This window comes from Nuphar pumila, chromosome 17 (genome assembly GCF_984573655.1).
Source record: "Nuphar pumila chromosome 17, dmNupPumi1.hap1.1, whole genome shotgun sequence".
Taxonomy (NCBI): domain Eukaryota; kingdom Viridiplantae; phylum Streptophyta; class Magnoliopsida; order Nymphaeales; family Nymphaeaceae; genus Nuphar; species Nuphar pumila.
Window position 1 is genome coordinate 77,987,981 of NC_143265.1, and position 114,725 is coordinate 78,102,705.

Here is a 114,725-nt window from a genome sequence, read left to right on the forward strand (position 1 = left end):
TGGCTTTGCCCCTGTCCACGACCCCACAACGGAAAGCTGGGCCTCACTTTCTTTCTCTCTCAATTCCCTCCTGACCTTCCCTGATCTCTCTCTCACTCGATTTTCTGTGTGGCCCCTCCCCCCAACCCCACAATGGCATAGCCACAAACCCATCATCACCAACCACCATCCTAAGGCATTGAGGCAGCCTTTGGCCATCCGACGCATCGTGCACGCCACTGCCATTGTGTGCACACGCCGATGCCCACTTTCTCTCTCTCGTGTGTTGGACATAAACACATAATTGATGATATAAGAATTAGGGTTTCAATTAGCATTTAGGTTTAGCTCGTATCGTTTTTTTTTTCAATTAGCATTTAGGTTTTTAATGAGATGGATATTAATTAGTTATTTTTATATTTTTTAATCAGCATTATACATGATCTACATGCTTAATTTTAGTTAAAAATTTAAGGGTTTTATTAATTTTATTAAATGAGCTTATTTGTGAAAACTATGAATAATGTTTGCTAGGATTCAGGTTCTTATTTAGTTTTTTTATATAGTAAGAATATTTAATTAGGTTTTAGAGTTTTTTATGTTTTTCTAATAGCATTTAGATTTTTATTTTGTTATTAAATAAGATGAATATTTGGTTTAGTTAATTTTATATTTTTAATTAACATTATACATGATCCACATACTTGATTTTAGTTTATAAATTTGGAGGTTTTCTTATTTTTTGTTTTAATTAGCTTATGTATGAAAACTATGAATGATGTTTGCTAGGAGTGATATTTTTATTTAATTTTTTAAATAATATGAATATTTATTTAGTTTTTAGAGTTTTTTATATTTTTCTAAATAACATTTAGATTTTTATTTTATTTTTAAATAAGATGAATATTTAATTTAGGTATTTTTATAATTTTAATTAATATTAAACATGATTTTGCATGCTTGATTAGCATAAATGCATAATTGATGATGTAAAAATTAGGGTTTTGATTTTGTATTTGTTTAAATGACATGGATTTTGTTTTTTTTAATTAGCATTAAATATGAATAATGAACACTTAACTTTGGTTAGAATTTAAAATTTTTGGTTTTTTTTCAATTAGCATAGATGAGAATTTTAGTACTTTTCTATTGGTTTCTATTATTTTTTGTTCATTAGATTAGTTCTTTTATTTATTAACTTTATGATAAAGATAAATTAGTGAAAGACATAAAATTTATTAAATATACTTGATGTTTTTGAGTGATTTTTCTAATTATTTATAAAACATCTATGATATTCTTTGTAGATTTTTTGAAAGATTAACTAATTAATTGACTATTTATTTATAGGATGTTTATGTTCCTTTGTCACGTCTTGGTGAATGCATTTCATGATCAAAACTTGAGTTTAGTTACACTGCATTATTCATAGAAGTTACTTTCTTTATTCTTTATATCAAACAAAGATAATTTTTGAAATATACATGCACGTTATTATGATACTATGCAGTTTTAAATAATTTTCTTTATTACTGAAAATAAGTTTAGTTTCAACCAAGGTTCCTAATTATGAACATGATACTATTTAGTTCCTCAAAATTTTTTCCACTTGCTAGTATAGTCTAATGTCATAGATACTATTTTTCTTTTTTAGTGTGCATTTGTGCCCACCCTAGTTTAAATTCTTGGTTCCGCTCCCTACCTCTAACATCGAAAATCTTGAAAAATCTGAATATTCACAGGATTGCGCATTTGGATTCAATTTCATAAAATATTATCTACTAAAAACCTTTGCTTGCTTTGCACGTGTGGTAGATTTGAAAATCAAGGAAACTCCAGATTAGGTTGTTCTCCCAAACGTGACCTATATAATTTGCCAACTAAGAAGTTACGCAGAAACTTTCCCATAGTAGTAGAGTTGAAGTACCCTTTCATGGAGAGCAATGGCCACCCACATGTTGTTTGTCCTTTTGCATTCCACCAAGTTACCATGAGTCACCATTCTTTGAGTAGTTGGCTTTAGGGATGCACAACGAACGGCTCGGGCTTGACTCGGTTAAGCTCGGCTGTAAGCTCGTTCGTGCTTTAAATGAGTCGAGCTTGAACCTGGTTCTAAGACTCGGATGAACAATCTAGCCATGCTTGATCAGCCTACTTTGCGTAAAGAATTAACTTTTTTAAGTCACCGTGAACTAATGCTTCTTTAATATGTAATTAATTAAGCAAATTACATTAACAACAGGAATTCATCAAAGCAAGTTCCAAACAGGCCGCCTCGAGTTCCGGTAGTTGATTTGTCTTGGCTCGAGCCCGATTCAAATCCAAGAAGTTCGACCCCTCAGCACGGTCTAGTCGTTGGTCGCGCCAAGCTAAGATCATGCACCAAGTTTCTCAAAGCTGATCAATACAAACATGTTGAATGGACTTTGATGCGTTTAAATGGGCTAGCTCAAACCTGGAAGAATGATACGATCACAAATATCGGTTACTTTTTTAAAAAAAATTGATATAATCTTGAAAAAAACCAATATTTTAAAATATCATTTATTTTGACAATATCATGTTTTTAAAAATGATATTAATATCGTGTTAATAATGCAATATTTATGTTTTATTGTCAACATTTTTATATTTTATACATTTTTATATATTTTTAAAATTGAAATACACCAGTATTTTCTTGTGATTTTCATGTAAAACAAATTTCTTAATTTATCATGAAATATTCTTTTACTAAAAAGAATCCTTACAACGATATTTGTGAGTTGTGAATATGCCATGAAGCAAAACTCGAGGCCGGACATGTATTAATCAGACTTTCAGGTACGGACTCGGATATTCTTATTTATCACCATACTCGAACCCTATAGGGTTTGGTCCGAGTTGGGTCCGGGTAAACCCGCTCGATTGTCACGGTCACTATCCCTGTAGCGTAAGACTCCGTGGCCATTTTTAGTTGATTTGAGTAAAAGGCCGGGTCGTATTGGACCCGTATGGCGACTCTAGGGAGCTTCCATGTTTGCTTCCAGCTGCCAAACAAGACACACACGTTGCATCACCTTTTTGGCCTTTGGCCAAACGCAATCAAACCAAGGATCAAATGGGCCCAAGTTGGTCAACTTGCTTAACATGGCCTACAACCCTACGTGGTGCCGACGCTATCACTCTTTGTGAGGATGGCTGACCTCCATCTAGCCTTATGGCTCGGTTTTATTTTTACTACGGTTAGGTTTTAGTCATAAACTTTCATATCAAACTCAAGTGGTTGTATACAAATGGATCTGACTTGCCCGGATCTCTGATCCATATCCAACTTTTTTTTTCTTGAATCCAAAACAAAGATTTCAATGTATATAATCGAACCAATCTTTTCAATCAATTTTTACCCATTCCAGTACAATCATATAATCTGATATTGGGTACTCCCAGAGATTGGAATTCGGATCTACTGCTTACACTTCAAATCCGTGACTAAATAAGCTGCGATTCGAACTGCACCCATTACGATTGCGCCTCTATCCTCAACCACCCACCCCGAAGAACAACAACTCAGCCCGGGCCAGGGTGGGTCCATTTGCAGTCGTCCACCCATGAAAACCGGCTAAACGGCTGACGTGGCAACAGTTGCCTTCCCCGAGCAGTGTTGTCAGTATCGGCCAATGTGTATACTGACCTGAATCGGTTATTTTTAATGAATATAAAAAATAGTTTAAAATTAAATGTTTTAATAATATTTTAATGGCTTTAACATGTTTCACGTTCTTATTGTTTTTTGAGAGAACATGTTTCACGTTCTTATTGACAGGCAATATTTTTTAATTATTTTTTGACGATTCATTTGAGAATCGGTATGAACCGATTTACCTGAATCGTTGGCCAAACGATACATGTCTCAATTCCGATACTGACACGTGACAACATTGCCCCGAGCTGGAAGCGACCACGGTGGGCAGCTTCCTGGCTACGATGATCCGACGTCCGCTACCCCCCACTCATCATAAGCGCGCGATTTGTCCCGATAATCGGCCGTCCTTATCGTTTTGCCGAAAAGAAGAAGAAGAGAAAAACCATACAGATCTCGATTTCCGAATCACCATAATCCACAAATGCCACTGGCTATTGCACGGAAGCCCAACGGGGATTAAGTCAATACTCGGTCATTTGATAAAAAAAACAGTGGTAACATTGGGAAATTGTACAAAAATAAATAAATTCCGGCTCTTTTTTCACCAGCTATTTACCGTGAAAAAAGGGAAAACAAAAAAGAGAAAAGTTTCACGGTGGTGGGAAAACTCGTGGGGTCCGTCACTATGTACACCGTAGGAAAGTCGGTTCCCATCCCGCACTCGTGAAAACTGAAAAAAAAAAAGTGGGGATGCCGCTGACACGTGCGATACGGGCGGCACGTGTATCAGGAGACGGAGAGCCGCTCGAAGGCCGATGAGAGGAAGGAGGCGGCGTTCTTCTTCTTGGCGACGAAAGGGTGGTCGAGCAGCTGCGCCACCGACCACCGCCGAGCGGAGACCTTCTGGAGGCAGCAGTCGATGAAGCTTCGGAACTCCGGCGAGGCGGAGGCCGGGAGCGACGGCGTGTCGCCGAAGCAGATGGCCCACATGAGGGTGGGCCAATCGGGCCGCTGGCCGGGCTGCAGGAAGGGGAAGTGGCCGAGGTAGAGCTCCAGGAGGGTCAACCCGAGGCTCCAGACGTCGCCGGCGTATCCGTCGTAGTTGCCGCCGTTGCTGTCCGGGTCGAACCGCTCCGGGCTCATGTAGGCGCAGGTGCCGACGTACGAGACGCACGGGTCGAGCGTGCGGGACATGATCTTGCTGACCCCGAAGTCCGCGATCTTGACCTCGTGCTTGCGGTTGATGAGGAGGTTTGAAGGCTTGATGTCTCGATGAACGATCCGCTGCCCGTGGAGGTAGTTCAGGCCCTCGAGCACGTGGCGGGTGATCCGGGCTAGAGACCGCTCGGAGAAGGTTCCCTTCGACCGGAGGAGGTCCTCCAGGGAACCACCGTCCATGTACTCGAGCACCAGGCTCACGTCGCCACCGGGGCCCTCGAAGATGCCGTGGCACTTCACCAATTTGGGCGAGTCGGTCTTTTTGAGGATCTCCATCTCCCGGATCGTCTGGCGCCGGACGAGGACGTCGCAGTCGCCGTGGACGACCTTCAGAGCGAAGATCTTGCCTGTCCGGCGGTGGCGTGCCTTGTAGACGGTGCCACCGTTGCCGCGGCCGAGCACCTGCAGGGTCTCTAGGTCGGAGAGGCGCTCCACCTCGCGGCTGCGGGTGGTGAGGTAGGAAGGGGGGAGCGGAAGCGGGAAGCGCGGCCGGAGATCGGAGAGATCCGGCACCGGAAGTTTCAGACTGAGTTGTCTCCGCTCTCTTACCACCGCCATCTCTCTTTCTCTCTTGGTTGCTCTCTCTGGTTTGAGGGGCAGCTACTGGCCTTCTGGGGAGGATGAGCGGGTTTTATAGGAGGGAACGTGCAGCGCCGGTGACGAAGCAGCGAGGATAGACAACGTGGGCCCCATAGCTCCAATCCAGGAGTGAGGTGTGAACGTACCAATTTACCCTTATTTTCTTTCTGCCTTGCGGAGGTACCTTTCAGAGCTTCTCCCGCACGTCATGTCGGCTCGAGTGGGTCGGATCTGGGTCCGGGAAGTGGACAGGTTTCCGTTGGATGCCAAGTGGGGACTTGCACATAGGTCTGGTAAACGAACAGAGCAGCTCGTGGCTCAGGCTTGGTTCGGCTAGTCACTAACTCGTTCGTGATCGGTTCATATGGTTGGCGAGCTCAGCCACAAGCGGCTCGTTTAACATAAACGAGTCGAGCCCAAACACAAGGTGTTCATCTAGGCTCGGCTCGATAATGATCTTATGTATATATATATATATATACATATATATTTTGTGTAAAAAGAAGACATAAAATATATTAAAAAAGAATGAATATATATATATATATATATAATATGTACTATTAAGTGTAATTTATAAAAATATATATTTTCAAGTATAATATATAAAAATACATAAAATGTCTTCACACCAGCTAGCTCATGTTTGGCTCATCTCATTCAAGGACGAGCCAAGCTCTCGGCCAAACACGAACATAAGCTGAGCCGCGAGCTCAATCCACTAGTAAACGAGCCGAGCCCAAATGTGCGTCATTTTGTTTGTTCGGCTCGTTTACCAGCCCTAGTTGCACATACAAAAACTTGGGTCCAGCCGTACAGGTTCTATGCTTTAGGGTTATTGGACTGACCAGTCACGGGTTCATTGGCTCCGAACCATGAACTGGGTCTGTTCAGTTGGGTTTTATCAGGACCAATGTGAGATCACTTAAATCTATAGTATAATCTACAATGAATGTACACTTCTTATATATACCATTTGACTAACGTTTCCTTGAAAATAAAAAAAAATTAAGCAAATAAAGAATGCGAAGTATTCTAGTTGTGAATTAATTAGGAGGTATGTCCCTATGTGTGTTTACAAAAATCCTTAAAAATAAAACTTAAAAAGGGGCAACATTCTTTACGAATTTGATCCCTCTTCAATGAAAGAGAAAAGGTGCTCAGCATGTAGCCCGAGATCCCCACTTCCTCTTGAATAAATCTGGATCCAGTTCATAAAAACGAAACTTAAAGAAACCCTAATTCGTGAATCCAAAATGTATCAAATTGCAAAAACATGATTTAAAATAGATTGGATCCAAACAAATCCTAATTTGTATTTTCATTTTATTCTTGTTCTTCTCGGCGGGCCAAAGGAGCAAAAAGTTTTATTGGAAACTAATCTCTGTTGAAACTTGAAACCATATATAAATACGAAAGATCCGAATTTTGTAAAGTAGGACTTAGGAACATAATCAAGTGGTTTCATTTGTAGGGAGCTAAACAAATTTGGATGATATCCAAATATCAAACCCAATATCGAAAGTCGTGATGCTATGATGCTAGGTTGGATTGATTTAGATTCTGCATAAGTAGAGCCCAATTGGGCCCAACCGGTTAATATAACCGCGTACTACTGGGTCTGGATCCAGTTGATTTGGGTGAGACTCAGGATGGGATCCAACCCATCACCTCCCCTCTTTCATGACCAAGATATGTCCCTCTCGTGCTAGTCTGGCTGATGTTGACAAGTATCTGCAATGAAGGATTAGTTTTTGTAGTGTTAGTGAATGCATCAACAATGTTAATTTTATAGCTGGTTCCAGCAGGATGGTGGATTGCATATTCTTCTGTTTGGGGAATTCCCAATTCCGTTCATGTAAAACGAGGAGAGCCTAAAATGTGAAAGTAACGTCACTAAAGTGTACAAGCACATCTTGGATATATCATATACAGCCTCATTCAGCATTTTAGATCTAATAAGCGATTCTATCAGTTTTGATTTGTTTAATTCATTATCATTCATCGTTGTTAGGTAAACTAATTCTCCGAGTAGGTGTACATAGGGGTGTCAACGGGCCTGGTTTACCTGGAACCGACCCGAACCAAACCCTATAGGGTCCGGGTATGGTGATAAATAATAAGACCAGATTAAAACCCAAGTCCAGACCTAAAGGTCCAATTAATACATGGACCCGGGTATAGTTCATGAAATTTTATACCAGGCCCCAACCCGACCCGAGTTCTGATTAAGACCCACAATTTTTCAATGTAAAAATAATAAAAAATATGGTTTTACAGGATATGGTCCGGGTCTGATTCATGTAGTTCTTATCGTGTCTGGGTATGGTTTTTCTTATAGCGGACCCGATTAGACTCGGGTCACTGGGTCCAAGTCTGGTACCACCTGGGTCCAAACCAAACCGGACATGTTGACACCCCTAGGTGTACAAGGTCACCAACCACCAAATTAAGATATTTTGAGAGAGAGAGATGGAGAATGAGTTTAATATACGTGTTTAATATACCTGAAGCATCTTTAAAGAAAAATATATACCTTCAATCATTTATAGAGTTTTAATATACCTTGAATCATATAGAAAATAATCTTATCATGTGTCATCTAATCTTATTCTATGTCATTTCTTTAGATTTGGTTCTAGAAAAGGATATCTTAGTAGGGACAAAAGGATTTGTTTTGCTTAGTGACCTCCATGCATCCCCCTCTCATGAACACCTTCATTCCCAAGAAAACTACAATTTCCTCTTTTTTTTTTTTCCAATTTGCACATAATCGAGGAATTTCGGTCGACATAACACTGAAAATGGCAAAAATATTGGAAAATATTTTTGCGTAAAGGGCCTCGGAAAGTTTGGAAGATTGCCACTAGCTTAAGGCCTGCAAATTGATATCCAAGCGCAGCTACAAGCTTATCCAGAAATAACTAAGACGAATATCTTGAAATTTCAAAAGTTCAAGAAAAAGAATTGAAATTTGAAGGAATTGGAATTTAATATCGTAATCAACTTCAACCTTAAAATGCCTAATCCCATTAATCTCTCGTCTGTTTATAGATGAGAAATTCATACTTATGATAAACCAAACTTTATTTTGATAAAAACAATATTTTCCTAATTCTATATAACTTCTTAATTGAAACTAGATCGATCATTTGGATCCAACATCCAATTTAGAAGCCGTAAACATTCAAAATAAAACTAAATGCAAAATCGGTACTCAGGTCAGATTTAGATCTGATATGAAATTTCATAAACCATACTCAGTTCATATATTAATCGGATCCTAAAAGAACCCGAGTCCTTAATAGTATCTCCTTCTTTAATACGAAACCCGGATCCTACAGAACTCGGTACAGGTCATACCCGACCGGTTGACACCTGGTAGGTAGTTTGCCACCCAACTCTACTGTTCAAAATGGCATACAGTGAAAATATCGCAAACATCAAGCATATTCTTGCAAGTTGCAAAACGAGGAATGACGTGGTAGGTGACGTCATGGCTGCGGATGAATGCTGACGCTGTAGGCTTGTAGCCCTCGTATCATTGATATCAGGGAAAATTTCAATTAGGACCAACGTTTTACCATAAATTCAAATATATCACACAGTTTTTAAATTCCAAATATGAGATAAACTTTTTCTGAAAACTGTCAACCCAGGGCTTTCTTTTATTGTTTATCTTTTAACTCAATTTAATTCATAAGTCAAATTACAATAATGTCCTTCATAATCATCATTAAGAGTTCAAACTGTCTACTTTTTTTTATTTCAAATTTTCAAGGGAAAATACAAGACACCAAAAAGGGCTTACCTGATGGATGCTTGACATGAGGTCGCAGTTTTCAAGAAAAGCTTGGTCTATGTTTGAAATTTTAGAAAAGTGCGGCTCATATTTGGAATTAGGGGCAAAAGGTTAGCACGTAATTGAAAATTTTCCATCTTATAAAGCAAAAAGGTTATTTTCAAATAAACATAAAAACTTTTTGTCTTAAATGGTCAGTCGCACTAAAACGTTTTCATTTTTCAAAATTTCAAACCCCCCCCCCCAAAAAAAAAAAAAATAAAAATAAAAATTTAACCTTAGTTAAACGATTCACTTTAAGAGTTAATTCACATTAAACTTATATCTTGAAAAATCTTATTTATCTTTACAGAAGTAACCAAAGCTAAGTTTAGTTCAACATCCCAAGTCGTTCTTTCTTAGACTGTTCGATTAAAACAATAGAATAATTTTAAAAATATAAACCTTATTTTGCTTCAGTGATTTTTTAAACTCTATTCTCAACAGAATATTTGGTAAGGTAAAAAAGTAAAATCATATTGACATAAGAAAGAAAGAAAGAAAGAAACCTATTGCATTTTGTAAGTATGGACTTACTCTCTCAGTTGCCCTGCCCAGCCCCTGTTCCTATTAGTAAACCTTTCTCTCCTTCTTTAGGGATGACAATGGACTGAGGAAAAACCTCGCCCCTCCCCACCTCGCCCCGGAGGATATGAAACGGGGATGAAGGTTAAAGTCAAAACCCGTGCGAGGATGGAGGGCATAATTTTGAGACACGGCAGGGGTGGAGACCCTATCCTCCTCCCCCGCCCCGATCGACAGACCTAACCAAAGTCAGGCAGTCAAATGAGGTTATTTGCTTAAAAGTGGCAAAAGTTTTGGGATCATAGTAAGAAAATGTAAGCCTAGTTGGGTAAGCCCACAGAGTTTTACGCTGCCAGGACAGTGATCGTAACTAGAGCTAGCATGATTAGGGCTTTGATCCTGTTTGCCTTTTTTTCGTGTAAATATCAGAAAAAATCAACACAAAAAAGTTTAGCTGGCATTTTGAAAATTAACCTAATAAAAAAGTAGGGGGGTCGTATTCATTTGCCAAACGTGGTGGGATGGGAAAAATGAAGATGACGTTTAGGTGGGAATATGAAATCTTGATTCTTATCCGTTGGAAGTGGCCCCGGCTTCCTGATGGCTTCCCACCAACTCACGTGATTGGAGCCTCATTGGTTGTCCATCCATACTAACAATGGGTGCCACATCAGCATCTACAAAGCAGTGGCTTCCATCCGGTTGGCTGCAAGTGTCCATCAGATGTCCACCGATTTTTGGGCCGGAGTTCAAAATTGTGTTAAATAAACAATGCTCGGCTCGAGTCAAGCTAAGCTCGAGTTCGACTCAAGCAGATTTTGGACAAAAGTTGTTCAAACTTGGCTCAAGCTCGAGCCGAGCTTGAACAGCTATTTTTTAATTCGAGCCGAGCCAAGTCAGCCTAAGGTAGGCTCGTGTACATCCCTAATCTTATCGGTTGGAAGTGCCCCCATCTACGCCACCAACTCGCGTGATTGGAGCCTCATAAGGTGGTCCAATATCCACACTAATAATGGGTGCCACATCAGCATCTACAAAGGATAGCTGCCATCTGGTTGGCTACAAGTGTCGACATCAGATCGGATGCCCACCGTCCGATTTGTGGGCCCAAGGAGTAGGAAGGGTTCGGATGGAGGCATTACCAAAACTAACACGATCTAGAGATGCGAATTGGAATCTGACCCTACTAAATTCCCATATCCAAATAGTTTTTTTTTTCAATGTTATAAATCTCCATATTGGATTTTCTCTCATGGGAAAATTCTTGGTGTAAATAAAAGTTTCTGTTTTTTTAGGAAATCCAACGTTTCATTTTTTAATAAAATAGGTAAAAACAAAAACAAAATTTAAAGATAAAAAAGAAAGTTGAAAAAACATAACTAATATCATGATAAAAACAAAATATTGCTGATATTTGTGAATATCATCACATGTGACTTTACATGTGAATTGGATATTTTTTCAGTGTGGATTTTAGATGTGCAAACTGCAAAGTCCATAACCTACCTGGCCAGTTAGCCAAACAGATTGGAAGGGCCTTAATGGATAGGTACCGAGTTAAATATCCCACCCGAACCCAATATATTCACATCCTGCTGTGTGATAGTGTGAGATGCATATATGCCCCATGCATATACTTTTTGTGTTTTGAGGTATATAATCTGCCATCAAAGAGGCAAAAAGTTTGTATTTATTCTTGTGGATCAATTGGGAGTTTTCAGACTTGTATCCAACTTGTGCATTAATTTATTTGTTTTTTATATGTGAGAACTCAAAGGGTGCTGCCTTGGAACAATCTTTGGTTACCAAACTGAAAGGGATAATGCTGTCCCCACTTTTATGTCAATGTTGCAGATATTTTTGCAAATTGAGAAGTGGGGTTTGCAATTGACGGGCCGGGTCAGCACCCAGGTTCAGGCCGGCCTGCTGGTAAAACCCCGGCCCATGGCCCGCCGGTTCGGCTCATGGGCCTAATCAGACTTAATATATTATATAAAATATATATTTATATATGTTATATATACATAATATTATATATAGAGAGAGAGTAGAGCGTAGGTGCTTAATGAGTTTTTCAGGTTTTTTTAGTTTTATTTTTAAATTCTGACTATACAGATGTGATCTACGTACTTGATTTTATAGGGATCAGCTCTTGAAGTGTTCGATTCTGACAAAATGGTTGGGTTTTTTATAAGGTTCAAAAAATCAACACTCCAAAATCTTTGTAAATTTTTGAGGCTTAAAACATCATTTTTTTCATGGAAAACACATGATCCAGGTATGGATTCCTCGTAAATCGACCATGCCCAACACATTTATAGAGTCGAAACTACGAAAAAACACCGAAAAAACAGAAAAACCCATTAAGCAAGTATCATTAAGCATATTTCATTAAACACCTATGCTCTAGTGTTATATATATATATATATATATATATATATATACACATGCCCTGTTCGGCCCAAGTTTGGGCTTAATTTATAGGCCCAAGCCCAACCCATGGTGGGCTGGCCGGAGGGCTGCCTGACCCTGACCACCTCTATTTGCAATTCACAGTATTTTCTTTCACTAAACCTTGTGGGCCCATTTGTTTGATGGGAAAACGATGCTTTCCTGTGAGAAAACCATTGTTTTCCCATGGAGCACAAAACGAGCACTGCCTGTTCGAAAGTGGTCAGCTTGCTTGGCCTACAATGAGCCCATTTGAAGCCCATGTGTTAACCCTAGGTTGCCCTATTTCTAGGGATGAAAACAGGTCAGATCCGAAACAGCTAAATACACTAGAGAGTCGGATCAGGAACAGTAAAAAATTGCAAAACCTTCATCCTCGACCTGAACCATTTGGGTTTGAATAAGGGCAGTGTATAAAGGCCATTTAATTGCAGTTAGTGGTCCATGGAGAAAGTTTACTTAGTTAATTTTGGACTCAATGGTCCAGCCACACAATCCTCTAGGGTCTGCAATGCAATGGGCACAAGGTCAAGGTCCCATTGGGTTGGAAGGAATGAGGTTCATTATTGGTCACAAGCTCAACATTCCTTGTGACCCAGACCCGGACCCAGAGTGATCTGGTGCTTCCACCAGATCAATAGCCGGCCGGGTCGCGACTAGGCCCAACAAACATTGTTTTGGATCCAGCCATGTTTTAAGTCCTCTTATCAGCTTATGAGCTCTTAAAAAAAAAGAAAAGACAAAAAGAATAATGTTAAATTGGGTTGGTTCCATTCACAAAGTTTGAATCTGACAAGTTCCCTCCTTTGCTGAGATCTATGATATGGGCCCTGGATCTCATCGAAATCAGAGCCATTGATCACTTTGTTTGGGGAGAATCGAAGTCGACGAGGTAAAACCCCCTCTCGTACTTGGAATTTGTCTTGATGGAATATATAGAATTTTCATATGAAAAAAATTCACACAAAAAACGAGAGATCTATGGTTGGGAAGATAGTAGAATAGGCATAAAAAATTGTCAAACAAGATTTTCTTCACCTCTGTAGATGGAGAAATTGTTTACATGTACGGCAAGAAAATTGTACAAATTTGAAAATTCAAGTAATTCTTTTTCTATCTTTTAGACTAGGAACGGAAAGATATTATTCTTTTTCTTCTTCCAGACGTGCCGTAAATGATTACTGATATAATATATGGCCAAAATATTTGGGGGCCAAGTAACCAAAAAAAGAAAAGGGTAATGGGAACTATCAATTAAATTTAAAATATTATTTAATTTAAGACACGAGGATATGGATTTTTTTTTTATTTTTTTAATCAATTCATTTTTTGTAATTTTAATATATAAAAAGACATTACATTTAAAATATTTTTAAAAATAAAAAATCAAAAAAATATTCACACCACACCTTTGGTTTGTTTAAGAGTATGTTCAGTCGTGTCCCATTAGACATGGGCTCAAAGTAGCGCTTGAAAACGAGACAAGTAGCTTGCTGTTCGGCCCTAGCCCTAAGTAGTGAGTCAGTGTGATGAAGATCATGACTAAGGTGTAAATTAAGGGTGTCAACAGGTCGGGTTTGGTTCAGACCCAGGTGGAATCAGACTCAGACCTAATTTGAGATGTTGGTACCAGATTCGGATTCGGGTGCAATCAGACCCATCATAACAGAAACCATACATGATTCCTATAAAGATTACATGAACTAGACCCAAAAAATACCCAATAAAATGATATCTTTTTTTTTTAAATCTTTTTACATTGAAAAATTACAGATATTAGTCATAACTTGGGCCTGGTATAAAATTTTACAAACCATATCTGGATCCATATATTATTTGGATCCTTCAAGTCTGACCCAAATTGTATTGGAACCTTCTTATTTATCACCAAAGATCCTATAGGATTTGGTATGGGTCGAGTCCAGGTCAAACCCAACCCATTGACACCCCTAGTGTAAACTCAACTAGGGTTATCAACTTATCCACACCCAACCTTGCCAACCCAACGAAAGAAAAAGCAAAATAAAAAACAAAAGATAATCATCACGTGCAAGAAATGCTCTCTCACACGGTACACGTGGTTTTTAATTTCCCTGGCCCCACCCTTTGTATTTGGATGAGTTGTTAAACAAGTGGGGCCCACGTAAAGGCAAACTAGTCTGGACTATTTGAGCTGGGTTGTGATGTCACAAAGATGAGTACAAAACTACAAACAGTTCCCCCCCACCACCACCACCACCACCACGTGGCCTTTTTGTATCGTCCCAAATACTGTGCACCTTTTTTTTATTAGAGTCTTGCATGATGAAAGCGTGGAGATTTCAAAACCGTGAAGCTTTGGGATCGAGGACAGGACAAGCCGCCTCACATTGGAACGTTTTCCCAAACAACACAAAATACAATTTATCAGCTTATCGGGTTATCCCACTTGTAAAAGCAATCCAAACCTACTTTATGAGAAAAGTTTTGTTGAAGGATGAGTGGTTGCTCAGGGAGGAGACGCTGCCGTGGGGTCCGTCCCCCAGCCGGTGGAGCCCGCCTGAGAGTGCCTTTAACAGCGGGACGTCCTCGATCACCTTTATCGGAGAATAGCTTCTGAGGTAGCCAATGGCGTCAATCTAAGGATATCAACAAAGGTTATCTTCTCAATCTGCGCCATCGACTAATGGAAAGTTAATTTCTCAGACCGCCACTAGTTGAGGCCCAACCTACCGCTGGCCTTGCCTTTGCACCAAGCTGCTCTGGAACTACCCTCACCCATAACTTTCTTCTTGGACCTTCCCTCCACAGTCACCACTGCACCTATCAGCCTTCTTGTTAGGGATGAGATTGAGTCTCTATTTTCACAAGGCCCTTTGATGTTGGATGTAAGAAGAGGTAATTCAAATAAAGAAAACATTGGGGACCACTATTTTATGGAGTGCGTTTGGACTTTGATGATGTGGAATAGTTTGATATTGAAGAATCTCAAAAAAATTATGAGCTTTATAACCTGAATGAAGATTCCAACACTTGTTTTAAAGAACAAAGGAGTGGGATGACTACCACATACACGGGCATGCTCGTCCGCCTTGCCGTGCTGGGTTCAGGTTCTTTAGGGCTATATTCATTCTAAGTCCAATGTTCTTTTTGTTTCGCATTATTTTTTTTGTTTGGATTAAATAATGCGTTATAATGGAGTCATTTCGTATTTTGTAACGGGTTTCTTCCATGTTTTGTAACCGTTTGAGGGTTATAAAACGTGGTTAGGGCTGGGGTTATAGACATACAAAGATGCCTCACTCTTACGTTTTTTGTTTTCTCTCTCCCTGCTATTTCTCTCGGTTTTTTCCTGTGGGTGTTCTCTTGAAAGGAAAGTTCTGCAATTTTTGTTCGTTGAGGTTGTATTTGAAGGACGTCGATCTATCATCGAAGTGCACTAATCCGGATCGTTGAGGCTACTGTATCATGGGAGAAGGACGCCAAACCCTTTTTGTACCATATGTGAGGGTGAATCTTCTCTAAGAGAAGTATTTTCATACACACTTGATTCACTGGGGTCCTGGTACCCACCTTAAAAGCCGACGAGATCCATGGTCTTCTGAAGGAAAAAATCCGTGAATGGGAACAGGTTCCTTCCGAGGATCACCAACACTTGCGTCTCTCAAAGCTAAAGCGCAAGATTAGGAGGCTGGGTCATATAGCTGCTGCCGATGCTTATAGGTCCAATGGCGGTAGCGTCACTCGAAGTGCTGGGAAGTCTAATCCTCGTTGTCAATGAAAATGGTAGTTTGGAATGCTAGAGGTCTGAACTCCAGTGAGCGGCAAAGATTCCTCGTTCTCAATGAAAGTGGTAGTTTGGAATGCTAGAGGTCTGAACTCCAGTGGGCGGCAAAGATTCCTCCTAACTGGAGGAAGGATTTGAATGTGAATGTAATAGCGATTGTAGAATAAAAAATTGAGTCGATTGACTCATCTTGGGCTAAATCCATTTGGTGAGACTGCAGGGGGAATTGTTGTTCTCTGCAGATCGGATTGGTCTGGTCATTTGCAGCATGCTGGTGATTTCTCTATTTCCATCACCCTTTCAGGTACTCCACTCAAAGCTCTGATGCTGCTAACTACGGTGTACGACCCTACCACTTGGGCTAGAAAACAAATATTTTGGTCAGAGCTGCGAATGGTGGTTGCGCTAGCTCAGTGTCACTGGTGTGTTATGGGGGATTTTAACTAAGGTCCTCTGCTGAATGTAACCTCCCAGTCAAAGCTTCTAGATTTACGAGAGATTGTAATTCCTTAATAGATTCTTGTAATTTATATGATATCCCCACTGGGGGCCAGACCTTCTCTTGGTCCAATAACTGAAGCTCACCCTGCCTCAGGAAGCTTGATAGGGTTGTAGTTTCTATGCCATTTGTTAAGTCATATCATGATCTATCGGTCACTATCTGACCATGGTGCAATCATAATGGAGTTTGGTAGAGACCTCACATCTCTGAAGCAGTTTTGCTTTGAAGATTGGTGGCTTACCGTTCCAGGGTTCTCAGAAGCAGTTTCTAATAGCTGGACTCATACTGTGGATGGTAAATGGGCAGCCTATCGGTTATCTCAAAAGCTGAGGGTGTTGAGGGGTTTTATGAAGTCGTGGATCTGCAATAATGGTGGTGTCAAGTTTGCAGAGGTTCATATTTGGGAAAAGGAATTTTCAGATATTCAGAATCAAGGGGATGACCTCCATGAGGTGGACCCTTCTATAGATAACGTGAGATGTCGGCTATCGAAACTTGATAACAAAATCCAAAATTGGCGCCTGAAGGATGAGATCAAATGGCACCAAAGATAATTTTTTTTTTGGCTTGAGTGGGGAACAAAGTAACAAATATTTTCACCTACGTGCCTCCCATAGGAGAAGTCTGAATAGGGTCCTTTTATTCGCATTGATTCTCGGGTTATGGAGGGCCCAGAAATGGTTGTAGCTATTACTGAGTACTTTAAGAATATTTTTGGTACCCAGCTCTTCAGAAGCTTCAAACTGTCATCTGGTAAGTTCCGAGGTCCTGATGGGTTTCCTTCTCATTTTTATAACCATTTTGAGAGGATTGCAAACTGGATTTATTGCAGTTTATGTCTGAAAATCTGTTAAAACAACGTCATGCTCAAAGAGTTTTAACTGTAGAGAATTTATTTTGATTCTGAAGGAGATAAACGCAGAAGATATATCCCGATTCAGTCCCATCTCACTACTTAATAGTTCTATTAAGATAGTGGCGAAGCTTCTAGCAGAACGTCTAAAGAGTGTGTTGCCCTCGCTTATATCCCCGGGACAAACGGCCTTTCTAAAATGTCAGAATTTTCATGACAATATCTTCATTGCCAACAAAATTGTTCGCTATAGAGCAGTAGGGTAAGCCTTTTTTCTTATTGAAACTCGATATCTTTAAAGCATTAGACATGGTTAGTTGGGAGTTCCTTCATCAATGCCTGAGGAATTTGGCTCTCCCAACCATTTTCATTAAGTGGATTATGGAATTAGTCTCCACTGTGCAAATGGCAGTCTCAGTTAATAGAGAGTGTGGCCATTTTTTCAACATGAGGCGAGGCCTTCGACAGGGTTGTCCTCTATCTCTTCTCCTCTTCAACATTGTTGGTAAAGCACTCGGTGTAATATTCAAAATGCCATGGCGGTACGGTTCATCGATCAGCTCCCTGGTGATAATCTTGGGGACTTGTCGCTCATCCAATATGCGAATGACAGTCCTATTTGGCTCTGCAAATTCTGCTCAAATGACAAGAATATGGTTGCTTCTAAAAGCTTTTGAAACTGTTTCATTTCTCAAAATCTTGCGAAAATAAATGCAAGCTTGTAATCTTCAATGCTCCCCTCCGCCAGGTGCGTCTTGCTGAATGCCTCTTTGGCTGCAGCCAATCGACCCTTCCTCTTGATTATTTGGGTTTAAGAATTCTACAAAAGCGTCAATCGCAGGCAATCGAGGATAAAATCCGTTCAAGAATTGATTCTTTGCATGAACTCCAAGCCTGCCAAGGCTACTCTAATCCGCCACATCCTAAACAGTTTGGGACAACACTACCTTATGCTATTTTATCTTTCTAAAAAATTTGAAGCAAGGCTGAATAAAATTCTCTGAAATTTTGTTTAGGGAGGCAAAGGTCTCTTGTACACTGGGCAGGGGTAACAAGTCCTCTGTTGTGTTGCGTGGTGGACTCGAGATTAGAAGATTATCGCAATTTAATATTGCACTTTTGTGTTGTTGGTGGTGGGTGGCATGTGATGACTTTCCTTGGGTTGAGTTCTTGATAATAAAATACAAACTCCTTGGCCCTCCTACACAATGGTTGGTTAGCTATCATTAGAGAAGGGCCTGTCCGGTTTGGAAGGCTATTGCTAAAGTCTTCAGCGTTTTCTCCAGTTTCCTGATTATGTCGGAAGATGATCGACCCTTCAAATGGCCCCTAACGAATGATGGTGATTACTCTGTGGTGTCCTGTTACTCGGCTGGATTGGAGGTGGGTATGAATTATTTTCCTAAAGGTGCAATTTGGGGTGTAGGTCCTTCCCCCGCACTCAGTTCTTGGCTTGGCTTCTCATGACGGGGCATGTTGATACATTGGACCGATGTCAAAAATGGGGTATCAAACTTGCAAATAGATGTTGCTTATGTGAGACGGGGTGGAGACTCTTAATGATATGGCCGTTTTCCATGGAGATCACGATCAGTCTGTTTTGCCAGCTCAAAAGATTCTGCTACCAACGTTATGCCAGCATCACACAATGAGGAGTGTTTAAGCATAAATCAAGGGAATCACAGCAACAAGTTTACAAGCTCAGCACCAAATTCGGTTATTGAAGAATCCATCGATCTTCAAATGAAAAGATTATTAAGGAACATCCTTCCTTTCTCAACAACCAGATTCCTGTAATCAAGGAACTAGTAGCAGATATGAGACCTTCCTTATCTGCTGTAACTTTAAAATCTATTTAAGTTGGTGAAAACTCTCACAAAATATATGTGAGAGAACCCTCTGCGACCTTGTTCCCCGCCCTTGCCCCGCTCCAATGCCATACCTAGAAGGAACGCAACGGGCGATTCCTTATTGACAATACATCTAATGTACAAAATGTGCTCTATGCTATATAGTCAGACATATACCATTCTGCTCGCGCGGTATGGCTTAAGAGCGATATTTCTTGGATGGGATCCCGTCTGCTAGGACCCTTTGTAAATGTACCTGCAAATGGTACCTTGCTTTTGTAAGCTGTTTTACTTTAGACGATTTCTCATCGTCTACATAGATTTTTAATAATATTTTACCTAAATTTCAAAAAAAAAAGAGAGAAAAGTTTGTTAGAAATGCCTAGAAAATAAAATTGTCAATGCTTAAAACATTTTCTCTCTCTCTTTATATATATATATATATATATATATATATATATATATATATATATATATATATATATATATATATATATATATATATATATATATGAGAACTGAACATATTCAACCCTCTTTTCTCGTTTTGCGCCATTAGGCCCCATAGTTTGAAGTGTTTTATGATATCTTTGAACTGATAGATGCGTTTAGCATGCTCGATTTAGTGAGAATCAACTTTTTCAATGAAAAAAATGTATTTTTATGAGCTGGAAAAAATTGAAGCCTTTCTATCCATTTATTTTGGATCACCAGAAAAACCTATATAAAGGTTAGATTCAGGTGATCTAAAAGTCGGTTTCTACTAAACAAAGCCTATAAATCACATCTAGGGTGTTGGATGTGAGAAAAAAAATACCAAAAACTACCATTTTTGAAACGAGAAAATGAGGTGGAAGGAGTGCTCTCTCTCTCTCTCTCTCTCTCTCTCTATATATATATATATATATATATATATATATATATATATATATATATATATATATATCCATAATTTATTAGGGTTACCGAGTTAAGGGTCGGGTCTCATCCCACGACTTCAACTCTCTCTCTCTCACCTCCTCTCACCCTCAACCGACGTCCCCATCGCCGGCAACCACCACCATCATCGCCGTTCTTGTCTCTCCATCTACCACGGTCGCCGACCTCCTCTCTCTCTTAGTTGAGCCCTTGCCTCCCAATGTCGCCGGTCCTCTCTCTCTCTCTGACCACCTCCATTTTTGACCTCCTCTCCCTCAATCGAGCCCTTGCCTGCCATGATCGTCGGCCCTCTCTATCTCCGGCCACCTCCATCCCTGGCCTCCTCTCTCTCAATCGAGCCCTCACCGCCATCGTCATCGGCCATCTCTCTCTTCCGCCACCTCCATCGCCAACCCCCTTTCTCTCTCCGGCCACCTCCATCACCAGCCTCCTCTCTCTCATTATGACTTTCGACTCAGACATAATGTGACCAGTGGGTCATAGGACTTTGCATGGTTAATCGTTAAGAAATCAGAAATCTGTTGCATGTGCTGTTTTCTCTTGGTTTTCATGGGTTTTCAGAGTTGATTTTGTTGACATTTATTTGGTTTACGGATTTTTGGGATTTATGAAAATTTTGTGGTTGTTTTGGATTAGATTTTTCATGATGTATGATCTTTTATTGAATTCTAAGGGCACTTGTCTTGATTTATTAATCTGTATTCTCTTAATTTTGTTTTTTTTTTCTAATGATTTTTTCTAATCTTTTCAAAATTGATCTGCATATCTATTAGTTTTGGCTGGAATATGAGAACTAGAAATATTATAACTTTTCATATTCCAGCGTACGACCAAGAGTGGTTCTGAAATTCCAGTTCTCATCTTCCAGCGACTGTCTCTCTCTCTCTTCTTGCTTTATGTGAAACTAAAATGGAGGTCATCCCGCTCATAATCGTCTCTAGCATCTGGCAGGGAGCAGCCAACAGTAAATCATGCATGAGGTATCCTTATCTTGGGAAAGCAGTCTTTAAATTTATCTCAGTTGGATGCGAGACTTTTCTTTCTGTCTGTTGCTTTCAATTTCCAGGCAGTTGATAGAAGAGTAGTGGTTTTTGTTGTTTATGGACCTAATCTCGCCGCCATGATGCCCACTTTTTGGGATGACTTGGATAAGGTTGTCGTTTTCAACGCGGATTGTCACATTCTTATGGGGGATTTCAATTGTTTGCTATCTATCCATGACTCTAATAACCTCGTAATTCCTAATCCCTCTATGCGAGGTTTCCAAGACTTTGTTCATCAACATTTTCTCTACCCTATTCCTTTAACCGGAGAGCGCTTTTCTTGGTCGAATATGCGGTCTCGTCCGTGCTGTAGGGTCCTTGATAGGGTCTTTGTCACTCTTAATTTATTGGACCTCATTCCCGACGTTAAGTGTGTGTTGTTTGCTCTCTCTATCTCGGATCATGGGCAGATCATCACTCAGTGGGGGGATGACTTTCAACCCACCAGGAGCTTTGCGTTTGAAGAATGGTGGCTTCAGGAGCCAGATTTTCTCTCGGTTATTACTAATTCTTGGAACAAAACTGTTGATGAGCATTGGGCAGCGCTTCAGGTTCAAAATAAACTTTCTCGTCTAGCTAAGGATATCAAAGCTTGGCTTCATAGTAGTAAGGTGGAGAAATTTCAGCAAATGGCCGCATGGGAGCAAGAGATTTCTACGTTGTATCAGTATATGTCTTCTCCTGACTCTCTTTCTGATTTGCAACTTCTCAGTCTCCAGGCCAGGTCCTTAGAATTAAATATGCTCTTGAAAAGCTGGAGGGTCAAAGAGGAAATTCGTTGAAAGCAAAGATCTAGGGTGAAATGGCTTGCGGCTGGTGATGACAACACTAAATTTTTTCACTCATATGCTTCTCATCGTCATAGGAGGAAGGTTGTTCCTTCTATCTCCATTGAGGGTGTTTCTTATCTCAATCAACACGTTATTCCGACAGTCTCGCTATACTTTAAGGACTTATATTCTGCTTCGTTAACTGCGGAGGGTGTCCTTGGCAATATCCTAGTTGACTCAATTCAGCCTGAGCAAGCCAGATCTATGCAAAGGAGGTTCTCTGACGATGAGATTTTTACGGCTATTAAGGATCTGTCGGGTTGGAAAGCGCCTGGCATTGACGGGTTTCATGTCGACTTTTTTAGAATCTTTTGGGACTGTGTTAAATCAGACGTGGTGAGCATATTTGATGAGTTCCATCGTAACTCCAGACTGCCTTATCATTTTCATGTTGCTATTATTTCACTCATTCCGAAAGATGATGAGGCCGTTGATATTTCTCGATTCCGTCCAATCTCAGTTATGAGTGCTCTCTATCGGATGTTTGCCAAGGTTTTGGCGAATATGTTGAAATTGGTGGCTAACCAGATTTTTTCAAACTCTCAGTTCGCCTTTATCCGTAATAAGAGGGTACAACACTCGTTCATCATGATGTCCGAGGTTGTTCATTCCTTGCAGCATAGCGGTCAACCTTACTTTGTCCTTAAGTTAGACTTTCATAAAGCTTTTGACTTTGTGCATTGGTAATTCTTATTTCAAATGTTAGCAAACTTCGGTATTGGTCGTCGTTTTTCTGGTTGGGTGAGAGAGCTGGTCTCAAATGCCCAGGCCATGTTAAATATCAGTGGTATTAGAGGAGACCGGTTCAAGCTGGGACGGGGTTTGCGGCAAGGGTGCCCCCTATCGCCTTTGTTGTTTAATGCAGTTGCTGAGGGTCTTGTGGTCTTGCTTAAGCGGGCTGCTGTATCAGGTTTCATTGAACCTTTGCAGGTTTCCGACTTCCAGAGTCATATTCTTATGCTGATGATATGATCATTTTTTGTTGTGCAAATGTTCAACAGATGCTTAGATTCAAGCTTATCATTCAGTTCTTTCTCTCCTTATCCGGGCTTTCTCTAAATGAGACCAAATGCTCTATTACCATGTTCAATGTTAATGCCAATATGCTTGCAGCTGGAAAGAGAATTTTTAATTGCACTATTTCTGACTTGCCTATTATGTACCTGGGCTTGCCGTTACAAGTGAAGCACCTCAATTCAGTTGCTTGGGCTCCGACGCTTCAAAAAGTGAAGCGTAAATTGCTTTCGTGGCAGTCGTCTTATCTCTCCATCGCTGGCCGTCTAACCTTAGTCAGACATGTTCTTTCAACTATTCCAGAATTTTTCATGTCTATGTTTGTGATGCCTGTGGGAGTAGAGAAGCAACTGACACGCTTGCTGGTAGGTTTTCTATGGTCTGTGTGTCAACTCAAGGGTAAGCGTCATTTGATTGGTTGGCGTTCAGTGGTCTTACCTCTGCGTATGGTTGGTTTAGGCATTCCTGTGCCCAGACTGCGAAGCATTGTTCTTGTCGCCAAGCAATGTTGGTTGGCCCACCAACCGGATAACCCTTGTGCTAGTTTGCTTCTTGCTAAATATGGGGCTCTAGCTCTTACCCCGGTTCGTTTGGGAACCCGAGGTTTGGCTGTCTCGCACTTGCGTAAATCATGGTTGAGGGCTTTAGCCTGCTTTAGAGACCATTTTGAGGACTCCAAAAATTTTAGTCAGTGGTTGCAGTGGGCTTTGACGCCAAACAGAGAGTTTCTCACAAAAAAAGTCTATAGATCGTTGCTCCCGTCGGGGGCTGATTGGTTGCCCGAGGATGTGCTTTGGGCGAAGGATCCTTCTCCCCGTTCTCGAGTCCTGGCTTGGTTAATTTTGCACGATAGGATCCAAACCCACAGTAATTTAAAGAAGTGGGGCATTCAGCTCCCAAGTTGGTGCGTGCTTTGTCAGGCTGTTGAAGAATCTACGTTTCACTTGTTCTGGTCTTGCCCAATATTTGTGGAAATCTTTAGCAGGACCTGGAGGCATCCGAAAGTATTGGTTAAGGAGGAGTCTTTTGCGCTAGATCTGATCTTGGGGCCAGTTTGTATTAGGCGCAACTAGAGGTGGAGGCTCATCTGGCGGACGTGGTTGCTTACTTCTTAGTGGTTTGTTTGGATGGCACGAAACGACGCTCATTTTCGTCATATTCCAGTTAACACTCATAACCTGGTGCACAAAATCTTGGTAGATGTTTATGCGATCTTGCGTTTGCATCTTAGTGATCTTCCGCTCCCTCCTGCTGACGCTACATTTCCTTTGCCGCAATCTGGGGAAGCGGCTTCGGCGTGAGCCCGTTTTATCTATCTGATGTTCTTTTCTCTTGTGCTTTCTTTATTTGTTTTTAGCTTTTGCTCTTGTTCAGTTCATGGGTTCAATAGTTTGTTGATCTTCATGAGTGGTAATGTTGAATTACTTTCGTCTCTCTCTCTCTCTCTCTATATATATATATATATATATATATATATATAGATATATAGAGAGAGAGAGAGAGAGAGAGAGACGTTTACCATATATATTTTGAGCCGTTGATTTTTAAGCCTTAAAAAATCTATTTTATACATCTAATTAGATGATAAGAGTCTTTTCTTATAAAACTAAGCATGTAAATCACATCCTTAATTCCTTATGGTAAAATTTTAGAAAAAAATAAGAAAACCTATGAAAATTATGGTACATACCAGTTTGAATATTTCATTTACCCATATATATAACAATAGGGATTATGCTGCCCCTTTTTCATTAGTCACTCGTAGAACCATAAAAAAAACATATTTTTGGTTTTTTTTATGTTAGATTTGAATAATTAGATGCGATTATCATAGTTTACTCAATAGAAAACATATAATAGTTTAGATATAATATAAAACACCTAAAACTATGATTTTTTGGATGGTCCTAAAATAAATTGAGGAGCATGGATTCCATCTCAATCCAGGTAGGCCAATGGGAGTTTTCCCTTTCTGTTTGTCCCATAGATTCCTCAATCATCAAGATTGGATTAGATTTACGAAAAGGGGCCGTGATCAGCCCAACCAACCTTGTGGGCTCACTATTGCCTCCCATTACGAGTGGGCCCCTCTACCGACATCCACCTCATTTAGGGATGCAAATGAGTCAGATTCAGACTCGGGTCTGACCTGGATCCCATGTGTATTGTTAGTTCCAGATGGATTGCAGCAAAATCTGGGTCGCATCTTGAACAAATATGATTAGGTTTATTAGGACTGGGATCCAAATTAGTTAAGCAAATACAATAGGACCTGGGTCAGAACCGCCTATAACTCAACCTGTTTAACTTTTCGGTATAAAAAATGAAAAAGTTTTTTTTCCCTCTTTCCAGCGGATCCAGTACCACGGAAGCTTAGATGGGATTTGGAATTTTGGTATTGTGTTTTGAGCCAGATATGGATCCACTCTTTGGAAACAGATCAAACCTCACCAGACCCATATCTGACCCAGTTTTCCATCCCTACACTGATAGTGCAATTATGGCTTGGGCATTCATGTCTAAATGGGTCTTGAATCGGGTCTGTCAAACCTAGGAGTTAGCTGATCCTGGTATAGGCCAAGGCTTTTAATTCACAGGTCTTTTTCTTTCATTCTGAGCAAATAAAACAGGACCCATAACACGTTTTCCCGTGGATTCAACATTTAATTTGTTTGTGTTATTTTGTTCATTCTAAAAAAATAACAACACAAGCAAATTAAATGTTTGAATCCACGGGAAAATGGCTCTTTCCCACAGGAAAAAAGGGTTGATTTTCCCGCGGGACGTGAAACAAATGCACCCCACGAGAAGGACAGGCCCACATGGCTCCGCAATGGGCCCCACGTTTTCCTGCAGGAGCAGCCATTTTCATATGTCGATGCTAAGCATCTTCGTGAGGGAAAACATGGGGCTTCCACATCCATTATTTTCTCACGGGAAGTGCCTTTACTATACTTTTCCCAACTTTCTAAAAACTCCTGCCAGGAGGCTTTTCCATAGAAATCCATTCACACTGGTAGGGCTGTCACTGGGTTGGGTTTGTATCAAGTACCTGACCCAACCCTGACCAGAATACCAAGGTATGGCGTAAAAAATGCCTACCAGAACTGGATCTGAGTAATATGTAGTTTGAGCTTGGGTTATGATTTGGTCAAATATCCAACCCAATACAGCTTGACCCGAGTATTCTATATATATTTTTGGTAAAAATAGGCTCCTTAAATTATATAGATCCAGGTTTGAGATTTCATTTTCTTGACCTGGCAAAACCTGAATCCAACAAGTAGTTATTTGGATTTTGGTTGGGTTTGGATACAGCTTCATGAGTTGGGTACCCGACAGATTGACAGCACTACATGTGAACTACACATGGGGGAGATGTGTAATGGATTTTCATGTGAGGGTGCTGATGCTTTGCATTCATAATTTTATCAATTTCCTCCATTTTGCGGATTCTGGATCACCTCTGCGGCTCTGATGCTTTTTCACACTTCCAGAAATCGTAAACAATCTCATTGTGTTCTCAACCTTATGAATCAACCACAACAATATGTTCAGCTTTATTATGTGTGATTGTTAACACTGAATACTTGTGTTTTAAACCCCAACTAATAACTGACAATCACATAAAGGGCCCCAACTCCTGCAGGGCCACCTAAATGGTTAGGGCAAGGGGAGGTCATGAGTTCGATTCCCCTTTGCGATCAAACCTGGAACAGGTATGGAGCAGCACTGTGGAGCCAACCCACTCTCCCGGGGTTTACCACTACCATGACGTTCATTTGGAGCACAGATTTTCAAATAATCCTGCCAGCTCAGCCTTCCCATAAGAATGCTTTAATAATAGGGGAGATATAAAAGGATTTGCACATGAAAAGTGGTACGTGGCTGAAAAAACTATGGCCCACTTGGGCCATGATGCCTTGATGTTTGTTTTACATGTGATGGGAAAGGAAGGGTAAAGGATGCCGGTTTAGCATTTTCCTATGAAAATTACATGAAACAAACAGGCCCTTGGTGTTACCTTCCAGTTCACAGGAACAAGTGTCTTCTGTTTGCAAATCAAGCAAAGCACTAACCCTTTTGCCTCCTGTACTAGGTTCATTCTCCTTGGGACTAGGGTTGTGAAGATGTTAAGCTTGGGCAGGACACAGACCTAAGCCCAATCACAACGTGGCGCTAACAGGTCCCGGATCGGGGAATCTCACGTGACATCAAATATCACTTTTTTTCTCCAGTAAGGTCTTAATCTTGCAAGGAAATGGTTTAACTAATGCTTATAAGGTTGTGCAGGGATTGCAGTGGTGCATTTTCTTTGGATCAATCAGTCAGCCTTGTTCACGACATTATCCAATTCAAGAGAGTTTTCATTTAATCCAATGGACAAAACTGCTAATAGATTCGGATATCCTGATGTTCAGTTCCCTCAAAAGGGTTGACAATACAAACAAATAGATTCGGACCATTATAGTTTAATCGAATTTGATGATTAGATTGTAACCTCATTCATGCTCTGGATTTTGGTTTAAGAAGCAATGGTAGCAAGTACTCACAGCAAATGCAGATTCATTATTCAAAAAATTAATACAAGCCTGTACTGCTGAAGATCTGCAATTGTTTGTCATGCTTATGATCCCCATAGATCACTGTCACCCTTGCTAACCAAATATAATCTCTGACCATCAGAAATCATTTCCACATCTAAGATTTTACCTGCATCTTCGGATAAGAGACAAGAAGATGAATGGTTGAGCTTCTTTTCAGCAGACTCGATCAGTTCATCAAGCGTATCTGGTACCCACATCACAATTCCTTCTCTCCTCTTCTCCTTTGGATCCCAGGGATGGAAGGGCAGCACAGTGCATTTCTTCCGTTGACACTTCTCTGCTTTATAAAGCAATGAATTTGTCACAGGCACTTGTCAGTGAGGATCCAGGAATACAAATTTTTGTTACTGTAAATTACCATGTTATGGAAAGTGAACAAAAACTGGTGAAACTGCACAAAATGTTGCAAATTTTAGCATCAAAACACAGCATTAGATTTCTTAACACGGCATCATCTCAATTAACACAAAAGTGCAAAAGAAGGTTTTCATGATCTAAATCTTCAAAAAATCCAAGACTATTCAAGAAAACCTTCTGAAAGGAAAGATGTAATATCTAAAGTTCTATCCTGAAAGAACTACAAAAAAAAAACAATCATAACAATCATTTCCATCATTTATAAGTCCCCACCTCTGAAGACCTACTTCATAATTCGCTAGTTCTACACGGATACTAGCAGTCCATTTACAGGACCTAACTCAATCTAAGGCCCATCACCTATGGTACCCGGACACTCCATTTTGCCCTCTGTACCCGTGTCAACACGCATTGACACTCGGACATGCCATTTTACCCTCCGTACATACAAGTTTGTATTCAATTTATAATTTATAATTATATTTTCAGTTTATAACTTTATATTTTCAGTATATAATATATATTTTAGATATAGCATATATATTTAGATTATATGCAGTTTATTTTGAATTAATTTTGTATTTATGTGATATTTAATATATATATATATATATATATATATATATATATATATATATATATATATATATATATATATATATATATATATATATATATATATATATGAAAATGACAACTTACCCAATAGAAAACCTCCCAAACCTACCCAAAAAGAAACATTTATCGGATTTTCGGTGTTTTTTCAAAATTCTGACCTTACAGATGTGTTCAACAAGATTGATTTACTAGAAATCAACACTTGGATCATGCATTTTGGATGAAAAAAAGGTATTGAGCCTCAAAAATTTATGAAATTGTAGGCCATTGTTTTTTGAAACCCTATAAAAACATATCCATGCATCAGAATCAAAAGCTCCAAGAACTGATTTCTATAAAAACGAGCACATAGATCACATCTATAAGGTCAGAATTTCGAAAAAACACAGAAAATCCGACAAATGTTTCTTATTGTGTAGGTTTAGGAGGTTTTATATTGGGTAGGTTTTCATCATCATATATATATATAGCCGTATCCCTATACCTACATTTTTTGGAATTGCAGTGTCATACCCTCCGTACCCACACCCGCACCCAGGTGACATAGCCCATCACTGCCTTGAGTCATGGATGCTTGTTTTAACGTGCCCAACTCCAGGGAGTTCAGCCAGGTTAACAATTGGCCCTAGTTACAGAAAAAATACAGGGACATCTTCATTTCAGCAAAAGAAAAGAATCTCCAAGTTACACTAGAAACTTCAGGAAATATATACAGGATACCCTTGATGTCTTTTTTTTTTTAATAGAAAAGGATTATCCTTATTATCAAATATACGTTTACAAATCAACATCTTCAATAATTGGTGACAGGAGGTACACCAAAACTAGAAGAAAAGATTTTACCCTTACAGAAACATGTTTGTGTAAAATCAATTTTCAATATCAGTTTCAGAGAACTAGTAAGGCATTTAATTTGAATCTGCACTACAATGAGGTTTTCAACTTGCAAAGACTTTTTAACTAGATTTTGACTGGTTTGCAGTTCTAGGTGAGCTAGACTGTAGATCAGACCTGGTAGGGTTTTAAAATACATGGATAGAAAGGTGAACTCAGCAGTGACCACGCTTGTCAAAAGAATCAACTGCTGAACTTTTAATTTATGAATTATCATGGAGCTACACCAATGATGAGTCAGCTTAACAAGAAAGCAGAATTTTGTGTATGCTGAGGGTTTGACAAGTTTATGATGATTCTTCAGAAACCTCTATTAAGAAATAAAAGTGATTGCAAATTTTACCTTGGATTTCTTTAGAGCAGTCAGGGAACTGCAACAACTGGGAAGATTTTACAGCGTTGAGTAAATCCAGTATTGGTTTACTCCCACATCTGTGACCCTCATCAAGGGGAGTGTTCCCCCATCTGACAAGGAAAATAGTCATAAGTAAACAAAAGATTAACTACAGAAGGCCACAGAAAAGACATTGAAGGAAAACAAATCTCTCTCTCTCTCTCTCTTCCAAAACTGGTTCCAGAAGGGATGAGTTTTATAGCAAAAAATTTCAAGCATATTAATGCCAAAAAGCAAAAGACCCGTCTTAGTAGAGTCATGCACCTAACTAGACAGGCCATTTAAAAAGATACAAAAGATAAGCAAATAACTTGAGAAAGGAAAAGTCTTGGATGTTAAACTTTCTTCTACATTCAAATAGAACAAAAAAAAACTTTGCTTTTCCTTCTACAATGAGTATTTGTAATTTATCCTGTTTCCTAAGATTTTTACATTTTAATGAGGAAAACATATACGATGAAGCAAATTTTGCTCTCGTCTTTTGAAATGCTTTAATTTTATGCTCAAAAACTCAAAATCATAGAACAGAAAAGGAATGATGAGACTAGTCTTCGGACCCCTCATTTAACTTTTAGTATTGAAAAGCTAGAAATTAAATAAAAGAAATTAACTCTAAGCTAGACAAAAAAGAAAAATAATCACATTGAAGAGGTAAACTAGTAGGTTCTAAGCATAGTCACCTGTATCGTTAAAGGTAATTTCTTGGCAAGGGTATTTCTCAGAGAGATTTTCAAAAGTTGATAAATCTCAGGAGTTTAAAATATTGAAAAAAATATAAATAACAAAAAAGATAAGAAAATAATAAGTTTTGCATTATTTTTCTTTTCAAAATATAAATAAACATGTTTTAAAGGTTTTAAAATATAAAACAAAACAAAAAAATAGGAAATGCAAACTTAAAATTAAAAAAAAGAAGAGATTTTCCAAAAATATCGCTATATGATCGTGATAATATCGTAATATTTTGAAAATATTGCAATATATTACCTTTCCTATTGGCTACCTTAAAATATCGGTATTTCTCGCGATATTTTCAAAATATCTCCGTTATTGGTGATAATGGTTCTAAGAAATCACAATCACACTTATATGATAAAGTCTTTAAGTATGTCATAATGAATGAACAAAATAGTAAATCTAACATTCTTACATAGAACGCTAATTTGATCAGTTATGACAAGTAGATGACAAGAAGATACTATGTAGTCAAATTCACAGATAAGCCTACACACCAGAATGACAGATGGGCCACAACAATCTTTTGGCCTCACATGATGAATGGAATACTCTCAGGATTTAATTTCCAATGACACCCCAAATTAATAAGCACAAAATTGTGCTTGGTTGAAACTCAAAGCATGGAATGTATGAGAAGAAACTGTCAAATCATACCTGTCCTTGAGAAACACATTTGCTCCAGCATCCAATAGCATTTTCACTAACAAATACAGCCCCTGCGCAGCAGCAACGTGAAGTGGTGTTCGATGATCATAATCTTTGGCATTTGGGTCTATGCCATATGACAACAGACGTCTTACAAAATCTGAATTTCCTTTGGCAACAGCTTTACAAAGACAGCCTCCTGAATCATCAATATTTAAGCACGCACCATGTTCAACAAGCAAAGAAGCAACTCGATCATGTCCATATTTGATAGCTTCCAGTAGCGGTGTGTTTCCAAAATTATCTGAACAAGATGTCAAATAGTTGATATAGTAAATATTCTTGACAATCCTTAAGCCCATAAATTAAAACAAGCTTTCATATGCAATAATTCCTATTATCAATGGAAAGTAAAGAACTGAAAAATTAATGAAATAGACAAATTTACCCTTCAAGTTAATGTCAACTCCTTCACGAATGAGGAAAGCAGCAATGTCATTGTAGCCTTTTGATGCAGCTAGATGCTGTAAAATAGAAAGGCAATTAGCATAAATTCAAGGTACCAATCTCCATTGTATATGTGATCAATAAAACAATCAAAGAAGATGTGCTAAATATCAAGGAATCAAATTAAAATATTAACCATAAATTGGCTGTAATTTATTCCAGTACACATTCTCAATTGGGCAAGACTGACATGGAAAAGAGAAATACAAACAATACAAAGCAACAGTTTTAATAGTTTTTTCTTTTTGTTAGCAACGCTGAAAATGATCACCATCAGTAGAACTTGCGTGCTCTTCTAATTGAAACTACCATGGCTTGGTATATGTTTGATTCTTAGGGCTGCAGCCAGACATTCAGAATTTTCTCAAATTCAAGGGCTTTATGTTTGAAAAGGCCTATATCTTCAATGTGTTACCTGGAAAAAATAGTCTTATGCATGCACATGCATCTGTGCTAGTTTTACATTCCAATGCGTGGTCCATTCAGCTCATGCAGGAATATTCCATTGTGCATTATTCAGCTCATGTTGGTTTAAGTTATGGATGCGAGATGCCTTGCTTTTGCCAATTATAAAGGCATGAGCATAAAACAATCAAAGGGAATAAAAGGAAAATAACATGTACAAGGGTAGGAATGAAACTTCGTAGGGGCGTTTAGCTAATTGGCATTATTACTAAAAATAAAAAAGAATGCACAAGTTGATAATAAAATTCTTAAATCAAGCTGTTAAACAAACAAGACAACTAGGGACTGATCCATCTGTTTTTCTACCTATTTTATTGGACTTGTAACAGATAATTCAGTTGAAACATATTGACCGTGAACATAAGCATGCCCCTTGATGCATGTCGGTACTATTTAATGCATATTTGTACTACAACAATTGAAAATGTGAAGATGCCTATTTAATATGCCCTTTATTTCATGAGAGCAAGAAAAATAAGATGGAGGAATTCAAACTGAAAGGAGAATTTCATAAACATAGACAAATCCAGCAAAAGAAAAATAGTTCAATGATGTTTTTCATCCATGCAATTCTAAATAATCATGTACAATTTCTTCAAGAAAAGTTTTCCTGTGCCCAAATTCTTCTGACTAGGCTTAAGGCTACTTACCTCTGTAGCAAATTCTCCAACATTTTGAAACTATCCCCATTTTGAGGGAGAGGTAACAGAAAAGCAAAAACAAATAAAACAATATTTTAGAAATATCATCAAATTCAAGTTCGTTTTCAGAAAAAAATCACAAAGTAGCTTGATATGTTCCCCAAAACATTTTTTTTTCTTCGCATTTGTTAATTTTCCCCCCAAAAGACTACAATTGTAATGCAGATATCTACTTTCCTCTATTATTACCAAGTGCAAAGTATGCCTAACAACCTTAGCATATATTTTTTTGACAAGTAAATTTCAGCCGTGTAATGCTCTACATACAATATCTTGAAACAGAGATTGAAAAAAATAACTACAGAAAGGAAATAGCATCTATTGTTATATAGCTAAGCAAGTTCATCTACATTAATAAGAGTTAATATCCACACATGCATAAAAGCAAGGCTGATTAAATGATGATATAAAGAGACTGGATTAAATATTCAATTACCAAAGCTGACCGTCCATCATAGTCTGTCTTATTGGGATCTGCTCCAGCTCGAATCAACCCCTTCAAGTGATACAGATCTCCATGATAGGCAGCACTGTTTACTCTCAGAGCAAGTTCAGCTTCCTTTTTCCCAATGTAAAATGTGATATCTGTTTCCAATTGCTTGATCCGAATATTTGACTCTTTCACCTGTCAGAATGCAAACTGAGTCTTTTGCCTATTTCAAGTTTCAAACATGCACAAACAATATGAAAGGAAGACAAAAGGAAGAAAAAAAATGCTTGTCCAAGAAAATAAAACCATGAAGAAAACAACAAGCAGAAATAAACACAAGAAATAAAACAGGATACATGACCATAAACAAGATATTGGTGACTTTGCTTTAAAGGGACCATAAACAAGATTGAGGTATAAATACAACATTAACATTGGATTCCAAAAAAATTAACAATTACAGCAAAGCTTCTCCAATGTCACAAAATTAGGATATAGAAAGGAAAGAAGTTGGAGTTTACATGGCAGCAACTAGCAACATGACATCTAAACATTCTTGAAGTTACATTGAGCATGTCATTTCTGGTTTCATTTGTCAAATTGACAACTTGGGTGCAAGCATTGTCAACCATTTTTATCACTTCTTGGATAGGGAATATTCTGGTGATGGTTGTTCTACTGAAGTTGCTGGAGCATGGGCAGTTCTATACACAACACACACATAGGCGTGAGCACACACACACACACTCACTCACTCCAAGCAAATATGTTGCATGCCCAAACTTTTTTTTTTTCAAAAATGTTTGTTGTTAGCAGTTTTTTAAGACAAAATTTCTTAGCCACCTTTCTCCTTTTACATTTTGTCATTCACTAACTAAAGGTAGTAGAAGATTGGTGACAATTATGAGTCCGAGGGTTATACCTTCAAAAATATTACATAGCCATAAAGTCATATCATATGGAGCCCAAACCTTATCCCAACAAAGAACCATATAAGCTTTAAAACCAACAAAAAACAGAGATGTTCCTTTTCAAAATGACTAATTGACCTTTAAGCCCTTGCAAATTCTGACCATCTTTCAGCAATATGAAAGGAGAAGACATTGATCAAGAAGAAGAAAATGGCAACAATAGTAAATAGTTTTGCTCACAACATAACCACATGTCAGAAACTTGTGACTTTGAGGAGGACATGAAGTAAGATACTATGTTACAATAATCAACCATTTAAGCTAAACACCAAAATTGAAAAAGATAGAACCATAAAGCTGCTAGATGTTACCACAATTTACTTCACTGAGTTTTAAGATATATATAACATTACAAGACAAAGACATCAAATCAAGAAAGTTACTCAGGATCATCTACCCATCTATAAAGTGAATTCCAGAAAATTTATGAATGCTTGTTTTAAAGTCGACAACAAAAAGTTATAATTTACCAATACTGTTTTAGTGAGATGTAATTTCTAAAGTGTATTACTACACAATATCTACCTCAAGAAGGTTGCGCAAGATTGTCCGCCCATCTATGAAATAAATTTGCAGGATATTCGTGAAAGACTGCTTATCAAGACGCAAAAGTCTACATAATTCACAGACACGGACAGTGTAAGGTTGAGGGATATTGCAGAGGATGGAAACTTCACCAAAAGAACAATTAGGTTCAAGCTGCAAAATGGTTTCCTCTGATCCATCTTCTCCTATGCCCACTTCTTCCTGTACCGAAAGAAAAAAAATCATGTGAACCTTAATAAAGTGATACAATCATACAAGTAGGCATCGGAACTTAAAATCTAAATATAACGGATGACAAAAAGTTTCAGATACCACTGTTATCAAACAAAAAGCCATTGCAACATCAATGCATCATGCGAACTGCAAAGTAATACTAAAGTAATACACAACAGTCTGACTCAAGAACAAGACACTGAACCCCACACTTCATAAATAAAAAAATGACAAATTGTATGAAATGCAAATATGCCATGCATGCCCACAAGGACTCCAACATATATGCTCCCCCAAAGAATGCATATATGCTATATGAGGTTCATCAGCTTCTGTGCACACTAGTCGGGATGGATGAAAAAACACAGAAAATTTCAGCTAGGAAAACATTTATATACATGCCTGTGGCCACATGGAATCAAATTATCTCCCAAACATATAAAGAGAAAAATCTGAAGACTAAAATTCATTTCATAAGCATAATCACATGGAACTTTAAAAGAAATAGAAGGATAAAAAGTTTTAAACTTTTACCAGCACCCCATGACAAACAAAATAAAGTTGATCCACTGCATTTCCCTGTTCCATAATTACTTCCCCAGGCAGGAAAAATTCCTCATGCAGTCTGGTAACCTGATACAGTTGAAAGTCTTGTATAAGAAAACCTCATTCCCTTCAAAGAATCTTGCCTATAATTTGATGAATGCCTGAATGGTACCCCATCAATACATCTAAGACATGCAAATAAAGCCCACAAGCAATAGCTTGGTAAAAAGACATCTTAAAATTTTAAGAGCAAGAGAATAAGGTTAACATGGCTCGTGACAAATACTCAACCTGAACCATGAACAAATTTAACATTTCAAATTCAAGTGCTACTTGAAGATAGAAGTACAACCCTATAGGACAATATTCACATGCTTATACTATGTATGCATGTATAGAGGTAGCTACCCACATATGGCACTTGCAACCTGATTGATTTACTTAAATTGATCTCCTTGAAGTGATCTAGAGCATAAATGCTACTTACAATTTGACTAATAAACTCAGCGCTGCATCCTTTGAATAGAGGAACATCTTCGATCAGTGGTTTGTATAGAGTTTGTGAGATCTGCAGAAAGATCATCTCATTAACACAAACTTGGGAAACATAAATGACATTAGTGCATAAATCAAAAGGTATGAGGGGCCAATCTCTTTTATATAGAATGGCACAATAACAATCGCTTCGGACAAGGACAACCAGCTATTTTCAAGGAGCCAATTATAAATTTTTGAATACTTTTTAAGCACTCTTTAAAATGAGTAGTTACTCTTTCCCATCTCTCTCTCTCTCTCTCTCTCTGTTCCTCTATGGGTTCTCCTCCATTGCAGAAGCCATTGTGGATATTCGACAAGGGAAGGTCAGTTTTGCACTACCCTGTTCTTTTTCTTCCTAAACCACTCTGAATTGTTGTAGACAATGAAAGCAGGGAGAACGAGGCGGCCTCATAATGTCTGCTTCCATGATGACACTAGAAACAGTGGCTTTCATTGTAAAGCATGGCATTGGAATTATGTGAGTAGCCATGAAAGGTGATCACTTGGAGAGGCTAGACCTTCTGTTGATGGAGTCTCAAAATGAAAATGAAAATGAAAATGAAAATGAAAATGAAAAGAAGCTTTGCACTGCATTCACAATATCAGTGGTATGCCTATGCACTGACTAGGTATTAGATTTGGATCTCCACCCTTTATCATGCACCAAGTGTTGGATGTAATACTTTAGTTTTTGCTTTGTTATTTCAGCAACATGAAAACATAGTTGTTACTATAATGAACAAGAACATAAGTGATTTTCATTAATTATAGGTGATAATGTTGCCTACCACCCAAAAAAGTTATGCTCTCTGGTTGCGCTTGCCGCTTGCCCATTTATGATCACCTCTTGTGTGTTCCCATCATTTTTCATTTTGGTCAATTGCAAACAAGATTCTGTTCTTTTATTTCTTCTGCATACTTGTATAAAAGTATCTTCAACAAGATACTTTAGTTGATAACGCAATAACCTTGAGAATAAATGTGCGAACATACACACAACAAGAACACTTGGAACACTTGTGCACAACAAGCACAACACACGGAATCACAAATGTGCAAATGCACTCATAAGATTCATAAACAACTAAAAGGTTGGGCTATAATCCCAAAACCCTTGAAAAAATACAAGAGGAGCTGCCCATATTTATAGGGCTTTTAGGAGGCCTTGGGAGGGGCTCCACATAGTCGTTGGAGCCCCTCCAACGGTCACAAATGTGACCGTTTTGTGACCGTTGGAGGGGTCCAACGACTAGTGGGTTGGGCCCCTCCCAATGCAAGTACAATGCATTAAATGAAAGAAAAAGGAAAAATAAAAAAGAAAAAGAAAAAAGGTAAAAATACAAAACCATATTCACGAAAATGAATGTGTAAAATATCTAAACTACCCTTACCTAAACTACCCTTAGCAATATATATATATATATTATATATATATAGGTAGATACATATACATATGTAATATATGTATATGTATCACCTTATATATATAAAACATATATACGAAATTACAACATATTTTAACACTCTCCCTCAAACTTAGGGCAAGATGACCGATAGTTTGCCAAGAAGGAAGTTGAATCGCGGAGCGCACAAGGCTTTAGTAAAGAAGTCTGCCAACTGATATTCGGACGTGACATAAGGAAGATCAATGACTCCTTTGAGATATGCTTCACGAACATAGTGACAGTCCATTTCGATGTGTTTAATCCGCTCATGAAAGGTGTGATTTTTCGCAATGTAGATTGCACTCTTGTTGTCACAACAAAGCTTAGTGGACCCTTCTATTGTAATCCCCATGTCTTCTAGCAATTGATGAATCCAAACAATCTCCATGGTAGTAGTTGTCATGGCTTCTGTGGAGGAGAGTGACACATTTTGTTGCTTCTTGCATCTCCAAGATATTAGTGAGTCTCCTAAGAATACACAAAAACCAGTGGTGGAGTGACGGCTATTTGGGTCACCTCTCCAATCTGAGTCAGTATAAGCAATCAATTTTAAGTCAGAAGAAGAGGACAGAAAAACTCCCTTATTTAGAGTACCCTTTATGTATCTTACGACTCGTAAGATGACACTCATGTGAACGGATGTAGGCGCATGCTGAAACTGACTTGCAGTATGGACTGCATGAGATATATCTGGTCTGGTAATACTCAGATACATCAATGATCCTACAAGTTGTCTGTAGGGTGTAGGATCCAAAAGGGGAACCCCATCATCAATTTTCATCTTTGCTCCTACTACCGCAGGAGTTTCACAAAGCTTCTCATCTGTAATACCTGACCTGTCAATGATCTCAGAAGCAAGCTTAGTTTGAGATAAGAAATATTCTCTAAGAGAGTATGCTACTTCAATTCCCAAAAAATAAGTTAGAAAACTCAAGTCAGACATTTCAAATTTATCTTTTAAGATAGATTTTATACTCTTAACTCCGTTAGAGTCACTCCCAGTGATGAGCATGTCATCAACATACAGAAGTAAAATTACAATCCCTGCATTGGATTTTCTAACAAATAGAGCAATGTCAGTAAAACAAGAGGAAAAACCATTCTCAATCATTACAGAGTTAAATCTATCATACCAAGCCTTTGGGGCTTGTTTTAGGCCATAGAGTGTTTTTTGAAGACGAAGCATCTTTCCCTTAGGAGTCTCCATTCCAGGAGGAGTATCCATATAAACTTCTTCGCTTAAATCGCCATTTAAAAAGACATTTTTAACATCCATTTGATAGATGTTCCATTTGTTGATAGAGGCAACAGTTATAAGGCATCAGACAATGACCATACGAGCTACAGGAGCAAAAGTTTCTTCATAGTCAATACCATATTCTTGACTATATCCTTTTGCAACCAAGCGAGCTTTATACCTTTCAAGGGATCCATCACTTTTAGTTTTTACTTTAAAAACCCATCTACACCCTATTGTTTTTCTTGCCTTTAGGAAGATTTTGAAACTCCCAAGTTTTGGCTCTTCTCATAGCCTCAAGTTCATTGTCAATTGCATTAATCCATTCAGGGCACTTTCGTGCTTCTTCAAAATTTCTAGGTTCTATATAGGAGTGGATGGCACTAAGGCAGACTCTATATCTTGGTGAAAAAGAGTCATAGGAAATGAACCTAGAAGGAGGCCTTCTACTTCTTTCGGTTCTACAAGGGATCACTTCATTCTGAGAGGCACTCGGACTGGCATCATTATATCTATCAAGAGCACTCCTAAAGTTGTTTTGATCTCTATGAGTATAGGTGATAGGGTCTCTAGGTAATTCTTCATCAATAGGTTGATGTGACGAAGGAGGCAAGGAGATGTTTTCCTCAGTTTCAAATTCATTTGGGTTACTTTGGTCTGACTCATTATCACTAGTATCATCGTCTTTATTCAGTAAATCAAATAAAAAGGAATAATCCATATTTTCATTATGAGGGTCACAACGTTCAAATCCACTAATATTTTCCAAAAAACTCACATTTCTGGAAACATACAATTTATCACTTTTGATATCATAACAACGAAACCCCTTTTGGGTTTCTGAATAGCCAAGAAAGGCACAAGGAATGGCTTTAGGAGAAAGTTTGTCATTCTTATCAGTAAGAACAAAACATTTACACCCAAAGACCCTTAACCTGCTATAATCAGGTTCCTTATCGTACAGTTTTTCAAAGGGAGAAATTTTGTTTAAATTTTTCGATGGGAGTCTGTTTATGAGATAGACAGAAGTAAAGGCTGCCTCAGCCCAGAGATTTTTTGGAATGTTTTGAGAAATGAGTAAAGTCCTAGTTGTTTCAATGATGTGCCTGTGCTTTCGTTCGGCTAACCCATTTTGTTGAGGGGTTTTCGGACAAGATTTTTGGTGAAGAATACCAAAATTTTCAAGATAACTTTTAAATTCATTTGAGATGTATTCTCCTCCAGAGTCGGACCTAAAGATTTTAAAACATCCATTAAATTGATTTGAAATCATAATGTGAAAACTTTTAAAAGTTGAGAAAACTTCATGTTTATGTTTAAGAAAATAAATCCAACAAAACCTAGTGTAGTCATCCACAAAGATCACATAATATGAAAATCCTCCTTTTGACATTACCGGAGCCAGTCCCCATACATCAAAATGGACAATTTCAAATGGTTTTGTCGTAAACATGGATCTTTGAGGAAAAGGCAAACATTTCATTTTCCCAAGAATGCATTCATTACACAAAAAGTCACTTTTACAAAGATGTTTAACAAAAGACAAATAGGAGATTTTAACAATATTGGGATGACCCAATCTCTTATGCCATACATGAATATCTTTGTTTTGGACGACGTTGCAAAATTGACTCTTGGGAACTTAAAGAAAATCTACGTAGTAGAGGTCTCCTCTTCTAGAGCCTTCCCAAATCAATCTCTCGGACTGGCGATCCTGTATCCAACATTTATTAGAAGAGAATTTTATATCGCAACCATGGTCCGAGAGTTGGGAGACAGAAAGAAGATTTAAGTTAAGGTTTGGGATAAAACGAATTTTTGGAACAAAGAAGTCTTGTTTTTCAAAATTACCTATTCCTTTAATCTCAAGAGATGTTTCGTCCGCGGTTGAGACAAAGGATGGAAAAGAATTTTTAGAAAAATTTGAAAGAGAGCAAGAGCTAGGGGTCATGTGAAAGGATGCCCCGGAATCTAAAAGCCAAGATGTCTTACCGGGGGAAGAGGATGACATAGCGGCTCCGGAAGTACTTCCCTTGAGAAGAGGTTGTAGTGCTTCTACAATTTGTTGAAGAGAAAGAGACTCACTTGATGAAGAAGGTCGTTCTTCAACTTGGGATGCCATAGCCGTTGCAATCAATTTCTTCCATTTAGGACACATAGGTTTGATATGTCCGGGTTCTTTACAATAGTAGCAATTCAATTTGCTATAGTCTCTTTTGCCATACCGATCATTTCCTCCTTGACCTTGATTCTTGAAATGAAGAGGTCTATAGGTCTTCATGTTATTTCCCGGTTTTGACACGGCATTAGCCATTTCACCATCTTCTTGAGTAGAGGAAGTAACAAGAATGCTAGAATTATTTTTGCCAATCCCCATACAGGTTTCTTCACCACTTAGCTTGGTGATAACATCTTCAAGTGAGGGGGATGTGAAAGCGGAGAGAAGAGAGGATCAAACTTGTTCAAATTCGGGTCTAAGGCCATTTAAAAAATTGAAGAACCGGTCTTCCTCAAGTTGTTTGTTCCTTAATTCGATTGCCTCTCCACTCCATTTAGTTTCAAGAATTGCGAGCTCGTCCCAAATAGAGGATAATTCGGCAAAGTATTCCCGAATGATCATGTCATTTTGTTGGAGGGTCAAAGCCCTCTTTTGGAGAAAGTACTTGTGGGATAGATCTCTTGAGGTGCACATTTTCTCAAGATATACCCAAGCTTCGGAAGCCTTTTTAAATTTGATGATATTGGCGTTTATCTTGGTCTCAACGGATGAGAAAATCCAAGATAAGATCTTGAAGTTCTTCATTTCCCAATCATCATGTTTTTTAGAATACTCTTCAAGGGCCTTTTGTCTTTCATCCCCTTCAAGGATCTTAATATCCCCTCCTTCAATAACGGTAATTTTGGGTTCCGGTTCTGGTATGGATCCATGAATGTAACCCCAAAGCCCCTTTCCTTTAATATGGGCTTCCATATTACCGGCCCAAACATGATAGTTTGAGCCATTAAGCTTAAACCCAAGAGAGAAATGAGAGTCTTTTTCGCCCATTAGAGAGGAAAGAAGACAAGGAATAATACGTACCTCAATTACTTTTCGCGTCTTCCTTGACAAGAGAGGCTCCTAAAATATTGCTCAAAGAAGGTGATCCTCTTTGATTTCAAAAAACTTGAAGGCATGTTTTTCGAGGAATGCAAGAGAGGGCGAATCGCAATTCTTCTTTTTCAACGAGGCTCTTACCATGTAAAAGTATCTTCAACAAGATACTTTAGTTGATAACGCAATAACCTTAAGAATAAATGTGCGAACATACACACAACAAGAACACTTGAAACACTTGTGCACAACAAGCACAACACACGGAATCACAAATGTGCAAATGCACTCATAAGATTCATAAACAACTAAAAGGTTGGGCTATAATCCCAAAACCCTTGAAAAAATACAAGAGGAGCTGCCCATATTTATAGGGCTTTTAAGAGGCCTTGGGAGGGGCTCCACATAGTCGTTGGAGCCCCTCCAACGGTCACAAATGTGACCGTTGGAGGGGTCCAACGACTAGTGGGTTGGGCCCCTCCCAATGCAAGTACAATGCATTAAATGAAAGAAAAAGAAAAAAGGTAAAAATACAAAACCATATTCACAAAAATGAATATGTGTAAAACACCTAAACTACCCTTACCAATATATATATATATTATATATATATATATATATAGGTAGATACATATACATATGTAATATATGTATATGTATCACCTTATATATATAAAATATATATACGAAATTACAACATATTTTAACAACTTGAAGTAAATGAACAAGAAAGTAGGAAGCTTTTGTATCAGGTATTTGTATGAGGGTGCTAAACCCTGCACCTTACATTTCAAGTTACATTTAAATGTGTTACAACTAAAGATGATGTGTTTCAAGATATTGAAATCTCTATTCTTATTTTAAGACAATCACCATATTGGTTGTCAGTAGGTAAAACCACAGGGGTATTTGCTAAAAATGGAGCAAAAGACATTGTGGCCCTTGCATCTCCCTGATTCAAAGCTTGAGGATTTCAACCGTCCAGGTCATATCTTTCCTCTGAAATGCATAACCAATTTGAATCCAGACAAACATATTGGACTTAATAGACCGGAATAAACCCAATTGAGCCAGATTGGATCCAGTTAATTAACCAAATTACATCCAATCAATCAGATTGGACTCCTGAGTGGACTGAACTATATATCTAACCAAATTACGAACACATTACTATCATATTAGACACCTGATCGAACCAGTTTGACCAAATAGGATCCAGTTAACCAAATTAGATACAATCACTCATGGTGGATATTGAATGGACCCAGCTGATCTATATTGGAACCAGTTAACCAATTAGATTCAGTCAAACATATTTGACTCAAAAGACTAGAATGGGCCCGTTTGGACTTGATTGGATCCAGCTAACTAAATCAGTTCCAATCAATCATATTAAACTCAATAGACATTAATGGACCCAGTTGGACCAGATGAGATCCAATAAACCAAGTTACATCCAGTCAATCACATTGAACTCTTGAATGGACCCAGTCAAACTATATTGGATCAGATTGGATCCAGCAAATCAATTTGCATCCCTGAATCCAATACATTATCTGCCTATTCTTATACAGCTCTCTCTCTCTCTCTCTCTCTCTCTCTCTCTCTCTCTTCATGCAACAACAAGCACATTACTAGTAGGACGGAAAACATCAGTATTGGGCTGCAGAATTTCGATGAAAATGATGGTTAATAACCAACAAGATCATTTCAATGAAAATTGGTCATTAATAGTAACTGTTTTAGTTTTCACAGACTGAAGTTTTCCTGAGGAAAGAGAGAAGTCAGGCACAACATGGAAATAAAAAAATGTACAGGGACAGTAAGCAGAACAGGCATGTGTTCAAACCAAGACAGAATTCTTCAGCTTAATGATGTTGTTTTAGGCAAAATGGAGATTTTCCGTTTGATGTCATTAACAAAGTATTCTAACAAGATTTTGGAGGCCAGCACCAACCAGTAAGTTATGGATCATTAGACTCTGTTCTGTCAATTCATGCTGGTTTCCAGAAACAAGGCTTACAGCATTCAGCATGAATGAATGAACGAAACTTGCAACAGAAACATACTAAGCATAGGCGTGTTTGGGCCAGACCATCTACAAATTAAAGCCAACAGGTGACAGAGTGTCATTCAAGTATTTAGCTTCTACAATCCTGAAGGTATAACACATGGTCTCAATACAAATTTGACAAATTTATGTAAAGCCAACTGGTGCCACAGTTTCATTTAACTATTTCACTTTTACAATCCCAAAGATATAACACATGGTCTTAATATAAAATTGACAAATTTTCGAATGACAGGAAAAAAGCAAGCAATCAAGGATAACCCGAAAATTGCAAATCCAAGGCTTCATGTATTTGTATAAGTTGTTAAAATATTATGTCTCTTTTAACTGTAAACTGAAATACCCATCAGGGGTATTTCAGTCCTTTTACTCAATAGGTGTCAGCCACCCTAATGGGCTAACATTTTTACTTTTTCTTTTTTTTTATTTACTTTTGCCTTTTACACCTTTTTCTTTTTACACTTTTTTTCTTTTTGACTGTTGTGAAAGGGACAGCTCCATATAGCTGTTGGAGCTGCCCCAACCGTCACAAATGTGACCGTTGGGTGCAGCTCCAACAGTCATATTGAGCTGCACCTTGTGGCTTCTTTTTGCATTATAAATAAGCCATAGTGGCCCTTGTAAACTCATCTTTTTTTGTGAGTGCATATGCAATAACAATGCTTTTGTAAAGCTCCTCTTGGGAACTTATGAATTGAAGTTCATTTTGTTTCATGCTTTTGTGCATGTGTATTCGTGCCTTTGTGCACTTGTGAGTGTTCTCCTTTGTGCCTTTGTGCACTCTTTGTATTTCTTGTATTGTAGTGTTACACACAATCTCTTTTTGTAGAGATTTTCACATGGTATCAAAGCAGGTTTAGTTTGAGACAAAAAATAGCCTCTGAGAATAGGCAACCTCAATTCCCAAAAAATATGTCAAAAATCCTAAGTATGACATTTCAAATCTTGAAGTCAAAATAGATTTAATGTTCTTGATTCCTTTGATATCATCACCTGTTATTAACATATCATCAACATATAACAATAATATAACAATCCCTGCATCAGATTTCTTAACAAACAATGCAATGTCAGTATAGCATGAAGTGAAACCATTTTCAGTCATTACATTGTTAAACCTATCGTGCCAAGCCTTGGGTGCTTGTTTCAATCCATAAAGAGTTTGACGAAGACGAAGAACTTTATTTTTAGAGATTTCCATACTAGGTGGAGCATCCATGTAAACTTCTTCATTAAGATCTTCATTTAAAAAGGCATTTTTGACATCCATTTGGTAAATATTCCATTTTCGAATTGAAGCAATGGTGATAAGACATCTGACAGTAACCATACGAGCTACTGGAGCAAATGTCTCTTCATAGTCAATCCCATATTCTTGACTGTACCATTTAGCTACAAGACGAACCTTATACCTTTCAAGAGAACCATCACTCTTAGTCTTGACCTTGAACACCCATCGACATCCTATAGTTTTCTTGCCATTGGGAAGAGATTAAAATTCCCAAGTGTTAGCTTTCTTAAGAGCTTTGAGTTCACTCTCCATGGCTTCTCTCCATTCAGTACATTGTTTGGCTTCTCCAAAAATTTTTGGTTCAAAATAAGAGTGAATGACACTCAAACAAGCTCGATATTTAGGAGAGAAAGAATCAAAAGATACGAATCTAGAGGGAGTCCTTCTAGTTCTTTCAGTTCTCCTAGGATGAGAATCATAAGTGGAAATAGTCTCACTAGGTTCACTATATAGTTCATTAGCACTCCTAAAGGTGCTTCTATCTCTATGAGAATAAGTGATGGGTTCTCTAGATACATTTTCTTCTTGAGGGGTAAAAGGGTTAGAGTTATTGTTGATCACAACCATTTCATTTTCACTATTATATGTTGATTCATCATCACTAGAGATATCATCATCCTTAGATAAAAGGTAAAAAAGAAAGGAGTAATCGGCATTTTCTAAATGAGATTCATTTTTTTCAAAACCACTATCATTTTCCAAAAAAGTTACATTCTTTGAAACATATAATTTATCATTCTTAGAGTCATAACATCGAAATCCTTTTTGAGTTTCCGAATAGCCAAGGAAAGCACAAGGAATGACTTTTGGTGAGAGTTTATCATTTTTATCGGTAAGAACAAAGCACTTACAACAAAAAACTCTCAACCTATTATAATCGGGTTCTTTTTCATATAGAATCTCAAATGGAGAAATTTTATCTAAATTTTTGGATGGAAGTCGGTTGATAAGATAGACGAAAGCAAGAGCTGCTTCAGTCCAAAAATGTTTAGGAATATTTTGGGAAATGAGAAGGGTTCTAGTGGTTTTAATGATATGTCTATGATTTCTTTCGGCCAAACCATTTTGTTGTGGGGTCTTTGGACACGATCTTTGATGGACAATGCCACAATCCTCAAGATATTTCTTAAACTCATTAAAGAGATATTCACCTCCGGAATTGGTCCTAAATATCTTTAAATTACTATTAAATTGATTTTTTATCACCATATGATATGTTTTAAAACATTAAAAAACTTCATGCTTATGTTTGAGAAAATATATCCAACAATATCGTGAAAAATCATCCACAAAAATCACATAGTAAGCAAAACCACCTTTGGATATGACAGGTGCCGATCCCCAAACATCTGAGTGAATAATTTCAAAATGTTTAGTACTAAACATAGTTCTTGGTTCAAAAGGCATACTTCTCATTTTTTCAAGAATACAATCATTACAAGAGAAAGTATTTTTACAAAGATCTTTAACAAAATGTAGATAGGATAGCTTGGTAATGTTGGGACGACCAAGTTTCTTGTGCCAAACATTTATGTCTTTATGTTGGGCCACATTACAAAAGGTGTTTTTAGGAATTTGAATAAAGTCCAAATAGTACAAGTCTCCTTTCCTAGAGTCTTCCCCAATCAATCTCCCGGATCGATGATCCTGTATTAAACATTTATTAGATGAAAATTGAATGTTACACCCAAGGTCCGTGAGTTGAGAAACGGAAAGCAAGTTTAAATTTAATTTTGGTATAAGTCTAATTTTTAGAATAAAGAAGTTTTGGGTTTTAAAATTTCCAATTCCCTTAATTTCGAGAGAAGTACCATCCGCGGTCGAAACAAAAGAAGGTGACACATTTTTAGAATACTCGGAAAGATATGAAATGTTTGGGGTCATATGAAAGGATGCACCTGAATCTAAGAGCCAAGAAGTTTTACCTGGAGGAGAAGAGGTGGATACGGCGGCACCGAAAATAGCTCCCTTTAGAAGAGGTTGAAGAGCCTCCACAATTTGATTGAGAGATAGAGCTTCTTTTAAAGATTACTCTTTGGATGGTTGAGATGTAGTTGTCATTGTTAGAAGTTTCTTCCATTTTGGGCAAACCGGTTTGATATGACCCGGTTCTTTGCAAAAGTGACACGAGATTTTGCTATAATCTCTTCTTCCTCCTTGATTACTTTGATTTTGATTCTTAAAATGAGGAGGTCTATATGTTCTTAAATTGTTACCGGGTCTAGAAACGGCATTAACACCATCACATTCTTCTTGATTTGTGGACATTGCAAGCACACTAGGATTTTGCTTCCTAATGCCCATACGGGTTTCCTCTCCACTTAATTTAGTTAAGACATCTTCAAGAGAGGGAGAGGTAAAAGAGGATAGGAGAGAAGATCTTATTTGCTCAAACTCGGGCTTTAGCCCATTCAAAAAATTGAAGAATCGGTCTTCTTCTAATTGCTTATGACGAAGCTCTATGGCTTCTCCACTCCACTTGGGTTCAAGCATGGCAAGCTCATCCCAAATTGAAGAGAGTTCCGCAAAATACTCTCTTATAGACATATCACCTTGAACAAGAGTTAACGCTCTCTTTTGAAGATAATACTTATGGGACAAGTACCTAGAAGTATACATCTTCTCAAGATACTCCCACGCTTGAGAAGCCTTTTTAAACTTTATAATGTTGGCATTAATCCTTGTCTCAACGGAAGAGAAAATCCAAGACAAAATCTTGAAATTCTTCATTTCTCATTCCTCATGTTTCTTACTATATTCCTCAAGAGCATTAGTTCTTTCATCTCCCTCAAGGATTTTGATTTCCCCTTCTTTAACCAAAGTAATTTTAGGCTCTGGTTCCGGAATCGAGCCTTGAATGTAACCCCAAAGCCCTTTCCCTTTGATGTGAGCTTTTATATTTCCGGCCCACACGTGATAATTTTTGTCATTTAGCTTGAAACCAAGAGAAAAATGGGAGTCTTTCTCACCCATTAGAGAGGAAAGAAGAAAGAAAAGAATGCGTACCACAATAATATTTTAAATCTTTCTTGTTGTAGTAATCTTCTAAAATATTGAATGAAGAAGAGTCTCCACTCTGATCACCAAAAAGTTGAAGGCACGTTTTCCGAGGCACTTGATATTGAGAAGAATCACACCAATTTCTTTCTCCAAACAACCTTGCTCTGATACCATGTGAAAATCTCTACAAAAAGCGATTGTGTGTAACACTACAATACAAGAAATACAAAGAGGCAAACTTCTTCACCAAGGCACTGTGTTCTCCAAGATTTAACTTCTTTCTTGGCAAACTTTCGTTCGTGACAACCTAAGTTTGAGGGGAGTGTTAAAATATTATGTCTCTTTTAACTGTAAACTGAAATACCCATCAGGGGTATTTCAGTCCTTTTACTCAATAGGTGTCAGCCACCCTAATGGGCTAACATTTTTACTTTTTCTTTTTTTATTTACTTTTGCCTTTTACACCTTTTTCTTTTTACACTTTTTTTCTTTTTGACTGTTGTGAAAGGGACAACTCCATACAGCTGTTGGAGCTGCCCCAACAGTCACAAATGTGACCGTTGGGTGCAGCTCCAACAGTCATATTGAGCTGCACCCTGTGGCTTCTTTTTGCATTATAAATAGGGCTTAGTGGCCCTTGTAAACTCATCCTTTTTTGTGAGTGCATATGCAATAACAATGCTTTTGTAAAGCCCCTCTTGGGAACTTATGAATTGAAGTTCATTTTGTTTCATGCTTTTGTGCATGTGTATCCGTGCCTTTGTGCACTTGTGAGTGTTCTCCTTTGTGCCTTTGTGCACTCTTTGTATTTCTTGTATTGTGGTGTTACACACAATCTCTTTTTGTAGAGATTTTCACATAAGTTATTGTTGCCAGAGAATGTTTAAAGTTTAAACTGTTTATTATTTAGCTGAAAGCTCATCAAACTTAATTCCAAGTACCTTAGCACGTATAGAGACTGGAATATCCTGAAGAACAGCAGCCTCTGTATAACTACTCTCATACTGTAATCGTAAGTGCCCTTTGATCTGATCACGTATCTCCTTTCCAAGTCTATTTCTGTTCATGTACTTGATTAAGTCTGTCATTTTATCCCTAAACCTTTCTGTCTTTGAACCTTTTACAATTAATGCAGTCATGTTACCAATTAGATAAGCACCAAGAATCATGTCGAAAGAAACAAATATCATGATGAATATCATTTCTCTGATATTGGCTGCATGAATATCGCCATATCCTGCACCAAATCATGCGAATGAGTTAGAAGTCCATCTCATCTATGTTTAGCACAAGAAAATGAACGCATAATGAAGTTAAGATAAACTCAATGCAGAAGCTGAGATCCATCATGGCAGGCTTCACACTATTTAAAATGTCCACATCCATTTCAAAATATCTAGACATTGATAGACTTTTCGTACAATGAAGTTGAAAAAGGAATTAGTAAAAAGCATGCCATAGCAAAAAGAAAGAGAAAACTAATCCAATGATTCTTAGAAATAAATAAATAGGAGACTCCTAGGAAAAGGTACTTCATGTCATGACTTTGAATTTTACCTACTACATGTGAAGCTAGGTACAGAAACTGAATGACCAAAATAGGGGATAGCCCCCAATACAAACCTAAGATCCTTTAATTAAGATAGTGTGACTCTACCAGATACAATTTGGTAGGATCCTATGTAACACATGCACTCTTACTGCCATCCTACCTATGTCGTACCATGTCCGCATGGGTATTGGTACCAAATACTTTTGGGAATGGGTCAATTGAGTTTACAACATGGGTACTGGTTGGGTACTTTTAAATATGGGTCAACTAGGTTTTAAACCTGACTCGACCAATTTTATCATTTTTATGAGATGATCTACTTGGTAACACCTTGTGGGATAAAAAATGCCCAATGTTAAAGATATAATTGTTCATAATTGACAGTCTATACAATCTATGCTTCATCTGTAGAGAATTTTATAAACTATAGCATAAATGTGTGTTTTTCTATGTGACAGTACGTACTCTTTGTGTGTGTGTGTGTGTGCATGCGTGCCATGTGCGGTCCTTCTTAGACATGTCCATGTTGTAACCTTGTACACTTTTCGTACCCCATACCTGCACAAGTACCTTTGTAACACAGCATCTAGAAGATTATCATCGGTGGTAACATCTCACTAGGATAACCACCAAGACATGGTACAATATGGGTAGAAGAAGTGCAACACAGAATTTTCAGACAGTTCACACACATATACCCATATAAAATCACAGTGATAAAGAATAAAATAAATTTATTGTTTCACATTATGAACAAGAAACTTTTGTTGAAGAATTCATCAAAGTTATCTTTCTGGGATGTATATTTTGGGGTAGTTGGTAACATAATATAGAATCATATAAGAAAGTAGAGACTGTCAGAAACCAAGTTTACAGCTAGAGGCAAGGGAGAAATTACCAACTGTTGACATGGTCACTATGGCGAAGTAAAGTGATGTCAGGTAGCGTCTTTGTAGATCTATTTCTCGAAAATTCTTATAGCTATAATCTCCCAACTGTAAGCTTCCTATCCATGTATAGCCCTCTTCTGATGCTGGTAGAGTTGTGGCTAGATAGTAAAAGATGCAGGCAGCTGTATGCGTGCAGTAAAGCTCCACGACAATAAGTTTCACTATCCTTGTGAACAAGTAGTTGATACGTATATCCTTCTCTACCTTCTGGAAGAAATTTGTCACTTTACGAACTCGACTTAGCCGAACCCATAAGAGATACCTCACTTCTTCCCGATCACCACAGGCCTAGATAAAAACCATAAGACACATTGCTAAGTGTAATTATTTACAGTGAAATCTTTTGAAAAACACAGTAAAGGAATATTTCACAAGAACCTTTTGCGGTTCATTTTGGAGGTTGAGCAACAAAAAGGTGTTAAATTGCGAGAGGAAGAAAAGAAAAATATCACATAAATTGAGTGAAATGGTGCATGATCTATACTAGTTTTAGTTTAGACGGCTATTTTGACGTTTCCATCTGTACTGGGGCTAAATCTTGTTGCATATTGTCATCATCATAAATTTTGTTGCATACTACCAGTGATGTTTTCGGTAACTATATCTAGTTAATGAATTTTCGATCATCCTTCAGGCTACTTAAATAGTTGCCAAACTTACTAATGAAAGAAAGCAGTATACAAATTTGCACTTTCTCTTTCCCCCTTTTTTTGGGGTTCTAAGAAGTTGGTATGAATTTTAATGTCTTTATGTTTAGCTCGCCAAATATAGTTCAAAAGAACTGTGAAAAGGTAAAAGAAAAAAGTTGGTAGGGGAGATTTACCCTATAGATAACATCCCATGGCATACAACCAATAACGTCCACTAGGAATCCGGATTTCAGATACCTGATTGATACAATCCAAACAAAAGAGAAAATTAGCATTTCTTACAAAACCAATCATTATTCATGACTAACACGTATTAGTTCAACAGAAAAAGGAGAAAACAAGAACACAGCAAAAACCACAGTAGAAGGGAAGTAAGGAGAAACACCAACCTCATAGCAATACTGCTACGCTTGTATACCATCCTATATGTCTGGCCGTCTCTGTAAGCCAAGAAAAATTGAATGACAATGTCGATGAGGAACGCGATCTGGCCAGCAATGTCGAGTAAGAACAGGTTCTTGGGCAGCCCCCGGAAGAACCCAAACTCCATGGGCGTGAAGAAGGACGAGTAGATGGCCCATACGAGTATGAACTGCGTCCATGCTTGATACCATCTGCCTCAAACAGAAACCAACCTATAGTAAGGCAACAAGTTACCCCCGTTCATTCCCCTCGCTCGTAACAACATTACTGTAGACCGCGGTGCAAAGTTCGGCGGGGGAGGGGGCACCGCGTTGTGCCCACGCCACCGATTCGTCTGGATCAGAAGTTGGGTGTAGGGAAAATGAACCGGAGACTCGGATGAGTTATCCGAGTCGTATGATCCGACTAGACTCGAGGAGAAAAAATATCAAGTGCAATGTGATTGGACACTTTTAGTGTGCCGTTGCAGCTGATCACCTTCCATCTTGGCCATAGGGCCTGTCAGTTGTGGGTTCCAAGTAATGATGGAGGGCAATAAGGTGCAGCAACACACCAAGGGAGAGATTGCAAGTCACGGCAGCACCCCCTTTCGTAGATTTCACTGCCGTAGAAATGGAATCGAACCCCCACGAAAACCGCTTCTGTGAAAAACGCATGTAAAATAGCATGCCCATCAAGAGTTTTCCATGGAAAGCAAGGTTTCTGCTGTTTGTGTTGTCACTGTGTATCTTGCGAAAATGCACACCCGTCAATGCATTTCTGTGAAAAACAACCTACTTTCTTTGACACACAAACGCGCCCTAAAAGTGTTCAATCACATTGCGCCTGATCCTCCTTGAAATCGAGGAGCACACAAAGTGGGAATACGGCAGATTCGGCAGAACACTGGTGGATCGACTGGGTCTTGGAGTCAGACGTAACACGGTTCTGGTGACTCCCTCGGGGTGAAGGGTAAGCCATTGGAATTTTACGCTGCTAGGACAGCGATCGTAAATATGGAAGGCAGAGCCAGTCGATTAGGTCTATGATCCTGGACACAAACACGTTATTATTAAGGCAAGTTGGAGTATCCTCGTGCCATCTCTCAAGCCAATTTCAATGCTGATGGAACCAGTTTTGGAGCAAAAACTCAGTTGGCTCGGGCCTTATATATATATAAAAAATAGACCAACTTTAGTGATGTTCTAGGTGCCACCTTTTTCTTCTCCTCTTTTTGCTATTTAATTTTTATTTGAATCCAAGACTTAAAATTTGATAGAGAAACAAGTTACCACCTGGACCCAAAAGGTGATTGCTAGCGAGAAGAGAAAAAAAAAGGTCGTGTGTTGATGCCATGTATATGAAATAAGGAGTTGGAAGTTGAATGCAACGAAAAGACGATACTTTTTGCCCACATGGGCTCCGCTCATCAATCGGTAGGGGCAACTTGAGAATGGCACCAAGTTCATGGAACATCACAAGTTGAAACCCATGGGAGGAATCCTTTGTCATAAGTTCGAAGCTGGGTGTATGAGGCCAGCCAATGCACGGTCAATGATGAGAGGATTTTTTTCTTTGAATTATAAAAAAAAATTTGGAAATTTTGGAGAGCACTCTACGACAGCTATGAGGCGTTGGAAAATCACTTTTTAACCTAAAAACCTGCTAAAATCAAGGATCTTGTGATAACAAGTTGTTGCGCTTTATTTGAAACTTCCATTCAAGGTTTGCAGCCGGTGGAGTTTCAGAAAAAGGAAAAAGAATAGAAAATAGAGGAAGAGTGCTTAGGTGCCCTTTATTGGGCGTGACCTCAGAACTTTTTAATTTTTTATAGCTTTACAAGTTTTAAAAAAAAACCTCAACCTCACCGTCTTTAGCTTTTGTCATAAGCCACAGCTTTCGCTTTGTACGTGAATGTAACGTCAGTGCACGTGTTTCAGTACTATTGCTTTCCAAAATAATAAAAAGCTTGTCGCTTATCAAGAAAAGTTATATTTAGCTATTTATACGTTTGTCCTCATTACCATAAAGTTCGATATTTTTCTTAAAAAAAAATCACTCTTAAAAGTCTGTTGGAAGCTGGTATTCGAGGAGAGTTTATGCACATGAAAAAGTGGTACCAGCCAAATTTTGGGTTGGTACCAAAACCTACTCATTTTTTTTAAAGGTAAGCAGGGGTTAGGCAGACCCCTACCAGATATCTCTTAAGCCCCATGAGACAGAGAGATTCGAACTTGAGCCTTTAGCTTGGCACAGGACCTTGGTTACCACGTGGGATACCTCCTCGGTGGGGACAAACCCACTCTTGAGTGCAAAGTGCGGTTAGCTCTGTGAACATTCAGCAGACCACCCTTATTGATCATCGACAGATATAGTAGAGGGTGAAAAGCGATTTGAAGCATCTGACGTTTCTCTCATAGGTAATTGACAAGGCTGATGATAATCCACTAGTTATACCTGCCTCCAATTATGACAGAATGATTTCTTACCAATGGACACTATTGGTCGGGTTTACAGGTGGGTTGGATAGCAGAAGCCTAGATTTTGACTTCATCTTTCAAAGGCTGAGTTCCTTCTGGCCCTCCATAAAAGACTTGTGCATATCCTTTTACAATAATGGTTTGTTCCTCATCAAATTATCTAAGGAGATATGAAACTGGCTATGAAGTGTGGGGTTTGGCGTGTTGCTGGTAGAACCCATGTAGTAAATCCAGGGGCGTAGCTAGGATTCATGTGAGGGGGGGGGGGGGGGGGGCAAACAGGGGTGAAGAAAAAAAAAACTATTTGTGTGATAGTCGGGGGTTCGGGGGCAGCGCCCCGAAAAAAATTTTTTTTGAGATAAAATAAAAAATGGCTACAATTATTGATAAAAATCTATTTCATATGGACAAATCAAACTATTTGCTGCAGTAAGGGCTGGGCTAGGACTGGGCTGGGCTAAAAAATGGATAAAAATCTATTTCATATGGAATCAGGGCAGGGCTAGGACTGGGCTTTTATAAAAAAAAAAAATATTTAACTGTTTGGGGAGGCAGGACTGGGCTACAGCCCAGTCCTGCCCCCCCCTAGCTACGCCCATTGGTCCCCCGGAATGGAGTAAAAATTGGATTTAAAAATACCATTCCACTTTGGATAAGACCCCCAGGTTTCTCCTGAACTGTGGAATTCTAAATTTTTTAAAGGAGTTGCAAATTACCTCAATGGATCTCTCTACCAGGTGGACGCTCACACTCACAATATGCAACACAAATATTTTGCGAGAATCTACCTTCAAGTCCCTTTAAACTTTACACCCCATCCTTTCATTGATGTGCTGATTGAATCGGGGCGCAAGTTTTCTCAAGAGGTCATCTATGAAGGCCAGGTGCGATGTTGCTCTTATTGTGGATCCACTTTTCATTCTACAACAGTTTGCAGATCTCGACCCTCTTCTTCGCATGCAACTGCACCTACAACTGATGAATGAAACAATGTCAAAATATCCAAATATCCTATTCATAACAGAGGCACTACCCCAACTATTTATAATTCTAATTGTTTTCAAGTTCTAAGTGCTTCTACTATAGGCACAAATGTTCTGTCTCAACCTATTTCTAATGCTCAGGAACAACATCGTAGTCAAGTTGTTAAGACTCAAATTTTCAGTTCAACTACAGCTAGTTCGACAACCGTCTCACAAGTTCCGGTGAATGTCCAGGTTTCGACCAGCACCTTGGTTGTGTCTCATCATGATATCAAGAACTGTGCATGGCTAGGTGGCTCCTCTCGCAGCCCTCACTCGACTCCTTTGACTTTGCTGCCCAAATCTAACTTTGATGTACAAGAGAATCAGAAGATGAATCTGAGAGCCCTCCTGGTTTTAAATTTTTGGCCAACCACGACAAAACAATAGAGCAATTTCCTACATCATCCCATACATCAGTTGTCCCATTGTATGTTTCGCCTAAAGCAACTTATCAAGGAAACATTCAGCTAGCTTCTGCTGAGCCCAAGGTAGGAACTCGTACTAAGTTGGTGTCTAGTAAAAAGAACTGTAATAGGCCACTTCGATTCTCGATGGGGTTTCATGTTGAATCATTGGAACCTAACAGCCGACCACAGAAAAGGCGATCACAACAAATTAATGAGATATTAGCCTTGCATGCACCTCCAAACCTTTCTCAGTTGGATGATTTCTTCCGTACAACATTGGATAATCAAGGCGTGCCTTCTGATGATCAAAATGGATTTCAAGATCCATGAAAGACATTTCATGGAATATCCGTGGTCGGGCACAACCGGCCACTTAACGTGATCAGAGGCGTTTGATTGATTCCCAACAACCGGTAGTTGTCATCGATGGTTAATTCAGCCCCCTTCTCGAGATCAGTTAAAGAAAAGGTTTCGTAAATACAAACTCTGCTATAGTCAGCCTGATTCTAATGGCACTAATAGGGTCTTATGCTTACGGGATAGTCAACAAGTTGAGCTCATCTCCTTTAATGCTTCCATCTTTTGGATAAATTTTAGTTTCTTTCAGCTTTCAGACAACATTCAGTTTAATGCCTACTGAATTTACCTTCATAATGATGCTCAGCGAAAAAGAGTGTCTTATGCAAACCTAATTCGATATCTTTCAGTTGCACCTAATTCAGTGGTGGTTCTCCAAGTCTTTTGAGTTTTACTGGTTAAGAAGCAAGTCTTTCATCTAGTTGTGTGGAAATTGTGGCAGTTGAGGAATCACTTTAGGCACAATGATAGCATCCTTGCTACGGCACAAATGAAATTCAGTTTATGGTCCTTATGTTGTGAGAAGTTTTATAAGTTGAAGTGGTCTATAAAAGAGAAGTCTTGTCTAGCCATTTGGTTAAAATTTGGGATAGTGCCACATCCTTGGCCAACATTGAATATACAAGGTATTAATATTCAGATTGCCTCATCCAGTTCCTCATCAGTAGCTCTTGCCTTTGTGATTCAGAAGACCAATCGAGAGTTAATTGTGGCAGGGGCTCAGCGTATATCCCCAGATCGCCTCTTAACAGAAATTCAGCTGTTGGATGATGCTCTAAGTCTTGCCTTTCCTGAGAATGCTAATATTATTATCTCTAGCAATAGTAAGCTTTTTAGAACTTGGCTTCGTCAACTTAGTGAGGGGGAGAAGATCTGTTGGTAACAACTTTTCAACTCTAAATCAGCTTTCTCACAAGTGTTATGTCACTTATTATATTTTTTTTTGAAGGTTTGTAAACTTTTGAAATCTGTTCCTCAGATGGGGGATTGTGTGGTTTGGCGCCAACGGCCTCCAGATTTTGTCTGACTGACCCTTTTGTGAAGGAGGGAGCCTTAATTCCCCAGTTCTGTTATAAAAAAAAAGTGAGCGTCTTTAGCTCCTAAATGCATGAAGTCCCATTCAGCCATCAGTTTCCAACCACCCACCAGGAAGATTGTTCGACCATGCATCTACCGAATGCATAAACTCCCATCCCAGCTGTCAGTTTCCAAACAGACTTCACTATCTGTTAACAGTTCCTCGAGATTAATGATTGCGGAAAATTTTGATCAAATGCCAAGCTGCATCTTCGGCACAAGTTTTAACCATGTCAATGATGCCTAGCGTTAGGTCCAATATCAGCCCCGCTTACTTGCAAAACGAGGTGTGATCGATTAATGACTGGTTTAGGTTGGCAAAAGACTAGTGCATCCTTATGTATCAGCAATGTCACATAAGGACAGATAATATGGAATGGAGACTCAAAGACATGATCTTTACGAAAATTGAGAAACCAGGATACATAATTAAATATCTAATCTATACAAATTTACTTTTAATATTTTAATACACAAAATTATATCGATTAGTAATAAAATATGAAAAAAATAATCTCTCTAGAGGGGGCTGACCGACCCCCTCCCTTTCCTAGTTATTGTTTTGACAAAAGCTATTGGTTGGGTAACAGGTGAAAATAATCAAATTTAACAAGATTCAAAGCAAAAAACAGGTAAAAACAATGCTTTTACTCTTTATAGGGGTGCTGACGGACACCCTATCATTTTTTCATTTTTAATTATGTTTTTCTCATGCTACACAAACAAGTGAATGATGCTGGTGCGGAGGAGGAAAAAGATTTCAACACCAATCATCATGAACTCTCCATGCCTAACAAGCAAGCAAGGGTCCAACAACTAACTTGACTGACGTGTAACCTTGTTGACAAACTGGAATCGCCTACCCCCATCCACGAACACTACCATAGCCGTATGTAAATTGCCGCCTTAAGTTTATTTTAATTTTAAAGGTACGTTTGAGTGTCACGGAAAATGAGTGTTTTCTGCGGAAACGCAAGTGCGGGGCCCACAGTGACGAATCAAACAGCAAAAACCACCGTTTCTGCAGAAAACCCTCGGCGCGCCAAAATACACGCTGCCTCTGGGTTTTCCATGGAAACCGTTCAAGGCATTTCCACGGAAACGCCCCCTTAGAGCACAGGAACGCATACAAGTGTATTAATTGTACTTTAAGTTCTACGAAAACGGTATCCGATGATCTCCTGTCTCATAGCTGAGTCTACATTTTGAATTTAAAGATTACTCGGTGTATTCTTACAACTGAAAAACGGATACAATCTAACAATAAAATATTTTAATAAATAATATTTATCTTAAATAAACTATTTGAAAATACATAAAAAAAAGCTTGTTGTCGAACAAATCTAAACTTGGCGAGGGAAAAATCTCCTAATATTTTAAAAAATATATTTCCTTGGGAAAATCTTAAACGAATATCATAAAAAATATAGCAATCATTACATGGATAGTTTCAACGTATGATATATTTTGAAAATATCAATTTTTAGTATCAACTCTTGAGAGAATGGCAACAAAAGTGCGATGTTTTCAAAATATCGAAAATATTCGTGACTTACCTCGTCGTGCTCCAACTGTCACACGTTCTCGTGTCCGTTCTCGTGTCCGTTCTCGTGTCCGTTCTCGTGTCCGTATCCATACTACGTACTTTGGGCAATGTAGGGACGTACTAACCCGAATAATGGATTGATGCTCGCGGTTCACGAGTCCGTTTCCGTGTCCATATCCATGCGAGATGCTTTCGGCAATGTAGGGACTTACTAACCCGAATAATGGAATGATGCTCGCGGTTCACTCGTTGGCATCAATGAGCAAACAGGACTCGAATCCTCTTCCGCACAGAATCGTGACAGAGACTCGACTGTGGTACCGACCTCCAAATCACGGGCTCAAGCAATACGTACAATGTCCACGTGCCCAACTCACACGCAGAGAGAGAGAGAGAGAGAAAGAGAGAGAGATTACCGGCCGTCCGGGTGAATGACGCACGCCTTAGAGAACCCTCTTAAGCCTCTCATGAGGCTCTCCCGGCTCCCGAACCGGCGGCGCCCATCCAACCCGAACTCGGTCGACAGCAAATCAAACCGGCTCCCCCGAGACGACTTGATCTTTTCGCTGACGTTCTCCACCTGGAACTCCTCATCTGACTCGCTGCGCCTACCCCGAGAAGACATGATCTCTTTTGCCTGCACGCAGATGCAAAAACGGGTGATTCGAAATGGCAAACCGGTTTCCGATTCGATGAGTCGATCTCAAGAACGCATCAGATTTTGTTTTTAAAGGCAAGCTGGGGTTAGGCAGACCCCGATCAGTTATACAACATACCATTGGGTTTTGAACTTGCAACGTCCCAATACATGGTGACGTGCACTAACAGCTCCTACTAAACAAGCGGAGCCCCCCCCCGTTGGTGAACGCATCAGATCTTTACCACCGAATAGAAAACCCGGTCTTCAGAAAATTGCAGAGAGCTTTGGAATCCAAAGACTCTGGACGATTAAACAAATAATAGGAAATTGGCGACTGGAGGAATCAAACCACAATATTCTAACAAGATTTCGCGATACAGCTTCTAAATCCCTCAAAATCCGGTTCGTCAAATTTGTAAACACCGACGATGAATTATTTTTCCTCTTTCTAACTTGTTCAACTAAGAATGTGAAAGGAAGGAGAGAAATGCTTAATTCTTCTTAGAAATGAAAAACATCCGATTTTGCTTTGTATCATTAAAATCGATCTTCGAACTTCCAAAATCATGGGAATTTCCAGAAATTTCAGGATTTTCTTCCTTTTTTTATAAAAAAAGCACGAGAAGAGACGGAGTCACCGTAAATTTCATGCTCGATTGATGAAATCGGCGTTTGATTTAAATTTTCGGATCTATACCGGAATTTAACTCATTCTACACTCAAATTCCGATTACCTCGATTTCTCAGGAAGTTCCGAAGCTTCAAATGGTAATAAATATTGAAAATCGGATAATCGCCTTTCCTAGAGTCTCGATCCGAATCAAAATAACTACAGCAAAAGAAATCTATAAAAGGATGCAGAATCGCCAAAAAGATCACCGTCTCCAAATCTGCAAAAGAGGAAAAAACAAATAAAAAAGACAAAAAAATCAGACCGATTGGACTTCAAACTAACCCTAGAACGTCGAAAGATCAACCGAAATTTATACAAAAAAGGAAAAGAAGAACAAATCGAAATGTCTCTCTCTCTCTTTCTTTCTCAACGATGACGAAGAAAATGACACAAAACTAAGCGTCACTCACCGGAAACGTCCACTCCGATCAGAATAAGAAACTCACGAGTCCTTCTCTACCTTTACACGAACTTCCTTCTTTCTCTTATCCGGTTAAGGAAGATTCACGGTCGTCTTGTCGCAGTAACGTCCTCCACCTGGAACTCCTCATCCGACTCGCTGCGTTTACCCCGAGAAGCCATGATCTCCTTCCCCTGCACGCAGATGAAAAACGGGTGATTCGAAATGGCAAACCGGTTTCCGATTCGATGAGTCGATCTCAATAACGCATCAGATCTTACTCGCTAAAGGAACGCATCATCAGGACGCCGTTGCTGTTCCCCTTTTTCTCTCTGCGCCACGGATCGCCATAATATCCTCTTTAGGGTTGAAAGAAATCAAGAGGAATCGTAGGCCGTCTGGCACTGCCGCAGGGAAAGCGAATATTTATAGTAGGGGAGGGAGGGAAAGGGGCGGGTTTATTAAAAATTTGAAGCAATGAGAAAGACGGAAGAAGGGGGGTGTGCGGGATGACGGTGCGGCCACTGCTCTTGTTTGTTAGGTATATCGGTTCTCCGCGACCATGAGCGCACGGGGAACTGCAACGCGCGCTCGGTGCTTATATCGTTGAGGCCGTAGTTTAGTTAGTTGCCAACAACGGGGCATGGGCATCGGCATTGGCCTGAAAATTTTTATGTATATTTTTTTGAAGGCTGGGGAAGCCAAGCCACCCTCGGATGAGAGACCTGGCCGTGCTGGCTAAGCCTGCCCTACTTACGGCTGTTTTTCCGAAGGCGTAAACATGTGGCACATCCCTTACCTCATAATGAGTCGTCCGGCTTCGGCTGAGATTGGGATAAGCAAAGGCTTATTATCTCCTCGACTTTTATCTCTTGCTCTTATTAGTGGCCATTCTACTGCAAACCCATTGGGGCTATGTATGTTTTCATTTGAAATATAGGTTGATATGACTTTGAAAACCATCAATATGAGTTTCTGATAAACATTGGTAGGGAATCTAAAAGAATTAGCATGAATTTTTGAAAAGCTCATACAAACTATATATTTTTATTATAAAAATACTTACAAATTAATATATATATATATATATGTGTGTGTGTGTGTGTGTGTGTGTTAATTTCAGGTATAAGTTCTTATGGAGCCACTTTATTCCATTTGATCACTCATGTTTATTCCAAAGCATCTAGATCAATCAATCATTCTTTGGATCCCATTGTTGAGTATTCTCTAATTAAAAGTCAGAATGTGGTTCTCATGGCAGGTTTAACCAAATATATGCCACCTCTCATTTATTTTTGTTCAAAACACAAAATTGTTAATGATAATTTGTTGTGTTCATAGATTTTTTGCGACAATAACTAGATACACCGTATGATTAACTGTATTTTATATGTTTTGTTTGTATTTACTTAATTCTGAAGGACATTTTACATTCTTATTTTTGAAATTACAAAGTATATAATAGTTCCTTGTGTTCAATACTTATATGTAGGTAGCGATGGCAGTGGACAGGGGACAAGGTCTCCACCCCGGCTCCATATCAAAATTCTGCCCTCCATCCATCCCTGTTCCATACCTTCCATCCCTTGTTCAAATGGAGCGAGGCGGGGCGGGGCCCCATTTCTCTCCAATACACTGTCATCCTTAAAGGTATTTTAGCTATTTTACAAACAGTTATCGAGGACGGGGCAAGACGGGGCGGGGTGGGGCAGGGTGCTTTGATTCTAACCTTCATCCCCGTTTCATGTCATCTATCCCTAGTCCAAACAAGGCGAGACGGGCCGGGCCCCATTTTCTCTGGGTCCATTGCCATCCCTATATGTAGGCAAGAAGGTTTCAAACTAGTTAGTAGTAATTTCTTTTAGCAATAAGGAATAATAATAAGCCTTCCTTCTTAAATTGCTAGTTTTCTACTACATATAAAATTGCTCGTTATGTAAGAAACATTTGATCATCTTTTAGTACCCATTTGTTGTAAGACTTCCTAATTCTCATGTCCCATATTTTTTAGGATGCCTCATTAATTTGCAATTTAAGAAATTTTCAATCAAATGGGCAACCATATCTAAAGGGTTAATACGAATGTCTCAAAAATAACTATTTCATCTTCACATTCAACCAAGGGCATGTTGTCAACAACTAGGGATGTAAACGGTTCGCATATGGATCAGATATTGCTAATACCATATTGGACTAATTAGATGTTGGTTAAAAAGTATTCAAATTTGGATTCAAATTCAGACAGTGAAAAGCTAATACCAAATTCTTTTTTTCTTTTTACATATAAATGGATTCGGATATCCGTCAATTCGGATATTCATTGAATTCAAATGAAAAGCATGTATGAATTCGATTATAATAAAAAATAATTTTGGCTTAACAAATCAGACTAAACAAAATAGGATTGAGTCAAATATTGGATAAGCACTGATCCGTTGACATCCCACCATGGACGCAACTAACATCAACTGGTTGGTTCAACTCATTGTCTCAGCGGAGAGAGTTCACTAAGAGATATTGGTCAAACATATCAGCTCAGACAAGGTGGCCTTATCATAACTCTTTTTTTTATAGGCAACCAGATATCTCTTAAGCCCCATGTGTCAGAGGTAGGGATGGCAGTGGACCAGGAGAAAACGGGGCCCGCCCTGCCTCGCCCCATTTGGACCGAGGATGGAGGACATGAAACGGGGATGAAGGCGGGGATGAACTTATGGTTTCCCCCGCCTTGCCCTCTCCTGCTCCGTCTTCAATCCTTCTTTAAGGATGGCAATGGACTGAGGGAAAACGGGGCCCCGTCCCATCTTGCCCTATTTGGACTTGGGATGGAGGACATGAAATGAGGATGGAGGTTAAAATCAAAGCCCGTGTGAGGATGAAGGTGGGGATGGATGGCAGGATTTTGAGACCAGCGGGGTTGGAGACCTTGTCTCCCGCCCCGCCCCGGTCTACTGCCATCCCTAGTCAGAGGGATTCAAACCTGGGCCTTCAGCTTGGCACAAGACCCCGCTAATCACATGGGATACCACCTCGGTGGTCTTATCATAACTCTTAGTCATTCTTTTGGTCTTCTCTTTTTCACTTTTTAAAGAAAGCCAAAGTATTCAGAAATTTGGACCAACTGGAGAGGAGTCCTACCTGGTCATGACTCAGAAATGACATTGACCTAAACCCACCAGTACCTTGAATTTGCATTCTATTGGATCGTGTCCAAGTGAGACAGGATCCAAACCCGTTATTCCAGCCATAATGAACTTACTTATTAATGCTAATTCTGAGGTAGGATGGGTGGCCGGGCCCCTTCGGAGCTGGATTCTATTTGGGTTACTTGATACCAAGATCTGGTCCAAACCTTTTAAAAAGAAACGTGGGCTGTACATAAAAAAAGAGGTAATGTTTGCTACCTAACCTTTTAGTGAAAACTGTAATTTTCTATTTTTCTTTTTTTTGCACATCTGATCCTCCAGGTATGATCTATATATTTGCTTTAGTAGAAACTTGGATTATCAAAAAAAAAAAAAATTTATTTACAAGTAAATTTCTCATACATATCCATTTTTTAAACTCGTTTTAAAAAATCAAAACCAAATCAAACTCATATACAAATTGCTAATTTTTCAACTTTTCTTAGGCCTATTTTCCTTCTGCCTTTTGAATGTAAAACATTTTTAATCATGCTTTTATTCTTTTTCATAGTTTTTTTATTTATTTCACCTATTACTGACTATAATAAGGAAAGCTAGATGCGGTTGTTCACGTGTTGATCTGGACCCGGTGCAATACCATTTGGTTTGATGCCACTAATGACTGACAAGTTCAACTCATTTGCACCAGTTATAAGGGTGTGTTTGATGCTCAGGACAAACACAACACAGACAGAGCATGCGGCATTTGTCCTGGACGTGCCAGTCGCACCACTAGTGTGTCCAATCACACCCTTTATAAAATGAAAGGACAGGGACAGAAGGGCCCCCGCCGGGACCACTTTGTCCCACTGATCAAACACGGGACAAGCCTCCATGCGGGGACGGTTTGACCCGTGCAGGTTTGTACCACGAGTCAAATGCGTTCTAAAAACTGGACTGTCTCTAGTCATTGTTTGGAGCCAATCCCTAGAGCGGACCCAAAATTATGGAATTCAAGTAGGGGTGGAAAGGATCAGATACAGGCCCAGATCATGCCAGATCCGAACTTGAATCCAAAATACAGTAAACCTAAACCTGAACCAGATCCAAAAACATATCTGATCAGATAAGTTCAATCAAGATCTGAAATAGTTTGAGAAAAAACTGGACCCGATATAAAAAGTTAAAAAAAGGAACATTTTATGAGTAAAATATGCAATCCAATTGGATTTTGATTAGAATCCATGTTAGATATCCGAGCTAAAAGATCGATTCAAGCTTATTTTAAACCAAAAATATCTGGGTAATCAAATCCAAATCTGATCCTAATGCACATTGGTTCTTGTTTTAGGGATCCGAATCTGAAAATAATATGCTGGATTCAGATTGGTATTGGTATCTCCAATCATATCCGATCCGTTTGCACCCGCACATACAAGTGGATGGACATGAGCCACCAGCCCACGTAAGCTTCTTTAGAAAGGCAAGATTAAGGAGTAAGTTAGGTTACTTGTTTCAGAATGTTCGGAATATACCTTTAGAAAAGGGAAATAAATGTATCTTTAAGATTCTAGTAAACTCTAAAAATAATATTGCTTCATTTTATATTTAGTTATTTACTGGATAAAAATATAAAAAACGAAAAGGATGATGCACATGGTATGTGAAGACTGTAGCCGTACGGTTCGATCCTAGCCGTACGGTTTGATCCTATGAGCTAGGATCATGTATTGCAATGTAAACCCAACCATTTAGGGCATGAATTGGATCGCAACCTGATATGGACCTAACACGACCTACCTGGTCCATCTAGATATGGATTGACTTTGCTTATGAACTATAGCAATATTGTAAGTCCAACCATTGACTAGGTCAGACAATGGATCTGATCCTGACCCACTATGGACCTAACATGACTTACCTACAACATCTAGACCCGGATTGACTAGAACAGTGAAGGATTCCTATTGGATCCACCTAAGTTGACCCCATATCTGACCCATTTACAACTGCTTTCCTAACAGGTGAGAAAGTAAAAGCTATGATTGTTGGTCATTATAACCAAATTTCACAAGATTCAAATCAAAACAATCAGGACCGGTAATCACAATTACAACCTATACTCTTTCATGTTTCACTAACCTTGAGAAAGCATATTGATTATGATCTATGATCATAGGATCCAAGAATCATAGGGTCATTGCAAACATGCTTAAAACTCCATAACACAATAAATGACCATGTTCATATAAAGGATTCTTTACTTTTTTTTTTATAAGATAACTGGGTAAAAACAGCCTTGCTTGCCGAGTTCATTAGCATAAAACCCGAGGTTCCCCCCCTTGCCCACTAGAGAGTATACTCAGCTCTGGTATTATGATAAAAGATGCACACCCATGAGTTTTGAACTCATGACGTCCAGTGGACTCCTTATGCTTTTTAGCGGTAGACAATAGACCGGGCAGCCTGGTGGGCCATGCCGACCCGGCCCACTATGGGTCGGGTTTGGGTCAAGATTTTATGCCCTGATCCGTTATATACATGATCGCCGGGCTAGGGTCGGCTCATGGGCTACTGGGCCGACTCAATGGGCCTGTGATACGTAATTTTTTTTTTAGTAGTTGACTGCATATATAGTGACTTGGTAACTATTACTATTTAACTATTTAGTTTCATTGATTATATGGAAAATAAAAAGATAATTAGATGTGTTCATTAATCTTTTATTTAATTCATTGATTTTGGTATTATAGGAATTAATTTATGAACTTCATTAAAAAAATAACCTACAAATGAGTTTGGGTCGGGCTGGACAAACCCATTGAATATTGGCTCATTGGGCCAATGAGTCGGGTCATAAGCTGCTCTTCAAACTTGAGCCCGTTAAAGAATCGGGGAAAAACCTGGCCCATTAATAAATGGGTTGGGCCGGGCTCTAAATGGGCCTGAGTGAGGCCTGCCCGATGCCCACCCTTAAATTGCTTTTATCTAGTGTAAAGCCTAAACCTTATCTTAGGCACTGATTGTAGAAGACCAACCGTCTGAAAGCATCAATTTCTTCCACGAACATCGTTTGGCAAAAGAAAAAAAAATCATTTTCTTCAGTGGACAGACAGACAGTGTGTAATAAAAACAAAACTAGTCTTTATTTTATTCTAGAATTATTTTCTCTTGGGGCTACGAGAGTAGTTCTTTTCTTTTGGGGGGTGGGGTGTGTGTGTGGGTTGGAAGAGGTGTTAAAGAACGACACGTCAAGTCCACTCTTACGTAACGTACGATCTCATATCACATACTTGAAATTGAAATTAGAATATAAAAAGTGTTTCTGACTATGATCACCGCGTCAAGTCCACACAGTGGGTTTGGATTAGCAATAAGATAATTTGGAGCTCATTTTTTTTCCTCAAAAAAAAAATAATTTGAAACTCAAAGCTGAGAAGGAAAAAAGTGAAAAGTTACCAATGTTGTCAAATGAAGCTTTTAAGCTTACAGTAAGTAAATAAACATATTTCAAAAATGCTGTTTTTGAGTTCTAGAGATTTTTTTTTCTTTTCAAAGGCAAGCTGGGTGAGGTGCACTATCTTCTCCCAGGAGACAAGAGGAGCCTTCGTTGGTTTTGAGTTCTAGAGATTAGGGATGGCAGTGGACCGGGGTGGGGGCGGGGACAAGGTCTCGACCCCCACCCGTCTCAAAATCCTGCCCTTCATCCCCGCCTCCATTCCTGCACAGGTTTTGATTTTAACCTTCATCCCTGTTTCATGTCCTCAATCCCCGGTCCAAACAGGGTGAGGCGAGATGGGACCCTGTTTCCCCTCTTTCCATTGCGATCCTTAAAGAAGGATTGAAGATGGGGCGGGGCCAGGCAAGGCGGAGATTGGGACATGGATGGGGCGGGGGGGAAGCGTAAATCCATTCCTGCTTCCATCCCCGCATGGGTTTTGATTTTAATCTTCATCACCACCTCCATCCCTGTTTCATGTCCTCCATCCCCGGTGCAAATGGGGCGAGGCGGGATGGGGCTCCGTTTCCCCGGTCCACTGCCATTCCTACTAAAAAGATGGATATATACGATCCTATTCCTTGGACAAATGCACATTGTCATGGGCACTTGCTTTGGAAGATGTCCTTAAAAGTAGGCCTGGTAAAACAAGGTTTCACTACAACAAAGCAGTGGATTAGCGACGACCTCATTCCTTCGCTAACCGGCTTAGCGACGGGTTAGCAACGAAGTAGAGAAGGATAGCTTATGTCACAAATTTTTCGACGCTTCAACAGAATAAATCCGTCGCCAGTTCCATCGCTAATTGCGACAGAATAGTGAACGACGGATTCCGTCGCAAATCCGCCGGTACTAAACGGCGACCTCGACTTAGCGACGGATTTACAGTCGTCGCTAAGCCATCGCTAAATTATATGTATAGCGATGGATATATCCGTCGCAAACAAGAAAAAAATAAAAAAATTTATTTAAAAATTAAATATCGAGAACGCTACAATTTATATTTACTGTAAATAAAAACCAAAGTACACATAAAATTTCATATAAAAGGAAACTAAAACAATTAATCGTTCCACTTTAAAATTAACAAGTTTAATTATTTACAATTCAACAATTACATTTTTGAAAAAAAATAAAACAAATTCAACACATTAAGCTAATCATCGCCAAGATTTTGTGCGTCTTCTTGTTCATTGCCTTGATCTGTCCCTTTAGCTCCGCTACGCTGATTATCGCTAGCAACCTACACAAGAAAAGAACAGTCAGTATTGATAAACAAAATATATTGAAATAAATTATACACTATATGTGATTCTATCATGTGCTCATATATGTTCTAAGGCAGTAAAAAAAAACTCTATATGTGATTCTAGCAGGCTCATATGTGCTTTAAGGCAGTCAAAAAACTAAATATGTGATTATAGCAAGCTCATATGTGTTCTAAGGCAGTAAAAAAAACTTTATATGTGATTATAGCATGCTCGTATGTGCTCTAAGGCAGGCAAAAAACTGCATATGTGATTCTACTATGCTCATATGTGCTCTAAGGCAGGCAAAAAGCTATATATGTGATTCAATCATACTCATATGTGTTCTAAGACAGTCAAAAAACTGAATATGTTATTATAGCATGCTCATATGTGTTCTAAGGCAATCAGAAAAACTCTATATGTGATTCTACCATGCTCATATGTGCTCTAAAGCAGACAAAAAGTTGTATATGTGATTCTAGCATGCTCATATGTGTTCTACGGCAGTCAAAAAATTGAATATGTGATTATAGCATGCTCATATGTGTTCGAAGGCAGTAAAAAAAACTGAATATGTGATTATAGCATGCTCATATGTGTTCGAAGGCAGTAAAAAAAACTGAATATGTTAAGGCAATCAAAGTTACATGAAATCTAACGACATGCAATATATTGCATGAAACTTTCATACCTAAGAGAGACCTGCAATCGAAGTTCCCCTGTTCAGCAAAAAATTGTTGAACTCAGCTCGGAGAACGTCGGTGATAGTTTCATGGAAGTAGTCACACATTGTGTCCTTAACGATCTGGCGTATATCATCACCGGAAAGAATAGGCTGCTGCTTGGAGCTTATGTCGACGGAAGAAGTCTGTGAGCCGTAACTGGAAGAAACAATAACAGGTGAAGTGTTCATATTACTCTCAAACCCGAACACACGACCCTTTTTGGGTTCACCTGCTGCAGTCACCCATGATGGATGCTGAGTAGCGTCATCGCCATATCGCTTTACCATTTGTTGCTCATATGCCTCCTATAAAATAATGTTTAAAGTATGCATTAATAATTAATGATAACATTATGATAACTTGCATATTGCAATGATTATTAATAGAATAAATACATACCGTTGTCGTTCTCGCCTTTTTTGATACGAAGTCTTCCGTTTATGTGTTTCAACAAACACATCCTTATAAGGTACAATGCCTCCTTTTTCTGCTTCCTACGAAGTTAAATGATAAAAGATTTAGTTAACAAGTTTGCAACAATACTTATAAAATTAATATTATATATTGATGAGTTACTATTTTCTTCAGGTGGCGCCCAAATGTCTTAGATCCACCTGTGTGTAGATGGGCTTCAGGCATTTTCGCTCGATTTTGTGCAGCCTTCGCAGAGAGATTTTGAAATACATCCATCGCCCACTTGTCGCACATTTCATCCCAATAATCTCTTCTGATAGTAATAGGGCCATGGCTCTTCCACTGTAGTGGATCATCTATTCAGTCAGATGTTTTTTTTGTTGCAGTCTTCATATTGTGCATCATGTCTGCAAATCGATTGACAGCCACCTTCTGCCAGACCTTTCTTGCACCATTTTCCTCCACCGTAGTTGCGAAGCTATTCGAAGCCTACAAATATTTTCATAAAGTTAATAGACATGACTAAAAAAAACTTTTAAATATGAAACACATTAACTATGAGAAACAACTGTATACCGTGAATGAGGACCACAATCTATCTATCTCCTCTTTTGGATACTCTTTCCATTGAGCGACTGGTCCTGGTAGATGTTGAAGAAGTGAATTCCTAATCTCGTGTACTACTTCTTGTGGCTCAAACCTCGTGATGTATATGAATTGGTACACAGTAAATATTAATATAAAATATTTATAAGATATGCAATAATTGAAAATGAAATACTTATGGTCGATTATCGATATACACTATTCGAATGAGTCTTCTTGTGCTAGACTGAGAAGACCCTGCATCCTGTGTTGGCTCCTGACTTGTGTGATCAACTGGTGTAGGTGGGTTGTGTACAGACGAAACATCATCTGTAAAAAAATACGTTATAAATTCTCAGAATGCGCATTTCAACTAATCAAGCATCCAATTAGTTAAATGATATACCTATCACAGGAGCCCGTGAAGATGAAGGTTGGGCCTAGCTACTACTAGATGAATGACCACTGTAACCTCCATGAACCATATTCTAACAAATAACAAATGTCATACAATACATTCAAATAATTCGCATCAAGTATTACAATACATTCAAATCATTCGCATCAAGTATTGCAATACATTCAAATGATTCGCAACAAGTATTACAATATATTCAAATAATTCAAATCATTCACATCAAGTACAATACAACCCATTCATTCGCATCAAGTATTACAATACATTCAAGTCATTCACATCAAGTATTACAATACATTCAAGTCATTCACATCAAGTATTACAATGCATTCAAGTCATTCACATCAAGTATTGCAATGCATTCAAATCATTCACATCAAGTATTGCAATGCATTCAAATAATTCAAATCATTTACATCAAGTATTACAATACATTCAAGTCATTCACATCAAGTATTACAATACATTCAAGTCATTCACATCAAGTATTGCAATGCATTCAAATCATTCACATCAGGTATTGCAATTTATTCAAATCATTCACATCAAGTATTACAATACATTCAAATAATTCAAATCATTCACATCAAGTATTGCAATACAACTCATTCATTTGCATCAAGTATTACAATACATAAAAATAATTCAAATCATTCACATCAAGTATTGCAATGCATTCAACTCATTCACATCAAGTATTACAATATATTCAAATAATTCAAATCATTCACATCAAGTATTACAATATATTCAAGTCATTCACATCAAGTATTACAATACATTATAGTCATTCACATCAAGTATTATAATATATTCAAGTCATTCACATCAAGTATTGCAATGCATTCAAATCATTCACATCAGGTATTGCAATGCATTCAAATCATTCGCATCAAGTATTACAATACATTCAAATAATTAAAATCATTCACATCAAATATTGCAATACAACTCATTCATTCGCATCAAGTATTACAATACATAAAAATAATTCAAATCATTCACATCAAATATTGCAATGCATTTAAATCATTCGTATCAAGTATTACAATACATAAAAATAATTCAAATCATTCACATCAAGTATTGCAATGCATTCAAAACAATCGTATCAAGTATTACAATACATTCAAATAATTCAAATCATTCACATTAAGTATTGCAATATAACTCATTCATTCGCATCAAGTATTACAATACATAAAAATAATTCAAATCATTCACATCAAGTATTGCAATGCATTCAAATAGAGGTTTGTATTACAAGATTTTGCTCACTAGCTTGAGAATTCTTCCTCGTCACTTGTTTGACTTTCATCATCTTCTTCTTCTTCATCGTTTACCCATCCACTTGGTATATCATTTGGATCACATTCTTTTCTATGAATGTTTCATCGGCCAATTGAGATATGACATGCATATCATACGCAACATCGTGACCATAAGATAAGTCATATATATCATTTGATTGATAGTAATCACTGTCTTCAGCTAATTTGTCTTCCTGTAACTGATCATACTCAAGGTATAGTTTGAACTTCACCTTGCAAACTGCCCACCATTTATTTCTATCTGACTTTTTTATACTAAAAAATAAAGTATAATAAACCTCTTGAGCTTGCGAGGCTAATATGAATGGTTCATATGTTCCAAACCTTGATTTATGATTCACCTCCACAATGCCTGAGGCTTTATCGAGTCTTGTTGCAGTTGGATCAAACCAATGACACTTGAATAAAGTTACCCTATTATTTATGCCTAAGTCAACTCCATTATTTTCTCTATAACACCGTAGTAATCATGTTCATTTTCACCGTAGTTGCTACTATTGTCACACACACCACTATTCATAGTTGATTTGTTTATACCGTAATCTTTTGCATGGAATCAATAACCATTTACGATGTATCCGTTGTAGCATTGCAAAAGACTCCGCAGTGGCGGGCCAGGTTGCTCGGGTGCAACGCATGTGTGGTGCAGTACAAGTCCGGCCTATTGTTGCCGGAATATCGCCCGATAGGGAGCGTTTTTTTTTAATTTAACGATGGATTAGCGACGGATAATATCCGCCGCTAATTTAAAATAGCGGTGGACTCGTAACGGATATTATTCGTCGCTAATTTAAAATAGCGATGTACTCACGATGGATCATGTTCATCGCTAATCTGTCACAAATTAATGACGGAAGTAGCAACAGATAAGTTCTATCGCTAATTAGCAACCAGGATTATGCGACGGACGCTATCCATTATTAATCGGTCGCTAAACTGTTTAGCGATGGATAGCATCCGTCGCTAATCCATGTTTTCTTGTAGTGTCAAGATCATGTGATCCAAAAAGATCACCTGCTCTAGTCAAAAATCATATTTTGAGAATCTAGCGTATAGTTTGTGTTTTCAAAATCATCTGAAGGTGTGTTTGGTGCACCTCTTCACTCTTTGAATAAATCAAGATGTCATCAATAAAAACAATCATGAAGAGGTCCAAGAGGGGCCAAAATATCCAATTCATTAAGTCAATAAAGGATGTTGGTGTGTTGGTCAGACCGAACGACATCACCAAGAAGTTGTAGTGATCATAACGAATCTGAAAGGCCGTCTTTTGTATATTTGATTCCTTGATTCTCAATTGGTGATAGTCAGATCGAAGGCCGATCTTTGAAAATACCTTAAGCATAATTAATAAATTTTGCTACAATTCACACTAAATTAAGATTTATCCAATAATTTAAAATGTTTCTTCCAACACTTTTATGAACATAATTACTTTGGCATCTTTCAGTTAATCAAATAGGTCATGGATGCACGAAAGAGGGTATTTATTCTTTAAGGTCACCTTATTCAGCATCTTGTAGTCGATGCACAGGCGCATTGATCTATCCTTCTTCTTGACAAATAGAATAGGCACACACCACGGTGAAACATTGGGTTGAATAAACCCTTTGTCCATTAATTTCTAAAGCTGCTTTTTCAATTCTTCCAACTCCATCCGTGTCATTCTATATGGAGCCTTAGAAATTGGAGTGGTTTCAGGTGCCAGTTCTATGAAAAAATCTAATTTTCATGCAAAGGGTAGTCCGAGAAACACATCTGAGAATTCCTTTGGGCTGAAATCAATCTTCCTATTCCTTCTTGTCTTTGGAAAAAACTTAACTTCCTATTCATTCTTGTCTGTCTGAAAAAACTTTACTTTTATCCCACTGGCACCCGCATGTGTGGTATGCATTTTTCTGTCTAAAATGTTTCTAAAGCCTATTAGTATGTAGATATTAATTACACGGAATAATTGCTTATTCTGTTTGGTTATAGGTCATCCGGGTCTTAACTCCAAGTATATGCAGCTCATTTGCCATATTATCCACTTTGGTGGAGGCGCTTCTGGATCTTCTTACTATCATGGTTTACATATGTAACACTCGTGATTGTCAAGATAATGGTTGGGATGGGCCTCCGCCATCATGCTGAAAGGTACACAAATAGGTGCTACAGGAAGAAACACCATCTCCATTTTGATTAGGATGATCATTTCCTTGCTGGGTTTGCTTGGTGACTATGTGCATCTTTGTTTCTATCTGCAGTATCCACCAGTTTTGGCAGTCAATTGCTTATTTCGGTCACTGCATTCCAGTATCCGTAGCTGTATCCATGTGAAGGAAACACTTTATATAACCGGGCGCGATTCAGGCCTGGTGACAAATCATAGATTCAGAACTTTTCATATTCTTTGAACCAGTTTTCTGAATTTACATCAGAATAATCAATAGATCAATACTCCAGTGGCCAACGGTTGGGCTTAGCGTGTCAGATTTTGGTTGCAAAACTTTTGGTTTGGGAAAAATTTCTTATAAAAGAATGTGTATATTGGTTTTCAAAAGTGTTGATAGTTGACAAACACTTTTGTTTATGAGGTGATGACTATCGAGTTTGATGGTTGTGTTCCTTGGAGAACCAGATTTTTTTTTATCTTGTCTCCACTTGAGCGATCTTTATTCTCTCCTTAAAATGAGTGGTGTGCTTTTCAATAATGCACTTCAAACGCACTTTTAATTCTTCAATTTGATACTCAAGCAAGCCAGTTTTATGTTTCTGGTGGTTGTGTTTAAGCCCTCTCTTTATGCGATCTTGTAGTATGCATCTTAGTGATCTTCCACTCCCTCCTGCTGATGCTACCTATCCTTTGTCACAATCTGGGCAAGCGGCTATGGCGTGAGCCCATTTTTATCTGTCTAATGTTCTTTTCTCTTGTGCTTTCTTTATTTGTTTTGGCTTTTGTTCTTGTTCAGTTCGTGGGTTCAACATTTTGTTGATCTTCATGAGTGGTAATGTTGAATTACTTTCGGCTCTCTCTCTCTCTCTCTCAATTGAACGAATTCAGAATCCCCAAGGACAAGCTTGAACCCACTTGAGAAGCCACCAAACTTCATCAAATGGTTAGTATCTAAAGGGGGCCCATAGATACACACAAATGCCCTCATCCAGCATGGACGAGCCCCATCGTTTAGACAATCGGCACTTGAGTCTTAGGGGGCGTTTGCATGTCACTGAATGGGGGTGCCGTGGTACCCCCCTTCTGTGGATTCTACTACCGTGGAAATGGAATCGGACCCCTCCCCCCACAGGAACCGTTTCTGCGGAAAACCCACCTCCAGCATGTAAAATAGCATGCCCGTTGAGGGTTTTCCATAAAAATGCATGTTTACAGTGTTTGTGTTGTCACGGTGGGTCCTGCAGAAATGCATGCCCGTTGATGCGTTTTCGTGAAAAAAAAAACCACACAAACGCGTCCTTAGGGCACATTTGGAAGAGAGAAAAACTCTCATAGAAAAAGAAAGTTTTGCCTATGAGAGTTTTTTTTATACGAGAAGTTGTCCAAATAAAAGTTTTTCACTTGTTTGTGCAGCATCAGAAAAACATAATGAGAAAATGTGAAAAAAATGAGAGAGAAGAGAAAGAGGGTGGTGGTAATGGTGGTGGGTGCTGGTGAGATGGATAGTGTCGGCGATGGTGAGATGGCGGGTGGCGGGGAGTGTAAAAATAAATTTTCTCTGGTAGGAAGCATTCCTCCACCACTCTCATGGAGAAATGTTTGAATCAAAAAGTATACCTTTTAGAAAAACTTTCTCAACAAAAGTCTCTTTTGTTTGGAAGGGTCAAAAATTTCTTAAGGATCTTTCATTTTGCATCACTTTTCCTACATCCTTCTCTCTTTCAAACATGCCCTTAGAGTGATTGTCATTCTAATTGGATGTGGGTACTACCTTGCAATGTTAAAATAGGTTCATCAAGTGAATCAATTTTTTGGAAAAAGCAATAAAAGCATTTCGAATCAAAACCAAATTGGATCCTTTTTTAATCAGACCATTTCAACATTTTTTTTTATTTTTTCAAAAATATTTTTTAAAACATTTAAGTGAACCGATTCCAAGCAGAATCAGCCCAAATTGGGCCGATTTTGACATTTCGGTCATATTCAGGTCAATTTTGATAACATTGTTACATTGCTTCTAAGGGGGGGGGGGGAAGAGAAAAGAACTAATTCTGCATAATCTGACATGGCAAATTGGTTAAAGGTTCAGACTCAATCAAGGAGAGCCCCCACAACATTCAGACAGGGTCACAGCTCTTTACCCTAATTGGTTTTGATCTTATATGAAGATCAGAACTTATTAGTTTTGGATTTTGCCTGATCTTGATGTGAGATGTCCACAACAGATCCATCTGGATTGGATCTGATCGGACTTGCATAGAAATATGGTGTTGGATATCCAAACCTGACAGGATCCATTGGCATGTGGGATTAGGCATACCCCTACCAGTTATACAATGATACCATTGGGATTTGAACTTGCAACATCCCAACACAAGGTGACATGCACTAGCTTCTCCTACCAGACAAACCGTTGGTGATCCATTGGCATGCCTGCATAATCAAGAGTTTGTTGAAAATAGGACTGGCAAACTACCCGGGCTTGAAGTTTTCAAGATTGATTCATTTGTGTGGTAAGCCAAGCCAAATTTGAGCTGGCTTGTTTATTGAAAATACATGGCTTTAAAGCTGAAAGAAATAGGATATAAAAAAAATGCATTATTTGCAGAGCTAAAAGTAATAAGATTTTACCACTAATCTTAATTTTTGCAAACCAAATGCTTCAATAAATAAATAAATATATATATATATATATATATATATATATATATATATATATATATATATATATATATATATATATATATATATATATATATATATAACGATCTTGCATGAGTCAAGCCGATCAGAGTACCTATTGTTTATGTTCAACTTGCCGAGCCCATTTTACAAGTTTGAATGAGCTCTTTATGAGCCAAGTGAGCGGCTCTGCTTGTTTCCCAACCCTAGTTGAGAACCCATCAATGGGTCAACATGCAAAACAAGTTACACTCTTCCAAGCGGAAAACGGATCAGGTGATAGACTCATGCATGCTGGGGGTGCCTGAGGAAGCAGATCAGGTCATGCTGAATATGAGTGTTTTTGCTCATGCCGACATCGTGGCCATCGGATTTGCATTTTAAAAAGCTCAAAAGTCGACAAAACCACATGGCATTCATCCAAAATGCAAACAGACGGCAACGATGTCGGCATGAGCAAAAAAACGCTCATGTTCAGCATGACCTGATCTGCTTCCGGTGCCTGACCGTCCACATAATCAAAGCAGGTGATCTTGGGCCCAAATAGATAATATATAACCACAAATATCAGCAAGATATTTCAGAATGCGAAAATATTGATTTTTTTTTTTTTATAACCCGAAGAAACCGCATCTGGCACGAAGAACCGAAAACCTGATCGCATGGGCTCAGCCTGCCATATCTAAAGTCCACGTACCGGTGGCATATAACTCTGAGACTAGGACCCCCTCTCCCAGGGTCAACCATCCTTGGGGGGTAAAATATTGACTACACTATTGAGTACCGCAAACCATGCATATTTGCTGCATTTAGCATTAAATTCTGAGCCTTGGGTGTACCATTTATAGAGATCCGGACCCAGAAGTAACATGCCTTTGCATGCGCTGCTGCGCAAATCCGCGTTAGCAAAGTGGTGGCCTCCAATGCACCCCTTGGTAGGTGTGTCAATGGACTGAGTTTGACTCAGACCCGACCCATACCAAACCCTATAAGAATTGGGTTTGGTGATGAAGAAGGATCAATTAAAATCTGGGTCAGACCCAAAAGATCCAATTAATACATAGATCTGGGTAGGGGTGGCAATTTCTAACCCGACCCACCAACCCGCTTCTTAGCCAGGTTTGGATTTGGCTTAAACGGGTTCGTGTCGTAAATGGGTCGACCCACCAACCCGCTTCTTAGCCAGGTTTGGATTTGGCTTAAACGGGTTCGTGTCGTAAATGGGTCGACCCGCCTAACCCGTTTATTAAACGGGTCAGGTTCGTGTCGTAAATGGGTCAACTCGTTTAATAAACGGGTTAGGCGAGTGAGTCAACCCGTTTACCCGAACCCGACCCACCAACCCGCCAACCCATAAACTTTCCAATGTAAAACCCTGAACCCGACCCGCCAACCCGTTTACCCAACCCAACCCATTTATTAAACGGGTTAACCGTGTCGGGTTGCCCGTTTAATAAATGGGTCGGGTTTGTGTTTGCCACAGCCGACCCGTTTAATAAACGGGCCGGGTTCATGTTGAGGTATGCTGACCCACCAACCCGACCCCGATTGCCACCCCTAGATCTGGGTATGGTTTTCATACCAGAGCAGATTCCAACTGATTAAGATATGTGATTTTTCAATGTAAAAGAGATTAAAATAAATATATTATTTTACAGGGTATGGACCAGGTCTGGTTTATGTAATCCTTATAAAACCTGGGGTATAGTTTCCTTTACGGTGGACCTGTTTAGGCCCGGGTCTGGACTCGGTACCCGCACTTCAAAGTGAATTTGGATTTGGATCCACCTGGATTCAAACCAGATCCGGCCTGTTGACAACCCTACCCTCGATAGTACTCTCACCTTATTCCCTACGACGAAGGATGCATACCCCTGGTATCAAACTCACAATATCCTTTAACTTGGACACTTTAAGCCAATCCACCTAGCTAGGTGTGGAGATCTCTTGGAGCACAAAAATACTCACTTTCTAAGAATGTGCAGGTCATTTTAGTAGGTGAACTTAAGTAATTTCAAGCCAAAAAATTTGATGTTCCATGGGTTGTTGTACTTAAGGGTGTCAACGGCCCTCGTTTACCAGGACCAGACCCGAACCAAACCCTATAAAGTTCGGGTATGGTGATAAATAAGAAGACCTGATTAAGACCCGGGTCCAAACCGAAGGTCCGATTAATACATGGACCCGAGTATAGTTTGTGAAAATTTATACCTGACCCGAGTTTCGATCAAGACCCACAATTTTTCAATGTAAAATTGATAAAAAAAAAAAACATGGTTTTACCGAGTTTGGTTCATGTAGTTTCTTATCGAGTCTGGGTATGTTTTTCTTATAATGGACCTAATTAGACTCGGGTCCAAACCCGATACCATACCCAAAAATCTGGTCCAAGTCTGGTTCCTGGGTCTGAACCAAACCAGACCTGTTGACACCCCCTAGTTGTACTTAGTGCTGATAAAGCTATGACAATGGTTTGGTATCTCTCTCTCTATGAGGTCTCCAACACTCCAACATGATGTTTTACATCATTTTTAAACCATTCGTACATTGTGTGACCCTCTCAAATATCAAATGTAATAGTTTATTAGTTATTATTAAGGGGTGCAAACGGGTTGGATTCGGGTTGGATCCTGCCAGATCCAAACCTGAATCTGAAATGCAAATAGTAGATCTGAATTAGGATCTGCATCCGAATCTGATCTGAGGAGGTTAGATTGAATCATATTCCGACATGCATGTGGTAATATTGAATCCCAAAAAAAATAAAACAAAACAAGCTATTTATATGCAAAAAATGTATTGGGGCCAGATTTTGTTTCGGATCAACTCTAGATATGGCTTAAATGCTGATCTAAATCCAAAAATAATCAGATTGAACAGATCCGAATCCAACTTGAATCCTCATTTGGATTTTACTTAAAGGATTAATATCCGAAAGAAAAAACATCTCGGGCTCAGATAGGATATTCCACCATATCCTAACCATTTGCAGCCCTAGTCATGATGAAACCTCCTAGCATGGTAATTAAACAATGTTAAAATCATTTATACAGTTAGATATAGCATTTGGTGACTAGATCCAAGAGCATGTACCACTATGATATCATGGTTCCCTCCTGCACTTTACCCTTGGTTGAAAAACAATGGGGACATAAGGACTTGTGCCCTTTGAAATTTTACCAAGATTAGTGCAAGCAAGGAACACCATCTTTAAAATGGATCTTTTTATTCTTTTTTTTTTCCTCCCTACAGGAAAGGTACACAGGCTGTCCAAGACAGATTTGACCTTATTGGCTGTCTCATAACCTAAATGTTTGTTTATTGTATTCACATTGATTTGGACTTAATTTACCCCAACCCAAGTCAGAATCCAAGGGTGTGTTTGGAATCCAGGTTTTAGATCTGGCATAAGATCATGTCAAATCCAAGGGATTCCAGAGTTGGGTCTCACGTCCTGAAAGCATTTGAATGCCCCAGTTCTCTAATGTGTTTATTGCTTCTGTTGTAGGGCTCACGTTGATATTCAAGGTAAAACAAACACTGAGTCTCAGATCCACCCCAAATGAAGATATGCGATCTACATTGCTGTAGAGATTCATGAATCTCTGACCCGATGGAAGGAGGAGGACCAAGGAGTCTGTCATGATTCTAAGGCACGGATCCTAGATACATGGATTGAAATCCGAGCATTAAAATGCAATCCGTGAGATTTGGTTTCACAGTTTCATGAGATCTCAAATCCGACTGAGGTATTCAAATGCACCCCAAGTTTTCTTAGACACAAAAATGCTATTAACGAAGGCCTTGTTTGGATGACACTTAAAACTAGGTTAAAAACCTGATTTTGGTTGTTAAACCAAGTTTTACTCCTATAACTTGGTTTGGTGGTTGCTGGGGTGCCACCAAAGCAAGTTAGAGAAAAAACCTGGTTTTTTTTCAAAACTGGGTTAAAACCTGGTTTTGAAAAACCCACACTCGACCATGACTCGGTTACTGGGTATATCAGTAGGATTTTTTTCATGAGGGTTGAGTCTCAACTTTGCCAGGTCAACCAGTTTTTTTTTATTACACAGAGAAACTACAGCCTGGGATCAGAGACCTGGCTACTCTAGTCTTAGCACGCCATATTTATAGTGTTCCCGATGGCATAAAACTCTATAAGCTCCTCTAGGGATGGCAGTGGACCAGGGGGAAACCGGTCCCGCCCCGTCTTGCCCCATTTGAACCGGAGATGGAGGACATGAAACGGTATGGAGGCGGGGATGAAGGTTAAAATCAAAACTCGTCTGGGGATGAACTTACGCTTTCCCTCACCTTGACCGGGGATGGAGGACATGAAATGGGGATGAAGGCGATGATGGAGGTTAAAATCAAAACCCGTGCCGGGATGGACTTATGCTTTCCCCCTCCCCGCCCCATCCCTGTTCTTGATTCCTGCCTTGCCCCACCCTGCCTCATCCTATTTGGATCGGGGATGGAGGATATGAAACGGGGATGGAGGTAGGAATAAAGGTTAAAATCAAAAGTTGTGTGGGGATGGAGGCAGGGATGAAGGTTAAAGTCAAAACCTGTGCGGGTATGAAAGCGGGGATGAAGGGTAGGATTTTAAGATGGGGCAGAGGTGGAGACCTTGTATCCCGCCCCCACCCCAGTCCACTACCATCCCTAAGCTCCTCCATCAACTCCCAAGGAACATCCTCCTTGGCCTTGAAAAAAATGAATGCTCACATAAAAAAAAATACTTTTTGTTTGATAGGCAAGCTATGGTTAGGACACCCCCACCAGTTATACAATGTACCATTGAGATTTGAACTTGCAACCCCCACACAAGGTAACATGCACTAACAGCTCCTACCAAACAATGAGAGCCCTTGTTGGTATAGAAACTCAAACTTTGGGATAGGGGGACACCTCCCTATCCATGAGCATGAGAAAAATAAGGACAACCCCTTGAGGTCCAGGTCTGCCGGGTTGCCGGGTTTACATGGTGTAATTAGTGATGCAAATGACCAACGGGGTTCAGCTTGTCTGGTAGGAGCAGCTAGTGCACTGTCTTCTTTTGGGACGTTGCAGGTTCAAAACCCAATGGTATAATTGTATAACTGGTAGGGGTCTGCCTATCCCCAGCATGCCTTTAAAAAAAGAAAATTTGTGATTTTTGGCTGTTCCGACCGGATTCATATACACTCTTTCATGTATTTAGCTGTTCCGAATCCGATCGGTTTGCATCCCTAGGTCTAATGTTTGGCTCAGCAAAAGACTTTTGGTCTAGAGAAGCTATTCATTGCAAACTTGGTTGAATTATCCTAGGCAGGGCTGAGTGACCCATCTACTCGAAAGATTATGGGTTTAACTGTTTGAGGGAGGCCGGAAGGCGGCAAATGTGGCGTGTTATTGGGCATAAAAACTGGGTTTTTGAAAGGGTTTTACTTAACTAGTGCTGGTCTTACCTTCTCTCGTTTCTTTATCACTGTACTAATCTACACTTGGGCAAAAAAATAAGCCGCAGTTTACCTAGTTTTACATTATTAAATTCATCTTCTTCTGTTCTTTTATGAATAAAAATTAAAGAAACGAAGACGCAGTGATGGAAACAATGCCTTGAGGCATATAATTCAACGCCAAGGGATCTCAAAACCCGCTGAGCCAGCGCCATCAGGTCTTTGTGTTGGGTGCGGTTTCTTGGGATTATAAATAAAAAAAATATTAAACTATCTTCTACAACTACAAGGATTAGTTGAGGGTCGAGACCTTTTTTTTTCACGAATTAGTGAGCTCCAATAATAATAAAAAAAAAGATGGTCAAATTTCGGTAGATGTCATTTCATGTATACTCAGGGGAGTCCACACTTGGTGTCGTTCAGTCATCGACGGCTTCACTTTTGAAGAATGCAGCAACGACAAAAAACTGAAGAAAAAATTCCACCATGAAGATCCATATGTACTAATCGATACCCATTAACCCTTCCCCAGAAGAGAAAATCGCAGAAGAGAGAGAGAAATCTTAGAGAGAGAAAGAGAAAATCTAGAGAGAGGGGTTGAGCAATGGATGCCAGCCGACGTTCCTTCTCCAACAACGTCTTCTTCCTGCTGCTCTGCGTGCTCGTCACCAACATCATCACCCTCTCCCTCTTCTCCTCCGACAGCCCCTTCCGCCGGAACGCCTCCCTCTCCCTCACCGCCTCCCTCTCGAGGGCGGAGGAGGAGATCTCTCGTCTGCGCTCCGACCTCCGGTCGGCCAACTCCGCCTCGGAGAAGCTCCTGGACGAGATGGCCCGTCTCTCCTCACGCCTCTCCGGCGACACCGCCACCACCACCCCGATCCCGCTTCCCCTCTCCGGCGAGAGCCCCAACCTCCCCAAGGAGTACCTCGAGTTCGTCTCTGCCCACAAGCTCCCCCTGGGCCACAACCCCAACATCGGCTCCGACCGCATCCTCCCGCCGGCCGGCCGCGCCTGCGACAGGTTCGCCGGCGACGACCTCGCCCGCTACATGGACTACGCCGTCGGCGGGCCCTGCCCCGACGACGAGGTCCTCGCCCAGCAGCTCCTCCTCAAGGGCTGCGAGCCCCTCCCCCGCCGACGCTGCCGCTCCCCTGGCCGCCTCCCGGCTCGGTTCGTAGAACCGGTTCACTTTCCCGATTCGCTCTGGTCGATCCCCGACGACTCGTCCGTCGTCTGGACGGCCTACGCCTGCAAGAACTACACGTGCCTCGTCAACCGGGGACGCCAGAAGGCGTTCGACGACTGCAAGGACTGCTTCGACCTTGCCGGCCGGGAGAAGCACCGGTGGGTCGGCCCTCCGGCCGGCGACACCGGCGGACTGGACTACTCGATCGACGAGGTGCTGGCCTACAAGAGGGGAACGATACGTATCGGATTGGACATCGGGGGAGGAACGGGGACGTTCGCGGTTCGGATGCTAGAGCGGAACGTCACCATCGTGACGACTTCTATGAACTTCAATGCGCCCTTCAATGTCTTCATGGCCTCGCGCGGAGTGGTGCCGCTCTACGTTTCCATATCTCAGAGGCTGCCCTTCTTCGATGGGACGCTCGATTTGGTGCACTCGATGCACGTACTCAGCAACTGGATCCCCCACAAGTTGCTGCATTTCATCTTCTTTGATATCTACAGGGTGCTCAGGCCTGGTGGGGTCTTTTGGCTCGACCATTTCTTCTGCGTAGAGGACCAGATGAATGACATCTACGTGCCCATGATAGAGGGCATTGGGTTCAAGAAGGTCAGGTGGACCATCGGTAGGAAGCTCGACAAGGGGCCCGAGTTGCGGGAGATGTACATATCTGCTTTGTTGGAGAAGCCTATGACTGCAAACGCTCTTTGATTCATTGATGTTTTTTTGTGTGTGCGTGTGTGAAGGGTGGAAGAAAGAATGGGGTTTTGATTTTGGGTTGGGGTATTGATGCAGGAGGGAAGCCACACACATTTTGGTCTAAATGGATTTGCTTTCTTAATTAGGTGTTCATCTATGTAGAAACTCGAGTCACTTGGGATTGTAATATCTCATGAGAGGAGCTGGCATTCAAAATCAGAGTTGTTTGGATAGTTTCTTTCTTATTTCCTGATTTTCTTTTGATTTTTTGCGTTTTCTTAGATTTTCCCGTAAATTCGTTCTTGAATTTACATCAGTTGGTATCAGATTCTAAATTCTAATTGATTCTATGAAGTGGGGAAGTGAGCACGAAGAAAACAGTAAAGAAATCGTTGTTGAAAACAGATATGAATCTTTGGATTTTTCAAAAGACAGAAGGCTGTAACATCGATAGTTAAGTATGCACGAGATGAAAGATGAGCAAAAGGCGGTAAATCGACCACTAGCTGCCTCGTCGATGGTCTCTCACAGTGTCTGGAGAAGCAACCGAACAAAATGTCGAATCAAGTTCTCTCTGACATGAAAAGGCATCGTCATGCAGAACTGCCCCATTTCTTCCTTTCCTCCTTCGGTGCACACGGGTGAGGTAGACGGATAGGGCACCCAACACCGTCCGTACTTCCGCCACCGTTACCACCGGCTTGGTCAAACCACCAGGCCCTTCCATCGTCTGCTGGTTGGACCGTGACGGTCGGTAGAGTCCTCTGAGAATGTTGCGAGTCTCTCCTCTTCCCCAATAGCCTCTGCCATCTCCCTCTCTCTTGTGTCTATTGCAATGGACAACCGTACGAGCTTGGGTCTGCCCGTAGGCCTGGACATGATTAGATGGATTTCGCCAGCCTTCCCTGGCCGATGGCTGTTAATCTCCCCGGTGCACCACCTTCCTTTTTATTTTCCGATGGGGCAAGACCACCCTGCCAGCAAGTTCCCATCTAGTGACCTGCCACCAGTGAGGGCTGACTGGCAGGATCCCTTATCGTCGATCAAGTCCCCTCTCGTTGCCTCTGCCATGCTGATCAAGGTGAAGAAGGGTGACACAAACCATCCTCCTCGCCCTTCTTCGTCACCTTTTTTGTTTTCGCCTCATCGCCTTCCTCTCACACAGACAAACTGCCAGCAGGTGAAAATCCCTCCGGCGAATCGTTGTTGGCAGCCACCAACCGACGGCAGCCTTGGTCAGCGGCTGACGACCCTGCTGGTGGCAGCCCAAAGTCGGTGGGTGGACATGGGTGTACAAACCCTAAGCCCCCACTCTTTTTTCTCAAAACCCTCCATGGAAGGAGCGAACCTGTTCGTTCTATCCCTCAACTCCAATCAGTTTAAACATAGAAACCAGTTTTCTCCTTTCTCTCGCCTATTAAACTTTTTTTCTTTTGGATTTATAAACCCTAAGAAACCGCACCCGGCACGAAGGCCAGCTCATTCTGGCTTAGCTTGCCAGTCATCGTTTCGACAACATAAAACTTCGAGGCTAAGACCCCTGCCCCACGACCTATGCTAGGTGTTGGTTTGCACGGAGGGATACCGTTCATGGGAATCGAACCTTGACTATCCATCTAACAGCCTAGGCCCCACCCCACTAATTCAACCCCCTTGGGGCTCTCACCCATTTAACTTGGTTTTGGATTTTCATCTGCCCCAATGACTATTCAACCCAATCCAAATCAGCCTGAACACCACCTTAAACCCGTACATGTCCAAGTCCATCCACCACATGAACAATCATTGAAGTCTTTATTTGACATAGGCAGCACAAACTTGGACCCACTCAGTTATAATTGGATCCAAGAGCACTTTCAATTGGATCTTTTCATCTTAAACCATATATTCAATGTAGATCCATTTGGATTTGTTTTATACAAACCACCAAGGTGCAACAAGGTCCAAATTTTTTTTCTATTTGGATCATCAACAAAATGAATCCTACCAACAACTTTTGATGTGCTTGGTAGATCCACATCAACTGGAGATTGCAACACTTTTGTGGTTCTTAGAAATCGAGTGGGACTGGTTCAAGCAGAATTCAGATTTGAAGGCAAGTCTTCTCCAACCTGAAAAAAACGTTGACACATATCTGGTTTGACATTGTTCATTGTATCATTTGAAATTCATATTATTTTAGTTTGGATATTTTCTTATTTTGGATTATTGTAATGGATATTAGATCTCAATAATTGATTTGTATCACATTTTAGTATAGCAGAATTTGGATTTGATCCTTGTTTAGGTATTTAGAAGATGACATTGAAGATCAGGGTTGCTTGGGATATTCAAATGAGTTATTTTCAGATTCCATTTAATTTTCTTATTTACAGTTTCTTTCTTATTTCATGCATTTTTCTTTCAAATTTATATTTTTTCTTAGATAATTTCATAGTTGGTTAAATTTTTGCTTAAATCCGTTCTAGAATTTACATCAGGTATTGAATCGTTGAATGTTTAAAGCTGAAAAGTGAGATGGGGACTCTTGGTTTGGTGGAAGATCGATGGTTTTTGGCCTTTTAGGTGAGGGAAGGGTGTAAGGTGGATGAGTTACATGATTTATGGTATTGCGTTGTTTTTTTAATCTTTTGGAGACAAAGATGGTGCATTAGTTGTGTTTTTTCCCTTTTGGTAGGTAGTGATTTTTTATGTGTTGTGTTGTGCGCTGTTAGGACTAGGGCAGCATACTCCACTTTGATAATTAAACAAGTCATTCATGTTATTACGGGCCTACTTCTTCAATAGGTCAGCGCGGCACGACGATTCATTCTTACTGTCGTAAGCCTTTTGATCGCTCACTTGCCGCTGTAGAAGATTTGATAACTGAGAGTGCAAGAGAGCGAAAGAATAAAGAAGGAGAGAAATCGTAATCACTCGAAAGCAATTACAACAAGGGTGAATAAAAGAAAATACTTCACATTTGCATACATTCACATTTTTGCCTAAAAGCTTGTTACAGTTCAGATCTACGGGCTGTCAGGGTATTTTTCAACCTAAAGCAAAGGACATGGGTGACCAGAAAAAAGTTACAAGTGACTCGACACTTTACATCAAGACTCAACCAAAGTAAACGAGACTCTAGACACAATTGTACAAAGTAGGTCACAGGGGAACAGGCTCCTCGCTTCAAGTCGTGCATCGCCCTCGGCGTCATCTGTTTCATGATAAGCCCTGACTTTAGCCGGATAGCGGCTCTTCATCTGAAATGTTGGCTCCCACATTCTGAAGTCGTCTAGGGACACCACTGAGAAGTTGGCTTTGTCGGCCCAACTCCCAATTTGGATAGCCATATCCCTTGCTTCACCAAATATTGACTTGGCCTCAGAGTTCACTGTTTTGATGATCCTCTACTTTGGCCTAGGCTTCAAGCTCAACTGTTCTTCATCTTCTCGCGAGATGAAGTTATGTGAGACTCCGAAGTCTATCATTGTTGTAGTAGACTTTTCATTCAGAGTGAATTCTAGATACATGAGCAAGGTTGTTAAATGCGATGAGGTGAAGCGAGGCGTTGAGCATGTTATGAAAAGAGGCGTTAGAGCGTAAGCTTCATGATCAAAATAATAAAATAAGCTTTAAGACCACTGCCCTCTCACACATACCATCAAACACTTGGCGTGTGTGGCGTCAATAGCTCCGTGAGCTCGATTGGCGATCTATAAGGTCATTTGGAAAGAAGATTAAGTTGGCAATATTTTTTTGTTAAGTCCAGCTTTTTCAATCTTATCGACTTCCAACAATAACATATTAATCAGGCTCTCATTTCTACGCACCACTCCATTCATGAGTAATTGGTTGTCCTTTCTGGGGTTTCATATCATCCAGATTACTTATGGCTCTGATGCAGTGCTCTGATCAGAGTCCCAACAGAGAAACGGTTCGAATTATCTATTCCTTGTCTGATGGTTCAATGAAAACATTAAGATGATAAGAAACATTACGCAGGGTGGCCTTCTATTATAGGACACGAACTGTTAAGGTTGTATCTAGATAACTCATCCAAACCTCAAGAAAGATTATTACAAGCACAAGCAGCGCATGTGAGGAGAAAAGAAAAACGATATACAAGGAAAAAAGTGTTCTATAACAGAAAGATGACATTCATAATAAGTGATACTTGCGGACACCGATCCAATACTGCAACAGATCCATGATACTGCATGGTTCTGAAGCAAATTGTTAATGCAACAAGGTGTATAGTTTCAAAATACAGTTAAAATCATTCAAACAACAAAGGTTATGGCAGAATTCTTAAAATATAGTTTGCTGCAAATAAAAAAGGTCACACCAATTTCACAATCACAGTACCACTACAAAGTGTAAAGAAAATAGCTGGAAAATTAAACTGAACTCACAGGATTGTCGGTTGTAAGAACAGATGCAATACATAAATCAGCTAGCTCATGAATTTCCTCCATGTTATGCTATTTCATCTTATTCGTACATCAACAAGTGCATATCCCAAAAATATTTGCTTTAATAGGAAAATATGGATGATGCACGGATAATCTGAATGTTACAAAAAGCACAAAGTTGTAAACACCTCACTGCAACGCCTCAGTACCTTGAGTGTGCACTTCGCCTCTGAGGCGTACGCCTCTTGCAACACTGTACATGAGCTCTTTGTTAACTGACATGCTCTCGACTGCACAACTTCTAACTGTGTTGATCGTTTGCATGGCTCTCTAACATGGTTGTACAACCACGACGTCACGATACTCTGCCTGCACTGCATTGGCCTGCCCGTCATTCTTCACGATGCGCTATGGACATTGCCTGACAATATGTCTCTAGACACAAAATCAACAAGTCACAACCGGCCCTTTGTTACCGTTATAGTTGTGTTCTCTATAATTTTACCTCTTGTCAGAATGGTGTTGGGTCAATGACTCACCTTTATTGTCACATCGATCTTTCTTCTTGCCTCCGTAGTACGGCTTCTTCCCAGCCTTAGTCAATAGAGTAAAAGGTTTGCGATGTGTATCCACCAGTCTCTCGACCATCACATACGCATCTTTCAAAGTCTAGGGATTGCTCATTTTCACTTCGGACCGTGCCCATGGTTATAGTCTCACAATAAGCCAGTTGAGCTTGTCTTTATCCGACATATTGGGTACGTCTAACATAAGCTTTTGGAACGTCCTGATGTTATCTATCAAGGCTCCAATGTATTTGAGTTCTGTCACCCTACGATAAGCTTGGCGTTGTATATTTCTTGGCATAAAGTAGTTTCATAGCTCAATTGAAGGTTTCAAAGGTATCAATCACGCAGTGGCCCCTTTCCATGTTGGTACGCTCTGTCGAGTAAAGTTGTTGTCGCCTTCACCCTAAGGTCTTCGGCCAATACATTCTGAATGTTTAAGTAGTCTTTCACCTAGAACAAAAAAAATTCTATGGCCTTGCTATCCCTGAAATCATTGAATTTAGCTGGCCTCGGCACCTCTATCTTTGATGGCCTATCGCCATTTACGCTATTGAGGTTAAATGTCTGCTGTAAAGTGCGATTCTTCAACTGAAGCTCATCAACTTCAATCTGCAGGAGGTCACTGTCTTAGTCAGCGAAATAACATGTCCCATCAATAAGTTTACCTGCTATTGCAGGCTCGTCATCTCATTGTCCAGTCCTTCGAACGACTCAACTGCACATAAAATCACTTTCTCGTGCGAAGTCACATCAGCCACCAGTCTATTGACAGTCGCAGCCATCTCCTCGACCTCGACAACTGCCTTTCCTTTGGTGCTCTGCAAGTTGTAACAGTATGCCACGATGTCTTGCTCACAAATAACGGCTTATCAATGTGTCTCTTGACACCGACTCTTGAGTCTCTTCTCTAGCTCGAGAACGGGCTCTTGCACCACTTGTCATAAACCTACTTCTTCAATAGGCAAGCGTTGCGCGACGGTCCTTCTTTACCGTCACAAGCCTTTCAATCGCCCGTTTATCGCTGCAAAACTTTAATAACTAAGAGTGCAAGAAAGCAAGAGAATAAAGAGGGAGAAAAATTGCAAACACTCGAAAGTAATCTCAATGAGGGTGAACAAAAAAAAGCTCTTCACATTTGCATTCATTCACATTTTTGGTTGAGGGCTCATTACAGTTCAGATCTACGGGCTAACCCTTCAGGGTATTTTTCAACCTGAACCAAAGTACATAGGTGGCCCGAAGAAAGTTACAAGTAACTCAACACTTTATATCAAGACTCAACCAAAGCAAAACAGACTTTAAACACAATTGTACAAAGTAGGTGGCAGGGGAACACAAGTAATATTCAAAATAAATCTGAAAAAATAACTGACATAATTTGGTGGTATCGGATGGAAATCATGGACATTGATTACTATACTAATCTAATCACACAACACCAATGAGGGATCTGGCAAGTAACCTTCCTCTTCTAGGTGAACGCTTAGATCGTCCAAGGTTTTAGTGATTTCCTCCCACTGTGGGTGCGACTGATCATGCACCACAAACTCATGGATTACACTGTTCACCTCAATGCAACTACATCCAGGAGTCTTCTCAATTCTCATTTCTCTCATAACCTTTCTCATTCTTGCAGCTTCATCCCATCTCTTTCCAACTGCATATATGTTTGACACCAGCACATAGCACCCACCCTCGCTTGGTGCCAACTCCATTAGATGTTTCTCCACAATTGTACCAATGCTCATGTTGCCATGGATCTTGCATGCACTGAGCAATGCCCCCCACACCACAATGTTGGGCTGCATTGGCATCCCTTCTATCACTTCATTAGCCTCATCTATCAGCCCTGCTCTACCAAGAACATCAACCATACACCCATAGTGTTCAATTGTTGGATCAATGTGGAAATCCTCAGTCATGCGATGAAACTGTCTCTGTGCTTCATCTGTGCATCCTATGTGACAACAGGCACAAAGCACACCCACAAATGTGATCTCGTTGGGGCTAATGTATGACTGCTCCATGCAGTGAAAGAATTCCAATGCTTCATGGCCCAGGCCATGCATTGCCAACCCGCATATCATGGCATTCCAAGAGTAGAGGTTTCTATGTTCCATTGTTTTGAAAACTTGAAGAGCCATGTCTATGGAACCACACTTCGCGTACATGTCGATGAGAGACGTGCCGAGAACCACATCATGTCTCAGTTTCTTCCTCTGGACATAAGCGTGAAGCCACCTGCCAGTGTCCAATGCACCAATTTGAGCACATGCTGAGAGAGCACTAGCCATTGTCACAGCATCTGGACGCACACCAGCTAGTTGCATCTTGCGAAAGAGATCCAACGCCTCAGACGCCTGCTGGCTCTGGACATAGCTAGAGATCATCGTGCTCCATGAAAGTAAGTCCCTCCTGGGCATCACTTCAAAAAGAGACCTAGCAAGGTCCACATGCCTCCATCTAGAATACCCACTAAGCATTGTGTTCCAAGAGACCACACTTCTGTCGGGCATTTCATCAAACAGTTTTTGTGCACGTTCAATATCCCCACAAACAAAACAACCATACAACATGGCGTTCCAGGTAGCTAAATTTCTCTGAGGCATTTCCTCAAACAGTTGGTACGCAGACCTCAAATCACCACATTTCGCATACAGATGGACAAGGGCATTGTGCAAATAAGCGTCGCATTCGAGGCCGTTTCTGAAGATCTTACCGTGAATAATCCTCCCCTCGTGGTGGTCGCCCATGGAAGAGTAGGTTTTCAGCATGAAAAGGAAGGTGAAATTATTCGGCTGAACGCCAAGAGGCCTCATCCTGGAATAGAACTCGATGGCTTTCTCGTGGTATTTGGCCTCGACGAAGCCCCGGATCATGGTCGTCCATGTGTAGGCATTAGGGGACTCGACGCCGTCGAAAATACGGCGAGCGTAGTCCAAGTTTCCGGCCACCACGACGGACTCCAAGAGCTTTGTGGAGATGAATACATCTCGATCGGCTTCCCGGCGAACGATGTGGGCGTGGATTTGCTTGAGTTCGCCGATGGATTTGGACGCATAAATCCGGAAAATAATTTCTTGGTCGAAAATTTGGGAATTCCGGACGTTGGTAGACAGGTTCCGGCGAAGACATAGCCGGAAAACGGGAGGCATCAATGGCAGCCATTGCAGAAACGCGGAGATGCTCGCCTTCAAGTGGTGCAGCCGTGTAGGGTTGTTTACAGGTGTAAGTGGGTCGGTTTGGACCGGGTTTCTCCAGACCCGGATTTGAATCAGGTCTGAATAATTCACACCCAATCGGTTCGGGTTTCAGTTCAGGTTTGGGTATATATTGCAAATATCGCTATATCAGTGATATTTTAGAAAGAGGACACTTTTATGCAGCGGCCGCTAACAGCCACCCATCTCAATATTTCTCGGGATGGAGGGTGGTTGTGGGGCCTCATCCAGGGTTTTTCTTGCTTGGACGAGGGTTCCTCATCATAAAAAAAAATGCAGTTTTGTTGCATGGTGAGCATATAGCGACCTGCTTGACAGTCATTTCTCTAGATCGGTGTGGTGCACATCTCAAGAAATGTTAGGATGAATGGTCATCAGCAGCAGAGCTGCATGCTAAGAGCCACTGTATAAAAAATAATCTTAAAAAGAAAATATTGTGATTTTCATCACAATGTCCTTTTTTCATAAGATATCACAATATCTGCAAAAACTGATAAACACTAAAAAATATTTTTTCAGAATATTGCCTATTTTTAAAATTTCAAGTTCTTGTTATAATATTATATATTATAATATTTTTCACATTGATTATATCTTAATAGTATTCTCCAAAAAAACAAATTGTAATATATCGCAAGATTTTCCTTAGAACGAGATTTTTTATGTAAAATGGGGGAGGTCTAGAACTGTTTGGTTCAAAACTTGTTCAAGTATAAATCAATTTAGAACAATGTTGTCCGTATTGGGCTGAAACGGTCGATACATATCATATTGACAGAAAATCCATACGATACTAACCAGAATTGGCTATTTTTTAATAAATATAAAAATACTTAAAATTTATTTTAATGTTATTTAATATTATTTTAATGATTTTAATACATGTTATGTTCATGTTGACCTGAAATATTTTTTTAGCCTATTCAGAATGATTCACTTGAGAACCCGTAAGGGCCGATTCACCTTAATAGTTGGCCAAACGATTCAGGGCCGATACCATGACAACATTGATTTAAATGTATGGTGTTATTATTCAGGGCCGATACCATAGTAACAACATTGATTTAGATGTATGGTGGTTTGGTCCAGACTATGTTTGAAAAGGGGTCCGCCCCGTCTTGCCCCGTTTGGATCGGAGGTTAAAATCAAAATCCGTGCCAAGACGGAGGTAGGGATGGACTTACCCTTTTCCCGCCCTGCTTTATTCCCGTCCCCAATCCTTCTTTAAAGATGGCAATGGACTGAGGGAAAACGGGGCCCCACCCCACCCTGTTTAGACTTGGGATGGCTAACACTAAACGGGGATGGAGGCGAGGATGGAGGTTAAAATCCAAACCCATGTGGAGATGGAGGCGGGGATGAAGGTCTGGATTTTGAGACAGGGCAAAGGTGGAGACGTTGTCTCCCACCCCCACCCCGGTCCACAGTCATCCCTAGTTTGAAAACTCGCAGCTGGGATGAGAGTAGGGATGGCAGTGGACTGGGGGAAAGCAGGGCCCCGCCCTGCCCCGCCTCGCCCCGTTTGGACCGGGGATGAAGGGTATGAAATGAGAATGGAGGTGGGGACGAAGGTTAAAATCCATTCCCGTCCGGGGGTGGAGGCGGGGATGGACGTGCACTTTTCCCCGCCCCACCCCATCCCCGCCTAATCCTCGTCCCGACCACTTTTCCCCGCAATATCCCCGCCCCGCCTCATCCCCCTTTGAACCAGGAATGGAGGACATGAAACGGGGATGGAGGATAAAATCCATTCCCCGCCGGGGATGGAGGCGGGGGTGGAGGATAAAATCTTGAGGCAGGGCGGGGGTGGAGACCTTGTCCCCCGCCCCGCCTCACTGCCATCCCTAGATGAGAGTTTATGCATTTTAGAAATACATGTTTCAACTACCTTAATGTTGAGTATTTGAAAAATGAGAGTTTAAGCGCACTCCTGAGAGATTCCTTTATATTTACCCTACAGAATGAATTTAGCAGCTATCACTTTTCCAAATGGATAAGCTCCCTCGGCTACCATAATACGAATTGGGTTACCTCAAATGAGGTCAAGAAAGTTGAACTTAAAAATTCCATAAGCTTAGGGTTAACTAGTGTTGAATGAGGAAATCAGCTTGAATGGATATGGATATCCAACTACATAAAATCAAGAAACATTAATATTTGGTCAAGTCTCCATAGGGTGCAAATGAGTTGTTTTCATAATTTATTTTGTTATTTTTTAAAATTTTCTTATGAATCTAACCTTGTAGATGTGGTTTACTGTGGTTTGTTTTAGGAAGAGTAGGCTTTTAGATCATCAAGTTAATATGTTTTCATAAGGTTTCAAAAATCAATTTCATTTTGTATTTTGTAGTCGTAAGTGCCATAATGTCCCAACAAACACCATTTATGAGCCCATTCCTAGCATTCAGAACGCTGAACACCTCAATGAGGTTCAATTGGAGCTAAACAACTTAAACCTATGGGGGCAAAAGCTAAATATTTTCCTCAATAAAAAAAATGCATGCGTTCATATAATAATACATTTGCCTTAAAAGGAGTTTGGCTTAGTGGGATGGGACCTAGGTGGTTGCTTAGGCGGTCTAGGTTCAAATCTTATGGGCATCACCCCTTGCATGCAAGCTCAAGCGTGATGACTCCCTGAAAGCAAAGGGTAAGCCTGCGGGTGGCAATGATGTTGGGTTGGCGGGTCAGCATACCTCAACAAGAATCTGACCCGTTTATTAAACAGGTCGGCTGTGGCAAACACGAACTCGACCCATTTATTAAACAGGCAACCCGATACGACACGGTTAACCCGTTTAATAAACGGGTTGGTGGGTTGGGTTTGTGTTAGCGGGCGGGTCAGGGTCGTGTAAACGGGTTGGCGGGCGAGTTTGCAGGTTTGGTTTGGGTAAACGGGTTGACCCACTTGCCTAACCCATTTATTAAACGGGTCAGCCGGGTTGGCAGGTTGGCATACCCCTAACACGAACCCGACCCGTTTAATAAACAGGTTAGGCGGGTTGACCCATTTATAACACAAACCCATTTAAGCTAAACCCAAACCCGCCTAAGAAGCGGGTTGGCGGGTCGTGTCAGATTTTGCCACCCCTATCTAAGTTGTCAGGACAGTGACTGTGATTAGGGCAGGCAGTTTCTCCGTGTAAATATCAGAAAAGAAATGTTTATAATAGTACATTTATCCAATATTTTTTGTCCGTGTCAGATATGAATTGGTTCGGGTCTTTGTTGGTTCAAATCGTTATGGTACAAGTATAAAACGTTTAGAATTACAAGTGGGTTGAGCTAAAATTGGGTTTGATACAGTAGCGCTATATAAACTTCTGATCAGGGATTTGGACCTACATCATCGGGTCTAATTCGGATAAGGATCCAGATTCAGATCCATGGTTGGTATTTGGAGATGGATACTGGTCAACCATAACCCACCATATTCGATCCGTTTTGTACCCCTGCTCGCGAGTGGGCGTGCTGATAAAGAGGCGGCAAAAGCTGGGGGGTGTAAGGTGTTGGTGTTACTGTTTTCCATCTTTGCATCGCGTCGTTCTGCGGAGAGGGAAGGTGAAGGAGAGGAAGGATGGCAGGAGCAGAGGCGGAGGCGGTGGACTTCGAGCCGGAGGAGGACGACCTCATGGACGAGGACGGCGGGGTGGAGGCGGAGCCCTCGCCGGCGCCCCAGCCCAGGCTCCGCTCCGCCGTCTACGCGTCCGGCGGGCTCGGCCCCAAGAAGACCAAGGGCAGGGGCTTCCGCGAGGCCGACGCCGAGCGAGGAAACCGCCTCGCCGCTAGAGATTTCGATTCCTTGGATTCCGACGGTGGCCCTGGTCCCCAAAGATGTGCGTTCCCCTCTCTCTCGCTCGCTCTGATTCTTTCTTGTTGATCTTCGTCATTTTTTTTTGGCGCTGGATATTTGCTTTGTCTTGGATGAATTTGGGGGCTTCTTTTTCTTTGTGGAGGTGGGACGTGTTTCTTTCGTTCAGGTTGTGCTTTATGGTACTTTGTTCGAGGCATTTGTTGGAATCTCTTGCGATTTTTTTGGGGGAGAAAATTCACGGATTTTCTGTCCGCCGGAAGTACGATCGATTGACCTCTGTCTTGTTCGGCGCGTCCGTCGAATCTGTTTCGGCTCTTTACTGAGAAAGAATCTCCTAGGGTTTTTTCTTTTTTCTTCTTTTTTTTTTCTGCTGCGTGCTTCTTCTTTGATAGTCTTAGCTTCCAATCTGTTGTATGTTTTCTTTTTTAAAGGAGTTGCTTTAGTCTTTGACTCTCTGTGATTCGGAGCTTGGGCATGGTTGCTCGAGTTTAATGGAATTTTGAAGTGGGTGCCTGGGAGTGTGGCGATGCAGAGATTAACCCTAAATTGATGCAGAAAGAGGGGTTTCAATGATGGGCTTTGACGGATCAAGGACGGGCTTTGTCCGACGGAATGATGCTTGCTGCTGCTTTATGGTGATGTTTTTTTTAAGTTGGTTCAAAGCGTTAAGACCGATGTATGAAGTTTAAAAAAATGCAATCTCTGCATTAGCGTGGTTTGTGTTTCTATTGCGTGTGATTGTATTAGATAGAATTCAGTTTGGTTTCGTAATTTGGATCATACTTCCTAGTTGCTAGGGGATCGCTTCTTCAGCTTAATAATTTTGTATGCTTCCTATCGCATTTGCTTTGCACTATAATTTTTGCATCATCGCATTTGCTTCCTCTATATGCTTGTTTGTATATATAAGCCTTCTGGTTTGAAGGTTTTCTTGAGGAGCCATATTTTGTGCTTCAGCTTTATGTATTGATTTATGATTTTCTGCTTGTGCTGGATCGCTTCTCTTAAATATTGAAGCCTCTCTAGTAGCTTGAAAGTCAGATTTCAATTTGCTGGGGATCTCTCCCTCTTTCTCTCTCTCTAAGGTAATCGTTTGCACTTTGCACTGTGTCTTCATCTTCTACTTCCCGTATCAATTCTTTGAGGTTACTTTTGCCACACAACTACGCATTTACGACCAGCTGCTTTTAATAGCTTGTAATACATCTATTTTAGGGCTTTACTTGATCGACCTTGTTTCCTCTCGTACGGAGACACAAAAGGCCAAACGTTGGTTACAAAATTCTGATTCTGCAACTCTATTGATCCAGATTTTACACTTTCCCGAATTTCCCCATTGGTTATGAACTAAATTTCACTTGATCTCTTTGTTTATTTTTTCAGGCACAAGAGTCAGTTTTAATTTGTGTTTTCATGATGGTCTTAATAAAGAAATTTGCAATAAGAATCTCGTTTTTGAGGAGAATGAAGTACAAATTGAACACAACAATGCATATTTGAGTTATATATTTGGTTAAGTTGTTGATCTTGTTTCCTGGAAAAACATTAGAGGTAGAGTTAGTAGGGTACTTCATGTTTTTATGTTTGGTTTCATTATTAAGATTGAAGACTAGAGTCATGTAGTGAGCCTGATCATTGGGTAAGTGAAACAGTGTTCAGGCGTATCCTTTTTCCTTTCCACTAAGCATTTTCACTCAGTCCTTCCTTTCTGGCTAGGGCTGTTAGCAATACTCTAGGTTGACTGCTAGGAATGGTTCACTTCCATTTAATAAAGTTTGAGTAAGACGTTTCCTCCTCTTATACTTTCTTTTTGAAGTGGGAAATGCAAATTTGATTCACATCTTGACAAATTTAACTGGAGAGCACATAACCTTTCACCTCAAACTCTGTTCAGTCATATCTTTGTGCTTTGGAAAAGGTTTAGAGTAGAATTTTTCTTCTTCTTTTAACAGCATATTGAGCCTCCATCATGGTGGAAAACTTTGAGTCTGGATCAATGGTCAGCATTGTTACATAATCCATTTCATCATTTGCTTCCACAATAAGATCTGCACATGATTTTTTATGCAATGTCTACATGTGTCTGGGACATGACTGACCACCAAATAGTAATGTTATGAATTGGATTCAGCGGCATTCTGTCTATTAGCTTCATCGAGTTATGAGAAAATGAAATTGGACTTTGAATAGGTTATTGGAGTTGATTAATGATTACATTGTAATAAAATCTTTTGAGGATCTTAAATCTTGACAAGGGTGGGCATAGAAAATCTGTTATAAGGATGTAATCTTGTTCACTGTGCAATTAGATACTCCTGTTGCATATGGAGAATGAATGTATTTGATATCATGTACGCAGGTTCTTTAGGATGGGATGCATACTGGAAGGAAAGGTGCACAATTCTTTTTTTGTGATAAAAGGAGTTAGAAAGCTTATTTCTTCATACCAAGGGCACACTTTGCAGCTGTTTTTTTCTCTCTATTTTTGAGGACTAGTTGCATCTGAAAATTGGTAATCATTGAAACCCATGAAATGTCGTGAAGTGGAGAAAAGCAATAAGCTTATGATATCATCCCATTGTCAGAATGCAATCATGAAAATTTGGTTTATTTTCCTTCTAGGCAGTGTTATCAAAAACGCGCCTTGAGGCGCAAAAGGCGAAGAAGAAGGAGGAGGAGGAGGGATCACTGTTTGTGAGAAACCACCACCCCCGAAAAAGAAGAAGAAGAATTAAACCCTGATCACTGTCCTGGCAGCGTAAAACTCCGTTGGCTTACCGGAGTCGCCATGCTTCGGCTTGCGCACATGGGATTTGAACCTAGACTACCTGCCTAGTGGCCTAGGTCCCATCCCACTATGCCAAACCCCTTTGGGGCTGAATTTGTGGACTTGGCTATATGAATGTGAGCTTTAAGTTTAGGAAATACTGGAAAAACTGCGAAATTCATATAGGCAGAACTCTTTCCATGAAAATAGTATTGTGGGATGTCATGTGGTATAGACAGCTGATGGGATTTCTTCCTGAAATTCAACAGTTCAGCAACTTCAGTCATGTTTTCCTAAAGAAGGATGATGCAGGATTGCTTCTTAACCTGGTCACAACGATCCCAATGTGGACCCTGCTACATCTGTCCTGTCAAATGTTTCTTCTCTCAAAAAAAAAAAAAAACTTATAGAAAAATCTTGGACACATTCAAATATGTTATATACGTATGATATGTGGTTTATGCATCTGTGGAGGCAACCAATTCACCCAGCACCATCATCTTGAAGTACCAACATGAACATCTGTATGCCGGCACTGTCGCAGAATCATTTTCTTTAGAATACTAGAATGTCAGCCATGAGGCTGATGAATTTTCTACCTAAAACTAGTTTTGAAGTCATAAGATGCATTCATCTGAGGGAATAGAATAGCAAGAATATATGTGTGACATGATTAATTTCATATGTAAATCCTGTCTCTTCGGGAAAATTCTGTGTTATGTGCTTGTATTTATAGCTTGTTAAGGTGAATTCTCAAGCATCTTTCTCTAGACTGAATAAGTTTAGCTGTAACTGGGCTTGAATAGTGTTTATCAAACACTTCATGTAGATGGTATCAAAGTTCATACACTTTGGTTCTCATGCTAACTTTATTATGAAATGAATTGAAATTGCTGCTGTCTCTTCTTGCTATCCTGTAATGGAAAGGAAATCTGTTATACGGACACTTCACCTAGCATGTGTCTGTTATTGACATGACACTACTTCAGACACGTTGAAGGACACACACACCACTTCATGAACACAATCAAACATATGTCAGGCATGGTCAACAGTATGCCCTTAACTTTATCTCTTTCTGTTTATGATCTTTCTATTTTCCATTTACTTATGCATTTTTTCTAAATGTGTCATTGATTACATTTCCTTTCAATTTTCAACCTTGATTTATTGTTATAATGTTTTAGAATTATTGTTCAAGAATCTTTAATTAAGATGATATTTATGCCTTATATATATGTGTGTGTGTGTGTGTGTGTGTGTGTGTGTGTGTGTGTGTGTGTGCACTATGTTACCTTGACGCTTCTGGAGGGCCAACATGTCAGTGTTAGACACCAACACTCGTAGACACTTCATTTTTCAACAGGTGTTCAAGAGAAAAATGGACATTTGGTGTCGCATGTCCAACACTTTTGACTGTCTTAGAAATGAAGTGTTTGATGTCGCACACTGTGTCAACTGTCAACGTTGTTTAAACCCTAACTCTACGAGAATGGATCAGCATGCCCCTTTACTATACAAAAGGGACTCTCTCTCTCTCTCATAGTTGATGGAGTCAAGCTAGTTGGTAAAAGATTCTCCCTCATAATTACCACAGTCCAACCTTGTCACTCAATCCCATTTAAGAACTAACTCTCCTTATTTACAATTTTGATAAATTGTATGGTACAACATAGAGGGAAGAGAGAACCGAGGATGTCTCCTTTTTTACTTTTTAAATAGTTCATTTATTTTTTACTCAATTACTTTTCTCTCTTTCTCTTCCTTAAATAAATAAATAAATCACATATATATAACCGTGTCCACGTATCTTGTTTTCAAAACCTGCTGTCTCTCACACTGATGACTTTCTAGTTTCTCAGTGTCCAAGTAACATAGTATATGCAGCTGTGTCCCCATGTCCTAGTTTTACAAACTATCATATTATACCAAGCATGTCTCAACCATGTCCCCTGTGTGTCTGTGATGTAGAACGATTTAGCTGCATTTTTTATCTGCTCATGTATGTGAAACATTTGATCTGACAGGGGAAAAAGATATTATATTAAGTATTCTTACAGCACTTGTGACTTTGATGGTATGGAACTGGTCCAATCATTTCAGTTCGTATGGTTTCATTGTCAGGGTCATGCTTTTCTTATTTATTTAATTCTGCCCTTTTTTCTCCTGGGGTTTTAATTTGGTTGGTTTTAAGGCGTTTCTGGTTGTTTTCTTAGTTGATCAGCTTTAATTTGCAGTTAGGCTTTTGTTCTTCTTTTCACTTAGATTTTTGAATCATTTGGATATGCCTTTTTTAATCTCACTTGGAATATTGTCATTCTTGTTTTAGTTTGTTTGTTTATTTAGATGTGTATATGAAGTTGGTTGTCTTCATTTTTTCTGGTTCAGGCATTTAGACTAAGAATTATTTCCCAGCATAGTTTCTCTGTGAAATATCTTAGTTTGTAGAAATTGGGAATCATTTGGAGAGATTTTTGCATGATGATAGTTTTGATTTTTGATAATTGATAGTTAATAATTGGCATGTTTTATTGTTAGGTACAACATTTCTTAAATTTTGCCTTTTTTTCTTAATATTGTGCCTCTAAATTTTTTCCATTTAGTTTTATTGATTTCTACTATTTTATCTTGAGACCTTCCAGATAAAGACAAATGAAAAAAAGGGTCACCATGATAAATTCGTAGCTGGTAGTTGCAATTTTAAACTTTCTTCATTTTGCTCAAATATATGATGCCACTGTATTTTTGTTTTTGGTTTTGGAAGTTCTTGGTCTTCATGAGGCATGATTTTTTTGCTTTTAATTTACAAATTGGTCTTGCCTTTTTATTTAGAATATCATGACATCCAACAATATCAAGATCTTTTATCTATTACTGTAATTTATAATTTGTATTCCATTTTCTTGTTGATTGTTGATGATGACTTGACTAATGTTGTTTGGTTGTTCAGCCATAACTTTGGGACGTTTTTCTTGTCCAAAAGTTGTGATGATAATTATATTCTTATTCTTGTTTACTTGAGGTTGAGGAGCAAAATCAACCAATCTAATTAATACACTTTAGGCTATTTGTTAGAATTTATCACTTGATTTTTATGTTCCTATTTGATAAATATGTTCAAGTTACTGCTGCTTTGTTTTGTGTTGATTTTTTTAATCCTATTGAATCTTAATTTCCTTTTCTTATTAGCAGTTATCTTTCTTTCTGAACATTATACTTCGATGATTTATCATGTCTATGGTGACTTTCAGAAACTAACATTATTATATTCACCTCTTTTTTCCTCACATCTAGCTGTGGAGGGGTGGATTGTTTTGGTTAGCGGGGTTCATGAAGAGGCTCAAGAGGATGACCTTCATGCAAAATTTGGAGACTGTGGGGAGATTAAGAACTTGCACCTCAATCTTGACCGCCGCACTGGTTTTGTTAAGGTGACCTTGTCTCTTCTTCTCTTGTCACAATGTATGGATGTGAAAGCTATGGTGTGCTATTTTAGTCATGTCACTATTTCCATTTGCTAACCTTGTTGGTTTGTCATTTTTCATATCTCACTGGTTTTGATGCATTTAGGTTTTTAATATATTTGACACTATTCAATGTCATGTTATAGTACAAGGGTCATTGGGCATTCTTGTGGGTAATGATCATACGAGAAGGTGGAGATGGCGAGATGCCTTCATGTTTCATAATTGCTTTTGGATTTAACGTAAAAGACAGAAGCATGTGGGAATTTGAAATTTATCACCTAACACTTTTTCTGAGAAAAACAAAGATCTCATTGCCTTGTGTCTTTTCTGAGGTCCCTGACTTCCTGTTTATTTCTTTAATAGTCTAATCAGTATTGCATTTACTCATTTGATTAAAAGATCAAGCTAATGGCACAAAAATATCTGAAGATTGCTCATTGTTCATTTTTGCAATCCCTTAAATGATGATTCTCTTCTGCGGCCTGAAGCAACTTGTGATTGTTTATGTTTCATGACTTCAGAAAGGCAAGACCATCCCTATCCATCCACCACAAGAGACCCCTACAGAGTTGTGGATAATTCCTATCCATGGCATTGTATTCTTCATATTTCAGAAAATGCCCATGGTCAAACTCATGCTGTTTTCATTTTACTCTCTCTCTCTCTCTCTCTCTCTTTCTCTCTCTCTCTCTCTCTCTCTCTCTTGCACGTATGCGCACACACGTGCAACCCCCTTCATCCTTCCATGTGTTCCTGCCTGTACGACAAAATTGCAGCTCTCCATGTTTGATTTTGGTCGTTTCTTTCCCATGTACTCAGTACCGGGAAACCAGTAATGCAGTGCTATTTTGAACTTGCCATCTTTCATTCCCACCCACTGCTTCGTTTTAATATTTTTGGGGGTTTGTACCGACTGAACAGAACCTTTGCCTTTTTTAAAGGAAAGGTTGGACAATTCTTTCATTGTTTCTTACATTAGGTTGACTCTTCCCTACAACTCTAGCGGTATTAAATTGTCTTAAATAACACTCACATTTTACTTGAGTGAAAACATGATCTTGGTATTTCAATTGTTCTTGAAACAGGGCTATGCATTGATCGAGTATGAGAATATAGAGGAAGCCCGGGCTGCGATACAAAACCTGAATGGTACTGAACTTCTCACACTAACCATATCTGTTGATTGGGCTTTCAGCAATGGAGCATCTAGAGACAGAAGCGGATTTGGATCCCAATCCAAATATCCAGACCCGTTCCGGACATCGCTACCCAAGGCGATCCACATGCTTGCAGGACATTCGTGGTCCTAGTGGATCTCCCAGTTAGTTGATGCTCATCGTGATCCTTTTATTGCTTTGATTCCATTACGGAATCATATTTTTGGAATTTACTTTATCAATAGTTATTTCATGTAAATTTTTTTATTTTTTTAGGAGTCGGATTCTACGGATCCGAATAGTTTTGGTACCATGTAGGATCTTTTTTGTGGTACTAGAGGGTGTATGGGGTCCAAGGGTAGTTTTTATTTTTTTCGCAAATTTCGCTTCTCTCTTGGTGTTGGTGCAAGATTCAATTCACAGCCTATTTGGATCCGGATCTTGATCTGTCTTCATGAGGGGGGTCCTAGGTGGCACCACTTTAGTGTGGTCCATCTTGGACCTCATTTGAATTCATGTTGACCAGCCCAAAGTCAAAAATGGACTGTTGGTGGAGTTATTAGCATTTGACAAAATCTAGGCTTGCACACTCGTTTTTTGTGCAAAGCTTGGGAAGGCCAAGGTCTCTTTATTGTGGCTCTTCCCAAGCAACCTAAGCCCTTAACTAGGGAGGTAGTCCAATGGGTGGGGGGTCTTGTTCAATTTCGAAATTGGTAGTGTGATTGGTTCTAGAGTGAGAAAAATCAAGTTTTTGGTGTGGTTGGTGCTAAAACGAAAGCTATCTTGCTGTGAAAGAAAAACCGAACTTCATTTTTGTGTGGAAGGTGCTCTTGTGAAGAGGTTTTATTCGTGGTGGTTGTTCTAAGTTTGTTCGTGGTGGTTGCTCATCCATCCCTATTGTTCGTATCTCTCTTGTGGCGTCGGTTGCTTTCCAACGACGGACATTATCGATTTAAGCCTAGATATCTCTATCAGTTCTTCGTTCGATTTCTTTAGCTACTTTTATTCGCATTTGTTGCGATTGTTCATGATTTGATGTTGCTAAATTGTATTAGACCATTAAAGAGTTGCGAAAGCATGTTAGAAGTATTTTTTCATATCAAAACTTGTCTCATTTGATCTTAAGTTATTTCGGGTTGTAGATGTGTGTGAATGAACTCAGGTTCTTTCAAAAGGACCAAATCGCTGTTACGAGATAACAGAGAAGTCTCTGATAAAACATCTGTATCGGACTCAATATTGAGCGGATTTTCGTGTTCTTTAGCTTTCTGGAAAGCTAAGAAGATTTCCTACAACTTTGTAGTTGAAAGGTTTCTGAGATTCGTTCATTTGAACCCCTGAATCTGTCTGTCAAAGTCTCGGTCTGATAGTCATCTACTGTCACCGGTTTGGTTCAGAACCAACTTTATAGTGTTCGGTATTTTCTGATTATCTGAAGATTCCCTGAATGAAATTTCAATCTTTTTTATTCTGTGGAAAGTTATAATCTAGACCTACAACTTTCATGTTTATGGTTTTGATTGAATCGTTGCTTAGTTGCTTCAAAAATATTGATCTTTGTTGCTACTGTCGAATCTTTGAATTTTATTTTATGAAACAATAACTCATACCATTCCGAAATTCAAAAATTCGTAGAGGACTGTAGAAAATTCAAAAAATTACAATCTTTACTGTTCTGGAAAGGTTGGGATTTGATCTTCCTTTCGTCAGTTGTGAGTTTTCGCAAACTCCAACGTTTGAAGGGTCAAAATTCCCTTCAAACAGTCTACCCCTGAATTTTGATAATCTGTGTTGGACTTGTTTAGCAGTCCCGGTGTCGAGTTTGTGGAGCGGTCGTTATTGCTCCGAATCTAGTATTTTTGGATTCATTGGAAAGCTGTGTGAATCACACACAACTTTCATTTGGATCTCCTCTGTCGAAACAAAGCGCGCAGATCTCGAAAATCAGTTTTCTAGAGTTCTGTTCGGACTCTATATAATTCCAGCTTTCGCGTGCGTTTGGATCTTGGATCGTGGATTAGTGTGTACCGAGTCCACCATAGCATTGCATCATGCTTTGATACCAAAATGATGCAATGCTACGGTGGACTCGGTACACACCGATCCAAGATCCAAACGCACGCGGAAGCTGAAATGATATAGAGTCCTGACAGAACTCTGGAAAACTGATTTTTGGGATCTGTGCGCTCTATTTCGACAGAGGAGATCCAAATGAAAGTTGTGCGTGATTCGCACAGCTTTCCAACGAATCCAAAAATACTAAATTCGGAGCAAGAACGACCGCTCCACTGACTCGACACCGGGACTGCTAAACAAGTCCAACACAGATTATCAAAATTCAAGGGTAGACTGTTTGAAGGGAATTTTGACCCTTCAAACGTTGGAGGGTGGACAAACTGACGAAATGAAGGTCAGATCCAGACCTTTCCAGAACACTAAAGATCGCAATTTTTGGAATTTTCTACAGTCCTCTACGAATTTCGGGATGATATATGTTATTGTTTCAGAAAATAAAATTCAAAGATTCGACAGTAGCAAAAAAGATCAATATTTTTTAGGCAACGATTCAATCAAAACCAAAAACATGAAAGTTGTAGGTCTAGATTATAACTTTCCACAGAATCAAAAAAATCGAAATTTCATTCAGGGAATCTCCAGATAATCAGAAAATACCGAACACTATTAAGTTGGTTCTGAACTAAAACGGTGACAGTGGATGACTATCAGACCGAGACTTTGACAGACAGATTCAGGGGTTCAAATGAACGAATCTCAGAAACCTTTCAACTACAAAGTTGTAGGAAATCTTCTTAGCTTTCCAGGAAGCTAAAGAACACGAAAATCCGCTCAATATTGAGTCCGATACAGATGTTTTATCAGAGACTTCTCTGTTATCTCGTAACAGCGATTTGGTCCTTTTGAAAGAACCTGAGTTCATTCACACACATCTACAACCCGAAATAACTTAAGATCAAATGAGACAAGTTTTGATATGAAAAAATACTTCTAACATGCTTTCGCAACTCTTTAATGGTCTAATACAATTTAGCAACATCAAATCATGAACAATCGCAACAAATGCGAATAAAAGTAGCTAAAGAAATCGAACGAAGAACTGATAGAGATATCTAGGCTGAAATCGATAATGTCCGTCGTTGGAAAGCAACCGACGCCACAAGAGAGATACGAACAATAGGGATGGATGAGCAACCACCACGAACAAACTTAGAACAACCACCACGAATAAAACCTCTTCACAAGAGCACCTTCCACACAAAAATGAAGTTCGGTTTTTCTTTCACAGCAAGATAGCTTTCGTTTTAGCACCAACCACACCAAAAACTTGATTTTTCTTACTCTAGAACCAATCACACTACCAATTTCGAAATTGAACAAGACCCCCCACCCCTTGGTCTACCTCCCTAGTTAAGGGCTTAGGTTGCTTGGGAAGAGCCACAATGAAGAGACCTTGGCCTTCCCAAGCTTTGCACCAAAAACGAGTGTGCAAGCCTAGATTTTGTCAAATGCTAATAACTCCACCAACAGTCCATTTTTGACTTTGGGCTGGTCAACATGAATTCAAATGAGGTTCAAGATGGACCACACTAAAGTGGTGCCACCTAGGACCCCCCTCATGAAGACGGATCAAGATTCTGATCCAAATAGGCTGTGAATTGGATCCTGCACCAACACCAAGAGAGAAGCGAATTTGCGAAAAAATAAAAACTACCCTTGGACCCCATACACCCTCTAGTACCACAAAAAGATCCTACAGGGTACCAGAACTATTCGGATCCGTAGAATCCGACTCCTAAAAAAATAAAAAAAATTACATGAAATAACTATTGATAAAGTAAAATCCAAAAATATGATTCTGTAATGGAATCAAAGCAATAAAAGGATCACGATGAGCATCAACTAACTGGGAGATCCACTAGGACCACGAATGTCATGCAAGCGTGTGGATCGCCTTGGGTAGTGATGTTCAAAACGGGTCTGGATATTTGGATTGGGATCCAAATCCGCTTCTGTCTCTAGATGCTCTGCATCATCCCCCCAGGTTGAAAAGGCTTCGTTCTCGAAGTCGACTCCTCGCCTTCAGCATCACCACGGTACCGCTCCAAGTGTTTGACGTTGAACACATTCGAAGTTTTGAATTGAGGCGGCAACTGAACCCTGTAAGCATTAGAATTAATGATGTCAGTAACTGCACAAGGACCAATGCGCTTAGGCGCCAACTTACCATGCAACTCAGAAGGTAAACGTTCTTTAGTAAGAGTAACTCATACCAGATCTCCAAGTTCAAACAATACCTGTCGATGCTTCTTATCATAGCTTGCTTTATACTTACTGATGTTGTCTTGAAGATTCAAATGTATCTGTTCATGAATATCTTGCAACAAAGAAACACGATCTTGAATAGAATTTTAAACAGGACCAACAATAGGAATAAGAGCTAAGTCAACAGGAGAACATGGATTAAAACCATACAAAACAGTAAAAGAGCTAAATCCAGTAGAACGATTCACAGATTTATTGAAAGCAAATTCAGCTTGTGCAATTATTTGAGTCCATGACATAGATTTATCATTAATTAAAGCTCGCAACAAATTTCCTAAGGACCGATTAACAACTTCAGTTTGACCGTCGGTCTGAGGATGATGGACAGTGCTAAATTGTAGATTGGTTCCTAACTTTTTCCATAATTGACGCCAAAAATGACCTACAAATTTAACATCTCTATCAGAAGTGATAGTTTTTGGAATGCTATGCAATTTATAGATTTCTTTGAAAAACAAATCCGCAATATTAGATGCATCCATGGTTTTTCTACACAGAATGAAACGAGTCATTTTTGTGTATCGGTCGACGACCACAAAGACAGAATCAAGACCATGAGAGGTCGTAGGTAATCCTAAAACGAAATCCATGGTTATATCTTGCCAAGGTTTTTCAGGAATAGGCAACGGCAAATACAACCCAGCATTTGTGACATTTCCTTTCGCGATATGACATGTATGACATTTTTCCACGAATCTATTCACTTCCTTTCGCATATGGGGCCAAAAATATGTTGAAGACACTAAATGCATTGTCTTGTCTCAACCAAAATGTCCCTCATTATGTATCTCAGAAATCAAACGTTGCCTCAGGGAACAGTCTGGGATACAAAGTAAATTGCCTTTAAATAAAAATCCATTGATTAAAAGATCAAGCTAATGGCACAAAAATATCTGAAGATTGCTCATTGTTCATTTTTGCAATCCCTTAAATGTTGATTCTCTTCTGCGGCCTGAAGCAACTTGTGATTGTTTATGTTTCATGACTTCAAAAAGGCAAGACCATCCCTATCCATCCACCACAAGAGACCCCTACATAGAGTTGTGGATAATTCCTATCCATGGCATTGTATTCTTCATATTTCAGAAAATGCCCATGGTCAAACTCATGCTGTTTTCATTTTACTCTCTCTCTCTCTCTCTCTCTCTCTCTCTCTCTTGCACGTGTGCGCACACACGTGCAACCCCCTTCATCCTTCCATGTGTTCCTGCCTGTACGACAAAATTGCAGCTCTCCATGTTTGATTTTGGTCTTTTCTTTCCCATGTACTCAGTACCGGAAAACCAGTAATGCAGTGCTATTTTGAACTTGCCATCTTTCATTCCCACCCACTGCTTCGTTTTAATATTTTTGGGGGTTTGTACCGACTGAACAGAACCTTTGCCTTTTTTAAAGGAAAGGTTGGACAATTCTTTCATTGTTTCTTACATTAGGTTGACTCTTCCCTACAACTCTAGCCGTATTAAATTGTCTTAAATAACACTCACATTTTACTTGAGTGAAAACATGATCTTGGTATTTCAATTGTTCTTGAAACAGGGCTATGCATTGATCGAGTATGAGAATATAGAGGAAGCCCGGGCTGCGATACAAAACCTGAATGGTACTGAACTTCTCACACTAACCATATCTGTTGATTGGGCTTTCAGCAATGGACCCTTCAGGCGCAGGAACATGAGGAGGTTGCTATCTAGACACTCTTTTTCCTGATCACTATTCATCATAGATTCACACTGAACTGTGGCATTTCAATGCAGTTTATCATCATTATAACCCTTGTAATTGTTCACCTCTGCAGGTCTCCACATGGGCATCGTTCTAGGTCTCCTCCCAGGAGAAGATACTGAGTCTGCCTTTCGGTTTGTTGAAACTATGTTGATCTTTGTGGGGGTATTTGGGACCGGGTGCTTATTTAGCAACAGCATGCATTTCTGCTTGGGAATAGACCTTAATGTCTTCTGACTATTTTGCTTTTGTTGCGAGGCTGCTCGTCAATGGTTTTCTCAGGTTTTGCTTTTTCTGCTGCCTTCTCTGTACTTTGTATTTGAGTGACGTTTAATTTGTTCTCCTGTAGTTTTTGCCATCTACTGGTTGGGAGACGCAAGCGCATACAAATTAAATCATAAACGACTAAATTCAAATATTGTCTCATTTGTTTAATAGTTATTTCTTTCCGTTGAATGTCTTCTTATGAACTAGTGGTAAAGTTGCAGAGTACGAAAGAGCTTGTTTGTGTTGGAAGTTGTAAACCCGTATTTTTCTTCTTTCTCTGGTGGGGATTTGGAGTGGTTGATATTTGAAATCTGCTGAACAGAAAATGGTCGATATCCCTATTTCTGTGATTGATATTGTCCCTTGACAGCAACGTGGCAATGTTTGTCATGGAAGACCTCAATTCAGGACCCCCTTGCAATCATCATATTCCTGTTGTAACCATTCCGTCAACCATCACAAAACGCTCATAAGCTGTGAATCCAGAACGTTTTCAATGTCCCTTCTCTTTGTACGTCCAAACGAATGCCCATTTCGGGACAGACTGACTGGTTGATACCTGAAGTTGCCTGTCATGCACCATGTCAAAGTTCTATTCATCTGGTTTTGCTGTGGTTGGTTCTGATTGAAGCAACTCTGGAGCCATCTGTGAAATCTAGACGTTTGCTTTGGTCACAGGTGAGACGACCAATCACAGTTGAGAACCAAAAGCTGTGATTGTTGGTCACAATGTTGGTTTTGTGACCAACTTTCACAGGATTCAGGAAGGGAGCATTCTCAAGCGAGAATCACAATCACAACTTGCACTTTCTCGTGTTTTCATGAAACTTTACAAATTGCTGCGGTTGTGATTTGCAATCACTAGAGCTGAGAGAATCCAGGAATCACAAGGCATTGCTTACGTGCTTAATTAGTATCCTTTTTCTTAAGAGATTCGCTAATCCACGCCTGCTATTTCTGGACCAGAGTCGTGTGCAGTAAGGGAACGATTTCTAGTTTAAATATCAGTGGTGCACAAGGCATTTTTCATGAAGTCTGTTTATTTCCCTTGCTACATCCAAGTAAATCCGCTAGTTTATGCTCCTATCCAGTATGGGCTTCTGTGGAGTGGAGGATGTCTGGTTTTGATGCCTCACTGCAGCAAGGAACAGACGCTTGTACAGATAGCTCTTTGGAGGCATGCTTGTGGGCTCGCAGCTTTAGCAGCTGCCTTGTGCGAAACCCTCACATGCGAACGCAGATGCCTTCGGCCATAGATTTGCAAGTGTGCACAGAACTAGGCATTGCTGCCAAAGGCTGTGTCTTCAGGTGTTTAACAGCCACCATTCGCTGGTGCGGGTGGCAGTTATAGGACTGTCCTGATTAAGAATTAATCGCTGGCCTTTGTAAAACAGTTCTGCGGCTGCCTTCACCAATCATATTGGAGAGGTTTGTAGCAGGCTAAGCTTATCACAGAGGATCTTGGGCACTCCGGCTGGGATGAAAACAAGAGCTGTGTTTGCTGTGCTTCTGAATGAAGGCGCTGAAAAGTGCCATATTGCCGATGATTTTGATGGCGAAGTAGCAGAATATGGCCAGGTTCCTGCCTTTTGTTGGGTGGATGTGAAACATGCATGTTGTGTCGAAGCAATCTGTAAAGCTATTTTAGATGTGCACACACACACACACACATAGTCTAGTTCCTTCAACATGATTATATTCTTTGATTCATTTTCATGTTTGGTAGCATTAAGTCAACTCCAAAACAGATATTGAAAATATTCTTTCAAATCGATAGAAAAAAAAACAAAGTCTATTTGACTTTATTAGACTTGATGTATCACTATCACCTCCCCCAGTAGGAGTTCAAGTTTGTGGAAGTTTCTGCCCGTATTGATTGCCTCATTTATTACTCTCTCTCTCTCTCTCTCTTCAATATTTAGGTTTAGCATCTAATAAATGTCAACCATCAGAAAGTATTTGGATATAGAAGCAGCCCATGTGAACTTAGATTCAATTCTATACTATCACCAAAAAAATTATGTAGGAACCCAAACTAATTATTTTTTCGTCTGAGAACAAATCTAATTTCAAGGCTTTTATCCATTTTTAATTTCACTTTTTTATATAGATTTAATTTAGTTGTTTATAATGTAAAAATCAAATGCCCCCATCATATAATGTAAAACAAATGGTAGCAACTGATTCAAGATATTTTAAATAAAGTTCATAAAAAGATGCCAACTTATCACCTGCTCACAAATAGCCTTTGGTTTTTTTTCAGTTATCACATATAGCGGTTTTTCTCGATAAAAAAAAACTCCATTTGGTCCTACATTCGTATAGTATACCGTGATTTAACAATAAACAAGATGATTATACCATCCTTACGATTTTTAAAATTTGCAGAAGAATATCATTGATCTATCATTCATGAAGCACATTCACGCCCAAAGCAACTGTTTGAAATAACTCGAAAACTTCGATGGTTATTAGTAAATAGATGATAAACCACGTCAGGCAGTTTTTTGTGAATGTGATAACACGCATTTTGGTGGCGCGTCCATTGTGACACGTGAAGACACTTTCGGACACTGACACGTGTAGATAATATTTTAATATTATTTATTGTTTTTAATGTTTTAAGGTTTTACTTAAATAAAATGCATTTTTTAACATTAAAATGTCAAAAAATAGTGTTTTATTGATTAAAAAGTTAAAAAACGTTCTATCCTCCTGTCCAATTTTTGAAAAAAAAATGAACTTGCGAGTCGAACCCGCATCTTTGTGAGATAGTGTGATCGAGGTCCACACTTGAACCGTCAACCCCCTGCGTCATACACTAAGTCATTTTGATCTTGGGATCTCATTATCGCAAGCTGTTTTGATCATTGTAAAAAAAAAAAATTTATGATTTAAAAAAAATAATGTATTCTTATCTAAAAATATGATTGAATGGTTGATTCTGATAAAATTAACCATGCTAAATCCATTTACATGCCAAAACAACTTGCAAAGATGAGATCTTTATGTGGGTAAGACGTCAGAATACGACGTTGGGGATGAGTGGATCCCACTTACGTCTTTGAGTTCGATTCCACTATATCATATCCCATCTTCATACCCCTCTTAAATCTTATCACCCAAGTTGTTTTGATCAAATCTGACCTTATAGATGGATTAAACAGAGTTTATTTAGCAAGAATAAACCCTTGGATCGTATTTTTTCAACTAAAAAACCTGATTTTTTAAATAACAAAATTGTGTGCTTTGTCAACCGTTGATTTTTCAATCGCCAAAAGATCCTGCACATAAGTCGTGTTTCGGCATTATAAATGTCGTTCTTCACGAAATGAATGATGTAGATCACATCTATGGAGTCAGATTTGATCAAATCAACCTGCATCAATGAAATCCCAAAAAAAGTATGAAAATAGGGATGACGGGATGAGTGGCGATTTGCATTGCAAACGGCATTATGAACATCTAAATAGGGGCGGCAATCATGTCGGGTTGGCGGGTCGACCCGACGGGTTGGCGGGTCAGCATACCTCAACCCGAACCCGACCCGTTTATTAAACGGGTCGGTTGTGGCAAACACGAACCCGGCCCGTTTAATAAACGGGTAACCCGACACGACCCACCAACCCATTTAATAAATGGGTTGGGTCGGGTAAACGGGTTCTCAGGTTCGCGGGTCAACGGGTTGGCGGGTCGGGTTGGCAGATGGGTTGGCGGGTTGGCATACCCCGAACCCGACCCGTTTAATAAACGGGTTAGGCGGGTCGACCCGTTTATTAAACGGGTTGGCTTAAGCCCAACCCAAACCCGCCTAAGAGTCGGGTTGGCGGGTCGTGTCAGGTTTTGCCACCCCTACATCTAAACCACGTATTTAAACGAACCGAGCAAATGGAGCTAGAGGCATTCAAGCTCAGCTCATGCCTGTGACCAGCCAAGCCGAGCCAAGTTTGACCTGATGATGAGCCCAAGCTAAACAAGCCCACCATGATCCTAAAGTGGTTTTCAAGGCCCCAAAGGGGTTTGGCGTAGTGGGCTGGGACCTAGGCACCTAAGCAGGTAGTCGAGGTTTAAATCTTATAAGAGTCACCTCTTGCGCAAGCCGAAGCATGGCGACTCCTTGGGGGCAAGAGGTAAGCCCAAAAAGTTTTACGCTGTCAGGACAGCGACGGTAAGTATGGTAGGCAAAGCCAACACTGCTAGGTCTATGATCCTAAAGTGGTTTCTCTATGTAAATACTAAAAAAAAAAAAGTAAAAGGATTAGAACTCTGGAGTTTTGACGTATCAAATCAAACTCAAAAATGGTTCGTGTACCGAAAAGAAAAAAAACACACACACTGTTTTCAAGTGTAGAAGTAATAACCTTCCTGCTAAACACATTAAACCATTGCTTTGGCTACTGGGTATATGATGAAAAATATATGCAAAATGCATTCATTTCTAATAAGCTAAACACCCACTATTAGTGTTCAGCTTACTGAGCTTAGTGAGCCACAACCACAACCGGCTACACTCTCTTTCTCCAGCCCTACTTGACATCAATCAACATCTGCTGCCATGGTCAAATTGTCAAAAGCCAAAAGATCTACACCCCAAATGGTTTTGGTGCAGAGGAAGGGGGCCTTTGGCCGCTAGATGGGTGGTCAAGGTTTCATTCTAGTAAGCGCCAATGGCCTTACATTAATGAGAGCAAGCGATAAAAGTCAAGGGATATGTCCTTGCTTATCTTTTTTTTTTTTATATTTACACAAAGAAACTGCACCCAAGATCAGAGAATTAGCCTCGCTAGCTGGCTCTGCCCGACGTCTTGGGCAGGGATTTAAACCTAGACCGCCTGCCTAGCGACCTAGGCCCCATCCCACTGCGCAGGCTACCCTTGCTCAGCCAAATCTGGGCGACTCCCTTGGGGCAAAGCATGTTCCACCATTTTACAGTCGAAAAAGTTATTGTTAAGTACTGTAGGCATAAACCACAGCAATTAGGTCTCTTATTCTGAGTGTGGTTTCTCCA

At 39.6% G+C, this 114,725-nt stretch overlaps 3 protein-coding genes and 2 pseudogenes across 5 annotated transcripts; 2 read left to right on the plus strand and 3 right to left on the minus strand.

Annotated features, from left to right (window-relative positions):
* Positions 1-4,124: 4,124 nt before the first annotated feature.
* LOC149812346 (mitogen-activated protein kinase kinase 9 pseudogene) lies at positions 4,125-5,418 on the minus strand (annotated as a pseudogene). The gene has a single exon (XR_016428529.1). The product of XR_016428529.1 is annotated as a mitogen-activated protein kinase kinase 9 pseudogene (transcript).
* A 22,136-nt stretch (positions 5,419-27,554) lies between these two features.
* Positions 27,555-61,052, minus strand: LOC149812347 (potassium channel SKOR-like). Of its 2 annotated transcripts, none has more exons than XM_089992602.1 (16): positions 60,761-61,052; positions 60,490-60,673; positions 60,141-60,296; positions 59,183-59,403; positions 51,862-52,086; positions 51,646-51,709; positions 50,771-51,110; positions 49,262-49,557; positions 36,136-36,216; positions 35,637-35,735; positions 34,869-35,090; positions 33,379-33,567; positions 31,718-31,793; positions 31,279-31,573; positions 29,836-29,957; positions 27,555-27,900 (listed from the first exon to the last, which is right to left on the minus strand). In XM_089992602.1, the coding sequence occupies exons 4-16, from the start codon at positions 59,389-59,391 to the stop codon at positions 27,644-27,646; spliced, it is 2,475 nt and encodes an 824-aa protein (XP_089848728.1). In that variant the 5' UTR covers positions 59,392-59,403; positions 60,141-60,296; positions 60,490-60,673; positions 60,761-61,052; the 3' UTR covers positions 27,555-27,643. The 2 variants fall into 2 exon arrangements, with proteins under 2 accessions (XP_089848728.1, XP_089848726.1); XM_089992600.1 differs by having other exon boundaries at positions 27,555-27,903; positions 60,761-61,049.
* A 21,527-nt stretch (positions 61,053-82,579) lies between these two features.
* LOC149812348 (putative methyltransferase At1g29790) lies at positions 82,580-84,240 on the plus strand. The gene has a single exon (XM_089993335.1). It carries the CDS (start codon positions 82,709-82,711, stop codon positions 84,005-84,007), a length of 1,299 nt encoding a protein of 432 aa, XP_089849461.1. The 5' UTR covers positions 82,580-82,708; the 3' UTR covers positions 84,008-84,240.
* A 6,142-nt stretch (positions 84,241-90,382) lies between these two features.
* Positions 90,383-92,113, minus strand: LOC149812349 (pentatricopeptide repeat-containing protein At5g15300 pseudogene; annotated as a pseudogene).
* A 3,559-nt stretch (positions 92,114-95,672) lies between these two features.
* LOC149812350 (RNA-binding protein Y14A-like) lies at positions 95,673-109,887 on the plus strand. Its single transcript, XM_089992794.1, has 4 exons — positions 95,673-96,015; positions 102,055-102,191; positions 109,265-109,407; positions 109,524-109,887. The coding sequence occupies exons 1-4, from the start codon at positions 95,757-95,759 to the stop codon at positions 109,570-109,572; spliced, it is 588 nt and encodes a 195-aa protein (XP_089848920.1). The 5' UTR covers positions 95,673-95,756; the 3' UTR covers positions 109,573-109,887.
* The last annotated feature ends 4,838 nt before the right edge of the window (positions 109,888-114,725 follow it).

Coding starts and splice junctions, on each gene's coding strand:
- LOC149812347 (XM_089992600.1), bottom strand. CDS start 59,391: ATGTCTTCTCGGGGTAGGCGCAGCGAGTCAGATGAGGAGTTCCAGGTG. Junction 51,710..51,861: donor CGTAGCAGTATTGCTATGAG/GTTGGTGTTTCT, acceptor TGTATCAATCAG/GTATCTGAAATCCGGATTCC. Junction 31,794..33,378: donor ATGATGGACGGTCAGCTTTG/GTAATTGAATAT, acceptor TCTATTTTACAG/CATCTAGCTGCATCAAAAGG.
- LOC149812348 (XM_089993335.1), top strand. CDS start 82,709: ATGGATGCCAGCCGACGTTCCTTCTCCAACAACGTCTTCTTCCTGCTG.
- LOC149812350 (XM_089992794.1), top strand. CDS start 95,757: ATGGCAGGAGCAGAGGCGGAGGCGGTGGACTTCGAGCCGGAGGAGGAC. Junction 96,016..102,054: donor TGGCCCTGGTCCCCAAAGAT/GTGCGTTCCCCT, acceptor CCTCACATCTAG/CTGTGGAGGGGTGGATTGTT. Junction 102,192..109,264: donor GCCGCACTGGTTTTGTTAAG/GTGACCTTGTCT, acceptor TTCTTGAAACAG/GGCTATGCATTGATCGAGTA.